At 34.8% G+C, this 141,168-nt stretch overlaps 14 protein-coding genes, 1 long non-coding RNA gene and 1 pseudogene across 23 annotated transcripts; 11 read left to right on the forward strand and 5 right to left on the reverse strand.

Annotated features, from left to right (window-relative positions):
* The first annotated feature begins 10,050 nt into the window (after positions 1-10,050).
* LOC118039996 (phosphatidylinositol 4-kinase gamma 5) lies at positions 10,051-13,246 on the forward strand. Its single transcript, XM_035046854.2, has 2 exons — positions 10,051-10,400; positions 10,713-13,246. The coding sequence occupies exon 2, from the start codon at positions 11,013-11,015 to the stop codon at positions 12,939-12,941; it is 1,929 nt and encodes a 642-aa protein (XP_034902745.1). The 5' UTR covers positions 10,051-10,400; positions 10,713-11,012; the 3' UTR covers positions 12,942-13,246.
* Positions 13,247-18,179: 4,933 nt separating this feature from the next.
* On the reverse strand, positions 18,180-21,085 carry LOC118039998 (uncharacterized). Its single transcript, XM_035046856.2, has 5 exons — positions 20,589-21,085; positions 19,560-19,617; positions 19,387-19,470; positions 18,750-18,891; positions 18,180-18,644 (listed from the first exon to the last, which is right to left on the reverse strand). Exons 1-5 carry the CDS (start codon positions 20,983-20,985, stop codon positions 18,366-18,368), a joined length of 960 nt encoding a protein of 319 aa, XP_034902747.1. The 5' UTR covers positions 20,986-21,085; the 3' UTR covers positions 18,180-18,365.
* A 2,401-nt stretch (positions 21,086-23,486) lies between these two features.
* Positions 23,487-24,330, reverse strand: LOC140955837 (uncharacterized). The gene is made up of 3 exons (XM_073410758.1): positions 24,213-24,330; positions 24,063-24,094; positions 23,487-23,954 (listed from the first exon to the last, which is right to left on the reverse strand). Exons 1-3 carry the CDS (start codon positions 24,304-24,306, stop codon positions 23,652-23,654), a joined length of 429 nt encoding a protein of 142 aa, XP_073266859.1. The 5' UTR covers positions 24,307-24,330; the 3' UTR covers positions 23,487-23,651.
* A 2,365-nt stretch (positions 24,331-26,695) lies between these two features.
* On the forward strand, positions 26,696-31,346 carry LOC118039997 (uncharacterized). 3 transcript variants are annotated; one of them, XM_035046855.2, is made up of 8 exons: positions 26,696-26,879; positions 27,924-28,297; positions 28,427-28,463; positions 29,263-29,499; positions 29,585-29,632; positions 30,173-30,624; positions 30,726-30,812; positions 30,936-31,346. In XM_035046855.2, exons 2-7 carry the CDS (start codon positions 27,990-27,992, stop codon positions 30,796-30,798), a joined length of 1,155 nt encoding a protein of 384 aa, XP_034902746.1. In that variant the 5' UTR covers positions 26,696-26,879; positions 27,924-27,989; the 3' UTR covers positions 30,799-30,812; positions 30,936-31,346. The 3 variants fall into 3 exon arrangements, with proteins under 3 accessions (XP_034902746.1, XP_073266809.1, XP_073266810.1); XM_073410708.1 differs by having other exon boundaries at positions 26,701-26,845; XM_073410709.1 differs by lacking the exon at positions 27,924-28,297 and having other exon boundaries at positions 26,708-26,845.
* Positions 31,347-34,023: 2,677 nt separating this feature from the next.
* LOC118039995 (heat shock protein 90-5, chloroplastic) lies at positions 34,024-40,361 on the forward strand. The gene is made up of 18 exons (XM_035046853.2): positions 34,024-34,456; positions 34,784-34,857; positions 35,143-35,268; positions 35,356-35,449; positions 35,543-35,626; positions 35,756-35,899; positions 36,130-36,246; positions 36,615-36,659; positions 36,747-36,827; positions 36,912-37,016; positions 37,092-37,232; positions 37,508-37,678; positions 37,769-38,023; positions 38,654-38,756; positions 38,888-39,062; positions 39,168-39,273; positions 39,712-39,801; positions 39,904-40,361. The coding sequence occupies exons 1-18, from the start codon at positions 34,190-34,192 to the stop codon at positions 40,099-40,101; spliced, it is 2,376 nt and encodes a 791-aa protein (XP_034902744.1). The 5' UTR covers positions 34,024-34,189; the 3' UTR covers positions 40,102-40,361.
* Positions 40,362-41,370: 1,009 nt separating this feature from the next.
* Positions 41,371-51,031, forward strand: LOC118039994 (DNA-directed RNA polymerase 1B, mitochondrial). Its single transcript, XM_035046852.2, has 19 exons — positions 41,371-42,464; positions 43,889-44,122; positions 44,206-44,339; positions 44,442-44,508; positions 44,620-44,678; positions 44,995-45,112; positions 45,296-45,409; positions 45,628-45,759; positions 45,843-46,259; positions 46,525-46,575; positions 46,812-46,882; positions 47,299-47,383; positions 47,614-47,766; positions 47,834-47,908; positions 48,883-48,972; positions 49,100-49,147; positions 49,353-49,467; positions 49,562-49,665; positions 50,263-51,031. The coding sequence occupies exons 1-19, from the start codon at positions 41,676-41,678 to the stop codon at positions 50,371-50,373; spliced, it is 2,967 nt and encodes a 988-aa protein (XP_034902743.1). The 5' UTR covers positions 41,371-41,675; the 3' UTR covers positions 50,374-51,031.
* Positions 51,032-55,079: 4,048 nt separating this feature from the next.
* LOC118039993 (putative U-box domain-containing protein 42) lies at positions 55,080-59,505 on the forward strand. Its single transcript, XM_035046851.2, has 4 exons — positions 55,080-55,208; positions 55,534-56,700; positions 57,290-57,599; positions 57,867-59,505. Exons 1-4 carry the CDS (start codon positions 55,203-55,205, stop codon positions 59,435-59,437), a joined length of 3,054 nt encoding a protein of 1,017 aa, XP_034902742.1. The 5' UTR covers positions 55,080-55,202; the 3' UTR covers positions 59,438-59,505.
* Positions 59,506-60,811: 1,306 nt separating this feature from the next.
* On the reverse strand, positions 60,812-65,432 carry LOC118039991 (transcription factor bHLH49). 4 transcript variants are annotated; one of them, XM_035046849.2, is made up of 8 exons: positions 63,461-65,432; positions 62,794-63,021; positions 62,640-62,705; positions 62,473-62,541; positions 62,110-62,196; positions 61,821-62,021; positions 61,362-61,445; positions 60,812-61,269 (listed from the first exon to the last, which is right to left on the reverse strand). In XM_035046849.2, exons 1-8 carry the CDS (start codon positions 64,397-64,399, stop codon positions 61,246-61,248), a joined length of 1,698 nt encoding a protein of 565 aa, XP_034902740.1. In that variant the 5' UTR covers positions 64,400-65,432; the 3' UTR covers positions 60,812-61,245. The 4 variants fall into 4 exon arrangements, with proteins under 4 accessions (XP_034902740.1, XP_034902738.1, XP_034902741.1 ...); XM_035046847.2 differs by having other exon boundaries at positions 61,355-61,445; positions 63,461-65,431; XM_035046850.2 differs by having other exon boundaries at positions 61,362-61,442; positions 63,461-65,427.
* An 8,011-nt stretch (positions 65,433-73,443) lies between these two features.
* On the forward strand, positions 73,444-74,639 carry LOC118040045 (fe(2+) transport protein 2-like; annotated as a pseudogene).
* Positions 74,640-80,449: 5,810 nt separating this feature from the next.
* Positions 80,450-86,529, forward strand: LOC140955840 (uncharacterized). Its single transcript, XR_012170469.1, has 3 exons — positions 80,450-81,021; positions 81,106-81,187; positions 85,471-86,529. It is a non-coding gene; the product is annotated as an uncharacterized lncRNA (long non-coding RNA).
* A 2,823-nt stretch (positions 86,530-89,352) lies between these two features.
* LOC118039990 (basic leucine zipper 43) lies at positions 89,353-90,183 on the forward strand. Its single transcript, XM_035046846.2, has one exon. The coding sequence runs from the start codon at positions 89,466-89,468 to the stop codon at positions 90,066-90,068; it is 603 nt and encodes a 200-aa protein (XP_034902737.1). The 5' UTR covers positions 89,353-89,465; the 3' UTR covers positions 90,069-90,183.
* A 4,237-nt stretch (positions 90,184-94,420) lies between these two features.
* LOC118039989 (uncharacterized) lies at positions 94,421-95,687 on the forward strand. 2 transcript variants are annotated; one of them, XM_073410732.1, is made up of 2 exons: positions 94,421-94,862; positions 95,525-95,687. In XM_073410732.1, exon 1 carries the CDS (start codon positions 94,691-94,693, stop codon positions 94,838-94,840), a length of 150 nt encoding a protein of 49 aa, XP_073266833.1. In that variant the 5' UTR covers positions 94,421-94,690; the 3' UTR covers positions 94,841-94,862; positions 95,525-95,687. The 2 variants fall into 2 exon arrangements, with proteins under 2 accessions (XP_073266833.1, XP_034902736.1); XM_035046845.2 differs by having other exon boundaries at positions 94,452-94,862; positions 95,440-95,687.
* A 142-nt stretch (positions 95,688-95,829) lies between these two features.
* Positions 95,830-97,200, reverse strand: LOC118039988 (GCN5-related N-acetyltransferase 1, chloroplastic). Its single transcript, XM_035046844.2, has one exon. The coding sequence runs from the start codon at positions 97,062-97,064 to the stop codon at positions 96,495-96,497; it is 570 nt and encodes a 189-aa protein (XP_034902735.1). The 5' UTR covers positions 97,065-97,200; the 3' UTR covers positions 95,830-96,494.
* Positions 97,201-98,989: 1,789 nt separating this feature from the next.
* On the forward strand, positions 98,990-101,513 carry LOC118039987 (6-phosphogluconate dehydrogenase, decarboxylating 1). Its single transcript, XM_035046842.2, has 2 exons — positions 98,990-99,205; positions 99,763-101,513. The coding sequence occupies exon 2, from the start codon at positions 99,773-99,775 to the stop codon at positions 101,228-101,230; it is 1,458 nt and encodes a 485-aa protein (XP_034902733.1). The 5' UTR covers positions 98,990-99,205; positions 99,763-99,772; the 3' UTR covers positions 101,231-101,513.
* A 10,210-nt stretch (positions 101,514-111,723) lies between these two features.
* On the forward strand, positions 111,724-115,658 carry LOC118039986 (ceramide synthase 1 LOH3). Of its 3 annotated transcripts, none has more exons than XR_012170427.1 (7): positions 111,724-112,031; positions 113,277-113,506; positions 113,634-113,789; positions 114,021-114,206; positions 114,649-114,932; positions 115,062-115,211; positions 115,383-115,658. XR_012170427.1 is itself a non-coding variant. In XM_035046841.2 (7 exons), the coding sequence occupies exons 1-6, from the start codon at positions 111,894-111,896 to the stop codon at positions 115,173-115,175; spliced, it is 927 nt and encodes a 308-aa protein (XP_034902732.1). In that variant the 5' UTR covers positions 111,728-111,893; the 3' UTR covers positions 115,176-115,211; positions 115,383-115,658. The 3 variants fall into 3 exon arrangements, 1 of the variants encoding a protein (XP_034902732.1); XM_035046841.2 differs by having other exon boundaries at positions 111,728-112,031; positions 114,649-114,833; positions 115,144-115,211; XR_004685998.2 differs by having other exon boundaries at positions 114,649-115,211.
* Positions 115,659-124,422: 8,764 nt separating this feature from the next.
* Positions 124,423-135,817, reverse strand: LOC118039984 (phosphoenolpyruvate carboxylase 4). Its single transcript, XM_035046840.2, has 20 exons — positions 135,507-135,817; positions 134,678-134,841; positions 134,485-134,599; positions 134,033-134,110; positions 133,854-133,922; positions 133,642-133,720; positions 133,459-133,535; positions 133,259-133,354; positions 132,307-132,448; positions 131,068-131,199; positions 130,783-130,859; positions 130,390-130,668; positions 129,237-129,362; positions 129,017-129,118; positions 128,787-128,933; positions 127,046-127,144; positions 126,816-126,904; positions 126,001-126,127; positions 125,710-125,916; positions 124,423-125,486 (listed from the first exon to the last, which is right to left on the reverse strand). The coding sequence occupies exons 1-20, from the start codon at positions 135,660-135,662 to the stop codon at positions 124,659-124,661; spliced, it is 3,189 nt and encodes a 1,062-aa protein (XP_034902731.1). The 5' UTR covers positions 135,663-135,817; the 3' UTR covers positions 124,423-124,658.
* Positions 135,818-141,168: the final 5,351 nt, after the last annotated feature.

Consider the following 141,168-nt stretch of genomic DNA (forward strand, 5'->3'; position numbering starts at 1 on the left):
TTTCTTGCTGAACAAGGTAGATCGTAGCTGTTGGGTTCTGTGATCCTTCGCCTATTGGAAACTTTTGACCAAAAGAAATGTTTATTAGAACATTAACTACGTGAAAACTAGAAGGAGAGGGAGATTTACTATAACCGTCATTACAAAATATTATTCTTGTTTTTTTTTTTTAATTTTAATTTTTAATAAGAATTTTTTTATTAGTTTCTCACACTTTCATGACACGAAGCTACAGATTAACCTAATTTGATAAACCAATTGACCTGGATTTTTAAAAAAAATTCAATTCTATATAAACTAAAAAAGGAGGGAATTTTATTGTATTCTTTCTCACATAGCTTTATTTATTCTAATAGTGTTTCGCTTTCTTTTCTTTTATTCTTTGATTTTTTTTTCAATCAATGTTTTTTTTATTTCATCTTTTAATATTAGTTTTGTTTTTTATTGAGTTATTACATTTTCATGACACATATTATGGTTGAAAGGTTAATTTATTTTGACAGATTAACCCGATAGACTTGGAATTAAGAAAATATCAAGTGTTTTTGGAATATTTTTTCAAAATATCTATATATCAAAATGAAAAAATATTGATAAATACATAAAAAAAATCAATTTTGTTTCGAGTCATGAAAACATTTTTACTAAAGTTTAAACACACCCAAAGTACATGTCTAAATATATAATACAGTCAGTTTTTCGATTAATCCAGGTGGTTAATTTATTTGACTTGGTCCAAGATTTTCAACGGGTATGTTTTCAGTCGATGCGTTAGCGTGAAGTTAAAGGCAAAGAATTCCTACAATGTTTTTTAACACGTGCTTCGACTAATAATATTTTTTTATATTTCCAATGGATTATTAAAATTTATTTTAAAGTGAACAAACTCGGATGTTTATCGAACAAACATGTTTGATTTTAATAATTTTTTATTTTTTATTGACCTGTTTTAAGGATTTTGTAGAGTTACGGTACGGTCAAAATAAAATACAAATAAAGACGGGAGCCTCAAATCTTGTTTGGAAAGGGCTAGGATCGATCAATATGGGCTATAGAGTTGGTGTTAGGCCGGAGATGATAACAATTTGGGCTTTTCGAGAGAAAGTGGGCTTGCTTGAATAGGCTTTTCTCGAATGGAGCTGAACCCTACTATCCGGCGGGATTTGCACAAACTGTTAGCAGATTCAGCCTTTGTGATATGCCTAGGCCCATCTGCAAATTTGAAAGCTTCTTTGTTCATTTCTAAAAGAGAAAAATGATTGCAGACTTGCAGTAGCAGCAGCTCACAAACACAGGCATTCACGTTCGAAGCCCCTTAAGTTTTCTATAAAATTATTAGTTTTTATATATTGAATTGTTTTGGTGTGTTTATTTTAAAATTAATTTTTTAAAAAAAATATATATTATTTTAATGTATTTTGACACAATTTTAAAAATAACTACAACTACACTCAAACATGCTTAAGCAATATCCATGGTTTTAAAAGACAATCACCATCCATTTTAGATGGTAGAAACTAAAAAGTAACAAATTCTAAGAAGAAAAGGTAGTTCATAATTAGATGATATATATAAAATGTAAGAATGCATGAAGAATGATTTGCTATTCGGCTCTGGAATTAAGGTGTACATATTGCATCAAATTAAGGACTCCATCATTGATCTACCTCAATGCAGTTTCGAACACACACTATTACACCTTGGATCCAGACACGACAGGCATTGGACGTGACGTGGGGGCCTCGTCCCATTCCTAGGTCCAGCATCCATAGGTTTGTTTTTTTGGTTGAGAATCTATACATTCATGGTGCCCACGCACACAATTTTTTTAAAGGATTTTTGGAGTGTTTTTGTTAACATGATTATTAATTTTCCGTAGTTCTCACCGCCAAGCAGTAAGGAATGAAAAAAAGCATTTGCTAAGACTGAAAAACCTGTTTTAAAAAAATATTTCAAGCTAAAAATCAAAAGCTATAATTAAAACATGTTCAAATTAATACATGTTTGAAAAATCATATCTCTACTCCATATATCTACCATGTTCAAATAAAAAAATAACCATATATATATATATATATATAGAATTGATATAATTAATTATGAATTAAAATCCGACTAATTAACACCTCAAAGGTAGAAAACAAGTATCGCAAGGGGAACCAAAAAAATCCATGTGCGAGGGAGGTCGCAGCCCACAGGATGTGTAATTCCCTCATAAACTGACACATTCTTATCTACCCATTCAATCATTAAAGGGAAGTTCTCATTGTTTGACCCGTAGACATCGTGCAACCAATCCAAATCTGTTTCACGATGACGTGGGAGGATGCTATTGACTGGACGTTCTGACTTTTTTCTTTATTTTTTATAATTTTGAGTATCTGGGTGCTTTGTATCTGGCCAAGCGATCCCTGCATTAGACTGTCGATGCTCCTCCCCATTTGCACTCTAAAGACAAAAGAATCAATTGCACTTTGCATCTGCAAATTGTTCTGAGATTTTGTTATTAATTGAGTGTTTTTTCTTTTCTTTTTTTTTAAAAAGGGGGATTACCTCTTTCTTTTCTAGCACTTTTCCATTCCCAGTTCATCCACACCCTGGTGCTTCTCTGAAACTAATTAATGTTTTTAAATTTATTACAAATAAATTAGACTGCTAAATATCAAAACGCAAGTTCATGTAGATGACAGGCACACAGATCATTAGATTTCTTTCTGAATGATGTGTATTTTATCCATCCAAAACAAGGAAGATGTTTCGATCTAATTAACAGATACCTGAACCTCAACTAATTCAACATGCATGATATACATGTCTTCGAAGATTCAAGTTCGTCATATAGATTTTCTTTAACGATAGAGAATTTTTTATTTCAAATTACATGGTAATTAAAGCTAAATTTGATCTTAATTTAAATAATATATTTTTTATGGCAGTCCTGTATATTTAATGAATAATTTTTTAAGTGCTAGCTCAAACTTCAAGGGTTCCATAATATATAATATATATATATATATATATATATTCTTGACCACTCAACTTGTCTCTCAGGGTTAATTTCTTGACATAAATCACTGAACTATACACGAACAAGAGATAATTTGATCAGGTCAACAAGCAGGAATTATATATGTGCGCAATAAAATCTTCCTCTCCATCTCTCCACAAAAGCATCGAAGACCGGTTGTGCTCGCAGATGATTCGGATCTCGTGCACGTAATGTAATCGGCCGGAAGATCCAAGAATTCTCACATAAAATAAGTCACACGGTTTTCAATTTGTTTAAACAAAACCCAGGCACGTAGCACCAGGTTTTTATCGTGTATATGGCTAGCTAGCTGCCTGCTGACAAGTTATAGCAAAGAAATCCTGACAGGGAATACGTCGCAAGATAATGCCGACTGGCCTGATCATGACTTTAACTCGCCGTTACGTGCATTATTGTGCATGGGATATAGTCGACTGGCCTATTCTTCTGTTTTTAGTTGCAACTTTGAAGTCAATATTTTAAAAACTATATTTTTAAACACATCAAATTAATATATATAGGATATGCATTTTAAGATTGTAAAAAAAAAAACAAAAAAGCATAGAATCGAAGCTAACAATTGAAGGTTGATGGTTGGGAGAGCCAAAAAAAAGTATTGAGATAAACAAATCATCTGTAGCAAAAAAAAAATAATAATAATTATGGATTATGAACTAAAACATGATTTTTTTAGCCAAAAAAGAGCCATTTTGCAAATAAACACACGCATATATCACTTGACTATTAAATAAAAATATCATTAAAAATTCTAAGGTACTTTATTTTTCAAACTAGATTCCATGTAATTATTTTCTAGAAAAAAATATAAATTAATCATTCATGCTAGATTGGGTACCAAAAACAGTTACTTCTCGCGACTTCCTTTTAAATTTATAACCTTGCATGAAAACATGGTTACATGTGAGGTTATCGCACGGGCTCGGCCATCCAAGTTCTTGTATATATATATATATATATATATATGGGTTTGCGACAGTTGATTGCACTCTTTTGTCTTTTATCAAACTGATTGACTCGTCTCTGAGGATCTTTTATATCTCGACCGCCCTGCACGTCCTTTGTGGCATAAAAGACCGCTTTGGATGTAACGACCTATTACTTGTTTAATGCCCTATGTAATTATTTGCTTATTTAAACAGTACTGCACCCCCGTGGATGTTCTCAATTATATTCTTTTCTGTGCATCGTGGTGAATAAAATAATACCATTAAGGCTTGATAGTGTCTTGTTTGTTTGGTGTCCGTTTCTTGATCTTTAATCACGATCTTGATCACCGCCCTGAGATGTTGATTCCATTTGATTTTTTATATGTTTTCAAGTGATTTTCCATTATTAACTTTGACTTGAAGATAGATGAAATAGTGGTTGGATTGAAATGATCTGAAAGGGTTATGATAAAGGATTGAATCAAAAAAATTAAAAAACTAATTAAATAAAAAAAACAAAAAAAAAAATCAAAAAAACGAAACAAGATCAGAAAAACTAACTTAAACCGATTTGAACTGATTTTTTCAAAAATAATAAACTGAAAATTGGTTTGGATTTTTTTTTAAATGATTTTGGTTATTTTTTTTTAATAAAAACTAAACCGAATAAAAAATAATCATTTATAATCAAGGGTATATCATGAAACCCAATTATATAATAGATATTTTTAATTTTTAATAATGTACAAAAGTTATGTAACGTTTTTCAAAATATTAAAATAGTAAAACTATCTGACAGGAAATCAAGGAGCATAGAGTTCCTAGAAATATATATAAATATGGAAGGGGGAACCAAATCAGACAGTTGAAAACCACAGCAATATTATAATTTATAGGCTCCTTTCGGCGATAATGAGTGACTGGTGATAACATACATTGATAGTTGCTACATTTATTTTTTTTAAATAAAAATTATCTGACTTCCAACAAAGTTAAAGTCAATAGATTGATACTTGCAATAAAATAAATCATATGAAAGATAAGTGAACTAGTTTAAATGCTATGAATAAAATATATTTTAAAAAATAACAATGAGTAGTATTCACCAGACGAGTTCCATGTATTTATATTCTACTGATTACTTATCAAGTAAAAAAAAATATTTATATTTTATTCATTGTATGTTGAGTATACTTATTGTTCCTCTATTATTTATTACTAAAAAAAAACTATGTGCGTGTATATAATTATATATAGATTGGGTTGGATGGGCTCGACAAGTTGTCCGAGCCACTTGCCACACGTTGTGACAATGATAATCCACGTGGGCTCCTCCTCTGGGTACGTGTATGCCTGGGATACATGGGGGATACATCACTGATAATGTGATGATAGTGGCGTCGTTAAAAAATAATCCACATTCCCTGTCAGCAAGATTGAAAAGTCTCGTTCTTGAGTGTTCCTATTGGATATGTTTTTAAAAGAAATATAAATAAAAAAATAAAGATATTTTTATTATTTTTTAGATGACATTGAGTTTTTTTTTTTAATATATAAACCTATAAAATAACTAAATAAAATAATTAATAAGATGTCATTACTTAGCATCATAAATTGTTTCCTAATTATGTCTATTCATTCTTTTCATTATTTAAATTTAATGAATCCATTCGTTTTTTTTTTATTTTTCTTTAGATCCATTTTATTTAGATAAATCAATGATTAAATTCAATTCTTTGTTGATATAAATGATTGGAATGTCAGGCTTTGGTGAAATTAAAGCTTTAACCGAACCACACATGGGGTTGTGACCTAGTGGTTAAAGGGACTTGTTTCTTTTCTCCACACCAGGGTTTAAGCCTCACTTGTGTATGCCTGTCATTCCCGCAGTGCTTTATATGTTTATTGGGCTTGCAGGATGTTCAGTGAGCCCGAGGATTAGTTGTGGTGCACGCAAGCTGGTCCGGACACCTCGGGTTAAAAAAAAAAAAAAGAGAGAGCTTTAACCGCACAAGTTTCCTGAATACTCCGAAATGGACTCTCCATATCCTTGCTTTTCTTACCCTACTGGTATATATCTCAGCGAATCCCTGACTTAATCAAAAAGGAAAAAAAAAAAAAAAACCATTTCTTTTTCAAGGCTATTGCCACACAAAGTCGGACAAGCATTTTAGCCATTTCCCACGACAGATTATCCGGCCATGCATGCTCTCAGGACTCAACAGCATGCAGTGATAATTTTGATAATATAATACCAAAGGCATCGACGAAGTTTATATCCAGAATCAATTGTGTTTTGTAGAAGAGAACATGAGAGAGCAATAAAATTTTATCATATAGTTTTTATTCATACAAGAGCAGGCAATTTCATCATTCTTCTGTTCCCAGTTTACTGTAACTGTTTTTCAAGTTGGCTGACAGGCAATGTGAGGCCCTGCTGCTTATTCGTGGAGCTTAAAAAAAGAGCCCTCGATTATTATCATTATTATTTAAAAAAAAGAAATTGATTACACAATCACGCAGTCACAGAGATCCCTGCCAAATCCATGCCTGACAGCTGAGGGCACCTCTGCTTGGATTCACGATATCCCATTAATTACAAGAGTAAACAAAGTCAAAGCGTTTGACGAAGTTATCATTGTACAGTGACTCGAAGACACGTTACGATGTCTGATACGGTTGGATTGGAAAGCTACAGATCTTGAGCAATGAATACAGGGCAGGTGTGTCGGGGGCCATCGAATTCATCGCGTTTTTCTGGGCAGGGAAAAATTGAGGAGGGCATGCAGACTTGCTACCACCTCACAGCTTGAAAGTGACATGTTGCGTTTGAATCGTCGGATCATCTAGATACGGGCAGCAAGACCCCCGGGAAGATGTCATGACCGTTTGGATCCAACACCATTCCGGGATTTCGACCTAAGCGAAAGGGCCATTGCATCTTTTCCTTTTCCTTTTCCTTTTCCTTTCCTTTCCCTTTTAGGCACGCCTCGCCACCAGATGGCTCTCTGCATTGTACCTCAAATGTGTAACATACTAATGTACGGTCCTCGGAATTAATGAAACAATGCCATGAATCAAAAAAAACTTTATTGGTCGCTCGTTTGGTTTTTTATATTTGTTAGGAATTATTAATTGAAGTTTTATAAATATTAAAATTATTAAAGAATTATATAATTATTAATTTAAAGCTCATAGAATTATTTGAGGTACGCGCAAATTGGCCTGAATATCCTGTTAGTTCAAAAAAAAAAAACTTTATCTTATTTTTACATAATAATATATACCGGAGATATAGAAATATTATAAAATTAATCAATATAGGTGTGATATATTTTGTTGACTGTATAGTTTTGACAAAGTTTTCCATGGTTGATGTATGTTATTCTCTCCTCGTAATTCAAACTAGCTTCGAAATTCAATCATCTATAACTCGGCAGTCAAATTTTGTTTTTCTGGACGTTTACACTGTATTATTTTCACCTTGGCAAATATTTGACCAAGTATACCATGTTGATGCAAAACAAGACAAAACTAGTGAATTTTTATGTTAGTTTGACCGTAAATGATATTCCCGGAAAACCCACCTGGCAGGTGCTTTTTAGGAATTCAAATATACAAAAGGTAACAAGTCTAGCTCCTTGTGCCACAACTGTAAGAGCACACGTCATGTGTAGTGGTGGTGCCTCTGTATAAATTTTTTTTTTTGAGATGCTAGGAAATGGAAAAGATAAAGGTCAGTTTTCATAAAAAGTAACTAGATTATTGGTACTGGTTACGTTGCGGTTTAAATCTACTTTTTTAATTTTAAAAAAATATTTAGATAATGTTAATGTATTTTTTAATTAAAAAAATTAATTATAAATGCACACTATGATGTGAAATTAATGAGAAAGAAGTAATTAAATCCATGATACTAATATGCAACCTAGCATAAAATTACAAAGCACGATTCTTGGGATAATTTAACATTAAGGATTGAAATTGAAAAAAAAAATATTAGGAAATAATGGGCTGTTAAATGTGAAATTAAAAAAAACAATAAAAAAAACACAAAACATTATATCGATAAATAATGTTTTTTGAGCGTGACTATAGCTATATAGCCACACTCTCTAGTTAAAACGGAGACTTAAATCACAAGTTCGTGGTAACTTTATACAAAATAAATAAAATATTTTATGATTTTTTTATTTTTAATTAACCAAATATTGAAGAATATGATAAAAATTAACTAAACAAGTGGCAAAAAAATAACTTGATTTAACATTTTAAATCCACGATCGAAGTCATAAGATTGAAATGGATCCATATAAACCAGATTGAAAAAATAAATTGCAAAGCCTTGATCCCAACAAATCTAATTTTAAAGGTTAAAAATTGAGAACAAAAATAAAATTAAATCCACGAGAATGATATATGACCTATTATAAAGAAATAATAATAATAATATGAAGCATGATTCCAAAAAACAATTCAATGCTAAAAGATAAAATAAAAAAAAAAGATTGTTGAGAGTTAAAATTAAAAAAAAAGGCACTCAACACTATTTCAATAAATGGTAATTTGTGAGTGTGTCTATAGTAATTTAGTTGCATTCTTTAGCTAAACCCACTATTTAGATAATAAAATCAGAATAATCTTATAGAAAATAAATCGATAAAATTTACGAAACTCAATGTTCAACCAATCAAATGTTTAAAGATAAAATTAAAAAAAAAATTAATTAGAAAAAAGTGGCAGAAAAAAAACAACAACAATCAAGCCAGTCCGAGTTAATTCGTTAAACTCATGATCTCGGTTGTAAAATCATGATAAATTCATAGAAACCAAACTAGAAATAACTTACATAGCTAAAAATTACAAAGCCATTCTTCCAGTAGATTTAATATCAAATGTTAAAATTGATAAAAAAAATAAAATTAATTCATGAGATTGATATACAGATCAACAAAAACAACATAAAAAAAATACAAATAATTTTTTTTTATAAAACTTAATATTAAATAATATAATTGAAAAATAAACAAATAAATAAAATTAGATTATTTTATATGAATTTTTTTAAAAAATAAAAAACCAAAGAAAAAAACTTAAAATACTATTTTATAAATATGATTCCAGTAATTTAGTAACATTTTTCGGTGTTTTTTTAATTAATAATTAAGAGGACAATTAAATTACAAACTTTATCCATCAAGTTAAATCAATCAATATTTCTGTACCGTGACTTGAAACACCACAGCACCACACCAAACCCAAACATCAAAATCCAATCGAAACCCTTCAAGGCAAGGACATTACCGTCCATCAAAAAACCACTTCGCATTAAGCGACAAATGGCACCACTATAATTTCACTCATGAAATAAATTAAAAAAATAATAAAAAACTGTGACCGTGAGCAGCGTGGATATTAGGCAGTGTTTGGTGCTAGGTTTCTACTTGCGTTTTGCAAAATTTTGATAACTACTAAAATATTGTTTATATTTATGTTTAGTAAAAACTGTCTCCTCCCTCCTCCCATTCCTGACAAATAACTACTAAAATACTGTTTATATTTATGTTTTAAATATATTTTTTAAAAATTTAATTTATTTTAGTTTTGTTACTTCAAATTAATTTTTTTTTTAGTATTTTAAAATTATTTTAATATACTAATATAAAAAATAAAATAAAAAATATTATTTTGATATATTTCTAAGTAAAAAACACTTAAAAAAATAATCATAATCACACTTTCAAACATGCACTAAGAGAATGTTTAGTAAGGCAGTGCAAATCACGTTCTATAAAAATTTAATTTTTATTAAAAATTAATATTTTATATTTTTTGAATTGTTTTGATATGCTAATCTCAAAAATAATATTTAAAAAATTTAAAAAATATTATTTTAATATATTTTAGCATGCAAAATACCTGTAAAAATAATCAAAACCACATTTCTAAATATTCATAACGTTTACCGAGCCACTTCACCGCCCAATCTCTTGTCTCCACGTCGCCATCCTAATCCAAGGGTTCATATCCAGGAAGTGAGAGGGTAAAGATTTGACCAGGGTTAGTTTTTAGCCCACGTACATAGTTCAAGAACCTTCTTTGAAGCAGAGAGAGAGAGAGAGAGAGAGCGAGAGAGATTTCCTTTTTCTATCTGTTTAATAATAAAAGGAAGGATTTTCGGTTTTTAGGGTTGGCCTTTAAAGGAGTATAAGCAAGTAGAGAAAAACAAACTGAGTCGACTCGGGCGATTCTTTGTTCCTTGTTAAACCTCTGTAATTCTCTTGACTGATTGGTTTTTTTGACCCGCCCACCACCCTTTGGAGCTAGCTAGCTACCTCACTTGCTCTTGAAATCAGATCAAACGGCTCTGATTCTGTCCCAAAGATTCTTCGTGGGGTGCTGGTTACTTCAGATCTTGCAATCTGGTGAGTGCTTGATGTCGGGTTGGTTCTCAATTGGGATCCAACGTTGCTGTTTCATCCTTAGTTTCTTCACTGTTCCTCTTGTTTTCAAGGTCAATTTTGTTATTTTGTTACTTTTCTTAATTGTAATTGTAATGAGAAAATATAAATAGATTTTTGTATTAAGGTAATCTTTATTATTGTTTTTCCCGTAAAATAGTATTAGATCCATTAATCTTGGTGAAATTAAGTGACTTTTCTGCTATTTGATCTGTGATTTAATAGTTTTAAAGTGTTTGTTTTATTGATGGCCTCTTGTTTCTGCTTATTTTTCAGATTATTGGAGGTTTTCAATGGGAATGGCTTCCTTAATGTAGTTGCATTGTGTGGGTCTGTTTTTTTTATTGGTCTTGGTTCTTTTTTAATTTTTTCATTACGAATTTTTGAGTGGTGAGGTGGAGTTTTGGTTTGGAGTTTGCGAATTGATAATTGAGAGTGAACTAGTGTATTATTTGCTACCAAATCGATTGCGTTTGGCTTTGGAGTTTGGGGCTTTTCTAAGAGGGAAGAAGCTCTCTTCCTTCGTTGCCTCCACTCTCACCAGCCACGTAGATTTTGAGGATTCTGTTCCTTTTCATGTCTCCTAAATTGGACAGTCCAGTTCAAACACAGATGGCACTGGCAGTCTTTAAGAGCCCACTTGGTGGGGAATACCACGGAAGCCAAAGAATGGAAGGGAAACAACCTGCTGTGAGGAGACGTGTTTTTGTGCAAACTGAGACTGGTTGTGTCTTGGGGATGGACTTGGATCGCAGTGACAATGCTCATACAGTGAAAAGAAGGCTGCAGATTGCACTTAATGTTCCAACCGAAGAGAGTTCCTTGACTTTTGGGGATATGGTGCTGAAGAATGACCTTAGTGCTGTTCGTAATGATTCACCTCTTCTCTTAACACGGAACTTTCTTCATAGAAGCTCATCAACGCCCTGTCTTTCACCAACTGGAAGAGACACCCAACAGAGAGACCAAAGTAGTCCTATTGAGATATTGGGACACTCAAGTAGCTTTGCTAAGGTGAGGCAATCGGTCAAGGAAAGCATCAAGGCAATTAAGAATGGTGTCGATCCACTTCCAGTTCATAGCGGGCTTGGAGGTGCATACTACTTTAGAAACAGCAGAGGTCAGAGTGTTGCCATTGTGAAGCCAACTGATGAAGAACCTTTTGCGCCAAACAATCCAAAAGGTTTTGTTGGCAAAGCTCTCGGGCAACCAGGTCTGAAACGGTCTGTGCGTGTTGGGGAGACAGGGTTCAGGGAAGTGGCGGCATTCCTTCTTGACCACGATCACTTTGCTAATGTGCCCCCTACTGCACTTGTGAAGATCACTCACTCAATCTTCAATGTCAATGATGGCGTGAATGGCAATAAGCTACACAAGAAGAAGCAGGTCAGCAAGATTGCATCTTTCCAGCAGTTCATTCCACATGATTTTGATGCGAGTGATTATGGGACTTCAAGTTTCCCAGTTACTGCTGTGCATCGAATCGGTATTTTAGACATTAGGATTCTTAACACAGACAGGCATGGTGGAAACCTTTTGGTGAGGAAGCTTGATGGTGTCGGGAGATTTGGGCAAGTAGAGCTGATTCCAATTGATCACGGGCTTTGCTTGCCAGAAACATTGGAGGATCCGTACTTTGAGTGGATTCATTGGCCCCAGGCTTCGATTCCGTTCTCAGATGATGAACTTGAGTATATTGAAAAACTTGAACCAGGCAAAGATTGTGATATGCTGCGGATGGAGCTCCCAACGATCAGAGATGCTTGTCTACGGGTCCTGGTTCTCTGCACAATTTTTCTCAAGGAAGCTGCCTCCTCTGGTCTCTGTCTTGCTGAAATTGGTGAGATGATGAGCAGGGAGTTCCGTGCTGGGGAGGAGGAACCCAGTGAGCTTGAGGTTGTGTGCATTGAGGCAAGGAGGTTAATAGCTGAGAGGGAGGTGTTTTCTCCCCGGGGTTATTTGGGAGATGATCAGGATTTCCAATTTGATTTAGACTGTGATGAACCACATTATGACTTCATCCCAAAGGTAACAGCAGATGACTCCCTGACTAGGTCACCATTCCAATTTGGAATTGGATCTGGGAGTGGTCGCTTCCTGCTTTCCAAATTGGAGGAAAGCATTGAGGAAGAGGAAAGTGAAGGGGAGGAAGAGCAGGAGGGTTTTACTGCCCTGCGCACTCCTGAAAAACTCCCTGCCATTTCAAAACTTTCCATGTCACTGAAGAGTAGTATCCCGTTAGGCGACAAAAACCAGAAGTTCTCAGGAACAAAACCAGAAAATGGCTATCTTAGTAATAGATCATCCGGTCACAGGAGTGCTAACGAGCAGCTCCCTGCGAGTATGAGTTTTGTGGAGCTGGCAGATATGACCGAGGAGGAATGGACCCTGTTTATGGAGAAATTTCAGGAACTGCTGCACCCAGCATTTGCCAAACGCAAATCTGTTACCTGTGGTCAGAGGCAGAGACAGAGACAGAGGCTTGGTACTTCATGCCAGTTTTGAGACATGTGATACCGGTATGAAGATAAAGAATAAGACTATGTTTGTGGGAGTGAACGGTTGTTAGCGTAGGTTCAGTTAATGGGTTTTATCTTGGATCAAGTGTAGGACGTACTGCTGTAAATATTCTTGGCATCAGCGAAGGAGGAGTTCATCAGCTAGCTGATTAGGAAATGGTCGTATTTCTTCTTTCACGTTTTTGTTTTCATTTTTTTTCCACCTTAACTCGAGGATTTGTTTGATAAATAATCTGTAGGATGAAAACCTTAAAGAATGTTATGTAAATAGTGACCGCTTGGCTTTCTTGATCTTGCTCGCAATCAATCCTATATCCATTTCTTAAATCATTCGTTTCCCAGCTTGAATCTCGGTCGACCTAGTTGGAATTGGAATGGTTTGCATTGTCTGTCTCCAAAAATATACCGTTAGAGTTCTGAGAATGTTGCCGACAGATTACAAGTCTTTTTTCACATCAGTGGCATGAACTAGTGTTTGATAATTGTCAAGTAAGTTTGTAATAATGTTGTTTTGTAGAAAAACCCTAGCCTGTTTTGCCTACCTGATGAAGACAAGGAGAAGTGTCATAGGCCATGCTAATAGCAAGACAAGCGACTTCTTTGGTACCAAGACAACAGAAGTCAGTGCCCGTTTTTGTTTGCTGGAAAATGCGATGGACCCTGTGATTGAATTTCATTTGTCTACTGTTATGGTGTTAACACGCAATGGCCGGATTGAATTCAATCATGCGCATGCGTGACCGTCTATTCGAAGTGATCTTGTATATTTTCTTACGTTTTTCCCTTGTTACAACAACACCTGGTGCTGTAATTCATAGATTATAAATTGGTAGTCAATTATTTTCAAGCCGTCTGGCTTTGTCGGATATTAATTATTATTATTGCCTTCGTTACTTTTTAATTTCATTTGGAAAAGGACACAACTCCTCGCTATGCCATGGTTGTTCGAAATCAACTATTCAGGAACAGGAAGAGGGATTCCGAAAGAAATTTTGTCCATTCTGACATAGAAAGCACAAGTAAAGATACGAGCAACCAACGAAGGAACAATGTTGGGGTCCCATTTTAGCTTACGGACATGATCAAACACTAAAAATTGGCCTTTCAAGTTGCTGGTAGGGTCAGGTTACTGAAACTGTCTGCTTCCTCGTTGTTTCCAGCCTCTCCAAATCTGCTAACTGAAGAATTTCTGTGTTTGGTTTCAACTGTTCGGGGTTTTGCGAAGTTTAAGCAGAGGATTGGAGCCTTAAATTTTGTTCCTGATAAGAGGCAATTTCTTTCTTTCTTATTTATTTATCTAAATTAGAGGCATTTGAAAGCTTATCAAGACTTGTAACCTAAAAAACATGCAACATAACTAAGGTGTTCACTCATTTACACTGCAAAACATTCCTAAATAAGATTACTCAGTGCTGATGATCCAACTGATATTATTCTAAAAGTTTTTAGGCACTCAAGTCAGATTTCAGTGGATCTTGAGTTCAGATCACCAGCTATGCGACGTGGGGTATATTTCTCCTTGTGAAAACACTATTTTCTAGTTTTTGTCTACCTAAAAGTAAGTTTTTTGAACGGGTTAAATCTATATAAGCCTATAAGGTCCTGCCATTACCACCGGTGTTATTTAACATCAGTTTTTTTTTGAGTTCAGATCACTGTTTTTCTTGCCCACTAGATTGTCATAGGCCATGGCTACTTTTAAGATTCAACTCTTTACACTCACACTTGATATCCCCGAGACTTCATACTTGACCTTTTCACTAAATTGTGACTCCAATAGCTTACTTTTCTAACTATCGAGAAGAATTCAACACCTTTAAAGTCTAAACTTGAATTGTACCTGCTTTGATGGAATCAGCAAGGGTAGCAATCGATAGGTGGGTCTTAATAGTCGTTGTCATGGGTACCAAATCAAAGGCATCTATAGTAGGATAGGCATTGAAGTTTGGTGACGGTCTCATCTAACAGTCAGACAAAGCTTCTGAACCTTGGTTCTTTCAGCTTGCTTAATTTGACTACAATTAACAAAAGGATTTATTAAGAAGCTAACGAGTAATGGGCTATGGACAGTGGCCAACGTGGCAGCCTAATCTGATCGGATTCTCTTTGTTTTGTTTTTATATTTCCACTTGTCCCCGGAGCAGGGGTCCAGTCTTGTGCTTTTCAAGTGGATTGAAGTTCAAGCGAAAATGATGAGTCAATATAAAGGAGCAAAGACAGGTAAATAAAAGTGGGCCTATACGCTGCCTGTCTTGTCTAGCTACCTGAATCCTTTGTGACATTGTGAAGCAAAATCATCGTCAAGTTAAGCAAAGATCTGATTATTTTTGTCATAAAAAAGACATCCGACCATGTGATCTAAAAGTTTCCTAGTTTGTTTACTGCTACGTCTCTTCTTGAAAAGAATTATTTGCCTAGGTCTATGAACTTAATCATACTAAAGTGCTTTAGTTCGGTGTGATGTGTTGAGACCTGACCTACCCTTTTATGGTTGCCCAGTAAATGAGAGGAAAGCTACAGCACACACAGGTAGATGATGAGGGAAAAGAACATAAACACTTGACCTCAAGAAACTTGGCCACATCTAAAGCATTAATTGGATTGCGAAAAGCAGCAAATTCTATCGAGGAAAGCAAGCAAAATAAAGAATCAAAGTACAATAAATATTAGGAATCCATGCATGTGAACCTCAGTATGAAAATGAGTGATTAAAGAAAGAGTCTGGATTCTGAAGATGAACAGTGAGAATAATAAACATCAAGTCATGGTGAGTGTGAAATCCTCCACTCTTGCCAAGGTCCTGCAGACTATCTCATGATGAGTCTCACAGCACCTGTACTCTTTCCACATTGTTATAAGTAGTAGCCTGTACTGTAAGCCTTGTGACACCTATATAGCAATAAAAGTTGACCTTATGTGAATGCCACTTTTGGCTTGAATGTGAGATTATTTATTTTGAATTCATAATTATTTGGTTATCAAAAACTCTTGAAAACCATCCAATCTCGATAATTTAAACTATTCCTAATAATATCCACCATCTAGATAAATTCCCAGCTCCTGAAGTGAAGAAATATATTAAATGCAGCGGGGTTTTTCATGTTAGTCTCTGTCCATGAGGCCTTGGTGTTAAATGTTCTTCTGCAAATCCATGACAGATAAAAACGTAGCTGTATGCATGTAAAATCACGAAAGAAAGCGATCGGTGCAGAATTTTGGAGAGGAAGTCTTTCAATGTATGAACAGTAATTGAAGAGAACCATAACAATGGGAATATGAGGAGGTTTGGATCAAATTAAGAATCTCATCGATCAAGAATAAGGAGAACTCAGTATCGTATAATGTAGAATGGCTAAAAAAGAACGGCTGAAAGGGCCGCGCGCGCACACGTACACATATTCTTCTATCCTTAATCTCTCAGGATTTATTGGAATAATAATATTTGCATAAAGGAGATAAGAGTTGAGGATATGGTATTATAATCCAACGTCTTCATCAACCAGGAATGGAATTTGTGTTAGGCAAGCAGGCACGGGGACTCTTTTTGTTTTTTTCCAGATACTCTAGCACTGCTGCAATAGCAGGATATTTCCCTGTAACTTCAACAAGCAAAATTACATGCACTTCCGTTCACACCTGGCAGTTTTGCGAGTAAATGAAACATGCTGCAAGATTTACCCTTCACCGGTAATTTTCTGTGAAGAAGTTAAACATGTCTTTCAAACTTCCAATCTTTACAATTCTATCCTTAGATTCTCTTATTTGTATCTTGAATTGAACTCCCCTCCACTTGGAAATACCAGAAACATAATTTTAGTTTTAAAGGTATTTTTCGAATTAAACCTCTTATTAACTTTTCAGGACTTAAACTCGAATTAAAAAAAAAACACATGCATAAAACTACACTGTTTTTTTAAGAAATTCACCGGATTTAAGCACTATTTTGTTCATGTTCTTCCTCTTGATTTTTCTAAACATTTACAAAAACTATCTACTCTTTTATTTCAAATGACACCACAGCCGTGTGCACTTGTAAAACCTTTTTCCAATTTTTTTATTAATTATTTATTAATATAGTTGTTCATGCCAGTTTGTGTGTATATTGATTAATCTTACGAGTTTTAATGTTAATAACCATTTAAGTTTTCAATAACCCTAAAATTTATAAAACTTGAATTAAAATTTTTTAAAAAACAAATCTAAATTTTAACTAGTTGTACTATACTCTCAAAATTACACTTATCCCATTTTAATCAAGCTCAAGAAGTACAATGGTCGTCGTTCACCTTGTGCTGTTTTGGATCCATAGAACATCCTTACTCGTTGGAGATTATTAAGCCACTGAACTGCCCTCTAAGTAATGGGCTTTCTTGGGTGTCAAAAGTTGTGGGCCGGTGAAGGCTTTTTAAGATACAAAACAATCGTATTGCTCAAAAGGTTAAGGGCCGGCCTGTGTTGTTTACTATATGGTCTTTAAACATTTCAAACCGTAGAAAGAACAAGCAAACATATAAGTGATTTTAGTGTTTGATTTAGATATCACTAGCCGCACGTTCAGATTAATTTTTAATTTTAATTTTAAAAAATATTTAGATGTTTTTAATGTATTTTTTTTTGTATAAAAAGCTATATGAGAATTTATTTTATATAATATGTCGACTTGATAGATTTAAAGACAATCTGAACTATCAATAAAAATATAATTTGACCTAAAAAAAATAATATTTTTTTTAAAATATTGAAGACCCTGATAACATTATAAAAATGAAATAATAAAAATTTATTAAACTCAATTCTCAATAAACTCAATGTTAAATGATGAAATTGAAAATAAAATTTAATTAAAAAAATAAATCAAGTCAACTATAATTAACCTGTCAAAAAAAGAATCATAAGATTAAGATAATATTATAAAAATAAAATTAAAATAAATTATGGAACTTAATTCTCTATTAAACCAATGTTAAAAGTAAAATTAAAAATAAAGACACAAAAACCATCTAATTCAACCTATTAAATTTATAATTGAATCATAAAACTTGAATAACCTTATCAAATATAAATCAAAACAGATTAACCTAATACCTATCAGTATTGGCCAGCATTATTGTTGCATTGTGATACATTTTGATAATCGCCGTGGTGACCAAATCGTTATTGCGACAGCCAGAGTTGACTCATCTAACATTTCGTTGTTAATGTGGAACTTGCAGTCCGAGTCCACTGAGAAAATGATTTCTTTTAGTCTTATTCATCCATGAAAGTCACCGGCGCCCGGCAAATAACAAAACAAATCACTTGTCAATGTCCAAAACAAAGCTATACGATCAAGAGCTATGCTAGCAGAGAAGGCCATTAATAAATAATCCGAGAGCTTAACGTTCAAGGACAAGTGGAATTACTATGAACATCAGATATGCCTGCGTGGTCTTTCTGCAAGGCTCACGCATTCACCATACCTATAACAATCTACAAGATGATCAATTGTCAGCCCTGCCGCCTGCATGAATGAGTACACGATCACCGGTCCGACGAATCGAAATCCACGCTTCAGTAGATCCTTGCTAATGGCTTCCGCTTTCGGAGACCTCAGCTGAACATTTCTCGGATACTTGTATCTGTTGATTGTTGGCTTGAAATTTACATTTCCCCACACGTAGTTACTAAAAGATCCAAACTCCCTTGCAATCTGTATTATTTTAAGTCAGAAAACCAGAATCTTAAGCTAGCAACTCACTCGCATGCCAATGGAGCCTTTACTAACACTGCATGAACATTAGGTTTTTAGACTTGCCTTCAGTAAGCACCTGGCATTGTCTACTATGCACCTCACCCTGCTCTCAGCCAACATGATCGCCTTGTTGGAGGCTATCTCCATGATCTCTTTCTCTCCCATTCTCGCAACAATATTTGGATTGAATCCGTCAAAAGCTTCTCTGTGTTTTAACACGACAACTTAAGCTTTCAGGTGCATATATATGTATCAAAACAAATAGATGGATTAAAGAATAATATAAATCATATTCTAGGACTTCATCTAAAAGCTTAAGCTATTAAATTAAGATAGTTTTTTAACATAGTATCAAAGTCTTGATGACCAAGTGGTCACGAGTTCGAATCTCACCATTCCTATTTATTTGATAAAAATTAAACACAAGGTAATGTGAGCCTGTGCAAGTTTCAAGCCCAAATTTTTTTTAATTGAGGAGGTGTGTTAGAAAATAATATAAATCATATCCTGAAACTTTTTTTAATAACTTAAGCTATTGGGTTGAGATGATTCTATAACAATATCATAAGGCTACATATACAATTAGAAACCATACAAGAAGCAGTAATTAACTAGGATGGTCCCAAAAAAAAAAAAAAAAAAGAACTGTTGTTTTCTGATAAATAGACGATGAGGGTGGCGGGTGGCCCTTCGACCTTACCTGAACAGCTCCTTTCTTTTCAAGATCTCTGTCCAATTATAGTCCATCAACATACCAGACAACGCAAGCAGCTCGAACAATTGTCTGTTCATTAAATTAATCACCACTTGAACTAATTAAAATGACATAATACTCAATGATTAGGCCGGTAGAGTACTAGATTAATCACTTACATATCGTCGTATACCGGAACTCCCCAGAATTCATCATGAAATGCTACATAAACTTTATCTGCACCAAACCTCAGAATCAATGCCTATATACATACATATCATTAAAACTTGTTCTCTCTTAATTATCTATTTTAGTACTATACGCTCTAAATGGATATATAGAAGAATAAATATAGTATGTATGCATATGTGGATTAGCAATCATTGGCATATATACGTACATTCATTATTGATACATGCATATATATAATCTAAGATGATGCACAGTTTGGTAGAGAAATGTCATGGTTTTGATTAATTTTACGTAAGGATTGGACCGACAGAATAGAGTTATTTAAAAGTCTCCAAAAATAGGATCATTTTTAGACTTGCATGAAGGTTGGTATTCCTATAAACCCATGTTGTTACTCTCAACCACCACATATGGACAGACGCTTCACGAGCTTCTTTTAGTTTGTCCTTGATTTATTTAAAGGCAAACCTTGAAAAGGCCCCCCTATTATAAAAGTAGTCTCAATTTTGCTCTCAGCATTTTTTTTATATCAATTTCCAGAAATTCTCAATCAAATCTGTCCATGAATATTTGATTTTTGACTCCATCCCAGTTTTACATTTTTTTTCTTTTGGCTAAATAATTCCAATAGAAGGGCACGAATTGAGAAACCAAAAGTGTCTAGGGACAGAATTGTTACAAAAATTTGTTTGAGGGTAATTTCAATACTAAACAAATAGCTGGGGGCATTTTTGAGGTTTGCCCTTTCTTGAAATCGCTTTCAGGTGGATCAGATTTTACATCATACACCCGCTACTGCAGCATTGTCATTTGTCAAAGTTTTTGAAAAATGATGCCTCGTGCTATGCACTAAAAATTAACTACTACCGAACGCATATATTTAGTTTTTGGAAAAATAAGAATTATTTATCTCGGTTAAATTAGCCAATCTGTTCTTTGTCAGAATATTTTTACATGAATGACAAAATACGACAGTGATTTCGTAAACTTTAATGTAACGGTATATTATACTATACCGCTGTTCTTTGTAATCCAGTTGCACCTCCTCAACTCCCCATCATTAGACCCCTGATTTTGCTTTTGCTGCTGCTGCTGCTGCTGCCGTGTTTGGAAGTTTCTAGCCACCGGGACTTCTCTTCTTTCCGATGGTGAAATTAGGCGAAGCGCCAAGGATATCTTCTGTTCCAATGGAGTCGCTGAACAATCTGTAAGAGAAGAATCATTTGAGCTCTGTGACAAAGATAATGACACAGATGATAGGGATAGTGATGAAGAGCTTCTGTGTAGCCCGATTGGATAAACTCTCTTAAGGTGTTTAGTGAAGAGCCCTTGACTACTTAGCGGCTTCTCTTTTTCTTTGATGAAAATGCTGTTCTTCTCCAGAATCTGTTTTCTTACATTTGCTTTAGACATGCCTGGAGAAGATGAGAAAGTTGTTGTCTTAAATTGGGGTAGATATAAAAGGTTGGGTTGAGTTATCTATAGAAGGTGTGGAGTTATAAAAAACGGGGAGCTTTATAGGTGAAGTGCCTAAGTTGGTGAAATGTGATTGCTCTATGCTTCTTGGAATTTAAGTAAAATAAACTTGGTTATGGTATATGATGAGTTCTGAAATTCAAGATGTTTATGAATAAAATTAATGAGTTAGATAATTGATTAATTTTTTAATTTAAATAATTTTATCTATTTTTTATAATTAAGGTGTTTGGTGACTTAATATAAAAAGTTATGATAGTTAATAAATGATATCAGGTGATACTTGATGAAACATCATTTTAAGTTCTTTATTATGTTTTGAATTCAGAATATTAAGCTCAAGCCTAAATAAACAATTTGGATCTATTTTAAGGTCTTTTTAATTCATTTTATTGGCATCCATCTTTACAATATTTAACCTCAAGAAGGTGCCTGTGAATTTCTTGATGTGATTGATAAAATAGGGATTTAATGTTGCGATGCTCTGCAGTCTTAGCCAATATTCTAATAGATTACTCAAGAAATAGTTTAGCAAAGAGGATTGACTGCTTCTTTATAGCTTCTGATGGTTTGTACATAGCCAATCTGTCTGTGTTTTGTGTTTGATATATTTAGTTCTCTAATGAAAGTACTTTAATTTTTTTTCTTACTACTTAAAATAATCCTAGTACCAATATTTACATCAGGACGAGTGTTCCTAAGATCAAGTGGTTATGTAAGTTAAAAATAGTTTTTTTTTCCTGGTCCAATTTGCTAAACATGATGAGCCATCAGTACTACGTGACGCAGGCCATACACATGACAGGGATTATTGACTCATAATTTTAAATGGTTTAGCCATTTTTTTCCCAGAATGATGACATCAATTTTCTGAAATAATCCACGTAAATGCCTTGCAAATCAAACCCTTGTAGACTTGTAGTGTTCATGATTCCTTCCAATATCGTTCCTTTTGTTATGCTATTACAAGATGATGTGAAATTAGGAATGCAATTTCAGTTATAGGGTTAATGGTAACGTCCAGCAGATGTAGTTATCATTTAAATTTGCTTTTAGTTGTAGTGTTTGTCTCAGTGCAAGCGTGATGGGTCCAAATTATTCTTAACTTGTACTCTTCTGCCTTGAGTTCTGAACCGTGAAGCATACCTGTTGTCTGCACAGACAGAGAGATCCCATCCCATCCCATTTCTTCCTAGTTACATCACTCTTTACCATATTAAATCTGGTGCAGACAGGAAGTCTTTTTCATGGATTGTTGTTGAATAATAGCTCCATTTGGCACATTTTCTCTTTCTTTGTTTTTAATGCTTCAATTTGATAGGGAATTCAGTCAAGTGAACTCAGCGCTTTAGTGTTTTGCTGAGAAGATGTGATGATAAAAAGCTTGGAATATGTATAGCAGGTTCTGAGTTTGAGTCAGAATTATATATTTTTTAAAAAATTTGGAATAATTAAGATTTTATTTATTTATCTAAATCTATAAAATATACTTTTTGAAAAGGGAGGTTTCCTCGAATTCAAAAATTGTTTTTTTGCTGACGACCTTTTAGCATCAGACAGCAAATAGATTTGCTTGCCTTCCTACCGGATCACAGAGCAAAAATCTTGTATTGAGATGTGTTTAGCACTCTCTGCTTGGATTTGATTTCTCGAACAACAGTGCTAAACGTTGAAGGAAAAAACTCGAAGAAATAATTAGCCATTGGATGGATATTTATGATCTTAACATGAAATTCCATTCCATTCCATTAAATAAAGGTTTGGGAAGATAACGGAGGCCGAAAACTGGAAGAATGGCGTACGTAGGAGCCCAAAGCTCGACAAACAACCTGACTCGACCCGCCACCAAAACCACAATCGAGTTTTTCTTTTCTTTTCCGGTACACAATATTCAGCAAAGTGCTGAGGCCCGAGAGAATAGATACTCGGCACTCGGTGACTCTTACAAATCGATAGGATTATCCATAGCACGTCGAGAGGGAAGGGATAATTACTTCCCCAATTTTACCAGCTGGATTTAGATTATTTGGCCAAGCCAATCACGTTATCTTGAACTCTCGGCGACATTCACTCTATTGATCAATAAAAATTGCGTGGTGTTAATATGAAAATCTATAGACTATGGTAGAGTCCTATACACGAATAAAGCGCGCAAAGTATTTGACTGGACTAATTAAAGGCAGCGACGAACATGAAATTATCGGTGAGCCATAGAAAGTCACAGGGGGCTACATGTCTGTGACCTGATTGATTTCTGGTGGAATGAGAAAGCTGCTCAAGCAATTAACTAGCAGTTAGTCATCGAATCAAAACAAAGGATGAAGATCTTATAAGCTACGCATGGTTGATAGCAGAACCAGAGTAGAGAAAAAAAGAAATTTAACACTGAAAGGTTAGTTGCCTTTACTTAACAGAGTCGAATGCTTAGCAGTGGTAACTAGTGTTGATCATATCACTGTCACTTCACAAACGAGCCAAAAAGGAAAGGAGAAGAAGTTAATGTTGGGAAACAAACGGATAAAACAGACAATATATAGGAAAACAAGAGTCTAGCTAGATTAGGAACTGTCTTAAGAATGATGTTCTACTTTTAAAAATCACCCTCAATTATTTTTAGGTGGATGGTGCCTAGGTTCATGGTAATCAGCATTGAAAGCTACAAAACCTGACTCCTTAACCCCTTCAGGAAATCGACCCCCGTTTCGCTTATTTCCTATATCCATAACCTCTCCTTCGTAGCCGTATTTTCCAGCCACTTGATCATTTGCACTCGAAATCCTTGAGGTCCCTCCATGCGCTACATTGCCTTTAATCTCTGGCCTTTTGATGTTGTGGGCTCGAACCACTTTTCTTCCTCCTATCTTTTTAATGCTGGTCGTGACCATTCCATCGCCATCCACTGTTATCTGCAGGCAATTAACATGAAAAGCACCTCAGAAATGGACCGACAATAAGGATATCAACCGGTATTGGGCAAACAGTTGATTATTGCAATGTTGACACGAATTCTTTACCCTTTCACTTGAAAAAGTATCAACTTCCACAGCTGCTAATTTCCCATTTCAAGGTTCAAATGAAAAATGTTAGCATACAAAATCGAATAACGTCAAGAACCGCAGATGAAAGTAAAATACAAGACAGTAAAGGGAGGGCAATATATATACTTGGATGGGCATGTGCACTGTTGAGCGATGCACCTGTAAACAGCAGTAAGAGCAGCAAGCATGTGAACTTCATAGGCGAAGCAGCCATTTTCATTGAGGATGTGTATCTGTTTTTGCATTCAAAACAGCAGAAGAGAAATAAATGAAAGCACAACACTGAGATTTATAGAGACTCAAATTAACACGAGTCAAATGTAGATTTATAGCTGCTATATACCCTAGTGAGATAGCTAACGCTAGCTATGGTCCCAACATTCGTTTCCCCATGTTCAATTGTTAATTAGTTACTGTTAATTCAGTATCTGTACACCAACTTATAATACATTAAATTATTGCATGAACCCTCGGGTTACCGCATGTGTCAATTGGACCAACGAAAACGAGAATCTCAAAGCACTTTTTCAATCACAATATGATTCAACTTTTTGTGCATTGGGATGTCATGAAAGGCTTCGCAGGGCGACATGACAGGGTTTAAATATTATGACCTGTAATTTGATTAATTAATAAAACTCTTAAACTCATTTATAGCTGATCTGTGCATATCTGATAATAGAGTAAATAGAAACATCTAAAAAAAGTATAAATATAATTTTTCTGAACATGTCTTAAGAAAGTACGTACACAAGTTAGTGTTTTCATTAATTAAGAAAGAATGTGTTTTTGAAAAGAGAAGAACAGAGTGCTAATTTAAGGATGGTGGAAGTGGCTGAGGGATTATTTGATTTTATTCTATAGTGACTAATTATTAATCAAAAAATACCATAAACAAGGAGGAGTGGGCTATAATCAACTCTTGACGATTGGCGTTGGAACCAATACAGAGCCACTAACAGTTTTGACGGAGGTGGAGGTTCAGAATGTGACAACGTTGAAAGGAAACTAACTGTGTTTTGCGCCTGTCTGCCGCCATCCAATCAACGAGGATGGTTTTTCTTATTTTACGAGATTTATAAAGTCTAATGCCAGGCTTTCTATATATGTTTATTTTCTCTATATAATTACTGTTCCCTATATAATGGAAAATGGATTCGGATCAATTCTAGCTCTTTCTATTCTACTGTGCTAGCTACGTGTAGCAAGTGTGGACTCATTAACGAAGGCGCAAGGCCAGCCATAGCTTCAGATTGGCTATGGACATGCTTAAGCAGGCGAAGTTCATGATTTCATCTGTTAGAATATTTGGCAATAAGCAAGCTGCCATGGTTTCTTTCTGAGTTTAAGGTAGTGTGTTTGGCATACATAACTGGTTCAGACAGTGACTGACAGCTTCGTTTGTACTCTGATGTTTTGGGAGAAAATAGAATAGAATAAATGCTGGATTTTGCCTGACTTGATTTCTATCCCGCTGAGAATATATTGCAGTGCTATCCAATCAAGCCCAGTCTACTAACTAACCACAGCTTAATCACAAACCAAATATAAAATCAAGGGGCCGGGAGGTGATCGCACCATGGATTTACTCAAACAACATCGCTAATTAATTAAGATAAAACATGAAAAGCTGCATAGAGCATAGGAATTAGAAGACAGAAGGCGTTCCTCCCAACTTCAATTTGTTTAGAAATTCTGTGGGTGGGCTTTCTCTTCCATTGAGGACTGTGTGACTATGAATTTCACCAAGGGCAAAACTACCACCCTGTAACTATGGAAACTTGTGCTACGTATCCTTCAGCCACGGCCATGCTCCATGACAACCCGCCTTGGTGCTTCTCTAGCTCCATGCAGAAGACTAAGATGTCTCTAGCTACCTGGGTAAAATATTTGTTACTGATATATATATATATATAGTAATGGCTGGAGTGCTGGTTATTCAACGGTGTGTCCCACAAGATATATTATTTTTAATATTCAAAAGCACAAATTGTCAAAATATCTGACTTTGATACATATCTTCTGCTCTTTTAATGAAAATATATTATATATATATATAAACTACTCTACATGGTTCGAAGAATAAAAATACAAAATTGAAAGTATGGAACTTATTGCAAATAGGGAAGTGTATTCACTTTTTTTTTTAATAAAAAAAGGACAACAAAAGAAGTGTCACGAATAAAAAAGACTTGGGGTCAAAAAACGAATAAAGATTGATGTTATAATTCTAAAGGATTTATTTTTTTTCAAATCACACAGAGCATCTGCAATGTAATATGTTTATGTTCTTTTTAAATACATGAATTTTTTAATAATGTCCATATAGGTTAGTTTTTATAATATTAAACTAATTATTATAATTTAATAATATTAAACTAATTATTAACAATAATGTCCATCTGAGTCCCAAGAATGGGGATGCTGGACTCCATTCATGAGCTCCTCGAGATGGGCTTGAGTTTCCATGTTGAGGCTTGTTTATATTGTTGGCTGAGTGCCCAAGAACAAAGACTGGGTGGCTTGCCGCATGCCCTGGCCCTTCTTGATGGCCTTGATTGATTTCAAGTTCCTCACAGCTGCATGCTTAGGCTCCACGTAAGCAGCATCCACGAGGACCCACTTGCAAGGAGGCGTGGAACTCAAAGTTCAAACGACTAGCAAGCATTTGATCAAAGTAAAAGCTAGAGGCTCCCTCAACCAAAAAGAAAGAAAGAAGGAAAGAAAAGGCTCCCTCGTCCTCAAAATTTTTGAATGAGGTCTCTTGGCGTTCATTAGTCCTCCATGCTTCGAGTTAGTGGAATCGATTTTCATTTTGGAGTTTTGTTTTCCTGCTTATAAAGTTTGAATTTTTATATTTGAATTTCCACCATTGATAGGGTTCTAAGTTTTAGTCTTGAAATTGAGAAGATGAAAACTCTTCTAGACATGCAATTTTTTTTCTCTATCATGTGCATGTGCGATCAATTTATTTGTGGGTTTATCTCTTTATAAAAGAAAAAAAAAAACAAGTCACGAGCAAAATGATGAGTGCTGGAAATCTTACAAGGTAAACATAAATAGAAGAAATTTAATGATGAAAGAAACTGAAAATCTTATAATTTAGGAGTGAAGAAATACTGGGCACACGCAATTATTAGTATATTTTTTTTTAATGGAGAAACGAAACAGAGATGATTATGAAATAGCAATTTCTACTCATTGCGAGCTTTAGGCAATGAAAAGCAATTAGGAAGAGCCACGATTTCAAAGTCAAAAAACTATATGTACTTATATGTAATCATGAAGTGTTCCCTATTCCCTTCTAAACTAGTCCCACCCATTCCATTTACTTTGAATTTTTTTTTATTTTTTTTCCTGGGAGTCCTTAGTCCCACCCACCCATTCATCATTCATCCACTTTATTTCTAGCATTAAATCTTTTTTTTTCTTTTTTTTTTGTTCTCTCTCGAGTTTTTGTCCCTTATACATCAAAGCAAGCATCATCATCAAGATACCGGCTTCCAACAAAGAAGTATAATTATTCTAATGGATTTTAGGTATGGCAAAAATAATGCTAACCGAGAGACACATTAGTCTAGTCTGAAGAGAAAGCAGGGCCTGTAGCATTGCCCTTTTTGGCTCCTATCATCAAATATGTTTTTGGAAATGAATTCAAACTTATCATCCAATTCCAGACAGCCTGGAATTACTCTTCTTCAATAACCTATAAAAATCCTTTCCTCTAATTTTGTTCTTTCCATGTTTGCTCTCACAAAGGCCATATCTCCAGCCATTTTTATCTAGAACCAAGCAGCTAAAGAAACTCACACACTGAAACTTTACCATGCACTTCAGATAGCCTTTCACACCCCCAAAAAGTGAATCACCTCCAGGCTCTCCAACAGTATTCTGTTTTACCAGATGGGGGTAGCAACATCATCCATGGCAGCAAAATTTGCTTTCTTTCCACCAAATCCACCATCTTACACCATATTAGTGGAGGAAGAAACCGGAAAACTTAGGCTCTCATCAGATACACTCCACCAGAGGGACAACGTAGATGTTTTGAGATTATGTACCAAGAAAGGCAATGAGATTGTTGCCATGTATGCGAAGAATCCATCAGCTTCATTGACAGTGTTGTATTCTCATGGCAATGCTGCTGATATTGGCCAGATGTATCATATTTTCACTGAGCTTAGCTTGCATCTCAATGTTAATCTTATGGGGTGGGTCAGCTTGATCATTTTAGTCGATGCGTATCAACATTTTTTTGTTTCTTGCTACCAGTATTTTTTTTGTGTTTTGGATTTTATAGTATGATGATCTATGTCATTTTGTTCTTTGGTGTTATGCAGGTATGATTATTCTGGCTATGGACAGTCTTCTGGAAAGGTACAAAATTCTGTCTGTTTCCACCTGACTTTAAAATAATCGATCAGAAAGTTAGTGATCAAACTAAAATCCAAACCAGTCAAGCTCACTTGAGCATGGAATTAATAGCAGGTCTCATACTTTCATGAAAATGTTGAGAGAAAATTTTTAGAAGTCAAAGCATAGAGAATTGAAATGTGACTTTCTATGCTTCATGACAAGACTCTTTTTCTCTTGTTTCCCTTGTTCTACACGGGCTCGAGCAAATTTGGCAGGCCGGCCTAACTAACCTCAGAATTAGAAGGCGGCGGAGGGGCTTGTTAGGGTGAACTTCTAATTACCTCGCAATACACATGATACACTGAGAAAGTACTTATATTATGGTAGAAAAGAAGTGAGTAGTGTCCGGGGTTTACTACAATGTCCTGGGTCTCTACCAAGCCGACAGAGTTAAAATGCATATGTGGGTTAGTCCCTTGAACTAATCCAAGTGATTTTTTTCATCACTTTATTCAAATTTAATGGGCCAACAACTTTGATATTCTACTGACGCCGGCATTCTAGACTCACCAAATGACCAAGCCTGCTTAAACCAGGTGCTGAAACAAGAGATTACACTTTGAACCATTATCATTTTTGTGAGCTACCAAGTTAAAAGTTCTTGAGTAGAGAACGTACTCAATTTATCACAGGCTGACATTTCCACTAGTAATTACAAGTCTTCTAGAACACTCTGTTTCAGAATAGCGTGTTGTTTTCTCTGTGAATTATAGTAAGTGAAATGACGGCTGATTTTGTGCAATGCATTGATGCCAATTAGCCAAGTGAGCAAGACACGTATGCTGACATAGAGGCTGCATTTAAATGCCTTGAAGAGACATATGGAGTGAAGGAGGAAGACATTATATTGTATGGCCAGTCGTTAGGGAGTGGACCTGCTCTTGAATTGGCTACCCGTTTGCCTGAATTAAGGGCTGTTATTCTTCACAGTCCTATCCTGTCTGGCCTTCGAGTCATGCATCCTATCAAGAAAACATTCTGGTTCGACATTTACAAGGTTCGTCTCTCACATTTTCGCATGTAGTTTTACTATGTTAGATTTGATACTTCCTTTCAGGGTAATCCTTCATATTTTCTTGCAGAATATTGATAAAATCCCGCTAGTCAATTGCCCAGTTCTTGTAATTCATGTGAGTACCATTTCCTCTTGTTTATCTGCTGAAGCCGAATTCAGTCCGGCATGTTCTGCAAATTTTGATGCAAAATTAAGCCTTATTATAGACCTTTGCTTCCAAATAATATTATTCAAACTTCGACACAGCAGAACTCTTTCTCTTTCTTTATAAATAAGGATCTGAGCTTTCTGGTACAGCATTGAGAAACAAAATTTCACGATATGAGTTGTGTTCTTGCAAAAACACATTGATGTTCTGTATTGTCATCACGATGCGGAGGAGTCATTATGCAGTATTTTCCTGTAGTCAAACTTTTTAATAAATAATACGATTTCAGTTGATTAGGCCTGAGCTATGACTATGAATAACCACTATTCTTAAGGCTCAAAATGGCGCAGAATGGATATGGAATATGAACCAGTTGCTTCGGAGAACTCGAAATCCTACATTATTTTCATGAAAACCTGTTGCAATACTTGAAATTGATCAAATTTAAGAAACAGAAGATGCGAAAAATTGTGTGATGAAATGTAATTCCCCCACTGGTTCTTGCAGGGAACAGAAGACGAAGTTGTGAATTTCTCTCATGGGAAGCAGCTCTGGGAGCTTTGCAAAGAGAAGTACGAGCCATTGTGGCTTAAAGGAGGAAACCACTGCAATCTGGAACTCTACCCAGAATACTTGAAGCATCTCAAGAAGTTCATATGTGCCATCGAAAAATTGCAGCCGCGTCTTAGAAATGTATCAGCCCAAAGTACTGATCAACCTGAACAACCCTTGAATACTGCAGAACACAATGCGGAGAAGCCAAGGCCAAGCACAGATCATAAAGAGAAGGCAAGGCCTAGCATTGGACACAGAGAAAAATCCAGGCTAAGCACAGACAGTAGAGAGAAAGCAAGAGCCAGCACTGACAGAAGAGAAAGGGCACGAAAGAGCATTGATCGCATGGGCAAAGCAAGAAATAGCACTGATCAGCCAGAGAAAGCTAGGAACAGCTTCGACCGGTCCATACAACTAAAGGCTTAATTTGTTTTGTTTCGTGTCCTTTGTAAGTCTATGTTGAGGATTATATGGTGATGTTGGTAATTGGAATTGGTTATGGCAGGTTTGGAGACATGGTGAGGTCTGTTGGATTGTGCAATGTTGATTGTCTGAAGCAGACAGCTGCCGAGGCCTGATCGATCGGGTTAAGGTCAGTAATCCTATATGAGCCGTAACATCCTTTTCCAATTCCTTGTCTGGTTGATTTAATTTACTGTTTCTAGTACACATACATCCATTGATCACAGATCTTCTTTTCTTCTATCTATTACAGTTACCTTGTGGATTCTGAAGTCTTGGAGAAAGCTCCAGCTTGATAAATCAAATCATGTTGCTCCTAAATAGTCCTGGATCACTTCAGCAAAAAAGAGAAATTCCTTTGCTGCAGCTGTTTGCGCTTTCAAAATAGCATCTTAGCAAGGGGAGTATGGTCACCCAGCAATAATCAACTATCCCCTACAGCTTTTTAGTCTGGTGATTGCTGGTTGGTTCTTATTGATTTTATTATCCTTATTTTCATAACCTTCCTCGTCCAATTTGCTGTTTGCTTTTTCCTGTCGATCTTTTTTGTGAATTCTTGTAGCTGAAATGACTACAAGTGCTGTGGCTATTCAGTGAAATAATTTCATAAATATATTTAGTGGAATTAAACATGTGGGCCTATAAAATCAAGCTTTTTTTTTTTTTGTTCTCGCAAAATCATGTCTTTTGTAATTACTAGTGGTTTTGTCATGTGCACTGCAACCAAAACCATGTTAGGGCACCCACCTCTTATTTGCAAATCATATTTGAGGAGCTCAGCAAGCACAGTGACTCAAGAAAACATTGCTGCTTACCAAATCCATATTTACTTTTGATTTCATCTGTAAGTTCTGTGATGCGCGTATTTCGCATGCTTTTGACTTGTTTATAATGATTATTAGACATTTTGTTAACATATCAAATCAAAAAGCAGAAATTAACAATTGAATCAGCTCACTGTCAGGATTTACAATCAGCGTGAAATATCCTAATGACAACAAAAGGTACAGCATTTATCCACGTCACCGAATTAAAACAGTAAATGAGAAACAGGAAGAACAGCCATGAGAAATGGTAATCAGCAATAAAATCAGGTAATATTAATTCCTGCTTGTATTCACACAACGTTCAACCCACCGTTGTCATTGTTAGAACCCAGACAGATGGTTCCACCTGTGGCTTGAACCGGTCTTCAACGTAGGAAATTAAAAATAAAAAACCCAACTTGCACAGTGAAAAAACCTAAGTTGAAAAGGTGACTTGATCAACCCGATCAAAATCCAACAATTTAGTACATAATTAGCCTAGTGATGAGTCTTAAAATTCAAAATGTTTAGGAATAAAGTTGATGTGTTGAATAATTAGTTGATCTCTTAGTTCAAACAATTTGATTTATTTTCTCATAATTAAGAGTATTTGGTGATTTAATATGGAAAAGTTTAGAAAGTTTGCAAATTGTAGTAGGTAATGTCTGTAAGGCAGTTGATTAGTAACTGTAATAATAACAGGTGGTGCTCTAATAAGTTAAGTGAGTGTAGTTGGTATATATAAAAGGTTACTTTTGATGGATATGAAGATTTTTCAATGGTAAAGTCAGTAATTTTATAGAGAAAAGAAATACAATGATATTTTAGAGAGATGAACTTTAAAAATATATCTGCTATAAATATTAAAAATGAAAAGATTATGAACCTTTGTTTTGAAGTCTTATGATGTATTTATAACCGTGAAGTCTTTTTTTGTGTAAAAAGGAAAACTTAGAATGTAATTTTATCCTTATGATGTTATGAATTGTATTTTACTTAAAATAATATGTATTAAATTAATATAAAATACAAGAAGATCCATGTGGAGTTTGAGAAAAAATCTTTGACGAGTATTGAGCCGAGAGGCCTATTAAAGGTGAAAATGAGTCTAAAGCGCTGTTTTGAATCCAAACACATTAGACTTATGCATGATATTCCAAGCCCACAATGGCGATGGTGTGCATGCCTAGCATGCCTAATAGGGTGTAGTAGGTGTGTGCCTATTGGGGTGCACTGATCGTCCATCCAGCTCATTGCATAGCACCCATGCACTTGTCGTCCATACGTCCATATGCTCATGCAAAGAGCATGGCTCGAGCTCTTTACTCAAGCCCATGTCCTTTGCCTTATGATGTTTTTTTTTTTTTTTTTCTCATCTCTTTAAAGATTTATTAGGTTTATTTTGAGAAATTTTTTGAGTCAATTTTATTTGGATCCATCATCTAGTATACAATGTAATTTTTTTAAAATTTAAGATTATTTATTTATTTTAGATTAAGTGTTTTAGACACGTCAAGTTTGGATGGATTAATATCCATATCCAACCTGAACCAAACATTATACCCTCGGATGTTACTTGAACCCAGTCAAGTTTTAAAAATTTCAATTTATTAAGGTTGGTATACATGGGTTCGGGTGAAATTGTTATTCCAAATAACAGGATGCATGGATCTGCATTTAATATATATCGATTCCTTTTACTTGAAAGATGATAAAAAGGAATAGAAACGAGTCGAATGGCAATGCTTCTTCCAAGTAACCGAGTGCAACTGGTTTTACTAGAGAGTTACCTGTCAGATCCTTGCAATAATAAATTAGAATAAAATCAACGGTGTTTCCACGTGAAAAACCTGCCAGATTTTATTGATCTTTGTTCCTCGACAATGAGACTGGAGGCTGCTACTCCACTGCTCTCCCCTCTATTTATTTCCTGATCTTGAACATCACATCAAGATCAACTCACTTGATAGGAAAATTTAATATCAATCAACACTTTACAATGATTTGAAAATACCATTAATCATCGAATCATTCAAAAAAGAGAAGGTCTGCTGGTACTGCACCAGCCCTCACTTGTAGTGCACTACAGAGAAGAGAACAGCAGATGCCGATGACCATTGTATATAAATTTGATGGGTCGCTTTTGTTGATTTATTCAAATTTAATTACTAAATTCATATAAATTACTCAAGACTCTCTCCTTCTGTGATAATAATCTGGTCCGGGCCTTTCACCCATCGGTCGCTGCCCTGATTTTTCTGGCCGGCATCAGCCTCCAACCGCCGTGATAAGCACACTCAAATTAGAAACCCAGATCGAAAGCTGGGCCCAAATTGATAATACCAGCATTGGGTTGAAAGATAGCACCCCTTTTTACAAAGTGATTTTTATTTTTGTTCAAGTTCAAAAGGAGAAAATAAAAATAAAAATAACAATTAGGAGGATATTGTGGATGCTGAGATGGCAGCATCTAAGCCTTACAATTTTCAAACACATAACTCCAAGTACAAATCCCTGAAAGAGTACAGTGGTTTTTTGTCTAGAATAAAATTCTAGAACCCTCTCCTCTTCTCATTAAACCCCTCAAGGGTTTTTTCTCTTCTTCGCAACGGTCTCCCCTCCTTTGCACTGAAATAGATAGCTGTAAGAGGAAGCCCCGCAAAAACGTTCTCCCATTCCCACTTCCCCCCCTCTTTCGTTCATGGCTCCAGTTTTAAGCAGAAGCTTAGCTACTTATGCCTCTTTAATCTCCCTTCCCTCCTCTATTAGACATCCAAATAACAAAGTCTTAAATCTGAGAAGTGTTTTTTTGCCACAAAATAACGGTCTCAAAAAGGAATTTTCCTGTTCTGGATTAAAATGGAAACTTGAGAAGAGAAATGACCGGATTTCGGTTCGGTGCGAGGCTGCTGTGGCAGAGAAGGAAGCAACTGATACTTCTGGCGAGAAGTTTGAGTATCAAGCTGAGGTTGGTCTCTTTATTATCTTGTGAAAGTTGGGGTCTTTTAGGTTTTGCGAATTGGGTATAGGTTTTTCTTGTGTTGTATTTTTGTTTTGTTTGATTTCAGTTTGACCAAGTAAAAAACACTCTTTTTTTTATTGGATAATTATTGATGTTTGTGCAATCTCTTAGCTGTTTATGGAGTCCCGAATACTGTGATTATGAAAGCTTTACCAAAGATGGATGGCTTGTTGGTTTTTATCGTTGTTACAATTGGTTTTTACATGCTACTTAGTTTGGAGTTAGAATTTTTGTTTTTAAGGCACTGTAAATTGGGAATCTCAATCCTTTCAGGTCAGTCGGCTCTTGGATTTGATAGTTCACAGTCTGTACAGCCACAAGGAAGTTTTCCTTAGAGAGCTCGTGAGGTGAGCATTGACTCTATTGGTATTTAGCGAGCATTTTAATCTTTGTTAATACCAGGCTTTATGAGTTTGCTAATTTTCTATCTTGTCTGTTAGTGGGACATTGGAATTTTTTGTGCAAGGGGCAACATGAAAAAGCAGCCTATCTGGAAAGGCTTTTATGCTTTTTCTGCCCATTTACCGACGAAGAAACAAGTCACTATTTTCTTTTCTGTTGATATCATGTCGTTCTGGTAGTGCTTCCCATTGTAGTAGACATAGTGACTTGATTCTATTACTGTGATGCAGCAATGCAAGCGATGCTTTAGATAAGTTGAGATTCTTAAGTGTGACCGAGCCCTCATTGCTTGGGGATGCTGGTGACCTCGAGATACGCATCAGACCTGATCCAGACAATGGCACCATTACCATAACGTATGCAACGACTTCTTTTAATTTCACTTCCTTCTTGTAGATAAGCATGCTGGGAAGAAATTTGATCTGATTTTTCTGAATCTGCAGAGATACTGGCATTGGGATGACAAAAGAGGAGCTTGTTGACTGCCTTGGAACTATTGCTCAGAGTGGTACATCAAAATTTCTAAAGGCTCTTAAGGTGTCTGTTTTCTCCTTTAGATAACATCAAATCGCCTACCATATTTGGATTCTGCTGGACTTGAAATTAAGTTCCCTGCCCTGTTATCTACAGGAAAACAAAGATGCTGGGGCAGACAATGGTTTGATTGGCCAATTTGGTGTTGGTTTCTATTCTGCTTTCCTTGTAGCCGAGAAGGTGCAGTGTATTTTCTATGAACTTTTTTTGTATGTATTGCACTGCTTGCTATTATTTGAAGTTTTTGTGACTGTCATTTCTGTAGTAAGTTCCTGATTAAACTTGATTATCCATATTATTTGCAATCAGGTTGTTGTGTCTACAAAGAGCCCAAAGTCAGATAAGCAACATGTTTGGGAATCGGAAGCTGACAGTAGCTCTTATGTCATCAAGGAAGAAACTGACCCTGAAAAGCTCCTCCGCCGTGGAACTCAAATCACACTTTATTTAAGGGTACACATGCTCTTTCGATATTATTCACAAATTAGATGAAAAAACAGGCATTTAACCTTATTATTGAAAGCCAGTATTATTTGTTTATGGTTCAAAAACAAAGCTGAAAATTTTCTCTCTTTCCTGGCTTGTTTTGTGTGTGGGATTTGCGGTTAGGGTTCACGTGTCTCTTTGTCCAACTCCAGTAGTTGTGATCAAAAGCAGGCTTACAAGTTATTGTTCTATTGCAGGAAGATGACAAGTATGAATTCTCAGATCCGGTCAGAATTCAGGGGTTGGTGAAGAATTACTCTCAGTTTGTTGCTTTCCCTATCTATACATGGGTAGAAAAATCAAGGACTGTTGAGGTCAGAATGCATCCCTCTCAGTGCTTCCTGCTTATTGTCAAATTTACATAAAATTTGAAAAAATCTGGGTGCGTGGAACATTGGTTTGCATATACATTAAATGGTTTGGAATTCTTAAAGGAAGTTCATTACTCTTTACCATTTTAAAAAACTGTATTGGCTATTTATAAAAAAAAAAAAAAAAAAAACTTTATTGGCTCTTTAACCTGGTTTCTTAGAACCTTTGTAAGTGCTTATATTTTCTGAATTGCACATAGTTGTATGTGATTGATAATTTGAGCTGAATATTATTTGCCATTATTAGTGTTGCTTGTACATTTAAGACTATACCAGCTAAAGTGTTTCCGCGAAATTGAAACCTTGGGCAGGTGGAAGAGGAGGAAGAACCAAAAGAAGGAGAAGAGGTGCCAGAGGTAAATGCCATCACAATCTCAATGACGGTGCTATGATTTTCGTTTAATTAAACATGTCATTTAACTGGGTTCATGTTCCTGGTGCAGGGTGAGAAAAAAAAGACAAAGAAAACTAAAACTGAGAAGTATTGGGATTGGGAATTAGCCAATGAGACAAAACCTATTTGGGTGAGTATTTAAGTAGGTATTACCTTTGTTTTTGCAATTTCTTATATAATGTACTCTATGTTTATCTTCTATTTGTTGTTGTAGATGAGGAATCCGAAGGAAGTTGAAAAGGATGAATATCAGGAGTTCTACAAGAAGACATTTAATGAATTCTTGGATCCACTTGCGTACGCACACTTTACCACAGAGGTACCATAATATTCATACTTCTTACTTGGCTACCAATTTTTCATTGGATGAAATTAACTTCAAATATTTTTGCAGGGAGAGGTTGAGTTTAGGAGTGTTCTATACATTCCAGGAATGGGGCCTCTTAACAATGAGGAAGTAATAAATCCTAAAACAAAGAACATTCGTTTATATGTGAAGCGGGTATTTATCTCGGATGATTTTGATGGGGAACTGGTACGTGATGTAATAATTTATTGAAGTCATAGCTTTTACTGTTTTCTGCATTTACTTCACACATATTTAATGATACATAGTTATTGTATTTGAATTTTAATCAGGGAAGATCTTTGTTCATATCCATACAATCTGTACTTTATCCTCCATGCAAATTTTTTAATTGTCTTTTACTAGTCAACACACTGTTTTGGGGAGCTAAGTTTGTCATGAAGTTGCAATGTTATACAAGAACAAGCTAAGTATGTTGTCCTTGCCTCTTTTTTTTTTGGCAGTTTCCACGATATTTGAGCTTTGTGAGGGGTGTGGTGGATTCCGATGATCTTCCTCTTAATGTTTCTCGAGAGATTCTGCAAGAGAGTCGGATTGTAAGGATTATGAGAAAAAGGCTAGTTAGGAAAACATTTGACATGATTCAAGATCTTTCTGAAAGTGAAAAAAAAGAGGTTAGTGGCACGCAGTCTGTGTATATTTTATCCTCTGTTCGGCCTGTATTTTACTAATGAATAGTATATACATATGTTTTTGATTTTCAGGATTACAAAAAATTCTGGGAGAACTTTGGCAGGTTTCTGAAGTTAGGATGTGTTGAAGACTCTGGTAATCACAAGCGCATAACTCCACTGTTGCGGTTCTACACTTCCAAAAGCGAGGAGGAACTCACAAGCTTAGATGAATACATTGAAAACATGGGAGAAAACCAGAAGGCTATATACTACTTGGCAACAGACAGCTTGAAAAGTGCTAAGACTGCGCCATTCTTGGAGAAGTTGGTTCAAGAAGACATTGAGGTATGTGCGTGGTGCAGATTTAGGTATACCTGCACTTGAGTTCACATGGTGAAGGCAAGTTTTGCTGTGATGCAGCAACGCATGATTTTTTAGCTGATGAAAAATAAGCCAGTCATCCTTTTCTTTGTAAAGTAACCAATCTAATTGTAAGCTCAACCTAGAAAGTAAATAGTTGTTTTAAATAACAGTTGTGCTGCTGTGGGTGTTGCGTACTGGCTGCAGCTGTTGGGTATATAAAACTGTTGAAACATAAAATAATACCTATACAACGCAGACATACATACACAACCTTAATGATTTGTTTTATAAGAATGTAATTCTACAACAAACACTTCTTCAAGAATGAAATAATTGAAACCTTAAATAAAAGGAAGGATTATATTAAATTAAGCTGAAGTAGGTTTAAATATTTTTAATGATTTCCCTATTTAAATTCATATTCATGATTTCTGTCGCCCTTTTCTTTTTACCCTGCCGTTCCTTGTAGCTGTCACTATGATAAAGTCATATTTTGTTGCACTTTCTTTTTCTTTATAACCCGTTTCAGGTTCAGTGCTGGCATAGACATCTTATATTCCTTTACATGTTCCTGGATGTTTGATGTGGTTTTGTTTGATGCATTGTTTGTAGGTCCTTTATTTAATCGAGCCAATTGATGAGGTTGCCATCCAGAACCTGCAAACCTACAAAGAGAAGAAATTTGTTGATATCAGCAAGGAAGATCTAGAATTGGGTTAGCACTAGCAATTTCTGTATCTATTATACAATTCATTGAAGCAATTCAAAAGCTTTTTCATGGCATGGCTCCTGTCTTCTTGGGGCTGTAGTTTCCATCTTGCTAACGATATAGGTTATTGATGCAAGGTGGTGATGATGAGGTCAAAGAGAGGGAAACTAAACAAGAATACAATCTCCTATGTGATTGGATTAAGCAGCAACTGGGTGAAAAGGTGGCCAAAGTCCAAGTTTCAAAGCGTCTCAGCTCTTCTCCCTGTGTGCTTGTCTCTGGCAAGTTTGGTTGGTCTGCCAACATGGAAAGGTTAGAAATTGTCTTTAACAACACCTATCTCATCACCCCACCCCACCTAACAGAAGCTCAAGCTTATTCAGTTGATCTTATTTCAAATGTTTCGTGCTTTTGAAGGTTGATGAAAGCACAAGCTCTTGGAGATCAATCCAGCTTGGAGTTCATGAGGGGAAGGAGAATACTGGAGATTAATCCAGATCACCCAATCATTAAAGACTTAAACGTAAGACAGTTGTTCTCAACACTGTTTAATTTGGTGAAGCTATGGTGTTGTTGTTGTTGATGTTCTTCCTTTTCTTCTTCTACTACTACTACAATCACTAACTGAGGAGGTGTTGGAGAACCTGACGAGAGACAGCTTTGAAGAACTGATGGGTCTTTGAAGTTATTTACCTGCCAAGATTTAACTACACACACAGTTATTTAGTTAGTTAGTTGCTGACTTGTGAGATAGTGTAGAGGCTTATGTGATTGAAAGGGTTCGAGGATGTCAAGAATCCCTCTTGGAGTGTCAATATTGACCATGTAAATGGATGGCAGTTTCTTGTTGATATATCGATGAAGTATTGCCTTGTGCATTAACTTCATGGATGAAAATACCTAAGATGAATTGATTGTTTCTAGACGGAGTTTCTGATTCTTAGCTTGTTTGCATATGCAGGCTGCTTGCAAGAATGCTCCTGATAGCAGTGATGCCAAGAGAGCTGTTGACCTCCTATATGATACTGCATTGATCTCCAGTGGATTCACTGTAAGAATGAGAATATATATTTTTGAATTCTTTCAATTGCTCAGCATACGCTAGTATATGAGTAGGCTCTTGTTAATTCACATCTTTCCCTCGATGCTGCAGCCTGACAGCCCAGCTGAGCTGGGTGGTAAGATATACGAGATGATGGCCATGGCACTTGGAGGGAGATGGGGTAGATCAGACGGAGATGAGGCAGAGGATAATGCTGAGGAATCTGATGCAAATGCCACTGAGGCCTCGGAGCCACAAGTAATTGAACCATCAGAAGTGAGGACAGAGAGTGATCCTTGGCAGGATTAATTATTATGTTGACGTACTAGAGAATTAGGCATCATTTTTGTCATGCCCTCCGAGGGAAATAACTCCTGCAAAAGAGAGAGGTGGGGTGAACTGGAGAGAGAGATAGGTGCTTATAAATTTGTGACGGGTAAACAATTGGCGGGGTTGGATCTTTATAGGATTGCATCATTTCATGGTGTCAAAAAAACTTGTGGAATTTCATCCTCTCACCTCATCATGAGTTTTAATATGATCAGCAGTTGCTTGACTCTTTTTTTCAACTTTTGATTATTTCTTTTCGATTTTAATTAATACTAAATAGTACGCTTTTTTTAGTTTTTTAATTGTTTTTGGCATTTCATAATACTTTAAAAAATGTTGTAATTTATCTTTAAAGTTTTTTCTTTTATATTTTATATAAATAAATTGTATTTATATGATATTTTTTTTTAAAAATTGGTTATTCTTATCTGATAAAATAAATAAAAATGAATCTAAAAAAAAAAAAACTGAAATGAAAAAAATCAAATAAGGATTTATGTTTTCAAAGTATTTTTAAAAAAATTTAATTTTTTTTATTAATTTTAAATTAATATATTTTTAGTGTTTTTAAATTATTTTAATGTGTTAATGTCAAAAATAATTTTTTAAAAATAAAAAATATAATTAATTTGTATTTTAATATAAAAAATTATTTTAAAAACAATCACAAACACATCACCAAACAACTTTTAAAAATAAAACTCCAGAAACAGACTCTAAAATTTCCACTCTTTAGAAGGATAGTTTTTTTTTTTTTTTTTTTTTTTTTTTTTTTTTTAAGAAAGGTGAAGCCTTTTATTTTCATGATAAATTGCAATTCCGAGTAATTATCTAAATTCTCGGATTTTTTTTTTCATTTACTAGATGTGATTTTTTCCCCTAAAATTGCTTTACTGGATCAGATTAATTCACCCATTACCCCATTAATTTTTTTTTTTTTACCAAGAATTCTAATAATTATTAATTTACGATTCACGAAATAAATGTAGGTCAAATAAAGTTTTGACTAGCTAGCTAAAGTCAGATCCAAGGAAAATTAAAAGAATATTAGTTTTAAAAACTTAAAAATAATAAAAAATGTAATTTGCAAACCGAATTCTTTTGGGGATTGCCCGGAGCAATTGGGTGAAACCCAAATACCAAATTACCATAGCTTTTCCCAAATTAAGCAAGGTCCATGGCTCCGTAAGTAACTAAACGGGTCAGGCCTTAAAACCCATGGATCCATGCAAAGAAATTGAAGAAGACCTCCCCTCGTAGGTTTTAAGGAGGGTTTAAAGGCGGCAGCAAAGCTTCCCTCACCATTCCCACCTCCACCTTTCTCGATATTTCACATTCACAAAGATTTTGATTCTTTAACCATCTCCGTTTCATCATTCTCTCTCCGTCTCTCCCCCCTCTCTAATTCATATTCTCCCTCACTTCTCTTCAATTTTTTTTTCTATGCCCTCCATTATTTTCATTGCTATTTCCCTTCTTGACTCCAATTTAAAGCCCTGTCCTTTTAGATTATAACAATAAATCATTGGTTCTTAGTTGTTGTTTTCTACATCATGTGGAGAACCTTAGCCAAATGTTCTCCTTCTAAACAGCTGAAATTTCCCTCGAATTCTAGTAACTTCTTTAAAGACCCCACCTTTATAGAAAATATCAGATCCCCAGATGACAAAAAATGCCTAAAATCAGCATTTTCTTTCCTAGGTTCTCGTCAGATTGGTGTTTTTCCTCAAAATGACAAATTGTGCAATCCTAGTTTTGGTGATTTAACAAAACCTTTTGAACTCTCCCCTTTTTTCTTCAAGGGGTATGCAACAGCAGCGGCTGCAGATGTGATTACTTCAAATGATGAATCAGACCTTTCCGGGTCTGATGATTTTCAAGGACTAATCGAGCAAGTTAACAAGCATTTCCAGAAAATGGAACCACAGTTTAGGCCTCAAGAGAAGAAAATGGTGGCAGGTATGGGGATTGGAAAGTATGCCATTCTCAAAAGGAGGCAAATAAAGATGGAGACAGAAGCGTGGGAACAGGCGGCGCAAGAGTATCAGGAGATGTTAGAGGACATGTGTGAGCAGAAACTGGCACCTAATTTGCCTTATGTAAAGTCTTTGTTTCTTGGTTGGTTTGAGCCTTTGAGGGATGCAATTGTTGCAGAGCAAGAATTGTGTAAGCGGAACTTGAGGGTATCTCATAGAGCCCATTTTAATGACTTGCCCGCAGATATGATGGCAGTGATTACTATGCATAAGTTGATGGGATTGTTGATGACTGGTAATGGGGGGAGTGCCAGTGTCAGGGTGGTTCAAGCCGCATCCGTTGTTGGCGAAGCCATTGAGCACGAGGTGAATAACTCAGAATATTAAATTTTTGGTTTTTAGTGTTTTGTTCTTGAAGTTTAGTTGGATTTGATTAAATATTTGGGATCAAACTACTGTTTTTTTTTTTTTTCTTTTCCTGTTTCTATTTTAAGTTGGAAATGCAAGGCAAAAAGAACACACAGGTATAGGGCTGTAGGAATGTCAGGTTGAAACTCATTAGAAGTATTCGCTTTTCTTGGATCATATAGAAATTTGGCCCTTTAGTTGAATTCCATGAGATAACTTATTCTCAATTCTCCCATCCCTTCAATACCGCCAGTTGTGTCTTTGGAGCTTTCTTAAATGTTTCCTGCTAACTGTACGATACTGTGCTTCTTTTTGATAGTTTAATACCTTTTCATTTTTCTTCATAACATTAATATATCCCTTAGATAGCACATTTTAGTTGATTCAATTTTTCAAATCTCAAGCACTTCTTTTGGTGTTTAGTAATCGTCTGATTGGAAACTTGCATGGCACTTTTTTGTTGTTGTTGTGATGATCAATACAGTTTTGTTTGTCTTGGTCATATGGTGTGCAATTAGTTTGTGTAGGATGCTGGAAACTCTTATTACTTGTCAAGTTGATTTCTTGTTTGTGCTTAAATAAATCTAGATTTATTTTCATAAACTATATATATAAAAAAATCTTTAGATTTAAAGCAGAAAATCAATCTTAGTGGTGTCGAACTCTAAGGTGCCAGATGTCATATATTTGGGAATTTGTTGAACTTCAGCCAATCATCGTCAACAGAATACAAAGACTATTTTCAAAGATCCTTCTTTTTTTCTTTGACAAGTGATAACAAAAAGCTAACATGATAAAGGATGGGGTGTTTCCCTTTTCTGGAAGGATCTTACAGTAGATGCACCAGAAAATATTTTCTTAGAAAATCGAAATGAAGGAACAGCAAACATCAAGCCCTATGAATCAGGGATCAGTCAAAACCAAGAGTCATCATTGGTGACCATACACATGAGTTGAGGTCCATAACATGACTTACATTGCTTTTGAAGCTCTTGTTGAATGAATGATTGATTTCACATAGTTTGCCTGTCAATCTTATGTTAAAGCATACGATTCTTTGGAAGACTGTATACTTCTCAGCATTCTTACTGTTTTGCTGCTTAAATATGGTTGACAACCAATGGAGTTTGGCCCTTTCATGATTAGCATCTCCCCATGAATTTCCTATATTCTTGTTGTGATATATCTTAATAAAAAATGTAATTATGTTTTTAGTTTAGAAATGTGAAAATTGCAATTTCTTCTTTTTTCTCCTAGCAAAGCAAATAGCTGCTTGTTTGGAGCCATAATTAATGAATTTGTAATTATTACTAAGCAAATAGCTGTTGTATTTCTTGGCTTTTATTGAGAGCTTGTACGCAATAATCTCTTATGTGGTTCAGGGTAGGATACACAAGTTTTTGGAGAAGACTAAGAAGAGGAAGAATGTGGAAGACAAGATATCTGAAGGTGGGTCTGATGCTGCAATTGAGGAAGGAGAGAAACTAAGCAAGGAACAGGAGAAGCTGAGGAAAAAAGTAACCACACTGATTAAAAAACAAAAGGTTCAGCAAGTAAGACGAATTGTGAAGGGTCATGATGATTCAAGGCCTTGGGGTCAGGAAGAACATGTTAAGGTTTGTGATATCTCTTGCTGTAAATGTAGTCACATAGAAGTGCCATTTTTCTCTTCATTTCCTCTGATGCCTCTCTATCTCAGGTTGGCTCCCGCTTGATTCAATTAATGATAGAAACTGCCTATATACAACCTCCAATTGATCAAATAGGAGATGGTCCGCCTGATATTCGCCCTGCATTTGTGCATACCCTTAAAACCATCACAAAAGATACACAGTGAGAAATTGAAATCTCTGTTTAACTAATGACTCCCCCCCCCTCTCTCTCTCACACACTCATATCACCATCTAAAGTTTTTTTTGGCTTGCATTTGGATAGGAAAAGTAGTAGGAGATATGGTGTCATTGAGTGCGACCCACTTGTTCGCAAAGGCCTTGAGAAATCTGTAAGTAACTCTTTTTTACACTGTTTTGGCTCTGGTATATCTTTGGATATATTTAAAGATTATATCTTCCTTAAGGTATTAGGATGATACTATTTTTTGTCATCCGAACAGGCTAGGCACATGGTCATCCCTTATATGCCAATGTTGGTGCCTCCTCTAAACTGGACAGGGTATGTATTTCAATTCTCTATATTTTGACCTTTTTCTTTTTGTTTCTACCAATCCTTGTACAATGTTTCAAGTTAAACTAGTTTAATAGAACAGTTGGTTCTAAGCAGTGATATATTCTCCATGTAAGAATTGTTACTAAAAAGAAGTTGGTTTATTTCAGTTGTTCTTAGTAAAATATTGTATGTCAAGCTTACTGCTTTACAAAATAAAATGACTAGACCATCTTAATCAATTCTTCTTTAAGACTGCTGGCTAGACATTAATATCAGTGGTGTACTGGTTTCTTTCCTCCTAACTTTTGCTATATTTCAACAGGTATGACCAAGGTGCACACTTGTTTTTACCCTCCTATGTTATGCGAATCCATGGATCAAAACAACAACGCGATGCAGTTAAAAGGGCTTCAAGGAATCAATTAGTGCCTGTTTTTAAGGTAAGGTTAGAAATCAATGCTTAAGTTGATTCTATCTATTTTCCACTGACAAATATGTCGCTAAAATTGATACATTTACTTGACGAATGGTGAATACTTGAGACTGACTTCAAACTTGCACCCAAACCTGTCTTCATTTATTTGTTTGTTGCAATAATTTTGTATTCTTTTTTGGCGAGTCAGGCCCTGGATACTCTTGGAAATACCAAATGGAGAATAAATAAAAGGGTCCTTGTGGTAATTGATAGAATATGGGCTAGTGGAGGCCATCTTGCTGGCTTGGTTGACCGTGAAGATGTGAGTTATTTAATGAGCAGAGTTTTTTTTCCTTCTTTGTTTGTTTATTTTTCATTTATAATGAAAGAAATTCTTTCTGTTCTTTTGCTCCATTGTCTTTTGCGTAACTGTCCTAATTAGCATTCCTGTGCTGGTCCTTGATCTTTCCCTCCTTTCTTTTTGTTGAAATCTCTTTTCCCCTTCAAACTCTTTTGTATTTACTTATAAAAACTTAATAGGCCCCTCTTCCCGAGGAGCCACAAACAGAAGATGAAGCTGAAATTCAGAAATGGACGTGGAAAGTTAGAAGTGTGAAAAAGGAGAATAGTGAGCGACATTCCCAGCGTTGTGATATTGAACTAAAACTTGCGGTAAGAAGCTCCATTGTTTTCTGAAAATAACATTGTTTTGCATGTCTGTAGATGACTTGTTAAATTGTTATAACTTGGAGCAGGTAGCTAGAAAGATGAAGGACGAGGAAGGCTTTTACTATCCACACAACCTTGATTTTCGCGGTCGTGCTTACCCTATGCACCCATATTTGAATCATCTTGGCTCTGATGTGTGTCGGGGAATCCTAGAGTTTGCAGAGGGACGACCTCTTGGGAAGTCTGGCTTACGGTGGCTGAAGATACATTTAGCAAATCTGTATGCTGGTGGTGTAGACAAGTTATCCTATGATGGTCGAATATCATTTACTGAGAATCATCTGGATGATATCTTTGATTCTGCTGACCAACCTCTTGAAGGACGAAGGTGGTGGTTGGGTGCAGAGGATCCTTTTCAATGCTTGGCAGCATGTATTAATCTATCAGAAGCTTTGAGAAGCCCTTCTCCAGAGACTGCTACTTCACATACACCTGTTCACCAGGTACTTTTTCTTTCAGTAGTTACAACTTTGAGTTCTGTGAAAAAATAAAGTTGAAGCCTGCTTATGATGAGCTGTGATGAACTCTGGAGCAGATTTGTTGGCTAATGTTTGTTGTTTTGTCTTCGAAGAAGTTGAGAGGTGTTATATATAACCATTTCTTTCTTCGTGTATTACTTTTCATGTTGAATTTGCAGTACAGGGATGTACATTGATCAATAATTGATTCTTATGTATCTTTTTTGTTTTTGTTTTTTACTTTTCAAAGGATGGTTCGTGCAATGGCTTGCAGCACTATGCTGCTCTAGGAAGGGACAAGGTAAAAAATTTCTGTTCAAGTTGACTTAAGAAAATTGCTGTATCTCTAAATCTTAAATTTGGAAACTTGGAACTTGATAAATTCTGCATCAAGGTTCATAATTTTGTTTTGCGCAACTTAAGTGTTTTTGAAGTCACAATTATGACTAAGGATCTCTAAGAGTGCATGGTGTGAGTTTGTTGTACTTCACTTAAGTTTTATATTAAGCAATATAACTGAATTGAATTTTTCATTAGTTGGGAGCTGCTGCAGTAAATCTGGTCGGGGGAGAAAAACCTGCTGATGTTTACTCAGGAATTGCGACCAGGTAGGGTCTCTCTCTCACTGCACCTCTGTAGAAATTGAGTTAGTTTGAAGGTGATTAGGGGCAGCCAACTACAACATGACGACTATTCTTTACAATTGGTTTGGGAATTAGGTGAACCTTTTTCTTAAATTTGGATTAACTTATACCCATATCTACAGGGAGTAGGCAGACTGATTAGTCTGAAAAAAACAGGGTAATAAAATGGTAAATTTTGGAATACCCGAATCTGGTTATGATGACAACTTGTATCTATGATTTTTAAATTTCATGTTGGTACAAAATATAGCATGAATTATTGAATTTTCATCATATGTATTGCTTCTGGAACAATTGCCAACAACTCATGTTCAATTGTTACCTAGTGTCATTTTTGTTAGAACATCTAATGTCTAATTCTATTGCTGTTTTTGATGTAGAGTTCTTGATATCATGCAAAGAGATGCAGAAAAAGATCCTGCAATTAATCCGAATTCAGTGCATGCTAAGCTTTTAGTCAATCAGGTTTCTGCCTTCTCATGTTTATTAATGGTGCTAAATATGCATGGGATTATTCAATTAACATTATTTGAATCATTAATATTACGAATGATTTCCTTTTTCAACAATATACACTGACACAAATAGGTTCTAGGATCAGTGGACTCATTTTGTCACCAAACATTCCTGGGCATACTTGTACATGACCTCCTATATTATGTTGCTAACAGCTCTCCTTTAACATTGAATCCCAGGTGGACCGGAAGTTGGTGAAGCAGACAGTGATGACATCAGTGTATGGGGTCACTTATATTGGTGCCCGTGACCAAATCAAAAGGAGGTTAAAAGAGCGTTCTATCATTGCAGATGATCCACAGCTGTATTCTGCAGCCTGCTATGCAGCAAAAGTAAGTGCTGTGTGTTTGTGTGTGCCTGTAAAGGAGGATTGTGCTAATTATTTCACCACATGAACAGACCACCTTGATGGCTTTGGAAGAGATGTTTGAAGGTGCAAGAGGGATTATGGCTTGGCTTGGAGAATGTGCAAAGGTGTGTTTCATTTGCTTTGCATAGCAGGATAGTTTTTGCCCTGTCATTTGATACGTCCCACATATGGGACTGCTCAAGTGAGAATCTTGACAAGACACTTCTTTTTGGTCATGTCCTTTTCACTTATATCCCCAAAAATCCTGACCTTGTAATTTTATTTAATGCTTTGGTAAGGTTTGCCCCCCTTAGGTTTTCTGCTTAAGTTATAGTATTAGTGAGCTTTGTTGGATTTAGATAGTCAAAGTATCTTCATTAATCATCTTTTGATGATATGGAAAGTCTTTTGACTCCTTATAATCCATCTTTTGTGTGAGAGCTTTAAATTGGTGTTAATGGGGTCAATGTGGGAATAAGCTTATTCAGCTCAGCTGTGCCCTTAGTTCCAGACTTCAAGACTTGTTAAAGCTGGTTACTGAATCCTGTTTTCAATCCCACCTGCTAAGGTTGTCTTATTGAAGGGATTCGAGATAAAATCATTTCTAACTATATCACCTCAAGTCATTATTGTACCTCTCATTTGGTAGTTTCCCTTTAGCCTTCAGTATCCAGTTCCAACTACCAAGTGTCATATATGACTTCTTTTCCAGATCATTTCCATTTTCAGATCATATTTTGTAATGGTATGATCATATAAATCACTAAGGATATTGGGATACAAGAATGTAGTTGAATTGTTTCTTGCGGGCCTTGTTTCTGATGGTTAAAGGGTGGGATAGGTTAATTTGACAATCTTAGCAACAATAAATGTAAACTGAAGAGAATAGAGGAATGGTGTTTTGTAATTTCGTTACTTTCCCAAAGGATAATGTTCTATCTAACATGCATACTATACCATTAGCACTCAAGCTTAATACATTTTCAGAAACTGAGTTTTCAGTTAAATATAGCAGTTCCCAACCATCAACACCTTGCACTGCTTGTGAATATTCTGCTGCGTTCTGGAATTTCTGACTGCTGAATTGGAATATAAACAGGTGATAGCTTCAGAAAATCAGCCTGTTCAGTGGACCACTCCACTCGGACTTCCTGTTGTACAGCCTTATCGACAGTTGGGAAGGCATCTTGTAATGATCTAGGAAATTAATATTATTTTGAAATTGTCCGATTTATAGTTCTCAATTATATAATGAAAGTAGAAAACCAACTTTTATTTGGATAGGCGACTAAGATGCTTTCTTGATTTGTATGTAGATTAAGACTTCCCTTCAGGTGCTGACATTAAAAAGAGAAACAGACAAGGTAGTTTAATGGATCTTTTTCCTATTTTTTCTTTTCTAACAAGCTTCAAAAAACTGTGAATCATGCCTTTGTTCTACTCAATCCTTGAAAAAAAAAAAAAAAAATACCAATACAAAACAAGAGATTGAAAATTTATGGGTAAGGGGCAAAGAACAGCTTCATGTTGAACTCGGTGAATGATCCCACAATTTTGTGCTTGTTATAGGTCATGGTTAAGCGGCAAAGAACAGCTTTTCCTCCAAATTTTGTCCACTCCCTTGATGGTTCTCACATGATGATGACTGCTGTTGCCTGCAAAGAGGCAGGGTTGAACTTTGCAGGTCTGTGCTCGCCTAGTAGTTCTCTCACTCCCTCTTGACTCCTGGTAATTTTTCTCGGGAAAACTTATTATTTCATTCTGATGTCCACCTACAGGGGTCCATGATTCATACTGGACACATGCATGCGATGTTGATGAAATGAACAGGATACTCAGAGAAAAGTTTGTTGAACTCTATGAGGCGCCAATACTGGAGAATGTAAAGTATCTTTAACTATGTGCTCATCAAACCTTATATAAGCACTGCTCCTAGAGAGGAATTGTTTTCCTGGTTTTAAAATGGGTCAAGCTTGTGCTTTGCTAGTTCACACTGCCACTGTTTGTTTTCTTTTGAAATGACTGACATACAAAGCATTAGTAGATGGCGACGATCCATAGCTGGTAAATTGTTCTATACACAGTTCAGTTTAGATCTTTATCTATAAACCACATGCCCACATGTCACAATGGAGGTCATTGGGTGAGAGCAGACCTTTCTTTCATTTGGTTACTTAGGTTAGCTTTCTAACATGAACTGAAGCACATTACAATTTGAACCTGCTGTGACTTTCATGTGCTTTAATGAAATAGTTCCCTATAGCTTGAGAATTCTATTGGTAAGCAATAAAATGGGAGGAAAAAGGGCCATCTATAAAATTATGCTCTCTTCACAGCAAGCTATTATGCATTGTTGATTCCATTTGGTAATTTGTGATCTCTAGGCTGTATTGATTTTTTTTTTTTTCGAACTGAGAATCTTACATGTTGAATTATGTTAATAACTACCAGATTTATTGGTTTGTGTTTGTGCTTGCAGTTGTTGGAAAGCTTCCAAAGTTCATTCCCCAACTTGAAATTTCCTCCCTTACCAGAGCGAGGAGTCTTTGATCTGAAAGATGTCCTGCGATCAACCTATTTCTTCAACTAGTCTGAACCAGACCCTAAACTTGTGAGTTTCCTTTGTAATATATACTCTATACCGCTGACATTTGGTCCCCAGGTGATGGCAGTTGTACTCGCTGATCACCGGGTTTAGATTGTGACAAGAGAACCCTAAACCACATTGAGCAGAAAAGGTTGAGAAGAAAAGGAGCACGAGGCATACCCCCAACCATAGGTACCTTTTAACATGTCTAAACACAAGAACTGATTAATTATTAGGAGGAGATATCTCTGACACCATCCTTCTGCATACCTTAAATGTGGCATCTTCTGGATCTGCACTCTGAAAAGATTCAGAAATAACATATGCAATGGCTTGAAGGATCGACACTATGTTAATAAGCAAGCTACTTTGTCATGGCTCGGTGCAAAATGGAATCGAAGCTTTTTGTAAGAATGGATTATTATGTTGATGAAGCCATTTAAACAGATTGATGATGATGAAAGCTTCGGTTTGCATACCGTGGTTCCTTAGTGGATGATGATCATGTCTCCTTCGTGGTATTTTGCCACCTTTGTACCAATTTTTCTATAGGATCTTTAATTTGATTCGTGGACTGGTTTTTGTATTGTTCCTGCTACGAGTTAAAGCAAGCTGCTAATTTATATGGCAAAATAATATAGGTTGATGTTTTTTTTTCCAAGGCCCGGGATTTACTTGCTCTTTCTGTAACAGCTAGTTTACTGTTATTTTCTTTTGTTGTCGTTGCGTCAGAGATTTGAATGGGAAATGATAAAGAAGTCAGGTCTGTTCAAAGAAACACACAAAATAAGATTTGGGTCTCTGTGGCCTTGCAGTGCTCAACAAAGGTAATGCATTTTTTATCCTTAAATCATTACGAGGCAAAGAAATGTCTTTCCCATGATCAACTTTTATCTGTCTTTCTTTCTTAAATAAATAAATAAATAAAATAAAAATAAAAATAAAAACTGTTATTACGAGACAATGACTGCCTTCTTTTCCTTGGTAAACACATATATTGTTAAAAGCTCGATTAATTGCCGCAAAATTGATTGCAAGCATAGCAGGACCAATCTATTATCTTTTTAATTAAGCATTTGAGGTTTAAGGTTCCAGATGTATTGCAGCAGATATCAAAAGTCGTACGACCTGCCATCATCATCACCTTCGTCCTTAAATATAATTAATCCAGAATGTGATGTGCTGAGAACAAAAAAATGCAATGACATTCAGGGGACTGCAAATACTCCCGAAGACATCGTTCTGAAAGGACCGATTGATTGGTCAACAAAAAAATCAATCTTATGGTGAAACTTAATTAATTTCACATGTCAACTCATGCAAATATGGAGTTAGATATAATTTAATTTTTTATTTTTTAAAACAATATTATTTTGGATTAATCAGATTTATTACTAGAAAATTGACAAATATAAACAGACACACTTATATAATTTCATCAATATATTATAGTGAATTTTTCTAATTGAATATGCCTTCACCATATCTATATGAACACCAATAAAAATATAATTAAAAAAAAAAAAAAACCAACAAACACGATAATCATGTAAACAAGGAGGACCCTATATTGGTGAGCATTGCAAAAAAACTCCACTTTTCCAGCCTTGCTATACCCCAAAAGCATCCCAACAGAAAATGAGTATAGCAACAGACACATCTAACGAGGTTCGAACAAAAACTCAAAAGATCAAGGACTTCCTAAAACTGGTCATCAGCTAAGATGTTTAAAAGGATTTTTTTAATAAAATTTTTCCAGCAAAAAACATAAATTTTTATAGAATAATACTTTTCCAAAAATTTTTTTTGATAAAATAACATAGTTTGATTATGTTACACTTTAAAATGTAACATAGTCAAACTTTAATTTTCTATCTCAACTGGTCAACTAATTTGATCTGGTTGTATGTCGATTACTTCATACAAAAACCAAATTTTATGCAGTTTTTCTTTCAATGTCTTATAAGTCAAAATATATATCTTTATCCAACTTATAGACAAAAAAATAAAATCAAATTAAAATCTTAAAAGATTATTATTCACACAATAGAATTGATTGAGTAATTAAGTATGAGTTTGTGGATATGTTCCAAAACAAATTATGTAGATAATCTATCAAATGCATTTATGGATTAGTGGGACATATGATTTTTTAGATGCCTTTTCCCTGTAATAGCCACACGTAGCTATGTGGATTGTTGCCTAGACCTTTTATTTTTGGTATTTTTGAGATTTTTCATGTTATGTTCGAAACCGAACAACTAGTTTTAGTGACCATTATATACCAATTGATCAGCTAAGCAAAAAATAACATAACTTGACCATGTAACGCTTAGAATAACATAAATGTTACTATTTCACCTAAACATTTTTCTAATGTCAATTCACCAATATTTTTAATTTTGTGCTCTAGTTGACAAATTTATCCCGTTAAAAAAAGGATTGCTGCAATAATTGTTGGAAATCACGAACACTCATAAAACAAATCCCTGACAGGCTCAGGACCTCCGATCCAAAAGTTTGCAAGATTGTGAGAGTAATGAAGTCTTACGAGCTGTGAAATGTTTCTGTTTTAGAAAGGTGACGAAGAAGAATGTAAGAATTCTGAAAAGAATCAAGTTGTAATCTTCTCACTTCGTGCTCTGTGGATGTTTATATACCAGCCAAGTTGTACAAGGATAAAGTATAGATGAGAGAAGGATGTGCCATTAGATTTACAGAAACCATCCAGGAGGTTATAAACCTTACCGGTGGTGCATTATTGAAAAATAAAAAGAAGAGGTTGTCAGGTGGCGGGTCATGTCATCCGCTAGACATAGACTAAAGTGTTCTTTGGGCTCAATGTTGACAGAAAGATGTGGAAGCATTTAATGCTCTTGGTGTTGAGGGTGCCGATCCCAGAACTGTTATCCATCAAACCAATCCCAAGACACAGTCAAACACAACAAGATTTAATAATTTTACCAACGAAATGGAAAATTTTATCGGTAAAAATCATTATAAAATAATAATGAAAGAACTCTGTTGATGTTTCTGTTTGCATTTAGTGCAAACACTCTCATGGTTGCAGGAAATGTCGTGATCCCAGCTGAAACACCACACCAGTAAATGAAGCTGCATTGAGGTCGTGTACTGTTTTCTCCTCTTCCTTTTCAGGTACTGGCTGAGGTGATTCATGGCTGATGGGCAGTGGTTTCTTAATCTTTCTTCTTATTGAACTTCATGGTTCCTTAATACAAGTGCAATATTCTGGGGAAAGCATGGATTACAAGGTGATTTTGTTCTTACACAGAGTACTTAGGGCTGGGCTGGTTACTGTTGCTAGCATTCTTATCAACAACAGTTACAAAACTAGCCTTTTGGTCTCTCAAAGAACATATTTTCTTGTCCTGTACTTGTTTTAGGATCTAACGAAACACTTCTGCTGTTCTTTTTTGGTGTTACATAATGTTCTTGTACGTGTCATGGTAGCTGATACACTCTACAAAAAAGCAATGAAATTGGGTGCTTGAGTCATAATCCTGAATTTGGTTTTTGTTCAAATAATTTTTGAATAAAAAAGTGTTTTTTTTAAAATATATATATTTTTATTATTTTTAAATTATTTTAATATGATAATACTAATTAATAATCACAAGGCTCTTAAATTCTGAAGAAGCTGACGGACAAGTACACTCGAAAAAAGCCGTCATCCCTCCTATGTAATTTTTTGGACAGAGGCTGGCGGCCTGATAAACCCATCATACATGGCCGGGTCACGTGAGGCACATGCCCACACTCCAACTACTTCATGATGTTAAAAGCATGCCCATACCAAGTGCATATCCTTCATGATGTCATTATTTCTAATTAATAGTAAATTATCAATTATTAAAAAATACTACTTTAAATAATGGCTTCTAAAACAGGGGCCTTAATATATATATATATCCTCTCGTCATGCAAAAGTTAATGCAGCTTGAAAAAAATAAAAATGATTAAATTATCATAAAAATACTAATAAAAAGAACTAAATTCCAAACAAATATAAAAATATAAGGATTCAATATTGATTTTTTAAGTTGAAAGGATTAATTAATTATTATAATAATAATTTACTCTAAATGAGGCTTGCAAGTCTCTTACCAAATAGTAAAAATATATGGGAAAGAAAGAAAGATATTATATAATTTTAAGAGATAGTTCAACTGGTCAGGTTTTAGATTTGTTTTTAATAATTATGAGTTTGAATTTCTTTAAGGTTACTGGAGATTTACATGATTGTTAATTTTAGAATTCATAGGATTAGTAGATATATATACAAGTTAATCTAGACATTTATATTAAAAAGAAAAATAAAAAGAAAAAGAAGAAGAAGAATATAGTGGACATCACATTCCTACAGATAAATCCAGTGCTGCCCATGACGTACTGGAAGAAGAGTGAATTAATCTAGATATTTTGATTTTGACTTGGTTCATAAAATAAAACCAAGTAGACTAATCTAACCACTAAGATATCTTCAACAAATTTTACAAGGTACTGAAAGTCAAACAAGTTAAGTCCTGGCACCAGGAGCAAGTCTTAATTTCTTGGACCATTTCTTCTCCAAACATCAGGTCAGTGCAGTAGAGACGTCTGTTTGACTAAAGAAAGAGCATTGTAGTGCTCCAACAAAAACGTACAATTGAAGCTATCAGGGACATTTGTTCAATTGCAAAAATATCACCCAGAATCTTTTATTCTCGGATGCCTTCTCCACCAGGACTAAGTGACGACTTCTCCAGGTTCTGAAGGGATCATCGATCGAGTCCACGCAGCGGGAAGGCATCAGAAGCAGCGGCTCCGGTTGGATGTCGGTATGTGTTCGTCGATGCCATCTTGCTTCTATCTAGTATTAACAGTTTGAGTAAGCCTCGAAAGTTAGAAACTGAATTGGCCTTCAAATAAACTTCCATGTACATGGAAGTGGTTTTGTTTTTTTCCCCGTATTTTGGGGGGTAAGTTTAAAACTATATTACCTGGCTAGGAATATTCTCTAAATCCAGTTTCCTGTTTATTGAACCTTTCTTGAATTGAGTTCCCAAGCTCTTAATTGAGGTTTTATGCCGCTAATCAAACTTAAGAAAAACATCTTGTGTGAGAGGCTTGCTAATCTTGTCGTTTTTTGTTTTGTTTCTCCAGCCCAGCAAAAATTCGACTTCCTCTGCTAGTATTGCCAAACACTTGGTGACATTAATTTCAGAGATCATTGAGTCGATTACATGGGTGGAAATAGAAAAGGAAAACTTGGCTGAAATTGGATGTTACCTTTACCGAATTTGCCCAGTCATAATGGAGTTGCAGAAAACTGAGTACACCACGAATAATGCAACGGAAATCCTTCAATCCCTATCCAAAAGCATCACCGAGGCCAAGGATCTTGTAAACAAATGCCAAAGAGGCACCATCTCAAATTCTGAATCTGAACTGAAAGGCAACATGTCACATCTGGAAAGGGTGATAAAAGAGATGGGCGCATGCTTGACCTTGATACCTTCATCAACATTTCAAGGCCAAGAATACGCAGAAGTTTCAGTTCAAGCTCTTTCAAATGAAATGTTGAGTGCTCACTTTGAAGTTGGCCAAAGCCAAGGATTGCAGACCGAAGAGCTGGATCCACACAAGTATTTCTCAGAGGAGGCACGAAACGAAGAATCTGCAACAATAGAATCAGATCTCTACCCTGCCAGTGTTGAAGAGTCCACAGATAATTCTCGGGAACTAAACGCTCCAGACTTTGTAGAATTCCTGAAACCCACAAGTCTCTGCAGGCCAAGGAAACACATCAGCAGTAGCAGCTCATCAACATCATTGGCAAGGATGACTGATCATATGGAGCCTTTGTATCAAACTTTCTACTGTCCATTAACGAAGCAGATCATGGATGATCCAGTGACCTTACAAAGTGGAGTGACATATGATAGGAAAGCAATTACCGAGTGGTTGGAAGAGTCCGATAACTCGCAGGGAATTTTCTGCCCAACCACAGGGCAGAAGTTGCTGAGCAGAGTTCTAAAAACAAATGTAGCTCTCAAGACCACAATAGAGGAATGGAAAGAAAGAAACGAGGTAGCAAGGATAAATATTTCACGTTCAGCTTTATTTGTGTCTGCTTCACCGAGTATGGTGCTTGAAGCAATAAGGGATTTGCAAGACATCTGCAAAAGTAAACAGTATAATAAGATACAAGTTCACAATGCTGAAATACTTCCATTGCTTTGTAAGCTTCTGAAGTACAAAGATAGGGATGTTAGATATGCAGCCCTGGAGTTATTACGAGAGTTGACAAAAGAGGATGATGATTCCAAGGTTGTGCTCTTCTTTCCTAAAATGTTTACATGATGTCATAAGTACAAGAAAAGGTAGAGTACATGTGTCATGATTTTAGAATGTCATCCAGAGGAAATTTGCAGTCACAAGTAAATTTCTGTCTCAATGTTCTAAAAATAGGCAATGCGAAGAGAAGATTAGCTCTCAATTGGTTAAACCAATGTCTACCAGTATTATCATCAGTAGCAAAAACTGTTCAATTTTCTAAAAGACACCCATAATCTTCATCTTATTTCGCAAGAAGTTTATATCACCAGCCAACACACAATCAACCAAGCCATTTGCCTGGCGGGGAGGCTTTTATGTGAATCGGTGCATTTGCCTCCAAGGAAGCTCACCTGCAATTGCTTAGCAATTAGACCACCATAATTGACCAAAACATGGCTGAAACTTCGGTTATATGTAACATGCATCTTTTTGAAGAAGCCTCAACAATTCAAATTGCTCTCTATGGGTCTGAATATGAACCCTAACATGAGGATACACATTTATCTAGAAAATGAGCCATTGAAGTCCATGAATACAATTTCCAGGAATTGTAACTCAACTCTGGTGATTTTCTGTGCAGATAATGATTTCTGAAATGGTGGACATGTCAACAGTAATCAAGATGGTTACAAGTGGTCACCAGCCCATAAGGCATGCAGCATTACTACTACTACTTGAGCTATCAAGGTCCGAAGCATTGCAGGAGGAAATTGGGTCAGTTCCTGGAGGAATTCTGATGCTGATCAGAATAAAATACAATCAGCCTGATGATGCCTTCTCTTCAGAAAAAGCAGATGAAATCTTAAAGAATCTAGAGAGTTCACCCGAAAATATCAAGAAGATGGCAGAAAATGGACTCTTGGAACCCCTTCTAAAGCATCTCACTGAAGGTAACTCCCGAAACCTCTCACACCCTACCAAAAACATAGCCGGACGTCTTGTGGAAAAAAATAAAAATGATGCATTAGCAAGCATGTTGAATGGCAATGTTTTTCTTTCTTTTAGTTAAAATGGTTCGAACTAGTCACTCTAATTGTGGATAATTAGTTGAAGAGAATTGGTTTTTCTGGACAGCTTAAATAATGAAAAAGAATTTCCTAGTGTGCAAATAACTATTATATGCCTCAACAACGTTAATGGAAATTCAAAATAAACAGGTTCCGAGGAAATGCAGACAGAAATGGCAGAATACCTTGGGGAAATTGCACTTGGAAATGACAGAGAAACTTATGTGGCTAAGAGGGCTTCTCCACCTCTTATCAAAATGGTGCATGGTGGAAACACTCTGACCAGAACAGCAGCATTCAAAGCTCTAGCAAAAATCGCATCCTGCCATGCTAATGCCAAAATACTTGCAAAATCTGGAATCATTCAAATTATGGTTGAAGAGATGTTCACTCGAAGAATCTACGGTGAACCAATAAACTCAAAAGGTGAAGCCGCTGCAATACTAGCAAGTATACTTGAGGCTGGGCTTGACCTTGAGAATCTCCAAGTAAATTCTCACGGCCACAGATTAGCTTCAGACTATGTTCTGTATAACTTCATTGAGATGATCAAGCATTCAACTCCTGATGACCTCAACATCAATCTCATTAGAATTCTTTTGTGCCTGGCGAAGTCTCCCAGATCAATGAGCACCATTGTCTCCATGGTCAAAGAGAGTGAAGCAAGCTACACCCTGGTTGAACTCCTCAATAACCCCCATGAAGAACTTGGGATCGCAGCAATCAAGCTACTCATCGTGCTCATACCTTACATGGGACACATTATAGTAGAGAGACTATGCAAAACTGCGGGTCAACCCGAGAACTTAATCCTTGACAGAAATGAAACAACCCGAATCACACAGAAGCAGGCAGTTTCATCAACATTTCTTGCTAAACTCCCCCACCAGAGCCTGACACTAAATCTCGCTCTTCTCAGAAAGAATACAGTCCCTGCAATCTTACAACAAATCAATCAAATCCAAGGAACCTGTATAAGAACAGGCAGGTATGTAATTCCTTACTTAGAAGGACTAGTAAGCATTCTGGTAAGATTCACGACCACACTTTACGAACCTCAAATGCTGTTTCTAGCAAGAGACTACAACTTCACCTCAGTATTCACAGAACTGCTCATGAAAACATCAAGTGATGAAGTTCAGAGGTTATCAGCAATTGGATTGGAGAATCTCTCGTTGGAATCCATAAATTTATCAAAACCACCACAAATAAAGAAAACCAAGTTCTTGAAACTCCTCTACCCACCGAAATTCCTGTCTTCTATTTCATCAAAAGAGAGAAAACTACCTTTGTGCCCGGTCCATAGAGGGGCTTGTTCCTCGCAAAACACATTCTGTTTAGTTGACGCAAAAGCAGTGGAGAGATTGCTGGCATGTTTGGACCATGAAAATGTTGAGGTTGTTGAAGCTGCTTTGTCAGCACTATGTACTTTATTAGATGACGAAGTTGATGTTGAGATGAGTGTTGGCATGTTGTGTGAATTGAATACCATCCAAAATGTTCTGAATGCTATGAAAGAACACAAGGGAGAAGGTTTGTGGAAAAAATCCTTCTGGTTAATTGATAGATTCTTGGTAAAAGGAGGGAGTAGGTGTGCTTCAGATATATCACAGGACAGGTTGTTACCTGCCACTCTAGTCAATGCTTTTCACCATGGGGATATTGATACAAGGCAGATGGCTGAGCGGATCTTGAGGCATTTGAATAAGATGCCTAATTAATTTCCCCACTCCCCCCTATGCTATGTAGAATCCTAGTGCAATATACTGCTGCTTTTGAACGCAAACAAGTTCTGCTTTCAAGTGTAATCTCATGGTTATAAAGGCATGTAAGAGCGATCGGAATTCCGGATCCATGACCGGCAAAGTAAAAGTAGTGTTACAAGGACATTCCACCTAAATTAAATCTTAGAACGGATATATAAAAAAACAAGCTATTTAAAAATACATAGTATTTCATAATTTTCTAAAATATTATATTATTCAAAACTAATAATTGATAATTCAAAATATCTTAATAATAATAATAAAAAAAACAATAATTCATAATACTTATTATACACATCATTAAAATTCAAACTTAATTAAAACATAATAATAACTTAATAGTCAATTTATTTTGATATATATATAGACACACATATTAAGCATGTTATTACAAAGTAGTGGAATAGAACATTTTTATATAGTTTCATGTCGTTTAAAGAAGGAGAGCTGGGACTCGCTTTATATTGACAAAAAAGCAAGTGTATATAGATATTGGCTTCGATGTCACGAAACTTCTGATAGATCTTGGTGGCTTCTCAAGTGCTTTTGGAGAAATTCAAAGGTCTGATCTTGAAATGCCTTTTCCGCAATAACATAGAACAATTCTTCGAAATGGTTTCATAGTTTTGACTTCTGTTCACAAAGTTGCAGAAAGATGTTGACGGGGATGTTTGAAACGTCCGGTTCAACGGGATTGGACATGAACAGATGTTTGAAACATCCTGTACAAGCAAACTGGATTTTGATCTTCGTACAAAGAGCATTGCCTTTTGAGAAGCCACCACGAAGATTTTGCAGAGTGCATGGTAGCGATTGATTTAAGATTCACAGCTACTTGTCGATCGTGTCGTTAAACAATACTGCATAGATTGTTGCTCACTGTAAAATAAAAAAATCAATTTGTTTTAAAATAGAAACTAACGTAACAAAGGTTTTTATTTATTTGTTTTCATCCTCGGGCATAGTACTATGAATATGAGGTATCGTGGTCTACGAAAGAGTAAAGATCTTTTGCATAGCTTTTGATAAATTCCAAGATTTTGAATTAGCAGAAAGCACGGTGTTCCAAGAAAAGAGTTTGTTGAGGCGTTTCGTCAAACACATGGAGTGCGTAGGTTATATTGCCTGATTTACCATGCGCGTCAATGAGATTGTTACAGAGAAAGGTGTCTGGGTTTGTTAGGTTAATAGAACTAAACTACTATAAGAACTTGAGGTTCACAGAGCGCTAAACTAATTAAACGTTTTTGACCTGCTTTAAGTGGCGAACACTAGTAAAAAAATTTGCATCCCAGAAGCCAAAAGTACTGCAGGCTCGACAATAGAAAATGAAAAAGAAAAAAGAATAACATTACATCCTGTCACCGAGGGAATTCCCATGGTTTTGTAAATTACACGAGCTTCCCATTAGCCTATCTTTTGAGATCATTGGAAGGTCAATCTATACATTTTTAAATTCATACCCTCAAGATTATCCATTTCGCATTTCTGGTGACAAGGATTACAGTGCTCAAATGAAAGCAGCATGGCGGCAGGGGTGGTATTGAATTCCTTCGCCGGTCATCAGGTAAAACCCAAGCTCGACAACAGGTGCCAGCCATCCAAACTCTCAAAAACCCTGCTGTAGACCTGCAACTAACCTCCAGGCTTCAAACTGATCAGCCAGAAGCATCTGTGATTTTTCCATTCTCTAATCCTTGAGAATGTTAATACAGGCCAGGATAAAACGCATCAAGACCAAGGCGAAAATTAAAGCTCAACTTTCAAATGGCCTGGTGGCGGTGGCTCTGCAACAAAAAAGATGCATGTTCAGCTCAGGATCATTTAGCTTATAGCACGGGTCATATTACATGGCAAACTGTAGAGTCATACTATTTACATCCTGGCTGTCGTGGGGAGCACTGGGTCCGTAGCTCATCTGGACAACATTGCGGAGCTCATCATCCCATACATTGGGTAGCTGCTGTCAAGAATATCAAAACGAAAGCAATTTGTAACGCAAGGGATTCAGAAGAGCCAAGTGGAAATAATAATCCAGTTAATTGGTAAATTTTTGGAAAGTTTCAATTGCAGTTCAAGGTCAAGATATCACGAATGTTTTGATTAAGATACAAAAATATGCATGCAAAGTCTGAGTCCACAATTATCCTGCAAGGGTTGCATAAAGGATTCCTAGAGACTCTATGCCTCAGGGTTTGATTAATTTCTATACGCAATGCACTAATTTAGATCTTATCCACATAAATCTTTCATACAAAAGTATTTCTAGCACCATGTACTACTATTCGTGAATTGTTTTGAAGGTAATCAGTAAATAAAAATCCAGCTATAGATGTACCTGAGCAGGTTCCTTGAATCCTGCAGTCATGGGTGTCAATTGGGAATTAATGGTTCTTCGTATTATGTCAGAGTGATTGTCCATTCCAGGAAAAGCTGTGGGAACAAGTCCTGGTTGAGATGGATGTGATGGGGGATAAGCCATAGGCATCTCCAAGGAAAATGCCAGAGAGGATGGAGGAACAGCATGCAACTGAAGGATCTGACAATACAAAGTATTTTTGTGGCTCAGATAAAGCATATGAAGTTGCATTTTAGTGATCCATTAGCAAATTCTTGGTCATGCAAACCTTGGGATCAAACACGTCTTTCGCAAGGAGTCCTTCTATGTTCAAATCCAGCCTCGGATTCACTGTTGCAAGTTTCATTGATAGAAACTGCAAGAGGATAAAAAGCAATCTCAAAAGAGGCAAAGACAAAAGAAATTAAATAACAGTCAGAGAGACTACAACTACAATTGCTTGTCCTTGCATCGAAAGCGAGCGCTTAAGAGAAAGACCGTAAGCTAGTAATTTGCTCCATTTAAACAAGTCCAGAAAATAATCCACATAATCAAGCTCAGACATCCAAACAAACTTTTGATGAAATTCAATTGTTCATGGTGCGTATGCAATAGGCTAATTGAAAATGGGAACAGATTCTCACTGCCTTACCTCAACCTGCCGCTGCAGTGATTGCACATAGTTAATGATTTCATCTAGCATCACTGCCTTCCCTGTGACCTGCAAAATCCAATTGATATTATGACATGAACTACATTAGCAATTGAGTTATCCAAAGAATTCACTACGTCTTTAGCTATCAAAACCAACAAACAAACCTTGCTGCAACCAGGTACAAGGTCCTGTAGAAATTTCATCCTTTCACTGATCTTTTCCCTTCTTACCTGCAGTCAGAATCAATCATCTAGAACCCAATCAATAAAATAAAATTTGTTTCCAGTTTCCATTTATGAATTAATAAAAAGAACTTACTCTTTCTGCAAGACTATGGCTGTTTGTTGCCTGGCCTCTTCGAGCTCTGACATGAATATAATCTTCTTTTGGTTGATCTGAACCAAGAGACCCCTGCTTACCTTGTTTACCAGCATCCTTGCTGGTAATTGAAGTTGGTTTTTGGTCTCCTTTCTGTTGAGTTTCAGGGCTACCCTTTGCAGGTTCAGCAGATTGAGGGGTTCCCCTGGCCTGATCAAGTTCAGCATCCTACCACCGAAAAAAAATAGCTCATCACAAACAATTTAGAGTCCTTTTGGCATGACTTATGAAAAGTGACTTCTGACTTAAGTCATAATTCAAATTTTGTTCTTCATAAATAACTTACGAAAAAAATATGTTAAAATGACTTTATAAGTATGTTTGGTTAAAATGATTCAGAGCAATTTTGTTTTTTTTTGAAGAAGAGATGCAGTATAACTCTTTAAATAAAAAATTATTTCTAACCGAACATAATGACTCAAATCAACCCTTTTGAAGAAGCGAGGTAGTATAATTTTTTCGATAAAAAATAATTCCTAACCAAACATATTTATGACTTTCCAATTATTTAAAAGTTACAAAAAACAGCTTAAATCAACCTATACCAAGCGGAACCTTAATCAAAATACCAACAATTAAGAAAACAATTAGGAAGCATGGTTGCTACCTGTCCGTTCCTCTTTCTTTTGTTTGAGCCAAGGCTCTTAGCTGAAAGTTCCCTGCAGTTTCCCTCCAACATTGACGGTTCATCTTGACCACCACCACCACCACTGAATTCAGCTTCATCAGAGTCATTACCAGACCCACCCATACCTTGTTTTGCTTCATCACGAGATCGCGCGAGGCTCTCACTTTTTGTCTCGTTCTTGAGAGGGCTCCCTTCCGTAGCCATATGGTTAACAGACATAGACACATCTTTGGAAGCTTCAACGGCATTCATAACATTCTTAGGAGCTCGACCCCCAGACACTGATTTCATCCCACTGCCCATGAACACCTCTCCTGGTCCCTGCATCATCCCCCCGCCCCTCGAGAAAAGACCCATGGACTCAGGAACTCCAAAAGAGTTCCCCATATCACTAAAATTCCCACCATTGAAGGACGAAAACCTGGCAGCGCGCTCAATGAATGCAGAAGCAGCAGGAAACTGTGATAAGCTTTGCGGGAGCATCCCAGAGGCATTTGGCAAGAAATTTCCACCTTTCAGCATTGGATTAGGTGGATTCCACCCCATTTCTAGTGTTCTATCAATACCATTTCTCAATGAAGCAGGGACTCCTTTTCCAATCCCTGCCGTGTTTGAACTGCTTGCAATATTTTGAACATTAATATCACCAAAAACCAAGTTCTGTGAATTGGTGGGATGTTCCCACATGGCTGGCCCAAATGAATCTATCACAGAAGCAGAAGAGCAAGAAGCAGCACCTGCTAGATCTCCTCTACAAACTGACATCTGATTATCAGTGGGGACCAAACTCAGAGATGAATTTGGGATACTTGTACTGTTAAATCGCCGGTCTAAGGACATACCACCAGGTGAACGGTAGTTGATAGGATTATCATTGCTCTCCTCTAACTCAAATTTATCCCTGTCACTCATATCCATCTCTTCTTTTCAAGAATAAGCGAAAGTAGCCAGCAGAAACACCTTTCTCTAACAGTTTACAGTTGTGCTTGAAATATCAATAAATAGTTTATAGAGTTGTTCTAGTGAAATAGAGAGTAAATCTCAAAATTAACCAGCCCTACAGAATTCTCTACTGGCTCAATAAGATAAGCCGAAGATTAAAGAGGAAGGGGATGAAAGAAGTAGAGGAAATAGTAAAATAAATTTAAACAATGCCCTCTAGTTTCTTCTGTCTATGTAAAGAAGCTTCAACTGAAACCAAAACTATAAAAAGTTTGAACTTACAGTAAGAGAAACATCAGAATTCACCGTGGTAAGAAGATATTCCTTCGAAAGCTCAGTCCACCAAACAGAAGGAAATTACCTAAAGGCAACTATATCTATAGCTAACCAATCTACTAGGACATCAATTATTAGAACTAAACAAGAAAGACCCACTTGAATTAATGGCCTTAAAAACACCAAAGCACTGAACTTGAAGGCCCCCCAGAGCCCAAAATTTGTACCAAAAGATCAAAGAAACAGAATTGCCACCATTTCCAAAGCTAACCCACCAAAGAACTAGAAGTGTACTACAAATTGAAACAGAGTAAAGTAGCCCCAAGGACGCAAGAAACAAGACAAATAGTACTAACTAGTAAAAAGAAAAGTTTCAAGGGAAAGCTGGAAAAGTGTGCGGGAAGAGGGCGGTCAAATAAGAAAACAAAAGAACATTGATTTCAGGACACTAAATAGGCCATTCAAAACCCTAGTCAGAGCTGAGGCAGCAGCAGAGAAGCTAAAAGTGGCAAGAGAAGGATACCCATTTCAGACTCTGCGACGTTTGGTACCCTGCTCTTCGTTAAAGCCTTTTTCCACTCAAAAGCAGCTTTATTGAGTTCTTTGGGTTCTGCTCTGTTCAAAACCCTCCTTCCCTCAGCTCTTCAAACACACATACACCCAAACACACACAAGTGACATCGAAAGACAGAAAGTAACAACCTTTTTTTACTTAGATAAAATGAAAGATGGGTATTCGTGTACTTGAAGGGAAAGTGAAAGAGCAGAGCAATAGCAAAGGTCCTGCATTTATACCCACGCTTGCATCAAAAAGAGAGCTCTTGATGATTAACCACCGCCACCGCTACTGTAAAAATTTTAAATTATTATAAGCCTTTACCGACTCCCACCTCTCTCTTTTTTTTCCCTACGGCCATATTTTCAAACCATCTTACCTGATAATGAAAATTAATTTTCTGATTAAAGTAGTCCAATACATTTATCATACCAATTTAATGAATTTAATAGAATATATTATTTTGCTACTAATCTCAAAGCTGAAACTAAAAAAACCAAAGAAGTGAACTTTAACCACCTATCCTTCTATTTGGGAGTTAATAACTCTACTTTCTTAGGTCTCAACAACACAGTCCTGGCTTTTCTTTGCATAGCTTAGCTAGCAACTGACACTGCCAACTTTCATTAAGTATTATTTTAGCTTGTCCTTACATTAAAAAGATCCTCGGGAGAAGAGCTTTTCAATGAATGGTTTGTCTGATCAAGGACCCGAGCTACCCTCATTTTCTCGCATATTTCTGTGCTCTTCAGAAAAATAAACTAAGAAACTGCAGTCCTGTACTGTACCTTACTATGATAACTTGACTGTCTTATCTGGTATTCCTGGCTAGCTGTTTTGATTGTTCAAGACCCGGAAAACAGAAATCTGAGAATAATGAATAATAATTTCTTATTTCTTTACTGGTTTTTTGTGGTATAAACAATGACTTGTTGATGCTCATAAATCTGAACACAACTGGCAAATCTCGTTCCCAATCTAGCATTCTCATTTTTGTATTGTCTGAAACTCAACACATCACATCGCATCGCATACCAGGATGATTTAGTTTAGTCTAGTCTAAATGCTGTGTTAATGGGGATCAACTGATCAAGTCATGCTCTTCCTCGCGGACACAACTCTGGAGATCAAATTTTCTTGGAACAAATTTAGAGAGTCTACTTGCTACCCACCTAATGGCTATGATCGTCATGCCTTACATTCTCAGATTTGACCCTTAAAGAGTTTGAACTCCTTAATTTCTTCGGTCATCCATGGATTTTTTTAAAAATAAAATTAAAGATATTTTTATATGATTCTCTCTTAACTGGCGGCAATTTTTTACTCCTTTATACTGTTGAGGACTGGCCCTTTCTCTCTCTCTCGTGTCATTATTAGTTGGCCTCGGGACTTGCAAAATCTCAAAAACCCTAGCTGTAAAATAATGGAATCTCTCTCCCACCTTGCTTCTACAAATCCTAATCTTTACTTCCAGGCGTGTATGGTGATTAGAATTTATGTTATTTTTTAAAAAAATTAATTAGGTCACCGTGTCATGCGGGCCAGTAGAGCAGTCCTTGTACATTGCAGAAGAAACCATAAACAAAAAACTGTAAAGGTGTAGGAGTCCAGAAAGGAAGGGCAGAAGGCGGTCATAATAAACAAACCCTACCACCCTATGAAAGAAAATAAGGGATCGGATTCCCCAGTACTATGCTCTCCGATAAGATTTTGAGAAAGCCAAGAAGTTGGCAAAGGGAGCATATTTTTGCCACCTGTTTTTGTTTGCCCTTTTGCAGGAGGCCAATTGATCGGTGTCTTCATGTATATGGTAGTATACAACAATATTGATTATTGTGGAAATTAAATAACTATTTCTAACTTAAAAATTTAAATTATTAATTGAGATTTTAAGATATGATTTATATTATTTTTTAATATATTTTTTTAAATGAAAATCTTTTAAATTTAAAACTTATTCATATTCACATTACTTATACTTAATTTTTTATCAAATAAATGAAGATGATGAAATTTCAACTTGTACTGCTTGGATCATTAAGGTTCTAATATCATGTCAAAAAACTATCTTAAATTAAAATTTAAACGGTTAGATAAAATTCTAAGATATAATTTATATTATTCTCTAACAAATAAATTTATTATTATTTTATTCTAAATTATTACTATGTAATATAGAACATGGTAAGTGAGGAGTTGGTTCACGGCTGGCACTGGCCTTCTTTTGGGAAAAAGCTAAAACCAAGAAAGCAACCAAATCAGGATTCGAGATCTCTTAAGCACAGCTTTATAATTCTTTATCCCAAATCAAAGACTGTATCGTTAATGATTTACCATATACCATGTATGAAAATACAGTAGTAGCTGTAATTTAAAATATTTTTTATTTTTTAAAAACTATTTTTAATACTAACCCATAAAACAATCTAAAAATATAAAAAATTAATTTTAAATTAAAAATTTAAATTTATAAAAAAATATATATAATTTTGACTCGTTGTCAAACACTGCAACCAATTAAAGTAAGCACGTCTGAGACTATATATTAATCCACCAATCTACAATGTTATTACTGTAGTTGAAAATAGCTAGGTTATCATGAGTTCATATTTATCGTACGACTCTCGAAACCCTGTATATAAAGCGTGTTAGCTGCAGTAATGGAGCCATGCAACGCTAAGTAATTATCAAACCGACAGCACACAACAACAATACGTAGGCGTATACACTCGTCAGGCGCCAAAATACTAAGCACTAACATTTTGTAAGCATACGCCATGGATTTTGTAAGCATACGCCATGGATTTATACACGAGCTCAATTTGGAACAATCACTGATGTTTTATATACTCGTTCTCATTTAGATTTATAAAATACACTTTTCAGAGGTAGCTTCCTCAAATAAAAATAAAAATTTATCATCTTGCAAGTGAGATCTCGTAATTAAGAATAGAGATATAAGTCAAGTAACAATTCCATTAAATCTATTGTATTTGATAAAGTGTATCGAGGAGATTGATGGAGCCGAATTTCCTCGATATGATTGTTACACAGATATTAGAAATTAATAAGAGATTAAAATAAACCGTAGGTGGTACTTATATAAATCAATTACAGGCGTTAATTACAGCCATGCATGATGCTAGTAAAATACTGCCTCGATCGTCTTACATTACATTACAAAATGGTAAGAAATTATGACAAAACCACCAATATTACATCTTGTGACAGTTCTTGAGATGCAAAGATGTTGAATGGTAGAGAGGGAAGAATGAGAGTTGGTCCTGCAAGCTGGGCCATGATAAAATCGCCTTAAAGTCGAACGAGTTTCATGTAAACATCATTGCAAAACATGATGAGATGTTGTTGGGTATATAGTTTTCAAGCTTTTGCAAGTCTCTTTTGGTCCACTTCTCTGAATCTTGTTTTTCTTTTTATCATCAGCAGATGCATGCACCCTTGAAAATGTAAGTACCTTTCTTGTGCTTTTTTTCTTTTTCTCATAATTTTCACTCACTCTCTCTTCTCTCTCTAAGCTTTGATCTGATCGTGTTGGTATGAAAGCTAAATGTTAGGTACGGGAAACCCTAGGTTGGAGAATTGCGATGGAAGAGTGCCGGCTGTTCTACACTCTCTGTCCGCTCAATGCAGATGATTGTCCCAAAGAAAAAAAAATATATCTTTAGGGTTTAGGATCTTGTACTGGAGGATTTATAACATTGCACACATAAATGTGTGAAAACCAGACATTTGGTAGATAGCTATCAATTCTCGAAAGCCTTAGCTGGTTACGGTTTGCTCGTTTGTTTTCCATTAATTGTACGAGATAAGTCCAATATATATAAATAAAAATCTTATAAAACTATCTTCTTCCTCATCTTTTTTTTTTTTTTGTTGGGACACCTGCGCCCACATCTCTTGGTGTTGGCCAACATTTGCTGAGACACGTCACATTTGGACCGACTTATATACATGCAAGCAATCTACTTTTAGAGGATGAATTTTATCTTGTTTTGAGACACTCCCATTACTACTCTCCCCCTCGAAAAAAACATATCTAATCAGGTGACTTGAGAGTTGAGACGATGTTGTATTAATTGACCTTAGCAACATCGGTTCCCACACAAGCTTGGTCTGCATTCGAGCTAGTTTTACTGCTCAATGAAGAATTTTCCAGGAAGATCTGATGGTCATGATATATTATGTGATTCATAAGAATTTCCTACTTAGATTATACGTCCATTATTAGAAATTGCGCAATGGTCTTTCTAAAAAGATAGTACAATTTTGTGCAAAACATGATTAATGTAATATTTAGGATACTGAACGTGAATGATATATATATATATATATATATATATATATATATATATATATATATATATATAGGATCTGAGTATTAAAAATTGCATTAGATTTACGAAAATTATTAGTCTTGGAATACTTTGATCGGTTGAAAAAAAGTGCATACCACCCCCAATAAAACGTGGGTTGAAATTGTGTCTTGTTTTTTAAATTAAATTTTTTTTGTTTTTAAATTGTTTTAATATATTATTTTAATATATTTTTGAGTAAAAAATACTTTAAAAATAACCATAACCATATTTTCAAATGATTTTAAATTTCTTTAAGTTTTGTTAATGAACTTGAAATTTATGATGTTCAAATTTGGGAGATTAAATAATCTTACAAATTTTTGGTTTGGTAGTTAATGTCAGCATTTATTAATCCTCTAAACCCATCTGAAACTAATAAATATTAATTTGTGTCTGAAAAATATGAAAATATTATTACAGCCAAGGTCATGTTCGGTTCAAATGTGTTTTAACATCTAATCAATGAGAGCCTAATTAACCTTGACAGAAACGAAGCTGTCAAAAACTTGTCGTCCACATCAGATTTTGCCATGTTACTCTATGATTGACACTCTCAAATAATCTTAATTACAATCTTTATGAACTTAACAATGTTTGTTTCCATCCAATTCATGAAACCAGAAAAATGACATGCTTCCATGAACAATTACAAGCACCTGCCTATGCGTATGTACAAAGGCATGGAGTTAAACATTCACTCTAAATATATATATTACGAAGGAAGCCGGTGATGGTTATATTGACCAAACATTCACCATCTCCATGCTTCATGTGTATGTTTACTTTCTCTCCCTTTTCTTTCTTGGGTTTTTTTTCTTCATGACGAGGGACTCAAATTCATCTTTTTTTAGCGCAAATTTATTAAATTCTGAATAAATGTATAACTATTAAAACCAAGGAGAGTGAATTTTAACATAATATGAAATAAATGTGAGATATGAACATCGATCTCACAAGTTTATGTCACATCTCTCAAACCAAGGATCATCCTTGCGAGTCTTACTCTACGATCCATCTAGGGGAAAACCCTTTAGAAACTCTTGAACATGAAGGCAATTAATGTCTTTCTAAGTGAGGTATAGACCCAAAGATTTCTCGAGAGCACGTTCTTCTTACTAATGTGTCCTGCTTGGATTGCGAGTGTCTAAGAGAAAAACAAAAGTGCTTCTACTTTCTTCATTGAAGTTAGGTGAGTGCGAACCAGAGAGGTTCTAGCTTTGTGGGCGTCCCTCAAATGGAAATCTTGACGTATACTTCTTCTTCTTCTTCTTTTTATCAGAAGCAAATAAAGTGTTTTCAATTTTATTTTTCTTCCCCTGTGACCATGTGCTAGGCGAAGCCTTGGAGGGTAACGTGTCTTACATTAAAGCCTTTTCTTGGTGAAGCAGTTCACATCTCATTTACTAGGAGGAAATAGACATGTCATACATTACATCTATTAGCTTGAAGTTGACTTGATGGGATCCCGCAACTGCATTATAAATCTTTGATTTGATGTTTTTTGCAGGCATTTCTTATTATTAGATAAGAGATCCAGCGTTTTTCTATTAGAGAGTCTTGCTGTCAAAAGTGAAAATATTTATAGAATTTGAAAAAAAAAACCAGATGGATTAGCTCCGGGCTATATTGAAAATTGTCAATGATGCCGTACAATATATATGCTAATAATTAAAGTCTTTTTGTTAAAAAAAAAAAAAAATTCTTAAAATGACCGTGCTAAAAATATTATTAAGTTAATCTATATGGTGCATTAATTTTATTATTTTTTCAAGGATGTATCAATTATATATATCGCTAATTGATTATACGGTACATTTCATTTTTGACACTTGACAATACAAGGGATTGGCCATTCAGATAAATTGGGGCAAGGGAATAGAGGCCTTACAAAGCCCGAGCCCGGTAACGGATATATCGGCCCATACAATGAGCCGAACCATTTTTTTCCACCGTCCCAACTGCCAAGTATGAGAGAGTCCATTCCACCAAGTTATTTGCAATTTGTTTTAAGAAATGAATCTGAGCACATTGTCTCTTAAAACCAAATGTAGTTGATTTTTCACCAATACCTCTAACATGATAAGAATATTATTCCTGAAAGAGGAATAAAAAAATCTCCATATTTTGAACGGATGGATCCAACTAATGAATTGCAATTTGAATAATTGATATATATATATATATATATAAACCAATGCAAACACATTCTTCAAATTGAGTTTGATTCACTGGAATTTTATGCTAAGCTCCTGGGGTCTTTTTTAAAAGAGTTAATAATGATGAGTAAGTTCAATTGGTTAGATTTTAAATTTATTTTTAATGATCATGAGTTTGAATTCTCTCATAGTCATTAAAGGCTTACATAATCATTAACTTTAGAATTCATGAAATTAATTAAAATATACATGTGCAAACTAACCTGTATATCCTGTTAGTCAAAAAAAAGAAGAAAAAGAGAGCTTGTCCAATGGTGTTGCATGGCTTGCACCTGTTTAGCCCTGATCACTTGTTTTTCCCTCATTGACTGGAATGGATGTAATCTCGGCAAAATGTGATCTTTATATTTCATCATCTTTGAATGTCAAATGAAATTTGGAAATCTAATTTCCTTACTTGTCTCAATTTATGTTCTTTTCCTACCCTCACTTTCACCCCAACAAAGAGAAAATCATCTTAACAGCAACACCTGCATCCAATCCCCAATGGATGCCTGCCAGACCAATTCCTTAAATACAATTTTTTTGTCTTGTGATTTCATTACTGAATACTCTGCTTTTTAAAAATGCAAAATATATTGAGTTCTGTAGACTCATTGCCATGTCAAAGCCAAAAATCAACTATAGTTTCCGATGATCACAAAATTCACACTAAGAAAAAAGCTACGAGTAGTAAAGAACGAAATTAACCTTCTGATCCTAGTCTCCTTTTGTAGGGCACAAGAAGAGGAATGTTCAAAGCAAATCGCCGCTCCAATCCCAAAAAACTCCAAGAGTTGTATGCAAATAGAGTGGTTTGCGTGACGCATCCTCTGGCTCCTTGGATAGAAAAAACCGAGGAAACACTCCATCCGACTCCGGCAGAGAACAGAACCAATTCAAAGCTTTAGGGTTTGGCGGCGGCACAGCAACCTGCATAGGCAAAGTAATAAAAGATAAAAATTAAAAATAGTTTTATACCTGAGATCTGAAAACTCCTTGAGGCGAACACGGAGGAAACCCGATTGGACAAGTTCATGTACGGGGTTATAGGCTGAGGTGCAGTTAGTTAGTAACAAATTATTTGGGTCAATTAGTGGGTGAACAAATTTGAAGTTTAACATAATCATTTTTTTAAAATTAAAAAAAAAATAGATTTTTTTTTCTCAATTTTCATTTGATAAAGTCACGTGACTATTACATGCAAAGTCGTTCAGGGATTCAACACCTTCCACCCGGCCAGCTAGATATTCTTGGAAATTAATAAATATGCCACGTGTGCTAAAGAAGGATGGGTTGGAGGCATCTGACTAATCGGACACGCGCCAGCCATTAACTCCCACTCTGTTTCAAAAAAACCCAACTTCACACACAAAATCACATCAATCTTCCAGCTATAAACCCCAGTCACGCCGCGAGCTGATCAAGGTCATTTCCGTCATTTTGCAATTCAAATCTAAGGAATCTGAAATCAAAGCGAGATAGAATTTCAACGCAAAAATCAAACTCCTAAATTCGACCAGTAAATAAACTCACTCTCGACAGACAGAGAAGACAAGCTTGTAAATCACACGTTAATTGACTTCACTTCTATCTCACAGCAACAACCACTGTTACATGGCATCCTAAAAAAAAATCAATGCGTTCACCTCTTCTCTGATCCTGATCCTCCTGTCGTTAACATTGCCTGCAACAACCATGGCAGAACAATGTGAATCGAGTTCGAAGAGGAGGACGCCACGATAAGGCATGATTGGAGTGTGTTTTCCATTATTTTCACGTATGATCCCTGCACTTCTGCCTGACAGAGATTTATTTGCAGTGGTCAGAGCATTTGCTTCAGGTGTTATCCTAGCGACAGGGTACATGCACCGATGCACGTCTTACCAGACTCTTTTAACTACTTGTCGTCCGATTGTTAGCCCAGATATCCTTGGAAGAAGTTTCCTTTCACCACTTTTGTTGCCATGTTGCATGCTTTAGTGACTCTCATGATCGATTCTTTCGCGTTGAGTTACTACAAGAAACATGGTTTTCATAAGAAAGGTGGTGGGGGAAATGGTGATCAGAAAGCGAAAAATGGGGAGAAAGAGTTGGGGCGTGTTGAAAATGGTGGCGCACATGTTGGACATTGCCATAGATTTAATGGTGGGGCTAATGACAAGGATTCAATTTTGTTGAGGAATCGTGCTCTGGCCCAGGTATCAATATTTACAGTAGTCGTGTAAATCAATATAATAATGATTAGACTTAAGTAAAATTGACTTTTGTTCTCGGTTTCTTTTAGGATTTGAGTAAAAAATATTGAGAAAATTTGGTGCCTCCTTTAGATCTCTCATCCGCACAAGTCGAGTCCATTTTTCAATTCAAATACAGCGCTTTTTTCTCAGTAATATTATGGACTTAAATTGACCACAACGCTATGTAATTTTCTTATTTCTTATAATAATTTTGCATGAAGTGCAGATTTTGGAAATTGGCATCATAGTGCGCACTGCGCTCAGTTGTAATTTGTCTATCACTGGGGGCATCTGACAATCCATGCACAAACCATTGCTGCTCTCTGCTTCCATCAACTCTATGAAGGAACGGGTCTTGGAGGATGCATATTACAGGTATCTATATTTACAAATCCTCGTTTTGATCCCACACATGGTGATGTTCTAGTACTAGTAGTGCAGAACACTTTTTAAGATTTGTATTTATGTGATCAGGCTGGATATGGAATGAAGATAAAAGCAATCCTGGCGTTCTTCTTCTCCGCAACAACTCCACTTGGAATTGTACTGGAAATTGGTTTGTCGAATGACTAAATATTGATTCTTAAAGTATTTTTTTATTTGAAAGTGTTTTAAAATCATTTATTTTTTTATTTTTTTAAATTTTAATTTTAACTTCAGTATATTAAAATGATAAAAAATACTAAAAAAATTAATTTAAAGTAAAAAAAATAAGTAATTTTTTTGAAAATATTTGTTGAAATGCTCCCAAACACCCCCTAATATACAAATTCATATGGGATCCATACAAATTCATTCTTCCTTAAAGAAGATGCACACTGCCTAAGGCTACACGAAACAGGACTTTCAGCAGAGTCGATAGGCACTCCTCCAGGAAAAAAATTAAGCCACAGTAAATAAACAATTGCAGATAGCCAAATTGACAGAGAGAACAATTGCATGCATGCTAACCTTTGGAAATCAGTCATAAGTTACTTGTTCATTTCAATATCTTAGGAACGTTCTGTTGAATCTAGTTGCATGCAGTCCATTTGAATGCAAGAATACAAGCAGCAGAGATCCAATAATTCTGATCCAGGGGCAGAAGTTCGTAGGAATTTGTTAGGTTAGGAGCTAGGGTGTAGTTGTTTGGAAGTAGAATCCAATTCTATCTATGGAAGCGATCAGATATGTTTCGGATCCTCTTGATGCTAGTCATCCGTATCTTGCTCTTATTCTTGATATGAAGCTCTTATCTAGGCATGACAATTTAGGTTCAAGCATTGTTACCGGCCGAAGGCCACCAATGTGTTGATTTTCTTGCTCGCTGGGGTTCCGGTCATGATTTCGTGCTTCAAAAGTGGGACTCTCCTACTCCTAGGGTGGAAGTTGCCTGCCTTCGTCATTAATGCTGGCTTCTCCTTTTCCATAGTGCCAGAAAGAGAGAGATCCTGAGATAGACAGAAGTTCATATTACTACAATCGAAGTGTATTGAAGCTTGTTTGTTTGTCCAAAACCTGAGGTTAACCACTAAACATGGTGATTTCTAAGAAGCAGATCGTAGCAAAGCATGATAAAGGACTGAATCTTATTTTCAGGTTCGTCAATGCTAGCTAAGACCAACAAGATCAAGGTCAGCATTAAGGAAGTGACTTGTAGCCTATAGGGCAGCTTGTTTTCCGGGTTGCTAAGCATCCATGAACACGTCATTTCAGAGAAGGGCAAGTAACATGGCTCTGATTGAATTAAAGGACAGCCTCAAAATCTCTCAGGTCCTGAGTATAGAATCTTGAACAGGCTTCACCGGATGTATTACTGCCACCCATATTGGCAATACTGATATGGAAGTTGCTTGGTCCAACTTCTGACTCATTTTGCTAAGCCTTCCCCGGCTGCCGGTTAGAGCAAGGACCAGCTTTGAAGGGCTATTATGGGATGTGGTCCTGAGAATCTGAGAATCTGAGATTGTTCTAGTTAGTTTCCAGTTTTCAAAACAAATAAGCACGTCTATGTTACCACCTCTGCTAAGTTTTAGCAAGATCTGGTTTCTCATTGGGTCATTAAGACATTTGTGACCACAAATTACAAGGCTAGAAGGAACAAGAAATCTTCAAGGTGAAATTGTGGTGAAAATTAAAAGAAATTAAAGTTGCTCCATTAAGAAATGGTGGTGATAGTAGGCCTCTTAGGTGCTGTCTGTTTTTAAGTTTCAAATATATTTTTGAAAAATATTAAATTTATTTTATTTTATTTTACTTTAAATTAATATTTTTTGATTTTTATCATTTTAATATGCTGATATCAATAATAATATTTAAAAAATAAAAAAAATAATATTTTATTGTTTTTCTAATAAAAAAATATTTTAAAAAATAATCACGAAACATTTAAAAAAAATTTCTTGGTGTTTCAAGCTGAAATCAAAATTTGCTATGATTGCCACTTATGACCATTTCTTTAGCTCTCATGAGTGAGTGGCTTTGGTTTGCTGTGTGAACGTAGCACTCCTCTGCTCCTCATCTGATGATATTTTTCGCGTATTAGGGCCCAGTTTTTCTTGGATTATATTTGCATCTTTAAGTGTATAAAGAAATGATTCCAGAAGTCTCCCACTACTTCATTTTTGGTGCAAAGAAAATTCTTTTTTCCGTGTCTGACCATAATTAACACCAAATAATCAGCTAAACCCAATCACAAGGATATGAAGGAGCTTGATATTTTACATATAAAAACAAGAGAGAAAGATGAAAGAATTACAAAGCACAGCCTGATTACTTCTCTAATGCTATCATAAGACCCAACTCCACTTACGACTATTTGATTAATGAAAGTGCAATTTTCTCCCCACGAACACAAACAAAATAGCTATGGTTTTGTTACTGTTGAGAGAGAGAGGGAGAGAAAGTCTCTCCCTGTGAGGATATTATATAGCTATTTTAGGATGATTGTTGCATTTTCAAGCGTTAAAAACCAATTCAATTTAATAATTTAAGTTATTAGATGAGATTTCAGAATATAAATTATATTATTATCTAATATATCATTTTAAATGAAAGTCTATAGGTTTATTTTATCACATGCTTAATTTTTATTAAATAAATATAAATAATGAGATTCAAACTCGTGACTACTTGATCATTAAGATTTTAATACTATGTCAAAGAACTAATTCAACTCAATAACTTAAATTATTAGGTAAAGTTTCAAAATATAATTTATATTATTCTCTAACACCAACCAAATAATTTAAAGAGGCAAAAATACATCACTAGAAAGAAGAAATAGGATGAAAGCAGATCAAGGGAGATCTTGTATTGGAAATTGATTGGGAAGTTATTGTATGGAGGCCACACGTATGGTTTAGGCCTGCTCCCAATTCCTAACCATAACTCATTCAAGTACTGCTTGAAACTCAAGGCCATGATGCAATTAACTTGCTAATGGAGACACCAAAAAGCTTTGAAGTTGACATGCTCACCCCATAATAATTTGGTTAGGTTCAACGATGTTGATGATTAGTAAAAGGCTTCGTGCATTCTCCACATAGTGTTGGTATCGTGTATACCCGTGCTTCGCTATGGGTTAAATTTTTTTTACTTAACAAAGGTGCTAGGCTAAAAAAAATTAAAAATTAAAAATTTATTGGTTTAAATGACAATTTAAATAATATGAAAAAAAATCACAAAAAAACAGCAAATAAAAGATTAAAAAAAACATATTTAAACCTATTTAAATTATCAAATAACTCAATATTAATCTAATAAAAGGAAAACTACCAAAAAAAATTAAAAAAAGAAGAAGAAGAAAACATCAACTTAAAAATAAGGGAAAAAACCAAGAAAATTCAAACAAAACTCCTAAACCTGGTATAATCTTAAAAACTTGTGAGTTGTTGAATCATGGATCAGAGTTCAATCAAGAAGTTCAACTCTCAACCAATTTAATTTTGAAGGATGAAATTGTTGAAAATATTAATAAAAAAATTGCAAAATAAAAAAACAAAAAGAATGGAGTTAAAATTTGAGAAAAAAAACAACTAAGGATGATGAAATTTGAAAACAAAATCCCCCCCAAAAAATAAACAACAATTAAAAGAATGAGTATCAAATTTAAAATATTAAAAAAATCAAAGGGATGAAATTGAAAACCATTTGTAATTTAATAAATTATTTATAGATTAAAAAATAATAGGGGGTGAAGTTTAAAAAATTGTAGACGGTTAACTCAATAGAATCAAACCCAAAAGTTAAGGGAAAAAAAATATTAAAAATAAGAAAAATAAGCTAAAAAAAAAGGGGATCATGTAAACTCGAGCGAACTTTCTAAACTTGTGAGATCATAGATTTGAGTTCAATTATAAAACTTAACTTTCAACAAATTTAATTTTAAAAGATGAAATTTTATAAAAAAAAATATTAATAAAAAACTTGCAAAAATAAAAACAACAAAAATAAATAAAAATAAATTTATAATTATACTATTATAATAAATAGAAATTTGTGTCTTGAAGCGCCATAATTTTCTTAGGGATTTAGTTTTTCCATTAATGGTTATTTGTTTATGTCATCAGCGAATTGGCTAGGGCAAGAATTTGTGGTGTGAATTGCGAAGACCCGTAATTTGAAGAATTCTTAATAAACCATTCTTCTTAGGATTCACGTAATATAGTACCCAAGTTTATTATTGATAGATCAATATTTATTTGCATTATAAAAAATAAATTATGAGGCTAAGTTATCGTTTAGAAAGTCCAAAAATAAGATGATTAATAGGTGAGAAGGGCTTGTATACATACTCAATATCGCTAGGTAAAGTATTTGACTTAAATGACATGAATCTAGTTTATTTTTAGATCCAAAACTTTTAGGTATGGCTACAAGTCAAGCCTAAATGAGTATAGGTCTGACGAGCTACCAGACTTGTTGTTCTTGAGCTTGACTGCATTCCAAGCCCAATGGGATGCAAGTTTGGTAAGCTATCAAATTTAATATCTTTGAGCTTGGCTACACATCAAACCCAAACAAAGATGAGTCTAGCAAGCTATTAAACTCACCACCCTTATGTTGGGCGTCATGCTAAACCCAAGTAGATAGAGATTTGACAAACTATCAGATTTAGCACCCTTGAACTTGGTTACGTGTTGGGCTTAATTAGATATGAGTCTTGCAAACAACTAGACTCATTGCCCTAAGGCGCACCAAGTCTAATTGAACATGATTCTGACAACCTTCTCAACTCGTCAACCTTGAACTTGGTTGCATGCCAAGTCTAATTGGCCATGCATCTAGTGTGCTACCATACATAATGTTCTTAGGCTCTACTACGTGTTAAACATAAATAGACATGGGTCTTACTTGATGATATATCCATTAACTGTGAGTTTGGCGGTATATCAAGTACAGATGGCTAAAGGCATGAAAATTAGCGTGGGCTTGAGCCATAAGTTTCTCTTAATTAACTTATTCTTATGATATTAATATAAAATATTAATATAAGGGATATTCATCTCTTATCCCCATTAATATTAATGTTAAGGATATCACATCCAACATTAGTATTAATGTCATGAATATTTATCTTAAAAAATGTTGTAAGGGTATAAAAACCTCTTCAATCCTTAAAAAATATCTTTTTAAAGAGGTTTTCAGAATATAAATATCTCTAGAATCACATAGGTAAAGAATTCACAATCTTTATTTTCAATAAACAAACTTTCTTAGTTTTTTATCATATCAAAAATAAAAATAAATACTTTTGTTTTTAATAATAAATGTTCATTCTCTTATTTATTATAATTATAGGCTTAAAAATTAATGATTTTTTCATTTGAGAGTCTCTAAATCTCATCAAAAAAGACTATTTTGCAGGTTATATGCTTTCTACAACAAGCTACAAGTTTTATAAATCATGGAGAATAAACTATATTATTAAAATAATTAACTCATAATATATCTAAGCACTAAAAAAGCTATTTCTAATCACTTTAAATTTTAGAATATCATCAATTAGCCTAGCATAACAACATTGGAACCTTTGTCCCTTCATTTTTTTTAAAAGAGATGGCACTAGAGGAAAGTAGCCTATCAATTAACAGGAGAAGCTTTGCACGAAAAATATTTCACCAATAATCATTTATAACAATATATTTTGTTTTCAATAGAGATAGAGATGGATCAGTGTGGCACGTCTACTGGTTGCAAGTTTGGCAACAGTCCGACTCCATGATACTACTAGGAAGAATATAAGACGCTGACCAATCCTTTCAGCAAGCATATATCAAATGATCAATCAAGCTACTGTCGAAAAACTTTTGATCTCTCATTGTTCGACACGACGACGACGCCACACAGTGGCAATAGCTTGGTAGGAGATTAACGAGACGTGCTAGCTAGCTACATCAAAAAAACATAAATTAGTGACTAAACAATGTCGACAATTGATCCTTTAGAAACAGCTAAACAACTTTTAATATCCACGTTGCTAGCGGATTACGACCTTAAGATCATACGTGAGCAGGGTTAAATGCATGCGTGCGAATTAGTAATATTATTCTCAATGCACTGTCCACCATCATTATTATAAAACAGAAAGTTACATGCCGTGGACAACAATGGTAATGAGAAGATTATAAAATATGTATTGGTGTGTTGGCTTTTTAAAGAATGTAGAGATCATGAAAAAAAAAATAGCTGAGGAGGGAAGACAAATGGTAGATGATGATGAGAGCTTATCCTTATTCAACCAATCACTACAAAATGCGATGACCCCATTTAGAAAATTTGTGAGGGAAAGAGAGGAAAAAAATAAAGTTGGGTTGTTTGAGTGGGGGGAAGGTGGAGACAATGCACACACGGTAACAGAGATGATGGTACCAAAAAATTTCAAGCCCATGATGAAGAAGCCTGAAAAAGTTTGAAAACAGACTTTGATGTGGTGTCCTGTGGCCTCATGGAATTTTCAGGAGCCTCATTTCAGGTGGTGACGCGTGAAAAAAAGATGATTATGCAACTGAAAATGGAGAGAAATTGTTGACAATTTGTGTTGCTGTGTTTTGTGCAGGTGAAGGGATGCACAATCAAGAACAACAATGCTGGTATTGAAGAACACGAATTACACACAAGGTGTTTGATAAAATGTCTCAGTAAGTATTTCATTAACTACATGTCTTTAAATACATGAGAAAGCTTAACAAACATCCCTAGTTATCAGCCACTAACTGTAGTGGATAATATGCTGTCACTAGCCACTAACTATAGTGGAGAATATGCTGCCACTAATCTCAGCAACAACATCAGAAAAACAAGGGATTTACTTTAATAAAATCAAAACAGAAATGAAAGAAAAGAAAACAGACAATACTTGATTAAACAACATGAAACAAAATGTCAATTGTCTAACACTCCTCCTTGACATTTTGACGACAAATTCCAATCATTTGTCTTAATGTCTCAAATCTCTCTTTAGGTAGTGGTTTGGTAAATATATCTGCAAGTTGTTCTTCGGAAGAACAATGAATCAGCATCACTTCATTAGATTGTTGAACTTCTCTAATAAAATGAAACTTGATTTTGATATGCTTTGTACGTCCATGAAAGACTGGATTCTTTGAAATTGATACTGCAGAACTGTTATCACACATGATTTTAGTAACTTCAACCTGTTCATGTCCCAAATCCTTTAACATTTTTCTCAACCAAATTGCTTGGTTGACAGCAGCGGCAGCAGCAATGTACTCTGCTTCTGCAGTGGATTGAGCTGTTGTCTCTTGCTTCTTTGAACTCCAGGTGAAGACACCTGAATTGAGTGAGAATAAATACCCTGAAGTGCTTCTTGAATCATCAACACAGCCTCCCCAGTCACTGTCAGTATAGCCTTTTAGTTCCACAGCCCCTTCTGATGATTTTGGACAGAAAATACCAAGATCAATGGTACCTTTGATGTATCTAAGTATCCTTTTTGCTGCAATGAAATGAGTCTCCCTTGGAGAATGCATGAACCTTGAAAGAATACTCACAGCAAATAATATGTCAGGTCTACTTGCTGTAAGATATTGAAGGCTGCCAATTAAGCCTCTATACAAACTTTCATCCACTTTTTCAGATTCATCATCCTTGCTAAGCTTGATACTTGTTGTCATAGGAGTCCCTACTGGTTTACAATCCTCTATTTTGAATCTTTTTAGGATGTCTGAAGCATACTTCTTTTGGCATGTAAAAATGTCATTGCTGGATTGCATCACTTCCATTCCAAGGAAGTAATTCATCATTCCAAGGTCAGACATCTCAAACATCTTCTTCATTTCATCTTTGAACTCTTGGATCATTCCAAGTTCACTTCCTGTGATAAGCATATCATCTACGTAAATAGATACAATTAGAAAATGGTTACCACATGATTTCACATACAAAGTTGCTTCATTTTGGCTTCTGCTGAACCCAAGTTGAAGCAGATGTGTGTCCATTCTGTCATACCAAGCTCGGGGAGCTTGTTTCAACCCATACAAGGCCTTCTTAAGTAGATACACATGATCTTCTTTATCTTTAACAGCATACCCATCGGGTTGCTCTACAAAGATTTCTTCAGCAAGAAATCCATTCAAGAAGGCAGACTTGACATCAAGTTGGTGAATCTGTCAAGAGTTATGTGCTGCAAGTGTAATGAGAAGTCTAATAGTATCATACCTTGCTACTGGAGCAAAGGTCTCTAGGTAGTCCACACCATATTGTTGAGCATAGCCCTTTACCACCAATCTAGCCTTGTGTTTGCATACTGACCCATCTGAATTGAGTTTTGTTTTGAAAACCCATCTTACACCTATCACCTTGCGATGCTTAGGCCTTTCAATCAGCTGCCATGTTGCATTTTTGTTGATCATTTCCATTTCTGCCTCCATTGCTCTCCTTCATGCTGGAAATTCTTGAGCTTCAGTATAGCTGGTTGGTTCTAGGATTGCCATGTTGCATCTTAGGTGAATATCTTCCAATGATCTTGTGCCTCTAACTGGAAAATCATCCACTGATTCATCAGCTACTGGCTGGGGCTGAATGGTGAATGGTTGATCAGAAATCATATTTTTCTGATGTTCCCAATCCCATGTGATTGCTTCATCAACCTTCACATCTCTGCTGAGAATTACCTTCTCTGTTTGTAAGCAAAGAATTCTGTATCCTTTGGTTGTTATTCCATAACCCACAAGAACTCCCTTTTGAGCTTTGTTGTCAAGTTTGCTCCTCTTTGGCTCAGCTATATGATAATAGCATATGCTGCCAAAGATTCGAAGATGATCTACAGCAGGTTTAACACCATTCCAGCCTTCGTATGGTGTCTTGTCCTCCAGTGCTTTGGTTGGAAGTCGGTTCAGCAAGTAAACAGAGGTATTGACTGCCTCTGCCCATAATTTGTTTGGCATTTTCTTTTCAAGTAAGAGACATCTAGCCATCTCCATTACTGTCCTGTTCTTCCTCTCACATACACCATTTTGTTGTGGTGTGTATGGTGTAGTGTACTGGTGCACAATGCCTCTGCTGTTGCAAAACTCAAGAAACTGATTTGAAGTATATTCAGTACCATTGTCAGATCTTAAGCATTTAATTAGCATGTCATTTTGATTCTCAACTAAAGCTTTGAATGTTTGAAAGATTGTAAATACTTCACTCTTAAATTTGATGAAATACACCCAACACATCCTAGTATAATCATCAATAAAGAGAATGAAATACTTGTTACCACATAATGAGGCTGTCTTCATAGGTCCACACACGTCAGTGTGGATGAGCTGAAGTTTTTGGCTGGCTCTCCATGCTTGCCTTTTAGGAAATGGTGGCCTTGATTGCTTGCCAAGTTGACATGTTTCACACAATTGAATCTCACCATTCAATGTGGGCAATGCTTCAACCATTTCCTTTTGTTTCAAAATTGACAAGCCCTTTTGATTGAAATGTCCAAATCTTTTATGCCAAAGATTTGAAATATCCTGAGTAGCACTCACATATGCATGATTGGATACTTTATCCCAGTCAACAACAAAGCTTCTGTTTTTCATCTTTACACAGAACATTTGTTCTCCAGAAGGATCAAAGATAATGCATTTATGATCTTTAAACTGAAGAGAATAGTTTTTCTCCATCATTTATCCAACACTCAACAAATTTTGACTGATTTCAGGTATAAATAACACATCAGGAATGATTTTGATACCTGAACTTGTTTGAACATTTACTGACCCTCTGCCTTTGACCTCCAGAAATTCTCCATTGCCAACCTTTACTCTGGATTTGTAAGATTCATCAAGGGTTTTGAACATTCCAGCATCATTGCACAAATGATGTGTGCATCCACTGTCAATAAGCCAAGTATCAGCTGGATCATTTGTTGAGAAACAAGTGACAGCAAAGAATTGCTCCTCCTGTGTATCAACTTCATCTGCTAGGTGAGCTTGTTGAGGTTTTGGATCTGATTTTTTGAACTTGCAGACCTTTGTGATGTGCCCTGATTGCTTGCAATTTCCACAAATTGCATCTGGCCTCCACCAACAATATTTTTCTGAATGTGTGTTTCTTTTGCAGTGAGTGCAAGGAGGAAACTTCTTTTGTTTTGAAGCTTCACTAGTGCTGCCCCCTTCATTTCTGCCTTTGAATCTCAGATTAGGCAACTTCTTTCCTTTTCCAGCTTGTTGTTTTTGCACATAAAAGGCTCCTTCAGTCAATCTGTCTTGCCTGATTGTTCTTCGTTGCTCCTGTGCTTGAAGAGCACTCATTAGTTCACCTAATGAGATTTTACTGAGGTCCTTTGATTCTTCTAGAGAGGAGATTTTGGATTCAAACCTCTCAGGAAGAGTCACAAGAACCTTCTCCACAATCCTACTGTCAGGAAAGTCTTCTCCAAGTAATCTGATGTTGTTGATAATTAGTGAAATTCGATCAGAATACTTAGAGATTGTTTCATCTTCTTGCATGTTAAGTGCCTCAAAATCTCTCTTCAAATTCAGCACTTGCATTTGCCTTGTTCTGTCACTGCCTTGGTATTCTTCTTTTAGTTTGTTCCAAGCCTCTTTGGCTGAATTACATGCCATAATTCTGTAGAAGATGCTTTTTGCCACAGCATTTTGGATGATTGATTTCGCCTTGGATTTCTTTGCCTTTTCCTCACTGCTGAACTTGATTTGAGCCATAGTGGGATTTGTTGGTAAGGGAGCTACTGGTTTGTCTTCGGAAACAATTTCCCAAAGATCATAAGCTTCAAGAAAAGCTTGCATCTTCACTGACCAAATATGGTAGTTTTCACCAGTAAATATAATGGGGGAGTTTAAAAGTAAGTTGTTGGATGTCATTTTTGAGATTTTGAAAAAAAAGGTGTTTTGGTCCTGTAAGATCTGAGATGCTCTGATACCACTGTTGACAATTTGTGTTGCTGTGTTTTGTGCAGGTGAAGGGATGCACAATCAAGAACAACAATGTTGGTATTGAAGAACACGAATTACACACAAGGTGTTTGATAAAATGTCTCAGTAAGTATTTCATTAACTACATGTCTTTAAATACATGAGAAAGCTTAACAAACATCCCTAGTTATCAGCCACTAACTGTAGTGGATAATATGCTGTCACTAGCCACTAACTATAGTGGAGAATATGCTGCCACTAATCTCAGCAACAACATCAGAAAAACAAGGGATTTACTTTAACAAAATCAAAACAGAAATGAAAGAAAAGAAAACAGACAATACTTGATTAAACAACATGAAACAAAATGTCAATTGTCTAACAGAAATTCGATAGAAACTGCATGCATCTTTCAAAAGCAGTAAAAAGCCACACATGTTGGCCCAGATTTTAATTTTCATATTAGTTACATAGTTAATTAATGTATTGATCACCATGTCCCCGGTTCATTTGCTGTGAAATTAAGATTTAAAGGGCATATATAGAATTCATATATTCAAGTCGAAATGCAGGCTTAAATCCAAACTACGCAGAGATGAATATAACTTATGGAGCCGCAGGTTAAGTAATAATCTTGCCAGAATCCTGCTTTCGTATGCCTGTTCCTGTACGTGCCATTCTAGTCAAAGAAAGGGGGGAAGATGCAAGTGGCCTTCATCGGAGGTTAGTTGAAAGGCGGTGCAATTTTGTGGAAGAGAGGTGCGCCAGGCACCCACGGTAATTCATGGCCCCAGCAGGGAGCATGATCAGTTGTTTCAATTCTATGTGTTACCCTCCCAAAAATGATGCTTGGGCACCATATGGTAGCTTTTAAATCCAGTCCCCCTCCGTACCTGGCACTCATAGTCATTTTGACGGTGCCTTCTCTTTCCGTGTCTGCGTTTCAGCTATGGCTATATGTTTAGACTAGGAATGTATAGATGGGAGATTCGTAATTGTGGATAAGAAAAACAAGTTGCAGCAGCTATATTGGTTGCTGATGATATCTTTTTTCTGTTTTTGTTGTTTTCCTATTAATTGGTAGGACCCTGAATTAGCCCTTCTCCAATATGTTCAATGATTAATCAAATCAAAGCATCTCCATGAATTTTATTCTTGCGTGGGTTTGCATAGTGTTGTTCTGTGCATTCTTTGGCATTTCCTGAGGGTTTATCATGCAAAATATGATTTGATGGATCTATTGATAACAAGGCACTTTCTTATTTTTCTCTGTAGCATCGTAGCAGTAACAGCAAGAGATACGATAGCGGTGCAGTCAATATTATGAAAATGTATAATATAAAGCTGATTCTGCTAGAGTAATGATCGTGCATGTTATAGAGGCCTAACCTTACCAATGACACCCTGCACTAAATGCTCCTCTGCAACGATTCGGGTCTAAAAAGTATTGCAGGTTCTAATTCTGATGCTTCCTTTTGTTCCATGATCTCTTTTAAGAGAGGAAAACCTGGAAAATCACATCCAAAAGGACAAGATTTGTCCTCTGATCTCTTTTAACATTCATTTGCTGCATCTTGTACTTGATGAGATTATAGCTGGCATGCCGTTCACCTTCCTGAAATAGCATGTACTAGGCACTCACATTTATCAATTGCAGCCATGGAACATCTTAGTTTTGTGTCGCTTTTACCACATAACTTGCCTTCGGTCTATCATGTCTTGTCCAACTTGGTTTGGCAGGCTTTACATGGTATAAACAAGATTTTCACCCTCCTTTTCTTTGCAGAAATGTTCTTCATTTACAAATTGAGTGTCTGAATTGGTTCAGCTACTGAATGTCAAATCCATTACGGTAAATCACAACTAAATGGCTGCTTCAGCTTCATATTTTCCATTTTTGTGGCTATAAGCAAAAGTAGCACGTATGGATTTCCATCAAAAGCAAGGGGCGTGGTCAGTACTTTTTTCTTGTCTCTCTACTTGCACCATGTCATTCTTGCACTAAATACACCACCAAAAGTGAAACTACCATAGTCCATATACTAAGGACAGTCACTAGTGGCTCCCATCACATCCCAAAAAAAAAAAAAGTTCAGCAAGGAAAGCAGGACTCTTTTTCATGTTCTGTTTTTCTTACCTCTTTTTCAGCTTTTGTATGCACAATCTTGTAGAAATAGCAAGTAACTTTGGCAGGTTGCAAGAGAAATGCAAGTTCAGGGGCCAAAAAAAAAAAGTATCCATCACCAAGCTTAATAATTAATGAGGAGATTGCCAAATCTATTTGCAGCTTAATTTTCAGATCATGGAAATGCATCATGCACATTGACCAATATGAAGCCAATAAAAGTTTCACAAAGAAACAAATAATCGGCTGCCCCATGATGACCAAACACAAGTTGAGCTTCGCCTTCTGTGGATGTGCTTCATGAAATATCATTGTTTAATTGATCATCCCTAACTTTTATTCTGATCTAGAAAAGAATTTAAGAGCTGAAAGGAAGTTGAAGTGAAGTTCGTAGTGGGGGATCATCTAAACCGAGCATAGTTTATTGCAGAAACTAAAGAGAGAGGGATTAATGGAATATTCAGCTCTGTTAAACAAATAGCATACACACACTTGCGTTTGCAAGTTGCTACCTCTAAGATTTGTTAAGACTTTTTTGATCTAATCTTCTTTTAATGATATTAATCTTCTTGATATTAAAGTCCAAACTGGTGGGCCAGAAGGAGATGTAGATGAGAAGCCGGGCATATGATAAATAAGAAAAACGAAAAAAAACAGAGCTCTAATGGATGTGCATGCCCTAGTGCTGAGGCTTCAAGAAAGAAAGCCAGAAATTTATATTCTTGAAGAGGCACATATTCCCCAACATCACAATGATGCAAGGGAACTGCTCTACAGTTGGACTGATATGTCTAGTTACTGATAAAAGCATTGTCTCCCCGCTAGTAATAAGGTCCTAATAAAACACATGGTTTAAGACCTTGAAGAAGAAGAAGAAGAAGAAACAAAAAATAATGAACTCCATTGACTTCCTCTTCCTTATCATGTAGGCAAACTGTTCAGTTGACATTGCTATAGTTCAATTTTGACATTGGACAAACAATATCACCAAGGCTGTGGCTTCAACGACTTGTGTTTTTGCCTTGACAGAATAATACAAGATCAAGAGGAACCTGGGCAGGGTATTTCTTTGCCCGGAGGCTCAGGTTCCATAAAATGCTTTAGAAAGAAAAATGAAAAGGATGGGATTTAGGTACTTGATGTTAACTAATCGATAATCCCCCTCTGACGGACCCTCTAATCCCAAATTGCAAGTGCTTAACGAGTCATCAAAATATAATTAATTTTTAAAAAAACAAAAAAAACAAAATGGTCATACAAACTCAGTAGTATTGTTTCACTTACTTACCTTTTAAACTGAACTTCCTTGCGTCATAGAGCATAAGCTATTATTATTGGCTGGTGGAGTTTTAAGTTCGAGTGGGGAACTGAAATTGTGCTGGCTTCTGAGGAAAACCTTCTTTGAGATTTTGACTTAAGACGTCATTTCTCTCCTTCCTTCTTATTATATTATTCCAAAGCATTCACATTTAAATAATAACATTCCCCGCATCATCAACTTTTCTGTAGCAAGCATCATATCTCGGCCAAATGATTATCCAAATGATCAAATTTCTATGATTGCATTACCAGCTGCATACACACATACATAAACAGCAAGCACACATGCATATAATAGCATGTGTCAACATCTCATTACCTGGTCTGAAGACAGCATCCAATTGCCTTTAGTGGATGTGTGCATTTCTATCCTTAAATATGCATACATGAGATAACAAGATTTATGTTACCATTCACAATAATTGTTTTAAATTCTGCTCAGTGAGCTACTGATACTGTTAATACATGTTGCTGAAACTGGCCCACCTCATTAGCCTTTTCTCAACTATAAAACCCCTCCAATCCTCATGATGTTCTTCATTACCACAATCTCCGATTACAAACCCTTGAAGTATCTTCTCAAGAATTCTAGCCATGCTTCCAGGCGAGCTCACAGGAATTCACTATATAGCACCTGATCAAAGCCTGATTCCATTCCCGCCTAATTTCGGCATGATGCAACAAAGCAGCATACCAGCCTTCCATTTCAACAGACTCTTGAACAACTTGCAGAGCTCATCGTTCCCTCAACCGGTTCGTGAATTCACTCCACAGTCCTCGAGTCTCAGCAACAACTCAACTTCAGATGAATCTGAGGAGCACCAACTCAGCATCATCGACGAGAGGAAGCAGCGGAGAATGATTTCCAATAGAGAGTCTGCTCGCAGGTCAAGGATGAGGAAACAGAAGCACCTAGATGAGCTATGGACTCAGGTAGTTCGGCTGCGAACTGAGAACCACAATCTGATAGACAAGCTGAATCACGTGTCTGAGAGTCATGACCGGGTTCTTCAAGAGAATGCACGGCTCAAAAAAGAAGCTTCTGATATTCGCCAAATGCTTACTGACCTGCAAATTGGCAGCCCTTACACTGCCACTGCTTTAAGAGATCTTGAAGAGGTCCCCTGCAACACAGCCCATGTCAGAGCTGAATCCTCAGACCAATCTGTCACTAGTTCTGTAGACTTGCTTCACTGAAAACAAGAGATCTTTTTCCATTATAATAGCTACTTTATGTTCCTTCTGTTTGAGATGATTATCGATGTTAACTTTAGCTTCCATCTGCAATAACAGCTTTCTAACCATTCCCCTCCTTGGCTTCATTATCATCCTGCGCATTCCTTAAAACAATCAAGTCCTTTTAAATTACTTGCAATCAATCTTCTTGCCGCGTATGCATTAGTGCAACCAGCAAACAAAATTACTACTTGAAAATGATATATCCAAAGGGTCCATTAGGAACATATAAAAGACTAAGAATGCCTGAACGACTTTTATCATTAACTTAAGAACCCATCAAAGTTTAATCGAGTCAACCAGAATCATTAATCGCACATGAACTCGACAAAACCTAAGAATGGAAAATCAAGGAAAGAAAAATAAATGAGAAACAAATAATGATTTCTGACGTTACAAATTTTTGTTTCATTCACTGTAACAGTAAGCGATACTTTTCTCAGGTGTACTTAAAAATGATGAAGAAACAAGAAATTCCTGCCAGTGGTGGACCTTGTCAGAACAGTTTCCGTTCACGCCGAGCCAAAGGGAGGTCCCATAGCTAGGTCAAGTGTTGCTCACGATAGCAGGGGCAATAAGACAAATGGTGGTGGAGGTGCTGGTGGTAGTGACTAATCTCACGAATAACAACTACTACTACAAGAAGCAAAAACGTTTGAAAAGGCTATCCACTAAAACGCCCTCAAACAGTTCAAGTGCTATTCTTAGCTTTTTGTGAGGACATCGTTGCCCTGCCTAACTTGGTTTTGCCCGAGTAGAGTTTACTTAGTTTTTTCACGAATAGTGGAGCCTTTGCTTCAGGTGTTGTTTGCGATGGTTCCTTTCTGTAATAATGGCATATACATCAGCAAGTCCGTCTATTCCTCGCATCCTATCTTTCTTCTTTTTTTGCATAAGGTTCTGTTCCTATAGATAAAGGACATAAATGAAACGTGCCCTGACGCTAATCCTGACGAATATATGAGGTAATGTTAGTGCCATGATGGTTTCATGGTTGACTTGAACAAAATCAACCGCATATTTTGACAAAATCTCCGTTGTGCTGGATTTTTTTTCAATCCTTGTGCAGGCTGAAAGGATAATAGCAGATCGCCTAAAAAGTTCTTCTCCATTTGATCAGAAATTCTTCTTCCAAAGTTTTTAAATGAACATTCTAGTTCATGTATTTGTTCTGAACTAATTCAGTGGCTACCTTTGTTTTCCACGATTTCATAGTGGGTTTGAAAACTATCCAAATCTCAATTTGCAATGAGTTGCAAGTCAATGTGCTTAAAGTTGATGGAGAGCTTGGTTGGCTAATGGGGGAGAAAAATTCAGAGTCCGTAAAGCATCATCATAAGCTAACAAAAATACGAATCTCAGCAAAATCAATGAAAGTTTAACCGAATCATATAAACCCCGTGTTTTTGTATTCTATTTTCCGTTTTCCTTAATTTGCTGTTTGAATACTAAATTTTCTAGCACTTTCCTTATCGCATCTTTGCTCCAAGTGTCATGCATCCATATTCTTGCAAGAAATATTAAAAATCTTCAACTTACAACTGGAACTGATCCTCGTAAATCAACGAAAGGTTAAAACATATACTGGGAAAAGATGTATAAATTAGATCAGTGATTTTAATCATCAATCCATATGTTTTTTAATGGTGTTGCCAAATAAATGGCGAACAACAATAGGTGCCCAAATGCACAGTCATTATACTAAAGCTATTTTATAGTGGAGCAGTGGAAGACATATTACAGGTGGATAATCTGTTATGATTATCTGATCAATTCAAAACTGTGAGTTCATTTCTGCCATTAAATGAAAATGTAAAACTGATTACTACCCAGATATCACTGGTCAAAAAAGAGAGTTAAAAACAGAGGGAAAGAAAAATGTGGTGTAAGGATCATGGTCCCCTTATATCTTGTGTGTAGATATAGCCTGTATGATCAACCATGGACCTTCTAATCAAACACTCTTCGCTTTCTAACGCAGAGCACGATCCATCATTGTTTATGCTTGGCTCCTCCTACAAAAACAGAAACAAAGACATTAACTTGCAATCTTCCATAGTAATAAGTCAAATTTACTTTTTTCTTCTTATGAGAGATTAGAAATACAACCTCACAGGTGATGATCCAATCGGAATGTATGAAAATGGTTCCTATGGTATAAATTCTGGTCTGGTGGTGGCTGAAATAGGCCTGGATTTTTGCAAATGAGAGTTGAAGAAATAGCACTATCATAAAGCAAGTAAGCTTCTTTGCTATTTTCTTGCTCAAGACAGGAAGAACTTGTGAAGATAAATGGAGGCGATGGAAAGGTTTGCTACCTGTCGAGTATAATTGTAGCAGTATATTGAGAAGTGAGACTGGCTTGGGATAGAGAGTAAGGCTCCATAAATGAGCAATGAAATCATGCAGCGAAAAGTCAAAGCATTACGTTGCCATTTGCCGGATGCCCACTTGGGGTCACTGCTTTCTATTTCTTTTTCCTCCCTAGGGAACATCGCAATTTAGAGACATCACTGAGGACTATGTTTTCCTCTTCCTTTCCTCTTTCTTTTCTGATGATGCGGTCAAGGGGTTGCCAAAGTGATGAGAAGCTAGTTAGCTAGCTGTACTTGCTGTGTCTGATAAGGAGGATCATATGTTCCCTTACCTGTGATAGACACCTATCAATCTTGGGCATGGTTATCTAGCTGTGTATGGATTATCGTTTTTCTTCACATGATCAGTGCCTGGTTGCAAATTTGGTTTAAAAGAGAAGAGGCACTCCGTCAACGGAGTTATTTTCACCGAGATAAGGTTGTTGTGCAGTTCTACTCGGTTTTTGAAAAGAATGACTTGGCAACGTTGTGGCACAGAGTGGAGGGGAGGAGGGGCAACTGGCAAGAGAGAAATGGCCAGTGTTACATCCAATGAACCAAACATACACTACAGTAGCTTCATTTCATATGCTGTGAGCTTGCGGTTTCTGCTTTGTACGTATAAACGTTGTACAGATGCACATGTGTTTGTGATTTGAGCAATTCTCCGATGAGTATCATTGATTTCTTATGGCTGTTAACAGAATGAGATTATTTCTTGAGTTTTATGGGATCGTTGAAAAACCAGAAGGAATCATGGCCATCTTTATATTCTAAATCAAATATTATTCTCCAAGCAGAAATTAACCAGGGTCATCTTTAGTTATGCAACAGCTTAAAATACTCCAAATACCCTTATAGAGAGAGAGAGAGAGAGAGAAGAAGGATAGAGATAGTGTTTATTTGTGCGTCTAGCAAATGTGTTTTTAAAAACTTTTATTTTTTTTATTTTAAATTAATATTTTGTATGTTCCTAAATGTTTTAACATGTTTATATCAAAAATAAAAAAAATATAAGTTTAATATATTTTTAAATAAAAAGAATACTTTAAGAAACTAATCCATACCACAATTAAAAAAGAAAAAGCTTAGAGCTTGCATCAATACCATAAATTTGGTCAAGAAGATGGATGGAGGTGGTAATAAGCCCTAGGAAATAATGGAGTGCACAGAGGACAGAGACATTATTACTGTGGATGAGGAGACATGTTCCATCCTCCGAGTTCCTAGAAAATGTGTCTAAAGATTTTTATCGCCTGATAATAAGATACCATGCACCACCGACAAACAGGTGCTGCGGGATATGCTCTCGTTACCTTGCACCTTTTATTGGTTTTACGGGTATTTATTAATATGGTTAAAATATATATTTTTGAATTTAATATTTTTGAATTTAAAATTAAATTTTTAAGTTTTTTAGATTTTTTATAGTATTAATATAAAAATTAAGTTTTAAAAATTAAAAAATATTATTTTAATATATTTCCAAACAAAAAATTTTAAAATATTCAAAGCTATAAAAAATGAAATGGGAGTAATAAAATTTTACAAACTTTAGTGCTTTTCAATTTATTTTTATTATTTGAGTTTCTATGTCTCCATTGTTTTCTTAATTACTTATCTCTATTTTTATTTTTTATTTTGAGTGTTTTTTTTCAATTAAGTATTTAAATTATTAATTTTTTTTTATTATCCGCATGAGAGAAATGGAAACATATCATATTTATTAATTACTACGAAACCTACTACTCACAAAATTGAGAAAAAATGAAGAAAAAAAAATTAGGGGGGGAGAAACGACCATGATTCCAGGTTGATTCTAGAAAGAAAAAAATGATACTTAAAAAAAAAAAAAAAACTTCATCGTCAAGGAACAAAAAAAGGAATAAAAGAAAACCTCTCAGCTCCAAACTCCAAAAATAAGAGAAACAAGGCCCAAATGGATCCATATGAGACCCGTAGATAATTCATTCAAAAAGGGCCAACACTGCCACTACACACCAGACTGCAACGGGCCCTTCTTCTTCAAAAATCTGGATTGAGTCACGCATCATCATCATCATGTGTCTAAAACTTTCGCAATTCCCAAAAAAAAAAAAAAAAAGCGTCTCCGTTTATAAATTGGATACAGATCTCAGTTTCTTTTACGAAATTCATTCAACCATTTCCCTCATTTTTCTCGGGGTTCTTTTCCAAGTAGGGCGAAAACTACTGTAGACAGAGTAGAAGATGGTGCTGCCGATGGGATTGAGTGTGCAGTGCATAATGGATTTGGTGGTGGCAGGGATTTCCTTGGTGATTGGTTTGGGTTTTTTCGCTTTTATTGCTTCCATTCTTTGCTCTGCTGTTTTCATTTACAACGTCAAGCATGTCTCTTGATTCGTCTCTCCACCATCCAATGGTACTATTACTACCACCCCCACCTCTCTGTTCATCCATTATGGCTTTTCCTTTTCTCAATTCCTCTGGGTTTTAGACTTCTAATTTCATGGATTTTATTACTTTATTTTGTTCCAATCACATCATGCAAGATAAATAAATAAACCCAGATGGCAGATAGCATAGCACTGCACTTTAATTTAGTTAAAAGCCATAGAATTAGCAGTAGTTAGCATCCTGAGGATTATCGTCCTCGGTTACACAACTCCAAATAATATAAAATTTGGCTGCCTAAGCAGAAGAGAAGACTGGAGTGGGAGATCCTGATTTTTGGGGTTTGTTATTAATAATATTTCAGGTTTAATTTGTTATTTATCTCTTGATTTTGAGGATTTTGGGTTGCATTCATTTTCAAAAATGTTATTTTCATTTATTCTATATGGGACACACTATATAAGCCCCCTTCCTTTTCTTTCTCTCTCCCTCTCTGTTTTTTTTTTTTTATCCGAGATCACCTTTTACGTACATTTTTTCCTAACGGCATAATTTTAAACATATTGATGAAAAGTAATGGCTTAAATTTTCCTTCTATTGTTTAGGTGTTTCTGCTTTCTAACGAAGCGTTGCGGATACAATGTTGATGACTTGTTTCTTGCTGAAGCTGCTGCTTTGTGACTGTTGTAGGCATGAGCGGCACAGCGACAGGGTGCAGTTGTGTTCTTGCCTTGGCGCACTTGTATTTATCAAAGATTTCTGTAATTCCTCGTGTTTAATAATAAAGGATAAATTTAGTTGATTCCCTCTTCAACTGTTGTGTTCATCTTGTTTACTGCGAATTTGTTTGGTATATGCATTGTCTGCCCAGCATGTTCTTGAAAAGGGAAGGGCATAGCTGTGCTTGTGGCATGGATCAGGACTTGTGATCTGATTTTTATTTTTATTTTTTTGAAACTCCCTACTTTAATGGCTTGTCTAATGCTCAAACCATGTCAAAACACTTTCCATTATAAATAATACGGTCTCTGGCCTAATTACCTTATCTTTTCTGTTAAGATATAGGGTTACAATTTCATGTATCATATATGATATGCCCTCAACCCCTAAAGAAAAAGGATCAGGTTTGGTCGATCAAGAATCAAAGTCAAGCAGATTGCAATCTCAAAGACAAGCTAAGCTAACATAACCTGAGCTAAGCATAACTCACCTGGACTTGCCTCGTTTCTGATTTTTGGTTTACCTTGTCCAGCAGTGTTATGACGAACCGCGTTTATTTCAAACCCAGCATTGACTGTTCCTTCCTTCGCCTTCAGTTCAAATTTTGTGATTAATAGCAAAAGGCAGTGAAAATCTGGAATTGTGCTATTGACTACATGAATTCACATCCATAGACAAACTCTGCGCTGACTCCTTTATGTTCAGTCACAGGTTGTTCTACTTAAAAGCTGAGGATTTGGTCCAAATTTGAGCTTTGAGATTTCTCTTTCCAGAACAATCATCGTATATATGCCTCTCCGCTATAGGGAGATGTAATACTAGCAAAACCTTCAACTCAAAATGGAAACACAGATCATCATCACTATCACCAGAACAAAACCAACCCCCAAAAAAATAAAAACAATCTAGAACGACAATAGCAAAGTTAATTGAATTAAAATTATCTCTTGCTATTCTTTTTTCTTGAGTAAACCATCCCTTTGATCCCATCAGGATCTGCCACAAACCCCAAAGGCCTGTAAAACCCGAGAACCCGAGGCTCCGAATACAAAGCGATATTAATAATACCCTTCTCTAACAGCTCCTCCATCAACCTTTCCATTACAGCTTTCCCTAACCCAATCCCTTGAAAAGATGGGTCAACCACAACATCCCAAATAATAGCATTGAAAACACCATCACCGGTTGCTCTAGCAAATGCAACTGGCTTCTGGGTCTTCTTGTACTCCACCCACAAAAGAGAGTTTGTGTTCTCCAACGCCAGCCTGATCTTTTGCGGGTCCCGTCTGGGGAATCCAACCGCTACGAAGACCTTGTTGAGGTGGTCCAAATTGAGGTCTGCAATCTTGCGGTGGAGGTTGAAGCCTCGGGATTCCAGGTCCTCGTCGGAGATGGAGAATTTGTTGGTTATGGCGTTTGAAATGGTGGCATTTAGTTGAGGGAGGGGATGGGAGGTTTTGAGATGGAGAGGCGGGAGTGGAGTGGAGGTTAGGCCCCGTAAAGGAAACATATTATTTCTTTCTTTTGTTTCAATTTGGAGTATTCTTTTGAGATTTTGCAGCTCAGGGAGGGCTTCTTCGGCTTCCGTTTTCGATTAAAAGGATGTTGAATTTTGGTGTGTTGGGTGGAATATGTGGTTGTTATTGACCGTTATCTTCCTACTAGTTTGCGCGGGATAATATCGTCAGTCCGGTGCCGTAAAATCTTAACGGGTGAGGTTTAACCCAAAAGTGTTTTGGGCTTTGAAGAAGTTCGGAGCCTAATCCTATATCAACTTGAGCCCAAGTATACTCCTGAAGTTCACAGCTGTCTCTTTCTCAAGAAACACATTTTAAACAAAATTCATTCTCTTGGTTTATATAGTTAGTTGAGGATGGAACTTTCTCCACCGCAAGATACTGAGATAGAGGAAGTTAACCTTGATATCTATTCTTTAAAAAAAAAAATCAAATTTAATGGTCCTGTACCTGGTGCTGCAACCTCGATTTAGTATTTGGGAATGTTGTTTAACCTATATTTTTAAAAAATTTTAAAAAAATTATGTTAATTTTTTTTATGTTTTTTTTATCATTTTGATGTTCTGATCTCAAAAATAATTTTTAAAAATATATTATTTAGATGCATTAAAAATATATTTATATTATTTTGATGTTCTGATCTCAAAAATAATTTTTAAAAATTAAAAATATATTATTTATATGCATTGCCAAATAAAAAAAAAACACTTTAAAAAGTAACCACAATCGCACTTTGAAACACGCACAACAAAATAACGATTAGCGAACTAAATTTTAGCGGATATTTAAAAATAAGATAACAATTAATTTTTAGATTTTTTTCACTTAGCAATATATCAAAATAATATATTTTTTTATTTTTTAAAAATCATTTTTAATATCAAAATATTAAAATAATCTAAAAACATAAAAAAAATAATTTTAAATAAAAAAAATCTTAATTTTTGACCTACCCGTTTGTCTGAAACGCAATACCAAAGATTAATCAGTGGAGAGTCGAAGGTTAAAAATAACATCGTTTTTGTCGCCCATCCATCTCAACTACCACTCAGTTGTCTCTAATATGCTTGACGTTACACACGTGCTCTCGGTGGTGGTTTTGTGTGGTATGAAAATATTATATAATATGATTGCTAACGTGACAAACTATAGTATAAAGTATCTACCAAGAAAAACACCTATATTTTACAGCATAAAGTGGTGTGCTCGGAAGTTGGAATGTGATTATGTTTTGCCAAAATTACTTATCCTTCTACCAATATTTGCCTATTTCGTAACATTATTTCTAGATTCTAACATGTTTGCATTCGTAACCTCGTATGTCACTGAGCTTCAAAGGACATAACACAAAAACAAACGTGTTAATAATCATGGGTTACTCTTTATGTTTGAATTTCTATGTGATCATGTACCATTAATTTTCCAAAGAAGAAAGAAATTGTTTCATGTTCAAGAATTTATTCCCCAATCAACCTTTAATTGATTGATATTTGAGATCAAACATTAGTTCTTCGTGCTTAATATTCAATTAAATTAGACTAATAAAAAAATGATTTCTTAGAAACTTACTGAAACACCACCATACATTTCTTTCATTAAATGCTTGCAACATCAAATGGTTGCTCATAGATGATAAATGTTTATTTTTATTAATTTTCAAAGGTATAATTTAACATGTCACATTTTAAATTTATTTTATAGAAATTATCAATTTTAGTTTTATAATTCTCATAGTAGCTGAAGACTTGTATAACTATTAATTTTAGAATTTATAAAATTAATTAAAATACATACAAACTAGTCCGGATATTTACCTTAATAAAATATGTATTTTTTTATTTTTGTATCAAGTGGAGCATAAAAATGGAAAGCTTATCACACTCGAAGCAAGACCAAGATGTACAAAACAAAGAAACTGAGGAAGTTAAATGCAAATATGAAACAGTTCATCCATTTGAATATCAAGCCAACCAACCAGTCCACCCCACAGGTAAGAAATACCGAACCGAAGCCTCCATGCTAGGAGCTATAAGAATTAAGAAAGATACCCAAATTTGATCCAATTCTTTCGTTTGGTGCTTCCAAACAAACAGCCGCGCTCCATTTTTCTGGGTTTCTTCCTGTCATTTTCAAGGTATATTTACTCCCACTTCTGAAAGTTTTCTTTCTGTAATTTATTTGTCTTCGGATTTGATCATATCCATCTGGGTTTTCTTTCTTATGCCTTGCTGCTTTTTTCTTTTTTTAAGTGCCCTGTATAGTTTTGCGAGATGTAACATCCTTCTTGTTGAATCTGTTTTATGCACTCACTCAACATTAATTGCCCATGTTGTTGTGCGAGACTTAGTTTTCGACCGTTGCATGTGTTGTTATGCAAAACTTGTTGAAATCTGGTTGGCTTCATTTAGGTTGCAAGTTCATGAGTAAGTTTACATTTATCTGGCTGAACTTCGTAGAGTCTTTTTAGTAATATCTGAAGGCACAACGTTTTTTTTTATTTTGTTATTACTAAAGGTATTATTTTGAGACTGTAGGTAGTAGTCCTTTTTAATCATCGCATTTAGCCTTTTACCATCAATTTTTTTATATGTTTTCTTCTAAGCTTTCTGGATATTTTTTCTTATGCAAACCAATTTTGAAAGTATGATTAAAGGTTTCTATCTGCCGAAACTGAATCCAATGTTTGAGCAGGAAACTTGATATGGCTCCCCTGACCAGAATTGGCCTAGCTGGCCTTGCTGTCATGGGTCAAAATCTTGCCCTCAATATTGCTGAGAAAGGATTTCCTATTTCTGTTTATAATCGGACCACCTTAAAAGTTGATGAGACAGTTGAACGAGCCAAGCAGGAGGGAGATCTTCCCTTATATGGTTTCCATGATCCTGAATCCTTTGTTAAGTCAATCCAAAAACCTCGTGTGATAATCATACTTGTTAAGGCCGGTGCCCCTGTCGACCAAACCATCAAAACACTGTCAGTTTACATGGAGAAAGGGGATTGTATCATAGATGGTGGTAATGAATGGTATGAGAACACTGAGAGGAGGGAGAAAGCCTTGGCTGAATTAGGTTTGCTTTATCTTGGAATGGGAGTTTCAGGTGGTGAAGATGGTGCTCGGCATGGACCATCTTTAATGCCAGGTGGCTCCTTTGAGGCCTACAAACACATAGAAGATATCCTTCTTAAGGTGGCTGCTCAAGTTCCTGATAGTGGTCCTTGTGTCACTTATATTGGCAAGGGAGGATCTGGCAATTTTGTTAAGATGGTTCACAATGGGATAGAATATGGTGATATGCAGCTGATTGCAGAGGCCTATGATGTTCTGAAATCAGTTGGGAAGCTCACCAACGAGGAACTATGCCAGGTTTTCTCTGAATGGAACAAGGGGGAGCTGCTGAGTTTCTTGATTGAGATCACTGCAGATATATTTGGAGTTAAGGATGACAAGGGAGAAGGATATTTGGTCGACAAGGTATTGGATAAAACTGGCATGAAGGGTACTGGTAAGTGGACGGTTCAGCAAGCTGCTGAGTTGTCAGTTGCTGCTCCCACTATAGCGTCGTCCTTGGATGGAAGATTCCTCAGTGGCCTGAAGGAAGAGAGAGTTGAAGCTGCAAAAGTCTTCAAATCAAGCGGCATCAGAGACATGCTAGCTGACCAAGTCGTGGATAAGGAAAAATTGATCCATGATGTGAGACAAGCACTATATGCGTCCAAAATATGCAGCTATGCCCAGGGTATGAACTTGATACGTGCAAAGAGTGCTGAAAGGGGATGGAATTTGAAACTGGGGCAGTTAACTAGGATTTGGAAGGGTGGTTGCATTATCCGTGCTGTCTTCTTGGACCGTATCAAGAAGGCTTATGATAGAAACCCAAACCTGCCTAATCTTCTTGTGGATCCAGAATTTGCAAAAGAAATTATTGAGAGACAATCTGCCTGGAGAAGAGTTGTATCCATTGCTATCAACTCTGGTATCAGCACCCCTGGTATGTCTTCTAGCCTTGCGTATTTTGACACATACAGGAGGTCCAAGCTGCCTGCTAATTTAGTCCAAGCTCAACGAGATTATTTTGGAGCACATACATATGAGAGGATTGATATAGATGGATCCTTCCATACTGAGTGGTTTAAAATTGCTAGACAGTCAAAGATCTAAGTTTAGTTTTGTCCCAGTGGTAATGTAGTAATCTGCCTTGGTGACTTGTTGTCGTAAAACCTAATAATATTGCCTTTGTGTCTTAAAATGAGTATGTTTATTTTGTTGTCTTGCACCGATATTATCTCACAGAGTTGAAGGCATTTTAATTCTACTCAATTGTTTGGAACTCGGCTAGCAGGTCCAGCTGCCTTCCTGATTTTATTTTAAAGGATTCAACCTTCTACATAGATGACCCTTCTGTAATATAATAAGATCATTCTATTTTCCTTTGGCTTCAAAAGAGCTGTATTCCATTTGCATTATATAGTACATATCGCAGAATGCAAGCCTATACCAACTCATACACCTTGTGTCGATGCTTTTTCATTGATCATCCTTCTCTTTTAAAAAAGTTTAACTAAAATCGGTAGACCTTTGTATTTCTCCACGTTCTCAAAACACAGGATTTTCTATATGTTCTGTCACTTGCGTCCTAGTAATGCCATTATGTCACAGCTGGGTTACTATGTCCTAGATGCCCTTAAAGTCCATTGGGTTAAAATACTGACTTTTGATTAGATTCATAGCTGCTACAAAGAGTGGTGAATTCCAGGGTGCACCCGCTCTTTCTTAAACCCAACGTAGATAGAGTACCACTCGTACAATAATGGGTGGATTTTCATGAGACTACTGGTTTGTTGGCTTTAGGTGGCATTGTTTGCGACAGATGCCCTCGTGATATTTTTCACAGAGGTCTGAGGATTGCCACTTACCCCTTTGCCAAAAAAAAGCTTGTGAAAGGAGGAATTGAATCTAGTATCCTTCGATGCTTGGCAAATATTGTCAGCCATGTCATTCATTTGTCTGGCTATTTCGATTATCAATCATGAAGTACTAACTTAAATTCCTCCGGGAAGAATTTCTCTACGTATGTTACCCACGCAACTCATTTGCATATTTCTAAAATCTACCTCAGCTTTGTAAACACCATTTACATTTCCGAGAGTCGAAGTTCACCTTACTAGGAAAGGGAGAGGGAGGGAGAGAGACCAACTTCACAGTGGAATTCTGGAATTCCGAAACAAAGTTACAAAAGCATGGAGCGTGCTTTACTTGTATACAGCTGAAGAACATCAGCGCATAAAAATTTGCTACATTTCTAGGAAAAATAAAAGACAGACAGAGAGAGAGAGAGAGAGAGAGAGAGAGAGAGGAAAACCAGAGTATATCTCTTATTCTAATGGTTTAAGTAGTTGATTTTCTTACCTGGGTTCCACTTTGCACATGATCATGACTAGCAGCACTGTTTGCCTTCAGCACTGATACTTCCTTTTTTACTGTGGTCCTTGCTCCATCTATTCGCTTCACTTGCCTGTAAAGTTTTTCTTTCGATGAATATTTGGTAGTTGTATTCTTAAAAGGACCTTTGTTAATGCTTCCCTCGTTGATCCTGCATGGAAGTTCTGGATGACTTGGACCAGAAGAGGCATCTGAGGCCATAGAGTCATCACTCTCATAATTACCTTCTCTGCAATCACCTTGTTTATTCTTGCTATCATCATTATCATCATCGAAGTTGTTTTCTTTGATGGGGGAGGCAATATAGCTTGTCCACCCAGACTCACTGCCACTAGTCCCACTACACTCCTCTTTGCATCCTAGGGTTTGGGAAAACTCCATTAGTATAGCTATCTGGAGGAGTAGAATGGAAAAGAAAAGCACAACACAACAAACTTTGAAGAAAGGTTGCAAGGAAGTGGCTAGAGAAGTGGTTATAGCATTCAATAACCAATATCACTTGGAAAATCACTTATATCTTTTTCTCTCTGACCCATATATGATCAACCAAACGCAGCTTTCCACGCATAGAATAGAAGAGATCCCTCTCACAGGTACATCAAACCTTCATTGTTGAATTGCCAAGCAACTTTCACCACCTGTCAATCCTAGCATCATTATTTCTCTGCCTTGAATTACTAGAAGACGGGTCAGGGAGATAAACAATGGGAATCAGTCTGATAAAATGAGCAAAAATCCAAGTTCTTAAATTGATGAAGTGGGCAGGACTCTTGCATATCAGACCTTTCTCCTGAGAAAATACCCCTTCCTTGTTTCTCTGACCATTTCATAAATAAAGAGCAGCACTCAAGCTGGGCAATATAGATGTGCCCCACTCCACAAACACAGAGGGTGAATATGAGATCAATTTTAATAAATAGGCTATAACAGTCCCTGTTACTATGCCTACAAGTTTCACAACTTCAATCCTATGTCTTGTCATAGGCAACGAGGAGCAGCCTTTTCTTGTGTAAAATGCAGAGAACCAACTATGTTTCGGCCACTTGTATCAAGATGGATGGGATCAGGTTGGCAAAAGGTCCCTTTGATTTAGCTTCTCCTATCCTTATATTGCCATTACCAGTCTCTGCAAAAAGCAGATTTATGTCTTTTGTCTTACTGGCTGACAATCCTAGGAGAATGAGACAGTCATTATTCTACTATGATTTGAGCATTGGTTTCGCCGATGGTCATCGAGCCTCTCGATTTGAATTGAAAAAAAAAAAAGCAAATCAAACGGCCCTGATGATTATCATTGAATCGATGCTAATGTATCAGCACTGTAGCGACCACATGATGTACAGTGACATGGAAAGAAGCACAAGCAACAGCAGTCCTGCTAGTCGAAGAGTGATCACTATTACTGTTTTGATTGACCCTGTTCCCTTCCCTTTGTCATTTTCGCAATTTCAACTTCCTGAATATGTGGCTGATGTAATACACGCTATGGTTTTTCACTCTTGTTTCTCTCCTGTGTAATTATACTGATTAAGTGTGGCCGGCCCCTGCGTTATTTTCTCGTTGCTTCTCTTTATGGGGATTATTGCAATTTGACTCCTTCTGATTTCCGGGCTCCATGTGATAATATATCTTTGGAAGTTTTCTTTGTAATAACAAGACGACATGGCTTTAGAGATTCATCCCTTTATCTGCATCATCTTTACTTGCACTGAAATACACTTCCGAGATTCCTATGAGACAAGGGTAGATAATGAATGGTTTATAACTTGCTCTGTGGTTTTGCTATCCTGGGATCATCATCTTGAATTCACAAATTTCTTGCTGGGCATTAAATCTATCGAGTTTAAGACTTCTTAACCTGTGGTGTTGGTTCTGATAGTGATTTAGGGAGAGGAGCAGGATCAATATGCTGCTGCGGTAGAAATGAGAATATTAGATTAGTAATTTCTCAGAGAATAACAGTACTTGATATTCTGAGAGTGTATTCTCCTTGAGGATGCTATTTCTGAAAAAGAAAAGGAAAAACAATCCCTGCGTGTAATTTCTATCCAGCACCACATGCCTGGTGGGGTTGATTTAACTCAACGTTGAATCTAGAAATTTTGTCGGAGAAAACAAGTGCTGATTTCAATTGTAATCACATGATATGCTCCATGCTTTATTTATGAAATGCCAACTATCCGCGACCTAAAAATAATGTATCTTCCATTTCATTTTAAAGCAGATTTGACATTTCTTTTCAATATGTTTCATGATGTGATTCATCTTTGGGAAAACTGCCAGAACGGATCGTCAGACGTGGTTTTTATCGAAACAACCTATGATTGAATAGGATAGCAAGGGTTAGACAAGCATTAATGGTTCAGATTTCAGGCATGAAACATGAATTATTTAATAATTATTATTTTTTAAAGTATTTTTTATTTAAAAATATATTAAAATAATATTTTTTTTTATTTTTAAAATTTATTTTTAACATCAAAACCATCTAGAATTATAAAAAAAAATATTTTAAAAAAAAATAAAAAATATTTTTTAAATACAAAAACAAACACTTTTGTGAACCATGATGAGTGAGATAGGGAGATGAATGCCATCATCTTTCTTTCTTTTTTTTATTTTTGTATTGAAGAAATAAGATTTTTATTTAGTTTTGGACTAGTTTATTTATCCGTGCTTTGCCACATGTTGAACCACATTTTTAAAAAACATAAAAAATATCAAAAGTGCCAAGATTTTTTTGCAATGCTATAAACCTAAGCAAAAAGATAAATCTTTTATCCTGGATCTTTGCCTAATGTGAGTTTTCAATAAAATATATAAGAGAAACATGAATGGCCATTTTTTATTTTAAAAAACTAATATTGAACGATAAATTAGGACAAAAAATAAAAGAGGACATCAAACCACGTAAACCTTTTAAACTAGTAATCCGAGATATTATATCAAAAATATCATACGTAGAAAAGCTATGAAACTCAATTCTCAACAAATTTAATATTGAATGTTGAATTATAACTATTATTATTATAACTATTACTATTCCTATCATTATTATTATCATTGTTATTATTGTCACTATCATTACAACTATCATCATCACTACTGTTATCAATAAGTAATATCATCATCGTCATTAGTGGTAGTATTATTATTGTGATCAGTATCATTATCATTGTTACCATTATTATTATTATTATTATTATTATTATTATTATTATTATTATTATCACCACCACCACAACTAATTTTACTATTATTTTTATTTTTATCACTATTATCATCATATTATTGTTGTTGTTGTTATAAACACAATTATTATTGTTGTTATTGCTGCTACTATTATGCTATGTAGAATTAGAAGAATGGGAAGAGAAGAGAAGAGTTATAGACGGGATGACTAAAGGGATACAGAAAAATATGTTTTCCTTGATACTATTTACTGTTACATGATGGTCTTATATAATACCATCTCAAATTCAAAATAATCCTATAATCAAGGATACAATTAATGATAAGATATACACTTATTTTCTAATATTTGTTGTAGATGTGATCACGTTATCTTCATATTCAAATACCTCTTATGCAAATATGATCAGGTATGATCAGGGATAACAATTCCTGATCATGATCTTTCCAGTATCCAGACTTTCTGATAATTATCGTAATCCCTGATCATGTTTATCTTCAATATCAATATTATCTTTATTGTAGATATGATCAGAGATCACGATTATCTTCAGTAGTAATGATCCTTGATTCTGATAGTAATCTCTCTTGTTCAGGTATGGTTAGGTATGATCAGGTCAGGTCAGGGATATCAATCCCTGATCATGTTTATCTTCAGTATCAGTATTATCTTCAGTAGATTGGATAATATCTTTAACATGCTATTACTATTACTATCACTATCATAATCACAATTACTATTAATATTCTATTACTATGAATAGCATTAATATTGTTATTATTAGTATTATTACTATTGTTGATGTTGTTGTTATTACCACTAATATAATTACTATAATTATTATTAATAGTAATATCACAATTATTAATATTATCATCATCATCATCATGATTATTGATATCATAACCACTACAACAATCATAATAAACTACTAGCATCATTATTATTATCATTCTTCATTCTCCTTATCCTCCTACTCCTACTATTACTACTAGCTAATGATACTATTTTAATTATTACTATCATTGCCAATACTATTACTACCACCACCACCACCCACTATCATCATCATCATCATTATTAAAAATATTATTATTATAATTATCACCATCATCACTACTATTACTATCATAATAAACTATTATTATTACCACTATTGCTAACATTATCATCATCATTAGTAGTATTATTAATAATATTATTATTACTACAACCATTATAATTATCATTATTGTTGTTGTTGAAATAACAAAAATCATAAACTTGTTTTGAATGATAAAATTAAAAATCATAAAAACTTTGACAAAAGAGCAAAGGAAACAAATAAAAAAAAATGAAAAGAAAAGGATCAAAACTAAAATAAATATTATTACTATTGAAAAAAAAATCATAAATTTGATTTGAAGGATAAAATTAAAAACTATAACTACCACTACTACTACTACTACTATTATTGAAATAACAAAAATCATAAACTTGATTTAAAGGATACAATTAAAAACTATAAAAAATTTGATAAAAGATAATGAGAAAAAATAAGAAATCAAAAGTAAAAGAACCATATCGAAAAACATCATATATACAAATCAGAATTGAAGGACTAAATTGAAAAAAAAGAATTAAATAAGAAATTAAAAGAATAAGAACCGAAAATATAAAAGGAATAAGAATGAAAAAAAAATGAGAACTCAAATGAAAAAAAAAAAACATATGAGAAATTATAATTGAAGGACTAGATTGAAAAAAAAACACTTTTATAAAAAGAATAAGAACTAAAATTAAAAATCAAACAACAAAGAAAACAATGATGTACTTTAACTGTTATGAGAGATTAAAAAAGGAAAAAACAAAAACAAATAATCACTAGTGATAATCTAACCACCACACACCTATACCCGCCATACCATGGGAAAGAAAAGATGATTGTGCATTCAGTGAAATGACGGATGAATAAATTTGGTCACTGGCTAGTGTTACACGCGCCACCTAAATGATGTGGACTTCACCCACTCACTAGCTTGTTTGAAATACGCGCCAGCAGATTTTTGAATAAAAAATTAAAAAGAAAACATGAAAAATACCAAAACACCAACATAAAAAACATGCTTTCATTGTACAGGGATAGTGAGAAAACCATAAACACTCATGCCAAATTTTTTTATCTCGAGACAAAAAAAATATTTTTACTATTAAGAAGCTCGTAAAAATCAAGAAACCCTTGATCAATAGTTATAAATTTTATTGATTCTAGGAATAAAATAATATTTTTATTATATTAAAAAAAAATACATACACCTTCAAACAATCTTTTAATGACTAATCAGCCAGTAAAAAAGACTAATAAATTCCCAATTTTAAGGCTCAAGTGTTTCCATTGCAGCAATCCATCACAAACTATGTATAGGGCTACAGTAAAACTACCATTTCCTTTAGCTTTCCTTTAGTTTTTTTTTTTTTCGTTTTTCTTTTATTAGAGTTTAGCATATGTAAGACTCCAGCATGAGATAATTTGACAGAGTTACAAGTTCACTGGTATGCTGTTTTGTGCTTGATTAGTTTTTCTTTATTTCAATGCTTGGAAACCCCAGAATCCCTAATTAATTCTGGTTTGGCTCCATGTAAAATCCTCAAAGTGCATCACCCGCCTCAGCAATTCACCTCTTGATGCAAGTTTATGAACTAGGAATGAATGGAGTCAAGAGATTTGTTAAGAAGCGATTGGGGTTAAGGATTCATCTGACTGGATTAATTAGAAAGCGGGGGTTTGTGCCTAATTGCAGTTCATAATTTGAATTTCTTGGAGATATAATCCTTTTTGTTTTACGTTTTAAAAATATTTTTTAAAAAAATTAAATTTTATTTTTTTTTAAAATTAATATATTTTTAGTGTTTTTAGATAATTTTAATGCGCTAATATTAAAAATAAATTTAAAAAATAAAAAAATATTATATATTATATTAATACATTTCTAAGTAAAAACACACTTTAAAAAACAATCACAACTATACTTCTCAAATATACTAATAATTAAAGCATCGACTGTTCTTTACTTGAATTGAGCTTCTCTTCTTGCTTGATTCTTTGTTCCTGTTTTTTTTATTCTAAATGCTCAGTCAGTTTTTTAACCTTTTTTTTTCCTTTTTTTTTTTTTTTTTGTTATGAATCAACCAAATAAATGATTTTAGGTTTCATTTGGATTTTGATAATGAAAAATGTGACTTTCCCGTATTTTTTTTTCATAGATTTTCGACATGTATTTGGATACGACACCTTTTAGGAAAAGATTGATGGAATTAAAATCTTAGATGTATAGATTTAAATTTTTAATCTAAAAAAAGGGGCCTTCCTGACCTTCGTCTTCACCTTCATTTTCCTTGAGGTTAATTTTTAACCCTCCAGTGTTTTCTTTTCATTTAATATAATAGCGTGTTAGGTTTTTTTTTTTTTTTTTTTTGTTATTTTGAGTATTTTTTAAGCTATCGCACTCTTCAATACTTGTTTCGATACGGTTCAGATCAGGTATTTAATTGTTTAAATTTTAATGATAATAATAAATCCTTGTCCAGATCTTAAGCAAAACATCAATATCTGAGTTAATATATTCACATTAAAATAAACTTTCCCCGTCATTCTCTAAATTATCAACTAACTAGTTGATAAATATTAATACCCACCGAAGCAATTTGAGAAAGAGAGAGTCAACGTCAAGGACAGGTAACTAACAAAAACCGGGCTCAGAGTTTCTCTCTTCTTTTTTGGTTCCTTTGATTTTTTATACTTTAGTTCCTCAATTTATTTTTCTTCTTATCTAGTCCTCTTAACATGTCTTTGGTTTGCCATTGGTTCTAGTGAATTATTTTTCATACTTACTTACGGGGATCTGAGGTTGTAGATGAAATGTTTCATCGATTGGTTTATTTTATTTTATTTTTTAATCTTGCCTTGTGTTGATTTGAAATTAAATTTTATAATTTTATTTAATTTATTTTTTACAGGGTTATTTTAATTTAATGATCAAGTTACAAATTTGATAAGATAATTTTGGCATGAATTAGGTTTTTTATGTTATTTTTTTTATTTTATCTCATAACATTTGATTTGCTAGGAATTAAGTTTTTTTATTTTTTTTATTTTAGTAATCATGTTTTTATTTAATTTTTATTTTATTATTAGTAAGATTATAAATTTTTTTTTAGGAATACCAAGAGAACATTTGTCTATAATATTAGCAAACTTTCATTTAGTAAACTTAATCGTTGTTATTTTTTTTTGTTTAATTTATTTATTATCATTTTTTTTTTTAAATCATGTTATTAAATTAATTAAATTTATTCTAGTGAATAATCCAAGCATCTTTTATTTTATTAAAAAAAACTAGGATTGCATGAGTTTTTTTTACGTTGAAAAAAGGCCACCAATCAAGTGAGGCAGACTACATGTCGTCGTCGATCGATTTCAAGAGATGGGCATATCAACAATCTATGTGCATAATTGCATAGGTTATGACATTTTAGTGTGCTAAAAACTACTATACAAAATTAGCAACTACCGGATTTTATATGCTCGGCAAAGGCGAAGTACACTTTTCAAAACTTGTGCCTAAGATGCCTTCTGGTATATCTTGTGGTCCTCGGCTTAAAAAGATGCTGCATTTACTTACAAACACACGAAATTTAATTTAAAAATTGGAACTATTGAATATAATTATTAAAAAATAATATAAATTATATTTTATAATCTTAATTAATAGTTTAAATTATTAGATTTAGATGGTTATTTGATAAAATATCAGAACCTTGATAACCAAACGATCACAAATTCAAATCCTATTATTTTTATTTATTTGATAAAAAAAATTAAACACAAGATAATATGAGGATTTGTGTAAATTTTAAGTCTAAAAAGTTTTTACTTGAAAAAATATAATATAAAATAATATAAATTATATCTTAAAATCTATAGGTAATAAAATAAATTATTGAATTGAGATATTTGATAATAATTAGCTAGGTTTTTACTAATGTCTCTTGCCACCTTGAATGAACTGACGTTTCACCCTGCACTTTAACATGCTTCATTTAGCCATAAACCCTCTAATGAAAAGTTTTAGGCCAATCATTGTCAAGAAATCTTACATTCTTCTGAAGTAATTATAGAAAAGATTTACTTTAATGAGAGATAAAGAGAAGTACAAGTATAAAAAGAATATTATAATATGTTTTATTAAAATAATGTGGTATTTTCATATAGGATTGAAATGGACCTCTTCTCTTTTTTTTTACTTATTTTTCTTCTGTGTATCTATCACTTATAGCCCACAGGAAGGCCGTCAAAAAATCATATCTCATCTAAAATAAATATGGATAGTAACTACCTTCGGTATCACATGCACCCTGCTTTTTCCCGACAAAACCATGTTAAACTTCTATACAAAAATGAGCAAAAAAATTAAAAATTCAATTAAATTGAAATAATAAATTTTTTTTTTTAAAAAAAAATCAAATCCTAAAAAAATTAATTAAAATTTTTAAAAAAACTGATTAGTTCGGTTTGATTTTTACAAGCCTAAAACCAAAAATACTGAACCAAATCCAAACAAAAAAAAAAAACTAAGTTAACCCAGTTTGAACCGATTTTTCTAAAAAAACTGAACCGAATTAAATCGGTCAGTTTGAACTGATTTTCAATTGTTGTTTTTTTTTAAATTTCAGTTTGTTATTTTTTTTATTAAACTAAATCAAATAAAAAATCATCACCTCTACTTCTATCCAACCAAACAGTCACTTGCCTCGAATTAAAGTCAACAAATCCAACACTCGTGAGGGTAATTTTGTCTAACAAAAACAAAACCATGTCCATCTTAGAAAGTACAGTAAAATAAAAGGACCAAAATGAAACCCCAAATCGCCAACTTGTAGGATATGATTATATAACCTAAATTGGTTGTTTTGGGGGACTAATATGAGGCTGCCTCTATTATATTTTGGTGAATTCCTTTTTGACAAAATCACCCCTACCCTCTATAGAAAGAAACCGAATAGGAGGAGGACACCGAGAAATAAACAAGGATAAAAAAAAAAAAGTCCTTTGCCTTACTGGCGTTTTTGTGCATGTGATTTTACTAAAAGCTAAGAAAAATCCTATCTTGGATCACTCGAAAGGAAGAAGAGGATAAAAAAAAATCTGATATGGGTTTCATGGAATACGTGAAATCAATAGAATGGGAGCATGAATCTTATCCAGATTATGAAGATTTCATTGCCCTTCCTCTTTTTGCTCTCTTTTTCCCCTTTGTTCGATTCTTTCTTGACAGATTTGTCTTCCAGGTACTTTGTTTGAAACATTCTTCCATTGTTTTTGTTTCCTTTTAGTTGGTTTAGTTCAAGTCTTGGTCTTCACTGGTTCGGTTTCTTAATTCTTTATTGTTAGCTTGTGTCCCCCCCCCCCTTTTTTTAGTTACTTGATTGAATCATATTGGATTTAAGCTCTTCTTTAGTGGGTTGTATTTAGTTTAGTGAGGTGTTTTGCTTTTTTGTGAATAATTGAATTTTGCAATCATTTATTGATCAAAGAGAGAATTTGAGTGAAAATATGATCACGATAACTACAACGTTTTAAATTTTGGCGATTTATATAATTGCACGACTTCTGAGAAACAGTTAGCTGATCGAAAGTTTTATAGAACTCCATGTTTCCCACTCCTCGAATTTTTCTTTTCTTTTTTTGTTTCAATTTGTAATCCCGGGTTTTGAACCAGTAAAAAATGCTATATGAGACATGGGTCTCTATACATTGACAAGCCTTTATGTAAAGCCTTTGAAGTTTTATTTGAAAATAAGCATTTTTCATTGAAACTTGAAAATTCATCTTGTTTTCTTTAATGGCTGTCCACTTCGGGCCAAGCTTGAATAAAGCTTAGCTTGCATCCTGGAGTTTATCGAACTTTGAAGCTTGGTTTAGTGTAAGTGGCTATTTCTGTCCATTCCAAACTCTTATTCCTTGCATGACATTCAGTGTTCTCGGGAAATTCATGACTCTTGTCACTGTTTCTTGAGTAGCATGATAGGATCGGAAAAGTCTTTTATAGAGTGGTTTATATAGCTGCTGCTGGAAAGAACATGTCACTGGATGCCAAGATGATCCAGTTGCATAATTATCCTGGCATAAGTAATTGTTGATAGAGCTTACTCCCAGTCCTATCGCTTGTTCATTTCTTATAAATCATGCTTCCACACACCTGGATTCCAGAGAACTTTAGAAATCTTTTCAGGTTTTGGGGGTTCTTCTGAGTTGTAAACATTTCTCCATAATGTCCACCTCTTCCTTTAATACCACAGTGTCATTGTATGACAAGTTACTCATGAAAATATCAATCTCTGGCAGTGTTGCCAGGTTCTACCTCATTTACAAATACAACTTAGAAATGCAAACCTGAGCTACTTTTCTGTTTGGAAATTGCCCTTTTCTCTTACTTGCATTACCAATATTGTGCTGTGTTCCCAGCTCTTTGTTTCTCCTTGTTCACCTAAGTGTTTTGTTAGCTCAGGCTGAAGTGAATTTGCATGTTGCAGAAAGTAGCACAACACTTGATTTTTGGAAAGGAGCATCAGACACTGGATGTTCAATCAGATGAGAGAAGGAAGAAGATAAGAAAATTCAAGGAGTCAGCTTGGAAATGCATATATTTTCTTTCATCTGAAATTCTTGTTTTGTGTGTTACTTATGATGAGCCTTGGTTAGGTAATACAAAATATTTTTGGGTAGGGCCAGGAAGCCAGGCCTGGCCAGACCAAAAAATGAAGTAAGATTTGTGAACTATCTTATTCAGTTATTTGTTGGCCTAAGCTTTTGTTTATAGATTTGTACTTTGAATGGGATGAAGATGACAGCTTAATGAACTAAAATGATGATTTTTATATGAATTTCAGGTTAAAATTGAAAGCAGTATATATGTATGCTGCTGGATTTTATACTTACTCCATATTTGCTCTGATTTTTTGGGAGACAAGGCGTTCGGATTTTGGTGTGTCTATGAGTCATCATGTCGCCACTGTCATTCTTATTGTGCTGTCCTACATATTAAGGTATTGTGGTCCAGGTTTAATTGTAGTTTGGTAAGATTTTGTTAATTACAATTCACCGAGGAAGTTCTGCGAGTCATTTTTCTAGAAAAATTTGTGGAAGTCATAACTGTGTTGCCCATATACAAGTATGATACTTATGCAGAAGCTGCATGGAACCCAGCGGCCGCAATGACATCGTCAAAGGTTCAAAATGTTTTCTCATTTCTGTTCCAATTTTTCTGTTTCTTACAGGTTTGGCCGTGTTGGTTCAGTTGTTTTAGCTATTCATGATGCTAGTGATGTATTTTTGGAGGTGGGAAAGATGTCCAAATACAGCGGCGCAGAAGGGGTTGCTAGCTTTGCATTTATTCTTTTTGTTTTGTCTTGGATCCTGCTGCGGCTCATTTACTATCCATTCTGGGTCCTTTGGAGTACAAGGTTGGTATAGATTGATTCCTTAGTTATATCAACTGCTGAATTTTCTTAGTCCTACTTTCACGCTTATCTTTTTGTGGGGTCATAATGCTGAAGAATTGTGCAATGAATGTGCTGCTTCTGGAAGTATTTCATATTACTGGTCATTGGCTTCTTAATTCAGGCCTGTAAACCATGAGTTTTTCCATAGAATTAGTCTACTTTATGGACAACTTTGCTTATCATGAAAGAACAATGATTTTGCGTTCATTTCCAGAGAATAAAGACCAACATATAAATTCATGTTAAAAGTATATCTACGTGTATGGCTAGTGTTTTGAAGAATTATTTTCCACCATCTTCTTCTTTATCAACGGTCTTTCTTTGTTGTTTGTTAATTTATTGGTATATGTAAACTTTTGAATACTTAACAGAAGAATTCATGTATTTTCTTCCTTTGATACAGCTATGAAGTTCTCCTGATCTTGGACAAGGAAAAACACCCGGTGGATGGTCCAATCTATTATTATGTGTTCAATACTCTCCTTTACTGCTTACTTTTTCTTCATGTATATTGGTGGGTCTTGATATATCAGATGCTTGCTAAGCAAATCCAAGCAAGGGGTCATCTTAGTGATGATGTTCGATCTGGTATGGAAGAAAAACAAGTCGATTGCATGGTTTTGTTTTATAATGTGTGTATGTCTATAGTTGCGCCATAAAAATGGGAATGAGGAAACACATTTAATGTAATTTTTTGGCGAGGAATATATTATCCAGCAAGAGAATTTGGTCAAGAAAATTCAGATTAGACTTGGCCCATATCACTAATCAATGATGTGTAGGACTTTGCAAATCATTTTAGGATGACCTATTTTAAGGAAATTTTTTATTTTACTTTTCTACTTGGCCTCCTTATTTTGGTGGTTTGTCTTGAATTGCTTCTCCCACCATCATGCAGATTCTGAGGGCGAAGATGAACATGAAGATTGATCAAACAGTAAACCAGTGATACTTAGAAATAGTCTGGTAAGCTCTCTCTCTCTTGCCTTCTCTTGGGAAAGTGTAATGTATTGGTATAATTCATTGCCGTGGGGTCCAAATCCAAAGGCACATAAAATTCAACTGTGCCTTGTCTAGTTTTTTTCTAACCAAAAGTGAGAGGAAATATCAATTTCTGGCTTTTTTTTTTTCCCGCAGATGAAGTACAACCGTGGATTCATATGCTGGAGGTGTTCTTTTCCAGAGATGGAACGTGATGAGAAAAAACAATTCCTCCCGATCAAGGGTCTGTATAGATTTGAGATTAGATGTCAAAGCAGAAGGGAAATATAGGGTAGGAAAATAGTTTCGATTATTCATTTGCCACCTCTGATTTGATTTTTCTCGCCAATGATTTATTGTAAGAAAACTTGCCGCAATTTCATACCAGTGGTGCCATGGCTGCAAACACTCGAGCCTGCTGCCATTTTTCAAGGTTTATTGTTGATCTTTCTATTCTGCCCCGAGGAAAGTAAACTTGTTTGGAATGTGTGTTTGGAAGTGTGGTAGGGATTGCTCTTAAAATTGTTGTTCATTTTAAAATATATTAAAATAATATATTTTTTTTTCATTTTAAAAAATTATTTTTAACAAACTTGTTAAATAAGCAATGCTATTGAATTGGATTGGCTGCAATTCAACAAGCTTGTAATAGTATTTGGAGGTGTCATTTGTCAATGATCCGTGTTAATTGTTGCTGTAGCCTCTTCTTACATGGGTTCTAATTTGTTGCTTAACTGTTCTTGGATCCCGGATCACTCATTTGGATCATGATGCTGCTGCAGTCTTTGTAAAATACTTAAATTAAAAACTCATTTTTCCTCATGCAAGGACCTTCATCATTTGGTAGGGTTAAAATTTGTGTCCGAAACTTTAAAAAGACATGAAATAAAATCAAAATCTTAAATAGAAAAATCCGACTCATCTCAAATCTCATATGGGTAAAACGAAATTAATTTTTAAAATTTTGATAAAGAAGTAAAGCTCAAACCTAAGACCTCACACATTACACAAGAATACTATTTCTTTGATATTGAATTGATGATAAATTAATTTGATATTTTTTATAATATAATAAAATTAATTTGTCCTAATGGAGTTTATAATCTTGGTCATCGAGTTAAAATGTTGATTAAATATCAATGAAAGAATTTGATAAAGATTTTTCAAGTTTAAATTATTATACGGAGTTTAATGATAATATCAAAAAGTTTTCAACGATCTAATCGTGTTTTTTTATGTTTTAAAGAACTCATGTTCAAACCGCAACGAAAGCATAGACAAATAAACTAGTATAGTCTAAACGGATAGCATGGATTGATTTTTCTTAATAAAAGGTAAAAATTGATCAAATATTTATCTAAGACTAATTTATTTAACCGGTACAAACATAAAGTCTATGTCGAGGGTTTTTCCGGTTGAGTAAAAATGCTCCTGGAGTGGAAGAGGGGCTGGAATATCAACAACCTTTTATTACGAGGTGGGCCTTATTTCCAATTGGGCCTTTCAGAAACTGATTGATCCCACCATAATTATTTTTTTGGGAGGGGGTATCCAAGTACGGGCCTCTCGTGCAGTATACGCGCTCTTATTAGTTGTAAAATATAGGCCCATCTAGCCTAATTTTGAATCTGCGTCGAAACCCCGCTCTACTCTGGAGAGGCGTGGAAGTTACGCTGTGATTGCCCATGTAACGGTTATGAATACATGGAATATCAGATTGCCACACAAATCTCTGTCCTCTTCACTCTGCTTTCTTCTTGTTTTTCTTTCTGTCTCCCTCCCTCTTCCTTTTCTTTATACGTCTAGGCTGTTTCATCCTAGGGCTAGGGTTTCGTAATTTGATATGGGGTCCTTGCTGCGCAAGTTATGATGAAACCCATTGATTAAGCAGAGATTCAGAGTCCTGACATGCAGATTGATGCTTCAGCCTGATTTTCTGAGATGGCGAATTCTTTATCGGGCCGTTGAATGGACAACGTAATTGCATGATTGGTTGTGCAATTGCATATCATTCTAAATGAAAATAGTGAAGGAGAGTGGTTGAAAGAAGTAACTAGCAGAAGAAATCAATGCTTTGTCTACTCTAGAATTCATTACGAAAATATTGAAGTGTGCATCTAGGCTCATATGCATCCTGTCTCATAAATGGGAAAAGTCCTTCCAGATTGTTGGATCCAAGGATAGCAAATAAAAAAAGAGGAGACAACAACAAGAGGGGAGGCCAGTAAACCTGAACAGTCCTAGAAGTATTTGATGTGCTTCTAGGCTCATTCATAAGCTCTCATACTCTTTCCTAATTAGTTTTTAGACAGGCTTTCCTTGTTCAGAATGGTTTTTTCATATAAAAAAGTGTTGGACATTGATGCTTCTCATCATGATCCTTTCTGAATAGCTCAACCATGATCCGTTCTTTTTACACATTATCTTGCGCCTCTCTTTTTTTAACCATGTTCTTCTATCTCTTACATTTTTTATGAAGCAGCTATCCCCGAAGAAGACCTCGAAGATGGTGAAATCAATGGCATCAAGTTTAGAGCCAGAGACGGCAGAAAGGGTGTTCCTTGGTTTTGTTTCGCTGTTCGTCTGTCCATAACCCTGAACTTGGTCCTTTGTTATCACAACTGTTAGGTGCTCGTTCATCCTCAACTTGGTCCTTAAATCAAGAGGAGAGGCGTACGTGACCTCAGAGGAATTGAAGAGGAATAAAAGGATGGAAACGATTAATTAACGAGGTCATGCTGCGTAGAAACAGTCATAAGTGGATATGCAACGCAAGGTCGTCCATGGATGAGTAGGGCTAGCTAGTTTCAAACGCCAATCAATGGCCGATGATCAGTAAGATAGGGTTTTTGTTACTGAAATTAGATAGCATGGGACTAACTATTAATTTATTCACCCCACAGCTGATGCTTTTGGCAATTAGCTTGTATAGCGCTTTCCTGATTTGTCTCTTATTAACTGCACAGGACGAAACTCGTACTGTCAATAATTAATAACTACAAAGAATACAAAGAGAGAGGATTCTTGTACTCTTAGCCTCTTACCAGCCTTATCTTGGGTTCTTGAGGCTTTTGTGCAGCCTTTTCGGAGTCCGGCTTTGATGCCGTTGTTTTGGAGGTGCTGTCATCAAGCTTGGCAGGCTCTTTCTTGGCCGGCCCGGCGAGCTTAATTAACATGGTTCTCTCAGCCTTGAATGATGCCATTAATCTGTAATGCTTCACTGACTAATGGGGAGATAAGAATGTTTATGTCTCTGTAAGCTGCCCTCTACGACCTGCCATTTTCTCTTATATCCACGGCGGAGTACTCATGCATGTTGAAGAGGAATGAGAATCACAGAAGGCAAAGATGACAGGGGGATGGTGGAAATCGGAAAGAATATTTGGAACATTTGATTTGGATAGCACTCCAAGGATATATACGCAGAGCATTAGATGCCTCTTATGGTTAGAGATGTTTAAAAGTATCAGAGAAAAAACAGAAAAGCATGAACAAGTTCTAATTCGGCACGATTGCATGTCATGGATGCGTGATGCTGCCATCAATATCAATTCAGAAATTTCTCGCCATGTCTTCTTTGATAGCTTTATTAGAATAGCTTTTAAAATAAAAAAAAATTCTATGTCCTTCTTGCCATGTAAGACTATCTGAGTGGCCTGTTTCTCAGGCTTCGAATGGCCTTTTATGGGCTTTTTTTGGTAGGCTTCAAGCTAAGTCTTCGTCGATATATTGAAACTTACGAGCTCCGTTATAACTGAATCCCGCCCATACAACTTCTGAAACCATATAGCACAAATGATTGAGTTTTTTATTTGGTTCGACTAAAATGAATTAGGGTTTTTTTTTTAAAATTTAAAATTGTAGTTATAATTATTTTTTAAAATAAATTTTATTTGGAAATATATTAAAATAATATTTTTTAATTTTTAAATAATATTTTTGATATTAGCACATCAAAATAATTTGAAAACACTAAAAAAAATATTAATTTAAAGCAAAAATAAAATAAAATAAAACTTAAATTCTTTTCAAAAAATATTTTTGTAATGCCAGAGAAAAAAATATGTTTTAAGTAAAAGTAGGCCCTGAGATTTTAAATCCTGAGAATTGTTTTACACTACTGCTTATCTTTGAATTACGAATTGTTCTTGAACTTAAACAACATAACTAATATTGCTTGCAATAATAGTTGTTTTGTGACAAGTAATATCTTATTTTCGTCCTTCTAGGGAGCATGGACGCCTTCCGAAAGGTTCGACGACATGCTATATTAACATATATATTTCAATATTTCTCTATATTTTTTGTTAAATTATTTTTAAAACTTGTAAATAATATTGTCTAAAATAAATACAATCAATTTATATGTACAAGTTTAATTACGCACCGTCCTCAAGTATAGTAAAATTAAAATTATGAACTATCCTGAAGTATTGATTCTTGTAAATAAATAATCTCAAATTATAATATGTTAACTTTTTATATATTAGTTTAATTTGTTGTAATCAGTTGCCTTATCTCTCTGTGTACTGAAAATGGAGGACAAGAACACGATGATATATAGTTTATTTGAGTCTCATGCGTATGCCCTCCACTGACATTTATTTACGGTCATTAATACATTATTTGTATATAGATACAACTTACAAGAGAATTGAACATAAATTTTTAAATTAATAGATTTTAATTTAATATTTACGGATATATTTTAATTTAATTTAAAATTAATAGATTGCACTAACACAGGTACGTACCTCACTGGTTCTTTCAATTCCATGCACACGATTTAGTCTAATTACACATGTCATTGATGGAAATAGTCGAGTTCTAGAAAAACCCAGAAACGGCAAACAAGTCCTCTAAGTAATATGTATTTTATTTATTAGGCGAAAAGCCTGAAAGAGGCACATGGATGGGAGAGAGAAATAATGGAGATCACCATGAATATACATATAACTATTTCATGGGGTTCTTCACATGCCTTCCTACTTGTTTTTCTTATCCGCATTTAGCTGCTGGTTTACAGGTTCCGGATGCCGGCGCCTGTAATGAACCAATAAAATACCTCAATTAGACAACGCACGCGATTAGCAATTTCATGATGAATATGTTGAGACCATTTTGTATAATATGTTTATGACAACCTTGTAATGCATTAAGGTTACCAGTTGATAATTATGAACCCGTTCGGTATGACGATCAAGTGCAGTGAAGATGCAAAATGCATTGATTTGGAGTTTTTTTTTTTTTTTTTTTATAACACAACCATATCTTCAACCTTATTATCAAACACCTACATGATGTAAGGAAAGTTTTGCATACCTTCTTTTTAGGCTCCCGGGGCTTCTGCTCGGCCTTTTTAGGGGCTGGTTTGGATGCCGGAATTTTGGGTGCACTGCTGCTGGATTTAGCTGCAGGCTCTTTCTTGACAGGCTCGACTGGCTTAGTGCCAACAGGTTTCATTGCTTTGAGTGATGCCATTCTTCTTCGGTACCCTGTGAAAGAGGTTGCACAAACACTTGCTGGCCTGTGTATTAGGGTCCTTCAGATAGTCCTATTTATAGCCAGGTTGCTTAATTATAACATGGAATCCGAAGAAGTAATCACATCAGATGAATGGATAGATAGGTGTGGCTGTTTGAAGGAATAGAATAACTTGAACTAGAGGCCTTTTGAGAGATGCTGCATCGGATGCTTGGGCATATTTTAACGACATTATTGGATGCTTATTCTATTATAGAGGCAGTTATTTTTCAGGGAATAAGCTTGAATGCAAGTGCATTCAATGAGCTACAGATAAATCCGATGCTTAATTATCTTGATTAATAGTCAGATCATGTCACCCTTGTAGTTACAATTAGCCTAATTGCGATTAATTTGAAAGGATTTTCTATAATGACAGGGACAACATGTATTCAATGCATACTTGGTAGTTATGATAAAACAAGAGCTTTTATCTACAAAATAGCATTCTGCAGAATTTGCAGATATCTGTTTCTGTTTCGGCCACTGATCCACGCAATCTCATGGAACTGATACCAAATACTTGACTGTAGTTCACATTGAAGAGATGTAGGATTTCAAAATAAGAGTAAATTTACATCACAAAACTCTCTGCAGAACAGACCTCTGCTTGCCCGGTAGAGATAAGAGGGACGGCGGTAGATGAAGTGGAGGACGAAAGGATGAAGTCGGGAATTTATAAACTATTATAAAGCTAGTGAAATCATTCAAGTATAAGCTTTCCCTTTCCCTCCCGGAAGATTTGTTTTGCAGTTCTATTAGTGTAATTATTGTAGCAATACCAAAATGAAAAAACTAACTTGATTACCTGACCTTCCATGATAAATTGGCCTTGTAACAGAGAATTTCAAAGTCTATTATAACATCTTGGTTTCCCTTTAAGATTCTGTGTTCTAGGTACAGGAAACTGAAAACAAATTCCTAACTCATTCTTTTAAATAAGGCAGAACTTCTTTGGATAATCTCTTCGGCATATAATTGATTTTCTTCCTCTCTTGTTATTCCAGAGAAAAGTCTTCATCACCATATTTAGACCGGAACTACTGGACACAAATACAGAAGGGAAATTTTATAAATCATAATTAGTCTCCTGTCTGGTCACAGGTTGATGTACTTGGTTAACACATGGTGTTGTTCGTGTGCAGCGTCGTAGTGATTATCTTTCCGAATCAGGATAATCTGGAATGATGTGAATGGAAAAAACAAGGATTTATTATCCTTTATCATAAAAAAAAGAAAAAGAAATGAGAGTTGTTACCTAGTAGTTTAGTCGCTGGAAACCTTAACTGGTTTCAGAATCAAGGAAATGAACTAATTGCGTAAATAAAAGGTATTAGCACTTTTAATATGTCTTATCTGAGGTAAGCTATATTACTTATTTGTTTGGTAAAAAAAAAAAAAAATTGTGCTTTCTTTTTTCTTTCCTTCTTTTTTTTTTCATCCCTTATTCTTGATCTCAAGGGGGTATTTATAGGATTTTGGGATGTCTTGAATCCATTTCGGACCTTTTATTCTTGAGAGGAGTGTTGTGAACCCTTGATAATAACTCATTGAAAAACCTTTGTCTATGAACACTCGAAAACCCTTGATAAAAATCCATTTCTAGTCTAAAAAAAATCATTAGAAAAACATCTTGAATCTAGATGTTTGTTTTATATTTTAAAAAAAAAAATTGATCCACTACACAACATAACATGGACCATTGATCTAGTATATCAAGTGTTTGGCTTTTCATTACAGTAATAAATAGGAAAAGCCAAGCACTTTTTCACTTTGATCTTTAAAACTTTTTAGAACTTTTTTTATTATTATTTTTTAATTTAATCCTTCAATATTATGTTTATTGGGTATAAAAATTTATAATTTATTTCAATTTTACTTTTTATATTATCTTGATCTTATGACCCAGGTCGTGAATTTTATAGATTAGCTGTGTTAACTCAAGTTGTTTTTTTATTTATCTTTTTTAATTTTATCATTTAATATTGGATTGATTGGGAATTAGAATTTATAATTTTTTTTATTTGATTTCTTTAGAGTTATCTCGAGCTCATGACCTGGACTGCTAGTTTCGCGGGTAAGCCGTGTTGACTCATGTAATGTTTTTTGTTTATTTTTTTATTAATTGTTTTAAATTTCATCCTTCACCATTGAGTTTATTAGGAATCTGACTTCATAAATTTTTTTTCTATTAGCTTTCTATAGAGTTATTCTAGTCTTTTGACCCGGGTTTTTCAAGTTAACCCAATTTGACTTAGATCATTTTTTTTTGTTCTTTTTTTATTATTTTTTTTCTAATTTAGTCCTTTAAAATTGGGTTAATTGAGAATTAAGATTTATATATATATTTTTACTTTTTATAGTGTTATCACGGTCTTATAACTCGAATCTTGAATTAAGTCGATGAACTCAAGTTTTTTTTTTGTTTTTTTAGTTTATTTTTTTAATTTTATTCTTTAATATTAGGTTGGTTAAGAATTAGGTTTCATAATTATTTTGGTTTGCATTCTATAAAATTATCTTAGTCTCTTGACTCGAGTCACGAGTTTGGTCTGTTGACTCAAGTGATTTTTTTATATTTTTTTTTAAATTTCACCCTTAAACATTGAGTTGATTTGAGTTTCATGATTTGTTTTGACTTGCTTTTAAAGGGGATATCTTGGTCTTGTAACCTATATTTGAGTTTCATAACTTGTTTTTTAGTTGATTTTTGTTTTCAATTTTATCATTCAATAATAGATTGATTGAGAATTTGATCTAATATTTTATTTTATTTTTTTCTTTCTATATGATTATTAGGGTATCATGACTTGGTTAATGGATTTAATAAATTAATTGAAGTTGATATAATAATTGTTTTTAAGTCAAATTATATTTTTATATGTTATTCAAGTTATTTTTAAAGTCAACTAGGTAATATAAGTTAAATTTTTATATAGTTTAATTAAAAAAAAATACATTAATAATACTTAAATATTTTTTTATATTAAAAAAATTAATCTGACTCCTGATGTAACAATAATTTAGTTTAATGCTAAAATTAAATAAGAAAGTAATTGGTGAACACATGTAAAATTCAATTTAAAACGAACCTCGATGTTTGCACTTTGCAGCGTCCCGGTTGCTGAAATAAATAAATATCAAGCGTACGGGAAAAAAGCAAAATTTTTTTTTTTTAATTATTATTTTTCCTTTTTCTCTTTATTCAGAAGCCTTTGTCTCGAAGGTGAACTTCCTTCTTCTATTCCTTGTAATTTCTAGTTCTAACCTAAAAACGTCTCCTTGCTAAAAAGAGAGTTGCTCACGTGACAATCTTACAAAAAACACTATAGCACGCAGTATTTTTCTTTTTTATTATTTCTATATAATAAAATTTATGATTTTTTTTTTCTTTTAATTTCTTAGCAGCGGTTGTCTTTCACTTTCTTGAAACCAAGGGTTGCACAGCAAAACAAAGCCAGCCCAGATATGGCCCAGAACCTGTCTTTTTAAGCCCAATGACATGTCTCTCCCTCCTTCTAATAGTTCTTCTCCTCACAGATCTCTCCCTCCTTCTTCAAGAAGTAAGATCTGACCCAGCTACGCTAGTCTAGCAGAGTGTATTGATGAACAAGAAGACAATTGCAAGTGAGCATACAAAGTTTGAGTCATTTCCATAATTTACAAGTCGGTCGAAAGAGAATTAAGTGAATTGCATTTCAAGAAACGAAATCCACTTAATTGTATTATTATCCGCATTAACATTTCATAAGAACTTCATCTCTTAGACGGATACCATACTCCCAACTAGGCCATCAAATGATAGCCCTACAAAGTGAAAAAGAAGATAACAGGGAAAAGAAGAGAACATAGGAAAAACCATAATATAATTCGCCGAGTAGTAAAATCATAGAGCTGCAAAGATTTTTGTCAGCCCGTGTTCCTCATACCAGCAGCAATACCATTTATAGTAATAAGCAGTGCATCTCTGAGTTTATGATTGTCATCATCGCTTCTCAACCTCTTTAGAATCTCAACCTGCAACATGTTCATTGGATTGAGATAAGGGAGCCTGCTCTCAATGAGCCTCCTCAAGCTCCGGTTGTTTTCTGACAGCCTCTCATGCCCACTAACCACCAATACAAACTTCTCCGTTGTTAAGAGTTCTCTTCTTAGTGCAGCACCGAGTTCTCTCCTGCTCTCATTAGATACAAGGACTTCATCGTAGTGCTTCGCTATAGGAACGTCTGCCTTCCCCAAAACCATCTCTATAAGATCTATGGTAGATTGGAAGAAAGGCCATTCTTTGTACATTGCTTTCAAATCTTGGGTGTGTCCCTTCTCACAAACACCCTTCAAACCTGCCCCAACTCCAAGCCATGCTGGAAGAACAAATCTTGTTTGGGTCCAGGCAAATACCCATGGAATGGCACGAAGATGTCCAATTCCTGTTGAGCTCTTTCTTCTTGTGGGTCGGCTTCCTATGTTAAGGAAACCAAGCTCCGCTTGTGGAGTAGCCTCATGAAAGTAGGCAAGAAACTCTGGGTTTTCATATACTGTGCTCCGGTAACTTTGGCAGCTGATTTTCGAAATCTCGTCCATGAGATTACGCCATTTTTCTTCTCGAGGTCGTTCTGGGGGTTTTAACGTTGCAAGTAGAACTGCAGTTGTGTATATCTCCAACTGTCTGACAGCCGTGTGTGGCAGCCCAAATTTGGCTTGCACCATTTCTCCTTGCTCAGTAGACCTAAGAGTACCCTGCCGATTGAAAGGACATCTGACGTTAAACATCAGAAGCCTAAATACTTGAAACAGTCTACAAATTCAGATATGTGAATTGATTATACGTGTTCTGGTCTTAAAAGATGGGGCATAGCAATATCAGCATTTACAAATTTCAACAGAAAAAAGAAGATAGAAGGGGGAAATAGAATATGTTATCTCATTACTGGCATCCATGATGCACTGATAGGTAACTTACCATTACTGAACCTGGTGGTTGGGATTGAATGGCAAGATATGTTGGTCCACCACCACGGCCAATACTCCCTCCTCGTCCATGGAATAGAGTTACTTTAATCTTATTATCTTTGCATGCTGCAACAACATCCTCTTGGGCTTTGTAAAGTTCCCATGCAGCAGTGAAGCGTCCAGCATCTTTACCAGAATCAGAATATCCAACCATCACCTGTTCATGGGAAGTATACGAGCGATTAGAGTTTCATTAAGGATCTACTAGAATCAATTTGAAAATGGCTTTTAAAATGAATACCTCCTGATGCCCGCTATGGTTCTTTATAATGTGCTCTGAGTACCAATCAATTGATAATAATTTCCTGATAACCAAACCAGCCCCTCTAAGATCTTTCACAGTTTCAAACAAAGGAACCACCCGCAGCCTAATCAAGACAAGTGTAGATCTTGTGAGAATGTTTATTGTCAATACTGTGTAAACTTTTTATTTCATTACCCGAAGTACCATGCCAAAAGGGTCACAGAACTCTCCATTTCCTAGTTCCTATAAACTCAGTGGATTATGAAATGAGAATTGAGTGATCTACCCTCAGGTCAAACATAGAACTTAACCAAATAGTCAAACCTCAGGTCCAGGAAAATATTAGTAGGCTCGCAGAATCAGCAACAAAAAGATCAAAGCACAAAGGAAGCTGTTTGGGAAAAACTGGTGTATGTGACTGAGAAATTATCTCAAATACTCTAAAAAGAACATACTTGGAAAAAATTCGTTGTACCAGCAATCGACAAACACTTGTGTCACTAAATCACAATTGCAAATGACACCGTTATATAATAACAGGACATCACTTTATTCTAAGAATTAAAACTGTAAATAAACATGTTGCACAATTTCAATTGTCTAGGTAAATAAAAGAATGCATTCTTTTTAGCAAGCATGCTAGCATTTACACTTTACCATATCAAATAAATTAAATGAAACAATATAATATAAAAAAATTGTTAATCTTGTTTCCATGCTGTAACCATGCATTCCTATGAACAAATGATAGAATAAACAAGGAAATGCATTTTACAGAGCAATATATGAACATATAAGAGGCATATACTCACGTTCCTCCAGGACATGGTTTCCCTAGCTCACCACTAACAGCAAGACGGGCATCTTTTTGTAAAAGCTCCACAGCAAGGACATCGCTGGCCTGTCAAGAGAAAAAATGCAAGACAATGTTAATGTTAATGTTTATTTCGCATATTCTGCTATTAAACCCAAATATGTCAGTAATATTATCTTAGAATATATATAAAAAAATAAATGACTGGGTAGCAGCAGTTTCTCATACATTGGATGCCATCGATATCACATATGCTCCAAGCGAATCACTACCTAGCTCAGCAGCAACGCGGAATGTATCCAAAACTTCTTTGACATCAGGAGTGACCTGCCAAAAAACAAATTAAAAGGAGGCATACAAGTACAAAAACCAAAAGATAGACAAAGGGAGCGTGCATAAAATGCATCCATTGCAAGGCTTTCTGAAAAGAAAATATCATATTCTCAACTCAACAAAAGGCCATGGATTCTATGGTAATTTCAATCACTTAACAAATGCTTTATACAATCCAATCACACTGACAGACTAATGCAAAAATAATTCCAAAAGAGTTAGTTCAAAATTATCAAGGATCAAAAAGATACTTTCACTTAATATTTGTACAGAAAATGACAAGGCTGAAATAAAAGAATGCATCATTTTCACAAAGAAATAAGTTGCATTGCATTTTTCCTATACACCTTTTAAGATCATGATATTTCACCAAAAGAATTTAATATCAACGCAATAATCAATTTGGAAATTAATGCTTGTTCACAAGAGCAAATTTAGGAATTTCCTCCACAACTTTTTTAGGGCTTAACCCTGTCAAATGCATTTGTCTAGTGAATGTACATGTTTGTACAGGGTAGATCTATTTTTACATTAACATCTTTTATCACTTGTATGCTCCATTAAATTATACCTGCAGAATTTATGGGCAAAGGCTATGCTAGTCTTAAGCAGGGACGCATTTGTAAGTCTCTTCACAAATTTGTTTCTAAGAGATTCACAATAGCTTCGAATTTATATTATTTTTAACTTTTGACATCAGAATTAACAGATTTCACGTTGATTGTGCTGTAAGACATTACACATTAAATAGATAAAAAAAAAAAAAAAAAGATGATTTCCCCTACCTGAAATAAGACATGAACAACAAATGCAAGCATGTTATGTTTAGCTCCTGTTTGGAAGTGCAGCCCAGATAGAGGTTTGCTAAAATTCAAATTGTTTTTTTGTTTCTTTTTTTGTGTTTTTGGATTGTTTTGATGTGTTGATATCAAAATTGAATTTTAAAAAATAAAAACATTATTTTGATGTATTTCTCAGCAAAAAAACACTTTAAAAAGCAACCATAATCATACTCTCAAACACCCCCCTTAGTTACCTGTAAAGAAATCAAAATGCTGAATGTTGTTACTCAAAAAGATTTGAAGAAGAAAGTAATGCAAACAGTAGTCAACGAATGTCATACAATTCCAAACTTTCATCCTGCTCAGCCACATTATTGATCCCAAAAAAGATTGCACAATTTGCAAAATTACCGCCTTGGGCAACCCGCACTCACCTCCAAAAAATAGAAATAAAAATATCTCCATGCTACTTTTATACCTCAAAACTAATGTAGTATAAAGCGATTGAACTATACATAATTCCAAAAATTAAAACCAATGAAAAACATTGTTTATTCAATTCTTGTCATCATTTCTTTTTCCAATAGAAAAGTTTAAATAGATAAGCTTTCCTCATCACAATATTATTAGAAAAGTTTCAAAAAGACCATTATTCAATTACGGTCCCATCAAAATAGGATCCTAGAGAACAAATGACACCCTTCTGAGTTTGCATAAAGTGGCTACTCACAGGCCTCAAGCTGACGGCCTATTGGTTAAGCCCAATAGACCTGCCATTGCACATTTGCAGTGGATTATGCGCATTAAAATTATTGCTCAGGTTTTAACGCTATCATGATATTTAAACACGTTACCTGGATGGTGGAAGGAACTAGTGGCCTCTTGCTTTTGAGCTCTCTTGTTAGGAATTCCAGTTTCTTTTCTTCATCCCACTCACTATACGTTCCCATATCCAAATATTTGGTGATTGCATCCAGTGCTTCAGAATGTCTACCAGATTCCTGTTGCATACCAAAAGTCCAGTTAAATCATATTACATGAGCACATTGTTACCTTACAACCTATAACCTGAATCAAATCCCACCTGACGCAAGTCAAGCTTCATTAATACCATTCCAAAAGTCGCAACTCTTCTTATCAGGTCAGCCAGCCTGCCATCTGCTAGCACCCCAGCTCCACAAGATTGCTGCAAAAATCAGTAAATGAAGAATAAAGGAAAGTAAAGCCGGTGATATTTTCATTCTTTTCAGTTATAACTCAAAAAGAGAGGAACTAGAATGGTATAATAATGCAGAAGTTATTACCAGAGACTCGTAGCATAGAAGCAGCGGTTCTAACAATTGGTCTGTTGTCTCATAGTAATCCCAAGGCTCATATTCACAGGGAAGATCCTCGAGAAGAAGTTCCAGCCGTCTTCTAGCCTTCGTAAGCTGAGATTACCACACATAGTATAACGATGTTTATAATGATATAGCATATGACTGAAATTTTTGAAAAACTGAAGCCTTACTCGGTTAAAAATTGGTAAAAAACCTTAGTAGATTAAAGAGAATCACAGCCAAAGTCATTGGAAAATAAAAATAAACCCATGAATATGTTGATTAGTAACCATTATGACACTTCCTTTATCCATAAGCTCTTTCTTAAATGAATGGTATCTTGATTAGCAGCTATTTCATACTGACACCACTATATTAATTCACCCAACGCTAGAAGTCGCATCAGATATCAAAAACACAATTAGGATGCCAAATTGTCAATCTACTCATCAATCCCTATATTTAAGAATTTGAGAAATAGCTACTCATCAATCCCTATCTCATATTTTAACAATTTGAGAAACTCCGTCTGAGAAGGAAGCTCAATGAAGCATGAGTTATTCAGTAAAGTTTATGCTATTGATTTCACAAGGTTAATTCAGAGTAATCATAAAAAAGTATCTGCTTAACAAAAAAATTGTTTGGCTAAGAATATCTTCATCGATCTACTTCTTTATGAATTAACAAATGCAAATATCTTGAAAACTCAGGGCCCAATCAAATTCTATTGACTTAAAATCAATACAACTACACCTGTATTTTATATCCCCTCCTCCATACCCTCTTATGTTGATTATTCAAAAAAATTGACTCCAAGCTATTGACTGCTTAGAGAACATGTGGGGTGTTGCCTAAAATTAACTCCATTAAGCTCAAATCACAGTTTGTTTGTATTTTTCCCTTTTTTTCTTCATCTGAAATTTAAGGGGAAGGAAATAATCATATTAACTTTGAACTCCTGAACTGAAATTGCAGTAATCGGACTGCACCTTTTTAAAGTCTGCCATTCACTTCAATCAACAAGACACTGGATTTTCGATATTTGTTATAACATTTACTGATATTATGTGTTTTACAGTTTTACATGTACTACACTTCAAGTATTTGACAAATTTGAAGCTGCAGAAAGTAATAATACCTTATCTTTCACATGACCAAGAACAATTCTATAAGGAGCGATTCCAGGACGTTGAGGTAGACTTGGCTCTAGAAGCTTCTGGAAGCTGGATCTTACTATCTTAGATTCCGCGAGAAGTTTTCTCTGAGCAAGGAGTTGACTGGAGGTGAAAGATCCTCGTGGGCTTGGAGCTGATTGATGGCTGTCAGAATTAGCAATACTTCCATTTGCAATTGATTTGCAAGAGCCATGGCTAGAATCTTGGAATGAAGATTCTGAGTTTGAAGAATCCTGAACATCCTGTAAAAAAAAAAAAAAAAAAAAAAGGAAACATACTATTTTAGTTAAAAATACTATTGAAAATGATAAAGGAGAAATATCTATACAAAATCGCTACCAGATAGGTGAGTTTACCTGACAATTCAACGGCAAGTAATCAGTCCCTGGAAGTTGTAGTTTGGGATACTGTGATCCACCATTATTGCCACATTCTACATGAAGAGATAAATTGAAGTTATGAACCTTTGTTATTGATAGTTGAAATTACAATACATGACTAAGTTTGGTTATCACTCTAAAAAAAGAAGCAATGATAGTGATTCTAATGAATAAAAAGGGACTTGGCATAAGATATCACTATTAATGAAAATTGCAGGGAAAGCATGACTATAAATGATTAGTGAGACAGCTTTTCTTTACCAGTGCAGGAGGGAAGATCAGCTGTAGCTGGAAGTTGCGTAGGAAGTGATGGAGTTTGTTGGCCATGATGCTTTGTTTGGTTTCTGCTCATCAGTTGATTCCAACCCTCATGCCGATCCTCTGGAGAAGTTTCTGCATGCAACATTCACCAACCATCAGAAATTATAAGTGGAACAAAACACATAATGATTGCCATAAAAATCATGTGACATGAACCATACATGATTGACATGGAAGACTTGTTTTTCTCAATCTTGAATTTAACTCTCTCTCTCTCTCTCTCTCTCTCTCTCACGCACACTCAAATATAAACAGTATTTATTACTAATCTTGAGCCTGGAACAAATCCCTCAACCACAAAGGAACTACTCTGTATCAAGTTTCTGTTAAAACTTTTAGAAACTTTACCACCGAGCATGACTGGAGACTTTAAAAAACCAAGAGTCATTTTCCAGGTGTATTTACCCTCTCACAGACAGGCATTGAGCCAAAAAGATACTGAAAAACACAAATTTTCATTGCAAAAGCTAACAGTTCAATGAAACCAAAAAATCAAGTTCTATGTGAATTAAAGATAACCACAGAAAGGCAGAAAATTTTCCATAAGCCATCATCCCTGATAACCTTATCATGAGAAAAGGACCAGTGATGGAATAAAAATTTTCAAAGTTGACAACGTAGCATTGGCAACAAATACAATCTAATATAGAAAAATATCATAGGAAGAAATGAAAGGAAAGACACCGAGCAACTTGACAATTTTTCTTTCTGCACAAGGAACAACACCAACTTTAACTCAGATGAACAATTCTTTTACCATGACAAAATTTCTAGCAGTCATAATTGAAATAGAGAAGGCATTAACAAATGTTAGCATGGAACCATCATTCATGCTGACCACCCTCAGTAAATAACAGCTGTCACATAACAATTCTAGCAAGTATAATTTCTATTGAACAGCTTATGTTACTCATTGAAACTCAAGAGGTGATTCAGTTAAGTATTGTCTCTCACTTCACATATTAAGTCTTAATAACAAACATTCAAGATAAAATATTCTCAAATCAAGCTAAATTACGCTATTTTATATGTTTAGAAACTGAACAGTGCACCTAACAATTACATGTCAAGCTATCAGGACAGGCCCTTTTTTTTTTTATCTAATTAGACAGATACTTGTCAGATTGTCCACAGAGGAAATTTTTTACATAATTTAAGTAAATTTCCAGTGAATTGAACCTTGTTCTAGAATGTCATGTGCCTCTCTTGACAACTTATCACTGCAGCGAGACATGGATAGTTCAAATCTGAGACTATCAACTTCTCTAATGTAAAGGTCAATAGCCATCCACCTTGATAAAAGAGAGACATCTCGTGTGACCTGGAACAATAAAAACAAAATCTATTAACAACTTTATATACCTGATAGAAACAGTACAGTATAACAGGAAAAGATTAGGAATTCTTCTACTAGCACTCCAGCGTGTTGAACCCCACTTTCTCCCGTTATAAAGGTGAAGTGCTACTATGAATTGGTAGAGTGCTAATAGCAACATCGAAAATCAGTCCTTGTCAATTACTAAGCTTTTCCCATAAAATGATGCAATGGTTGACTACACAAACACACAATCTGGCAACAAACAACAAAGTATCCCAACAAGAAAGTCTTCTGGGGCACAGAAAAATATTGCAAGCCTTCAATTTTAAGAGCATGTCTGCTGACGCAAGGGTCATTTCAATATGTGGATGTGTCATGCGATAGTTTAAATCAAGAACTGAACTCTGAAGTGCAGATGCTAATAAACAACAAGGACAGTGATAATATGCAAAATAAAGACAAGATAACTTTAATGGCACAAAAATGCCATAGGTTTTAATGCAAAACCATGATATTGTCACTCAATAACCTTGGATCTTACGCATTCATCAGGACATTTAATTGTAACTAGAAAGAAGCAGCAAGCAACTTCCTTTTTCATTTTTGTTCTAAGGAAAACAGATGGATTTCCTAAATAGACATTACCATACTACAACATGATTAGAGGGATCATTCTTTGCACGTGCCTGTTAGATAAATTAATGAACCATCTTCTGTCATACACAACCCATGAGTGGGAATATTTTCTTCAATTAAATTAGTTTCTTCCCAGATAAATACCAGAGAACCCAATCATGAATTTGAAAGGCTCACCTTCGCTGTTACATTTGGATTCCCATCTCTATCACCCCCCATCCAAGACCCAAACTTTATTGGCGTGCAGGTTAATGGAAGTGGCTTTCCTGTATGCTAAGGAGAAAAGGAACGCAGCGATCAAATCCACATACAATAACAAGAAGTCAACCAACTTCTCACAATCATTTGAAAGAAAACACTATCATGTGACAGCAAACCTTCTTCAGTGCAGTGCTGACACGACGTAAATAATGAGGTACTGCTTTCCATAGAGACTGCTCCACAATGTGCAAGCCTGAGTTTATCAAAATATGATCCCATCAGGCATCACCAAGTAACAGAAACTTCCAAAGAACCAAAGGTAAGTTATTTCAATCAGATTTAGAAGTAACTTGGCTTACCAGACCTGGCTTCATCTGCTGGCGTAGGTTTGTGGCGCCTAAGCTCGTCTGTCTGCCATATCGAAGTAATCTCTCTTACCTACAAAAGCAAAAATAATATAAACCACCAAAAAAAAGAAGAAGAAAGAGATAATTTGACACCAGATCATTATGCTCTAACTGTAACGTTGATTGTGACTCTTAAGCAGAATTATTGAGGTTTGAGACTATACCAGATCTTCGATAAGCATTTCTCTATCTTCCTGTGTAAGATCAGGTCGATCATTGTAATCTAAAAGATGCTGCAAATAGAGCAAGTTCACATCCAAAATGTTAACACTTGACATTGTTGCAATATCTAATATTATCATATATAACATAACAATCGGTGCCCAAGCCATTAACAACTTACAGCAATTCTAACGTGCTTATATTGCAAGGTTCGACGATTAATTTGAGTAGGATGTGCAGTAAGAACGATTTCAACCTCCTGCATGAACAAGATTTGGACAAGAACATGATATAAGAACTGTTAGCAACTACTTAGCAGGATTGCATTTAAAAATTGCAATTATATAATACTGATATGCTCCATTTAGTAGCTAAGATATTCAAGGAAATAAAAGATTTCATAGTCATGGTAGTAGTTATTAGTCCTTATAGATCATGCAAAAAAAGGTTCCACTGAATGAAGCCGGTAAAATTCTTTAGGCTGATCGAGTTGATGCGTCCCCTAAACTTGTAAGAATTCTCAAAAACACAAATTGCGATTTGAAAACTTCTTCTGCTTTCTTAATTGTCAGTTTCAGTGACCAACCCAACTGTAAGAGAAAACTCGAAAGAAAAATACCAGTACAGACAAACCTGCTTGCAAACTGAGTCATAAAGTTCGTCAGCCGATGTTCCACCCTGCAACAGCTGATTAAAGACTTCATCACAAGATTTTGATAGATGCGCCAAATCCCGTGTCTTACGTACCCTGCATGAAAGGAATACATTATGCAGTGTCAACTGTCAACATGCTCAATCTCAAAAGTTATCTGAAACTTATACGTACCTGTGATGGGTCTCAGCAATTCCCATCAAATTAAGATAATGGCTGAAAGCACGAGCAAGTGTCAATGCTTCCTCTAATGTCATCTTTGATATCTCTGATGCCAGCTGCTTCTCCAGCAACTCAGCTGTGTCTTCTATCCCCGCCAATCTCAAATTACAAGCACTCTATACACGCGTACACACGCCCAAAAAAAATATATAACTTCCCTTAATATTTTCTCCCGATATATGAAAATTAATCGATGAAAATGCAGGAAAAATATACCAGTAAAAAATAAAAAATAAATCACGGATTCTTCTTGTCATCACAGTCTGCAAGACTGCAACAGCTTCGAGGCTAAACGAAGTAAAACATTATAAAATAAATACTATTTCAAAAAAATAAAATTTACTTTAGCAAATATGTAATAAAAGAACATAAATTTTTTAGCTTTTTTTTTCTTTGATTACAGCTATTACTTCTTAGTATAACATGCAAAATTTAAAATAGAAAAACACATAAGACGTAGTAAGAAGAAATAAGTAATCACCGAAAGAATATTTATCAAAAAGCAAGCAATCACAAAAATAAACAAACAAGTAAATAATAATAATAATAATAATGTTAATATACTAACTAATTTTGCTTCCACTGTTTTCTCCTCGACAAAACAAAACCATGCAAAAACACAATACGCGAAACTAGCAAAAACAATGATGACAACATCCGCACACCAAAAAAAATCCAATGAACACTAAAAAAATTAATCCAGACCAGTTTAAAGTTATGATCATCGATCACAGTAACTTCTCTCTAAGAAAAATAAGAAGTAGAAGAAAAAGAAGAAGACCTGAGCGAGAGTGCGATTGCGTTCAAGTTTCTCGACGAAATCAGTACCAACTTCTCTCTGCAACACATCGTTTAATAAATTCTTAAGCAGTTTACAGTAATCATCAAAGCCTTGAAAGGAGATTTCCTCTGCTAAATCATCTGTTGTGTCCGTCATTTTCAGCAAGAACAGAAATAGATCTGTATCAAGAGATGAGAAGGGTGAGAGAGATATTTGAAGATGTACAGAGTGAAGATAGACTGTGTGTGAAGTAGAGGAGGAAGGGAATGGTGGAGAGTTTTTAGAGAGGGAGAGGGAGGGAGAGGGAGTCCTTGATTTGTTTTCGGTGGGGCTTTTTTTTAGTTTATTTATTTACTGATGGTGGGACCTGAGCTTGATGACGTGCCCGTGAATTTATTTATTTTATCTGGGTAAACCTTAAATCAGTGTCCAGCGAAGACTTCCAAACTTATTTGTTTTTTTTTTTTTTTAATTAGCTCTTGAATACCTTAAAAAACGAAAACTTGTATCAAGATTTTAAAGTTTTCCATGTAAATTAACTACCCTTTGTAATAACTTGCTGAGATAAATAAAAAGTTTCCTGTCGAGATTTTACATTGATTTCAGACAGAAGCACTTGACTGAATTTTTTTAATGGGATGGGGATTCTAGACCAGTTGCTTGGGGACTAACATGAGATTACCACATTTAATTTTGCAACTCGTGTAATTCAAAGAAAAAATCCCAGAAAAATCGTTGGCTTTTTTTTTTTTCTTAATTAGCTTTTTAGGTCTTAGATTTATAGGGAATCATTCTCGGTAGATTCCTTGGACAAAACGGACAGGTTCCGATATTTTTTTACTATTTGAGTCTTGTTGTTAAAAAGCGATGATGTATTATAACCCGGCGGCTCTACCTGCTTTCGAAGATTTGTACTGTTGAAGTGATAATCTACAAAATAAAATGGGATGCGGACTCTGCTATCGAATATCAATGATGTATTATTTTGATTTATATAGCTTGTCATTTCAATATATTTTGATTTATACGGTTGAAAGATGATTGATTTAACGGGGGGTTTTATTTTGATATATTTATAATGATATTATTCAATGCGAAGGCATAATCAACCGTCACTTTAATATTTTATTGTTGAAGAAGGGTTGTTCATATGTTATTTTTTAAAATAATTTTTATTTAAAATATATTAAAATAATATTTTTTGTTTTTAAAAAATTATTTTTATATCAACATTTTTACCTAACATTTTTTGAAACACAATCCAAAAAATGGCGAAGATGTGGCATGCTTACACGACTCTTTGTACACAACTGCTTCTTTGCTGATAAAACAAAAAAAACAGCGGCTCTTTGTAAACATTTTAGGACATGCTCGATGTAATGAACGGTCATTGATCGATCATGCCACTCGAGAATTGGTGACGTGGCAAATGGTGTAATCTACAAAGTGGAGGGGAATGGAAACTGGGAGCGTTCAATTTCTCTGGAGCCTCACTCTTGATTTATCAACATACGAAAATTAATGGCTTGGTAATCGTGTATTCATGGCTGAGCTAACTGATCATGCCCTGTTGAATTTTCTTCAGAGAATACCATTTCCTGTTACTCCACGTAGAGTTGGAAAGATGTACGGAAAAAATATCTAGATAGAAAGAACTCCAGCAGACAGTGTCACTATATATATAAAAAAAAAAAATCAGAACACTTGAAATTATTTTATATTGTTATTAAATTTCACCAATCATATCAATCTCGCAATTTATTGAACTACTTCATTGTTAGGTCTGAATTTAAAATTAATACGTTTGAGTTTAAAATTATTACACCTGTCATTACGTTTTTTTTTAGAACATGGATACTATTATTTTTTACTCAAAAATAAATTAAAATAATATTTTTTATTTTTAAAAAATTATTTTTGATATTAAAACATCAAAATAATCTAAAAATATAAAAAAAATTAATTTGAAACAAAGAAAAAATAAAAAAATTGAATTTTTTTTAAAAACACCTTTAATATACAAAAACAAATAGGAATACAAAGCAGTTGATCCATGCCCTGCGGCTAAATTTGCTAAATCCCCTATATTCACGACTTATATTATGTATTTTATTGGGTTTAATAATTTTATTTTTTATTAAATTATTAGTAACTTAATAATATTATAACAAAAATAAATATTTGTAGAATGAAATATCAATAAAAAGATTAAGATATTTATTAGAGACTACAATAATCTTGTAAGAAACAAATCGAAACAAATTATAGATACAAATTCAAAATCAACTAAATATTAAATTAAAAAAATATATAAAAAAACTCTCCAAGGAAAAAAGTATTTTTGAAAATATTTAAAAATATATATATTTTTTAAATAATATATTTTTAATATTTTACATCATTTTAATATAAAAAACACCTTTAAAATAACATTTACCCGCTACAAAGCAGCCAGTCTATTCGTGAAATAGCGTTGCTGTTGCAAATTATTTGACCTTGCGTACTAGTCAAGCCATCTTGACAAATGGCATCCCACGGGTAACTTTTCTAAATTTTCTAGTAGGCAATCCTCTCGATGCTGTCTGTCACATCAAGGTTCCAGACCCAAAAGCAAATCATATGTCGCCAGCTTCCACTCTTTTCTTTTGTTTCTTAATGCACCTTACAGTAAAAAGTAACAAAAACAGTGCATTGATTTGGACCGACGTTGTAAAATTAGACCCAAAACTGTATGTACATTTTAACATGGACCACGTAAGCAGTCCGAGATTAATCTAGAAGTGGGGTCCACCAGGTTCATGATTCGCCGGGAACATTTCGTTCTCAGAAAAATATTCACGACTTCTATTTCGGTCCATGCATAATACGGATGTGATATGATTGGTTCTGGACTCTGGCTCTAGGCTTGCGTGTAGAGCCGTTTTATATGACTCGCCCTTCCTCGACAAGGCTAGTAGCTTATCTTCACAAGGCCTCTTTGGTTATAGATTTTTATTTTTCAAAACTCTCTTCTGTGGAGAAATAACCAGTGACTTGAAATGATTTCACAGACATTATCTATTATATTCCTTGGAATCTAAGAAAATCAGAATATAATTATCTTGAAAAAGGGTGATGAGTCATCATTGGGGACGTACAGTTTTTACTTTTTTATACCTGGGTGCTTGGTGACGTCATTAATGCAGTGAGAGTATATTCCAAAAGAATATGTGAACAAATCCACCCAACATCAAATCGAATCTTATCGCGAAAAAGTTAGGATGTTTGTATGACTCAGAAAGCACTGCCTAGGTTGCATAAAATGTTGCATGATTTATGTCGCAGGGAGGAGCTTATGTTTGTGCTGTGATCCCTCTTTACAAACTAGAGGTGGTATGTTTTTGAATTTTAAAATTCTTTTTTTTAATTAATTTTTATTTGATTTTTTATTTTTTTTTAATTAATTTTTATTTTTTATATATTTTTTTAATAATATGATATAGAAGATAAATTTTAATAACTAAAAATATTTTATTTTAATATATTTCTAATAAAAAATAATATCGAATCCCTTCCCATTGCGATTACATGGCAATCAGATCCCGGAACAAAAAATTCATCAGTATACCGCCATATAATTCAATCACGAGCTTAATCAGATTCAGTCCTGCTCATGGTGATAATATGGACAGTATTCTCTGTTAAGTGTGTTGGATATTGCAATAGCTGTTATGATTATGATTTGAAAAAGATTATTTTATAAAAATTATTTTTAATTGAAATTGGTTTGAAAAAATATATGCTTGGTTAAAATTGTAGTGGAAATTGAGATTGACTAAAAAATAACTTAATGTGTTTGATTAAGAATGCTTTTGAAATTGAAGTTATAAAATATTTTTAAAATATATATATTAATATTGATGGTTTTTAATTAAAATAGTGTAGATTTAACTATTGTTATTGCATCATGAAATAAATAATACTTTATATAAAATATTTTTCATTGTTTCGTCAAACCATCTACAATTTCATCATGTATGAAATACATCTGACAAGGACTATAATTTTCATAAATTTCTTAAGAGAATAACAACATCGAGTAAAATATAACTAGGAGCAAAATTAGGATTGCGATCAAATTCTGTAAATGTTATGTTATCAAGTGTTATTCGTCTAATTTATATAGTGTCATTGGATAATATTCAATGCTAATTTTTCAAATAAAACACAATTAAAAATAATATTTTTATTTTGTTAGGCCAGATCCGATTCAATACATAACTTTAAAACGGACCGGTTCAACTAAGACAGTGAAACCATGCTCAGCTGTTCAGGGGATAAGATCCATTAACAGTGAAACATGCCATGTTCCATTATTCATGGAAGTAAAACTTATGAATAGTGGAGTAGAGCTATGCTCCATTCTTCATAAGTTTATTAAGCACAAGAAGTAGTTAGGAGTTGTTTTTTGCAAACCGGTGGTTGTGCCATAGTTAGTAGCAAGTCCCATCAATAAAAAAAATGTTTTTCTTACTTTATCAAATAATAATAATCATAGTTGCGAATGAAACTCATCCGCAACCCTCTAAACAACACCTTAATATGCATGTTTTAATATATACTTGTCAATCACCACCTCTGTATGGTGGTTCGCCCCCCCCCCCAGTATATTAAGAAAAATATAAATATACTTGAAATATAATAATAAAAAAATAAAAATCCAGAACTGTTGTAAATTTACTACCAATATAAGGTTTTACCGTATTTATCTGCAATACTACAGCGGCTCTGTGAATATATAAATAACGAACATACGCGTTCACTGTAAAATTGGTTCGTGTTGTCTATATAAATGATCTTAATAAATATATGGATTTTTAGAGTTTTTTTTTTTGTCGTGCATACTGAATATAAAAGCTTTTCGTTCAGTTCTATTTTTTTCTTCATTGAACTTGTGTTCAGTAATTGAAATAAAAAATAGCACAAGTATTATCGTAGATACTATTTTAGTTTTTTTTCTAAAGTTGTTTTTTTTAAAATAAATTATTTTTTAATACTTGATAATATTATTGATAATATTATAAAAAATAAATTGACAAACACTTTTTAGTGTTTGACCATGTCATGAAAAATAAATTGTTATTTTTTTTTTAAATTTTATTAAAATAATAAATCTTACAAATTAAAAGGTTGGATGAGAACAAAATTAAAAAAAAATAATTTTATAAATGATCTTAAATAAAATAAATAACAATCAAAATAATAAAGATCAAATCTAATAGATAAAAAAGTTAAAAAATGATGAAATTAAAAAAAATTACAATTTTATAAATTATTTCAAATAAAAAAACAACAATAAAAAAAATAAGAGTCAAATTTAATAGATAAAACATTTAAAGTAGAAAAATAATAAAAAAGAAGCAAAAACAAATTATAAAAATAAAGATAAAAGTTGATATAAAAATCAATTTAATAAATTTTAAGAAATGAAATTAAAAAAAAAAATTCAAAACAAAATATATAGCAATTTAATATAATTAATAAATAATATAATATTTTTAAATTTTTCATAATTTAGTGAAATAAGTACTAGTGTTTGATTGAGATAGATTAGATAAAGATAAAATAAATAAATAAATAAAATATATTTTCATATAATTATTCTAAAAATAAATTTACCTTT

Source organism: Populus alba, chromosome 8 (assembly GCF_005239225.2).
Source record: "Populus alba chromosome 8, ASM523922v2, whole genome shotgun sequence".
Lineage (NCBI taxonomy): Eukaryota > Viridiplantae > Streptophyta > Magnoliopsida > Malpighiales > Salicaceae > Populus > Populus alba.

Excerpts from the sequence above, each read along its gene's own strand:
- LOC118039995 (XM_035046853.2), top strand. The coding sequence starts at position 34,190 with ATGGCTCCAGTTTTAAGCAGAAGCTTAGCTACTTATGCCTCTTTAATC. Across the intron at positions 36,828-36,911 it reads ATGAGACAAAACCTATTTGG|ATGAGGAATCCGAAGGAAGT; the intron begins GTGAGTATTTAA and ends TTGTTGTTGTAG. Across the intron at positions 37,233-37,507 it reads ATGATTTTGATGGGGAACTG|TTTCCACGATATTTGAGCTT; the intron begins GTACGTGATGTA and ends TTTTTTTGGCAG.
- LOC118039998 (XM_035046856.2), bottom strand. The coding sequence starts at position 20,985 with ATGTCTAAAGCAAATGTAAGAAAACAGATTCTGGAGAAGAACAGCATT. Across the intron at positions 19,618-20,588 it reads CTGGATTACAAAGAACAGCG|ATAAAGTTTATGTAGCATTT; the intron begins GTATAGTATAAT and ends GGTTTGGTGCAG. Across the intron at positions 18,645-18,749 it reads ATGCCAGGTGCTTACTGAAG|ATTGCAAGGGAGTTTGGATC; the intron begins GCAAGTCTAAAA and ends AAAATAATACAG.
- LOC118039989 (XM_073410732.1), top strand. The coding sequence starts at position 94,691 with ATGGTGCTGCCGATGGGATTGAGTGTGCAGTGCATAATGGATTTGGTG.
- LOC118039984 (XM_035046840.2), bottom strand. The coding sequence starts at position 135,662 with ATGACGGACACAACAGATGATTTAGCAGAGGAAATCTCCTTTCAAGGC. Across the intron at positions 133,923-134,032 it reads ATAAGCACGTTAGAATTGCT|CATCTTTTAGATTACAATGA; the intron begins GTAAGTTGTTAA and ends CTCTATTTGCAG. Across the intron at positions 133,536-133,641 it reads AGCAGATGAAGCCAGGTCTG|GCTTGCACATTGTGGAGCAG; the intron begins GTAAGCCAAGTT and ends TGATAAACTCAG.
- LOC118039988 (XM_035046844.2), bottom strand. The coding sequence starts at position 97,064 with ATGTTTCCTTTACGGGGCCTAACCTCCACTCCACTCCCGCCTCTCCAT.
- LOC118039986 (XM_035046841.2), top strand. The coding sequence starts at position 111,894 with ATGGGTTTCATGGAATACGTGAAATCAATAGAATGGGAGCATGAATCT. Across the intron at positions 112,032-113,276 it reads TTGACAGATTTGTCTTCCAG|AAAGTAGCACAACACTTGAT; the intron begins GTACTTTGTTTG and ends TGCATGTTGCAG. Across the intron at positions 114,207-114,648 it reads TGGGTCCTTTGGAGTACAAG|CTATGAAGTTCTCCTGATCT; the intron begins GTTGGTATAGAT and ends CCTTTGATACAG.
- LOC118039997 (XM_035046855.2), top strand. The coding sequence starts at position 27,990 with ATGGGGGTAGCAACATCATCCATGGCAGCAAAATTTGCTTTCTTTCCA. Across the intron at positions 28,298-28,426 it reads CTCAATGTTAATCTTATGGG|GTATGATTATTCTGGCTATG; the intron begins GTGGGTCAGCTT and ends GGTGTTATGCAG. Across the intron at positions 29,500-29,584 it reads TCTGGTTCGACATTTACAAG|AATATTGATAAAATCCCGCT; the intron begins GTTCGTCTCTCA and ends ATTTTCTTGCAG.
- LOC118039990 (XM_035046846.2), top strand. The coding sequence starts at position 89,466 with ATGCTTCCAGGCGAGCTCACAGGAATTCACTATATAGCACCTGATCAA.
- LOC118039987 (XM_035046842.2), top strand. The coding sequence starts at position 99,773 with ATGGCTCCCCTGACCAGAATTGGCCTAGCTGGCCTTGCTGTCATGGGT.
- LOC118039994 (XM_035046852.2), top strand. The coding sequence starts at position 41,676 with ATGTGGAGAACCTTAGCCAAATGTTCTCCTTCTAAACAGCTGAAATTT. Across the intron at positions 45,760-45,842 it reads ATATTGAACTAAAACTTGCG|GTAGCTAGAAAGATGAAGGA; the intron begins GTAAGAAGCTCC and ends AACTTGGAGCAG. Across the intron at positions 46,260-46,524 it reads CACATACACCTGTTCACCAG|GATGGTTCGTGCAATGGCTT; the intron begins GTACTTTTTCTT and ends TACTTTTCAAAG.
- LOC118039993 (XM_035046851.2), top strand. Across the intron at positions 56,701-57,289 it reads AAGAGGATGATGATTCCAAG|ATAATGATTTCTGAAATGGT; the intron begins GTTGTGCTCTTC and ends TTTTCTGTGCAG. Across the intron at positions 57,600-57,866 it reads TCTAAAGCATCTCACTGAAG|GTTCCGAGGAAATGCAGACA; the intron begins GTAACTCCCGAA and ends CAAAATAAACAG.
- LOC118039996 (XM_035046854.2), top strand. The coding sequence starts at position 11,013 with ATGTCTCCTAAATTGGACAGTCCAGTTCAAACACAGATGGCACTGGCA.
- LOC140955837 (XM_073410758.1), bottom strand. The coding sequence starts at position 24,306 with ATGAAAATGGCTGCTTCGCCTATGAAGTTCACATGCTTGCTGCTCTTA. Across the intron at positions 24,095-24,212 it reads CAGTGCACATGCCCATCCAA|CTGTGGAAGTTGATACTTTT; the intron begins GTATATATATTG and ends GGAAATTAGCAG. Across the intron at positions 23,955-24,062 it reads ATACTTTTTCAAGTGAAAGG|ATAACAGTGGATGGCGATGG; the intron begins GTAAAGAATTCG and ends AATTGCCTGCAG.
- LOC118039991 (XM_035046847.2), bottom strand. The coding sequence starts at position 64,399 with ATGGATATGAGTGACAGGGATAAATTTGAGTTAGAGGAGAGCAATGAT. Across the intron at positions 62,022-62,109 it reads AAGACGTGTTTGATCCCAAG|ATCCTTCAGTTGCATGCTGT; the intron begins GTTTGCATGACC and ends TTGTATTGTCAG. Across the intron at positions 61,270-61,354 it reads CGACAGCCAGGATGTAAATA|AGCCACCGCCACCAGGCCAT; the intron begins GTATGACTCTAC and ends TTTTTGTTGCAG.